Genomic DNA, 132,545 nt, shown 5'->3' with positions numbered 1-132,545 from the left:
GCCACGGAAGACCAAAAATTAAATGTTCGTCAGTTATTTTTAAAAAACTCTGAATTTTACGTTACATCTAAGACCTCACAACACCGCTCCCGGATGGGTTCGAACCACCAACCTTTCGGTTAACAGCCGACGGCGTTAACCATTGTGCAACGGAAGCCCAAAGATTAAATGTTCGTCAGGTATTGTGGAAAAACTTAGACTTTTTACGTCACATCTGAGACTTCACAACACCGCTCCCAGATGGGCTCGAACCACAAACCTTTTGAATAACAGCTGAACGCTCTAACCATTGCGCCACGGAAGCCCAAAAATTAAATGTTCGTCAGTTATTTTTAAAACACTCTGAATTTTACGTTACATCTAAGACCTCACAACACAGCTCCCGGATGGGCTCGAACCACCAACCTTTCGGTTAACAGCCGACGGCGTTAACCATTGCGCAACGGAAGCCCAAAGATTAAATGATCGTCAGGTATTGTGGAAAAACTTTGGATTTTTACGTTACATGTGAGATTTGACAACACCGCTCCCGGGTGGGCTCGAACCACCAACCTTTCGGTTAACAGCCGGACGCGCTAACCATTGCTTCACGGAAGCCCAAATATTAAATGTTCGTCAGGTATTGTGGAAAAACTTTGACTTTTTACGTCACATCTGAGACCTCACAACACCGCTCACGGATGGGCTCGAACCACAAACCTTTTGAATAACAGCTGAACGCTCTAACCATTGCGCCACGGAAGCCCAAAAATTAAATGTTCGTCAGTTATTTTTAAAAAACTCTGAATTTTACGTTACATCTAAGACCTCACAACACCGCTCCCGGATGGGCTCGAACCACCAACCTTTCGGTTAACAGCCGAACGCGCTAACCATTGCGCCACGGAAGCCCAAAAATTAAATGTTCGTCAGGTATTGTGGAAAAACTTTGGATTTTTACGTTACATGTGAGATCTCACAACACCGCTCCCGGGTGGGCTCGAACCACCAACCTTTCGGTTAACAGCTGAACGCGCTAACCATTGCGCCACGGAAGCCCAAAAATTAAATGGTCGTCGGGTATTGTGAAAACACTTTGGCTTTTTACGTTACATGTGAGAGCTCACAACACCGCTCCCGGGTGGGCTCGAACCACCAACCTTTCGGTTAACAGCCGAACGCGCTAACCATTGCGCCACAGAAGCCCAAAGATTAAATGTTCGTCAGGTATTTTTAAAAAACTCTGAATTTTACGTTACATCTAAGACCTCACAACACCGCTCCCGGATGGGCTCGAACCACCAACCTTTCGGTTAACAGCCGACGGCGTTAACCATTGCGCAACGGAAGCCCAAAGATTAAATGTTCGTCAGGTATTGTGGAAAAACTTTGGATTTTTATGTTACATGTGAGATCTCACAACACCGCTCCTGGGTGGGCTCGAACCACCAACCTTTCGGTTAACAGCCGAACGCGTTAACCATTGCGCCACGGAAGCCCAAAGAATAAATGTTCGTCAGTTATTGTGGAAAAACTTTCACTTTTTACGTCACATCTGAGACTTCACAACACCGCTCCCGGATGGGCTCGAACCACAAACCTTTTGAATAACAGCTGAACGCTCTAACCATTGCGCCACGGAAGACCAAAAATTTAATGTTCGTCAGTTATTTTTAAAAATCTCTGAATTTTACGTTACATCTAAGACCTCACAACACCGCTCCCGGATGGGCTCGAACCACCAACCTTTCGGCTAACAGCCGACGGCGTTAACCATTGTGCAAGGGAAGCCCAAAGATTAAATGTTCGTCAGGTATTGTGGAAAAACTTTGACTTTTTACGTCACATCTGAGACTTCACAACACCGCTCCCAGATGGGCTCGAACCACAAACCTTTTGAATAACAGCTGAACGCTCTAACCATTGCGCCACGGAAGCCCAAAAATTAAATGTTCGTCAGTTATTTTTAAAACACTCTGAATTTTACGTTACATCTAAGACCTCACAACACAGCTCCCGGATGGGCTCGAACCACCAACCTTTCGGTTAACAGCCGACGGCGTTAACCATTGCGCAACGGAAGCCCAAAGATTAAATGATCGTCAGGTATTGTGGAAAAACTTTGGATTTTTACGTTACATGTGAGATTTGACAACACCGCTCCCGGGTGGGCTCGAACCACCAACCTTTCGGTTAACAGCCGGACGCGCTAACCATTGCTTCACGGAAGCCCAAATATTAAATGTTCGTCAGGTATTGTGGAAAAACTTTGACTTTTTACGTCACATCTGAGACCTCACAACACCGCTCACGGATGGGCTCGAACCACAAACCTTTTGAATAACAGCTGAACGCTCTAACCATTGCGCCACGGAAGCCCAAAAATTAAATGTTCGTCAGTTATTTTTAAAAAACTCTGAATTTTACGTTACATCTAAGACCTCACAACACCGCTCCCGGATGGGCTCGAACCACCAACCTTTCGGTTAACAGCCGAACGCGCTAACCATTGCGCCACGGAAGCCCAAAAATTAAATGTTCGTCAGGTATTGTGGAAAAACTTTGGATTTTTACGTTACATGTGAGATCTCACAACACCGCTCCCGGGTGGGCTCGAACCACCAACCTTTCGGTTAACAGCTGAACGCGCTAACCATTGCGCCACGGAAGCCCAAAAATTAAATGGTCGTCGGGTATTGTGAAAACACTTTGGCTTTTTACGTTACATGTGAGAGCTCACAACACCGCTCCCGGGTGGGCTCGAACCACCAACCTTTCGGTTAACAGCCGAACGCGCTAACCATTGCGCCACAGAAGCCCAAAGATTAAATGTTCGTCAGGTATTTTTAAAAAACTCTGAATTTTACGTTACATCTAAGACCTCACAACACCGCTCCCGGATGGGCTCGAACCACCAACCTTTCGGTTAACAGCCGACGGCGTTAACCATTGCGCAACGGAAGCCCAAAGATTAAATGTTCGTCAGGTATTGTGGAAAAACTTTGGATTTTTACGTTACATGTGAGATCTCACAACACCGCTCCTGGGTGGGCTCGAACCACCAACCTTTCGGTTAACAGCCGAACGCGCTAACCATTGCGCCACGGAAGCCCAAAGATTAAATGTTCGTCAGGTATTGTGGAAAAACTTTGACTTTTTACGTCACATCTGAGACTTCACAACACCGCTCCCGGATGGGCTCGAACCACAAACCTTTTGAATAACAGCTGAACGCTCTAACCATTGCGCCACGGAAGACCAAAAATTAAATGTTCGTCAGTTATTTTTAAAAAACTCTGAATTTTACGTTACATCTAAGACCTCACAACAACGCTCCCGGATGGGCTCGAACCACCAACCTTTCGGTTAACAGCCGACGGCGTTAACCATTGTGCAAGGGAAGCCCAAAGATTAAATGTTCGTCAGGTATTGTGGAAAAACTTTGACTTTTTACGTCACATCTGAGACTTCACAACACCGCTCCCAGATGGGCTCGAACCACAAACCTTTTGAATAACAGCTGAACGCTCTAACCATTGCGCCACGGAAGCCCAAAAATTAAATGTTCGTCAGTTATTTTTAAAACACTCTGAATTTTACGTTACATCTAAGACCTCACAACACAGCTCCCGGATGGGCTCGAACCACCAACCTTTCGGTTAACAGCCGACGGCGTTAACCATTGCGCAACGGAAGCCCAAAGATTAAATGATCGTCAGGTATTGTGGAAAAACTTTGGATTTTTACGTTACATGTGAGATTTGACAACACCGCTCCCGGGTGGGCTCGAACCACCAACCTTTCGGTTAACAGCCGGACGCGCTAACCATTGCTTCACGGAAGCCCAAATATTAAATGTTCGTCAGGTATTGTGGAAAAACTTTGACTTTTTACGTCACATCTGAGACCTCACAACACCGCTCACGGATGGGCTCGAACCACAAACCTTTTGAATAACAGCTGAACGCTCTAACCATTGCGCCACGGAAGACCAAAAATTAAATGTTCGTCAGTTATTTTTAAAAAACTCTGAATTTTACGTTACATCTAAGACCTCACAACACCGCTCCCGGATGGGCTCGAACCACCAACCTTTCGGTTAACAGCCGATGGCATTAACCATTGTGCAACGGAAGCCCAAAGATTAAATGTTCGTCAGGTATTGTGGAAAAACTTTGACTTTTTACGTCACATCTGAGACTTCACAACACCGCTCCCGGATGGGCTCGAACCACAAACCTTTTGAATGACAGCTGAACGCTCTAAACATTGCGCCACGGAAGCCCAAAAATTAAATGTTCGTCAGTTATTTTTAAAAAACTCTGAATTTTACGTTACATCTAAGACCTCACAACACCGCTCCCGGGTGGGCTCGAACCACCAACCTTTCGGTTAACAGCCGAACGCGCTAACCATTGCTTCACGGAAGCACAATAATTAAATGTTCGTCAGGTATTGTGGAAAAACTTTGGATTTTTACGTTACATGTGAGATCTCACAACACCGCTCCCGGGTGGGCTCGAACCACCAACCTTTCGGTTAACAGCTGAACGCGCTAACCATTGCGCCACGGAAGCCCAAAAATTAAATGGTCGTCGGGTATTGTGAAAACACTTTGGCTTTTTACGTTACATGTGAGAGCTCACAACACCGCTCCCGGGTGGGCTCGAACCACCAACCTTTCGGTTAACAGCCGAACGCGCTAACCATTGCGCCACAGAAGCCCAAAGATTAAATGTTCGTCAGGTATTTTTAAAAAACTCTGAATTTTACGTTACATCTAAGACCTCACAACACCGCTCCCGGATGGGCTCGAACCACCAACCTTTCGGTTAACAGCCGACGGCGTTAACCATTGCGCAACGGAAGCCCAAAGATTAAATGTTCGTCAGGTATTGTGGAAAAACTTTGGATTTTTACGTTACATGTGAGATCTCACAACACCGCTCCTGGGTGGGCTCGAACCACCAACCTTTCGGTTAACAGCCGAACGCGCTAACCATTGCGCCACGGAAGCCCAAAGATTAAATGTTCGTCAGGTATTGTGGAAAAACTTTGACTTTTTACGTCACATCTGAGACTTCACAACACCGCTCCCGGATGGGCTCGAACCACAAACCTTTTGAATAACAGCTGAACGCTCTAACCATTGCGCCACGGAAGACCAAAAATTAAATGTTCGTCAGTTATTTTTAAAAAACTCTGAATTTTACGTTACATCTAAGACCTCACAACAACGCTCCCGGATGGGCTCGAACCACCAACCTTTCGGTTAACAGCCGACGGCGTTAACCATTGTGCAAGGGAAGCCCAAAGATTAAATGTTCGTCAGGTATTGTGGAAAAACTTTGACTTTTTACGTCACATCTGAGACTTCACAACACCGCTCCCAGATGGGCTCGAACCACAAACCTTTTGAATAACAGCTGAACGCTCTAACCATTGCGCCACGGAAGCCCAAAAATTAAATGTTCGTCAGTTATTTTTAAAACACTCTGAATTTTACGTTACATCTAAGACCTCACAACACAGCTCCCGGATGGGCTCGAACCACCAACCTTTCGGTTAACAGCCGACGGCGTTAACCATTGCGCAACGGAAGCCCAAAGATTAAATGATCGTCAGGTATTGTGGAAAAACTTTGGATTTTTACGTTACATGTGAGATTTGACAACACCGCTCCCGGGTGGGCTCGAACCACCAACCTTTCGGTTAACAGCCGGACGCGCTAACCATTGCTTCACGGAAGCCCAAATATTAAATGTTCGTCAGGTATTGTGGAAAAACTTTGACTTTTTACGTCACATCTGAGACCTCACAACACCGCTCACGGATGGGCTCGAACCACAAACCTTTTGAATAACAGCTGAACGCTCTAACCATTGCGCCACGGAAGACCAAAAATTAAATGTTCGTCAGTTATTTTTAAAAAACTCTGAATTTTACGTTACATCTAAGACCTCACAACACCGCTCCCGGATGGGCTCGAACCACCAACCTTTCGGTTAACAGCCGATGGCATTAACCATTGTGCAACGGAAGCCCAAAGATTAAATGTTCGTCAGGTATTGTGGAAAAACTTTGACTTTTTACGTCACATCTGAGACTTCACAACACCGCTCCCGGATGGGCTCGAACCACAAACCTTTTGAATGACAGCTGAACGCTCTAAACATTGCGCCACGGAAGCCCAAAAATTAAATGTTCGTCAGTTATTTTTAAAAAACTCTGAATTTTACGTTACATCTAAGACCTCACAACACCGCTCCCGGGTGGGCTCGAACCACCAACCTTTCGGTTAACAGCCGAACGCGCTAACCATTGCTTCACGGAAGCCCAATAATTAAATGTTCGTCAGGTATTGTGGAAAAACTTTGACTTTTTACGTCACATCTGAGACCTCACAACACCGCTCACGGATGGGCTCGAACCACCAACCTTTCGGTTAACAGCCGACGGCGTTAACCATTGTGCAAGGGAAGCCCAAAGATTAAATGTTCGTCAGGTATTGTGGAAAAACTTTGACTTTTTACGTCACATCTGAGACTTCACAACACCGCTCCCAGATGGGCTCGAACCACAAACCTTTTGAATAACAGCTGAACGCTCTAACCATTGCGCCACGGAAGCCCAAAAATTAAATGTTCGTCAGTTATTTTTAAAACACTCTGAATTTTACGTTACATCTAAGACCTCACAACACAGCTCCCGGATGGGCTCGAACCACCAACCTTTCGGTTAACAGCCGACGGCGTTAACCATTGCGCAACGGAAGCCCAAAGATTAAATGTTCGTCAGGTATTGTGGAAAAACTTTGACTTTTTACGTCACATCTGAGACTTCACAACACCGCTCCCAGATGGGCTCGAACCACAAACCTTTTGAATAACAGCTGAACGCTCTAACCATTGCGCCACGGAAGCCCAAAAATTAAATGTTCGTCAGTTATTTTTAAAACACTCTGAATTTTACGTTACATCTAAGACCTCACAACACAGCTCCCGGATGGGCTCGAACCACCAACCTTTCGGTTAACAGCCGACGGCGTTAACCATTGCGCAACGGAAGCCCAAAGATTAAATGATCGTCAGGTATTGTGGAAAAACTTTGGATTTTTACGTTACATGTGAGATTTGACAACACCGCTCCCGGGTGGGCTCGAACCACCAACCTTTCGGTTAACAGCCGGACGCGCTAACCATTGCTTCACGGAAGCCCAAATATTAAATGTTCGTCAGGTATTGTGGAAAAACTTTGACTTTTTACGTCACATCTGAGACCTCACAACACCGCTCACGGATGGGCTCGAACCACAAACCTTTTGAATAACAGCTGAACGCTCTAACCATTGCGCCACGGAAGCCCAAAAATTAAATGTTCGTCAGTTATTTTTAAAAAACTCTGAATTTTACGTTACATCTAAGACCTCACAACACCGCTCCCGGATGGGCTCGAACCACCAACCTTTCGGTTAACAGCCGAACGCGCTAACCATTGCGCCACGGAAGCCCAAAAATTAAATGTTCGTCAGGTATTGTGGAAAAACTTTGGATTTTTACGTTACATGTGAGATCTCACAACACCGCTCCCGGGTGGGCTCGAACCACCAACCTTTCGGTTAACAGCTGAACGCGCTAACCATTGCGCCACGGAAGCCCAAAAATTAAATGGTCGTCGGGTATTGTGGAAACACTTTGGCTTTTTACGTTACATGTGAGAGCTCACAACACCGCTCCCGGGTGGGCTCGAACCACCAACCTTTCGGTTAACAGCCGAACGCGCTAACCATTGCGCCACAGAAGCCCAAAGATTAAATGTTCGTCAGGTATTTTTAAAAAACTCTGAATTTTACGTTACATCTAAGACCTCACAACACCGCTCCCGGATGGGCTCGAACCACCAACCTTTCGGTTAACAGCCGACGGCGTTAACCATTGCGCAACGGAAGCCCAAAGATTAAATGTTCGTCAGGTATTGTGGAAAAACTTTGGATTTTTACGTTACATGTGAGATCTCACAACACCGCTCCTGGGTGGGCTCGAACCACCAACCTTTCGGTTAACAGCCGAACGCGCTAACCATTGCGCCACGGAAGCCCAAAGATTAAATGTTCGTCAGGTATTGTGGAAAAACTTTGACTTTTTACGTCACATCTGAGACTTCACAACACCGCTCCCGGATGGGCTCGAACCACAAACCTTTTGAATAACAGCTGAACGCTCTAACCATTGCGCCACGGAAGACCAAAAATTAAATGTTCGTCAGTTATTTTTAAAAAACTCTGAATTTTACGTTACATCTAAGACCTCACAACAACGCTCCCGGATGGGCTCGAACCACCAACCTTTCGGTTAACAGCCGACGGCGTTAACCATTGTGCAAGGGAAGCCCAAAGATTAAATGTTCGTCAGGTATTGTGGAAAAACTTTGACTTTTTACGTCACATCTGAGACTTCACAACACCGCTCCCAGATGGGCTCGAACCACAAACCTTTTGAATAACAGCTGAACGCTCTAACCATTGCGCCACGGAAGCCCAAAAATTAAATGTTCGTCAGTTATTTTTAAAACACTCTGAATTTTACGTTACATCTAAGACCTCACAACACAGCTCCCGGATGGGCTCGAACCACCAACCTTTCGGTTAACAGCCGACGGCGTTAACCATTGCGCAACGGAAGCCCAAAGATTAAATGATCGTCAGGTATTGTGGAAAAACTTTGGATTTTTACGTTACATGTGAGATTTGACAACACCGCTCCCGGGTGGGCTCGAACCACCAACCTTTCGGTTAACAGCCGGACGCGCTAACCATTGCTTCACGGAAGCCCAAATATTAAATGTTCGTCAGGTATTGTGGAAAAACTTTGACTTTTTACGTCACATCTGAGACCTCACAACACCGCTCACGGATGGGCTCGAACCACAAACCTTTTGAATAACAGCTGAACGCTCTAACCATTGCGCCACGGAAGACCAAAAATTAAATGTTCGTCAGTTATTTTTAAAAAACTCTGAATTTTACGTTACATCTAAGACCTCACAACACCGCTCCCGGGTGGGCTCGAACCACCAACCTTTCGGTTAACAGCCGAACGAGCTAACCATTGCTTCACGGAAGCCCAATAATTAAATGTTCGTCAGGTATTGTGGAAAAACTTTGACTTTTTACGTCACATCTGAGACCTCACAACACCGCTCACGGATGGGCTCGAACCACCAACCTTTCGGTTAACAGCCGACGGCGTTAACCATTGTGCAAGGGAAGCCCAAAGATTAAATGTTCGTCAGGTATTGTGGAAAAACTTTGACTTTTTACGTCACATCTGAGACTTCACAACACCGCTCCCAGATGGGCTCGAACCACAAACCTTTTGAATAACAGCTGAACGCTCTAACCATTGCGCCACGGAAGCCCAAAAATTAAATGTTCGTCAGTTATTTTTAAAACACTCTGAATTTTACGTTACATCTAAGACCTCACAACACAGCTCCCGGATGGGCTCGAACCACCAACCTTTCGGTTAACAGCCGACGGCGTTAACCATTGCGCAACGGAAGCCCAAAGATTAAATGATCGTCAGGTATTGTGGAAAAACTTTGGATTTTTACGTTACATGTGAGATTTGACAACACCGCTCCCGGGTGGGCTCGAACCACCAACCTTTCGGTTAACAGCCGGACGCGCTAACCATTGCTTCACGGAAGCCCAAATATTAAATGTTCGTCAGGTATTGTGGAAAAACTTTGACTTTTTACGTCACATCTGAGACCTCACAACACCGCTCACGGATGGGCTCGAACCACAAACCTTTTGAATAACAGCTGAACGCTCTAACCATTGCGCCACGGAAGACCAAAAATTAAATGTTCGTCAGTTATTTTTAAAAAACTCTGAATTTTACGTTACATCTAAGACCTCACAACACCGCTCCCGGGTGGGCTCGAACCACCAACCTTTCGGTTAACAGCCGAACGAGCTAACCATTGCTTCACGGAAGCCCAATAATTAAATGTTCGTCAGGTATTGTGGAAAAACTTTGACTTTTTACGTCACATCTGAGACCTCACAACACCGCTCACGGATGGGCTCGAACCACCAACCTTTCGGTTAACAGCCGACGGCGTTAACCATTGTGCAAGGGAAGCCCAAAGATTAAATGTTCGTCAGGTATTGTGGAAAAACTTTGACTTTTTACGTCACATCTGAGACTTCACAACACCGCTCCCAGATGGGCTCGAACCACAAACCTTTTGAATAACAGCTGAACGCTCTAACCATTGCGCCACGGAAGCCCAAAAATTAAATGTTCGTCAGTTATTTTTAAAACACTCTGAATTTTACGTTACATCTAAGACCTCACAACACAGCTCCCGGATGGGCTCGAACCACCAACCTTTCGGTTAACAGCCGACGGCGTTAACCATTGCGCAACGGAAGCCCAAAGATTAAATGTTCGTCAGGTATTGTGGAAAAACTTTGACTTTTTACGTCACATCTGAGACTTCACAACACCGCTCCCAGATGGGCTCGAACCACAAACCTTTTGAATAACAGCTGAACGCTCTAACCATTGCGCCACGGAAGCCCAAAAATTAAATGTTCGTCAGTTATTTTTAAAACACTCTGAATTTTACGTTACATCTAAGACCTCACAACACAGCTCCCGGATGGGCTCGAACCACCAACCTTTCGGTTAACAGCCGACGGCGTTAACCATTGCGCAACGGAAGCCCAAAGATTAAATGATCGTCAGGTATTGTGGAAAAACTTTGGATTTTTACGTTACATGTGAGATTTGACAACACCGCTCCCGGGTGGGCTCGAACCACCAACCTTTCGGTTAACAGCCGGACGCGCTAACCATTGCTTCACGGAAGCCCAAATATTAAATGTTCGTCAGGTATTGTGGAAAAACTTTGACTTTTTACGTCACATCTGAGACCTCACAACACCGCTCACGGATGGGCTCGAACCACAAACCTTTTGAATAACAGCTGAACGCTCTAACCATTGCGCCACGGAAGCCCAAAAATTAAATGTTCGTCAGTTATTTTTAAAAAACTCTGAATTTTACGTTACATCTAAGACCTCACAACACCGCTCCCGGGTGGGCTCGAACCACCAACCTTTCGGTTAACAGCCGAACGCGCTAACCATTGCTTCACGGAAGCCCAATAATTAAATGTTCGTCAGGTATTGTGGAAAAACTTTGACTTTTTACGTCACATCTGAGACCTCACAACACCGCTCACGGATGGGCTCGAACCACCAACCTTTCGGTTAACAGCCGACGGCGTTAACCATTGTGCAAGGGAAGCCCAAAGATTAAATGTTCGTCAGGTATTGTGGAAAAACTTTGACTTTTTACGTCACATCTGAGACTTCACAACACCGCTCCCAGATGGGCTCGAACCACAAACCTTTTGAATAACAGCTGAACGCTCTAACCATTGCGCCACGGAAGCCCAAAAATTAAATGTTCGTCAGTTATTTTTAAAACACTCTGAATTTTACGTTACATCTAAGACCTCACAACACAGCTCCCGGATGGGCTCGAACCACCAACCTTTCGGTTAACAGCCGACGGCGTTAACCATTGCGCAACGGAAGCCCAAAGATTAAATGTTCGTCAGGTATTGTGGAAAAACTTTGACTTTTTACGTCACATCTGAGACTTCACAACACCGCTCCCAGATGGGCTCGAACCACAAACCTTTTGAATAACAGCTGAACGCTCTAACCATTGCGCCACGGAAGCCCAAAAATTAAATGTTCGTCAGTTATTTTTAAAACACTCTGAATTTTACGTTACATCTAAGACCTCACAACACAGCTCCCGGATGGGCTCGAACCACCAACCTTTCGGTTAACAGCCGACGGCGTTAACCATTGCGCAACGGAAGCCCAAAGATTAAATGATCGTCAGGTATTGTGGAAAAACTTTGGATTTTTACGTTACATGTGAGATTTGACAACACCGCTCCCGGGTGGGCTCGAACCACCAACCTTTCGGTTAACAGCCGGACGCGCTAACCATTGCTTCACGGAAGCCCAAATATTAAATGTTCGTCAGGTATTGTGGAAAAACTTTGACTTTTTACGTCACATCTGAGACCTCACAACACCGCTCACGGATGGGCTCGAACCACAAACCTTTTGAATAACAGCTGAACGCTCTAACCATTGCGCCACGGAAGCCCAAAAATTAAATGTTCGTCAGTTATTTTTAAAAAACTCTGAATTTTACGTTACATCTAAGACCTCACAACACCGCTCCCGGATGGGCTCGAACCACCAACCTTTCGGTTAACAGCCGAACGCGCTAACCATTGCGCCACGGAAGCCCAAAAATTAAATGTTCGTCAGGTATTGTGGAAAAACTTTGGATTTTTACGTTACATGTGAGATCTCACAACACCGCTCCCGGGTGGGCTCGAACCACCAACCTTTCGGTTAACAGCTGAACGCGCTAACCATTGCGCCACGGAAGCCCAAAAATTAAATGGTCGTCGGGTATTGTGGAAACACTTTGGCTTTTTACGTTACATGTGAGAGCTCACAACACCGCTCCCGGGTGGGCTCGACCCACCAACCTTTCGGTTAACAGCCGAACGCGCTAACCATTGCGCCACAGAAGCCCAAAGATTAAATGTTCGTCAGGTATTTTTAAAAAACTCTGAATTTTACGTTACATCTAAGACCTCACAACACCGCTCCCGGATGGGCTCGAACCACCAACCTTTCGGTTAACAGCCGACGGCGTTAACCATTGCGCAACGGAAGCCCAAAGATTAAATGTTCGTCAGGTATTGTGGAAAAACTTTGGATTTTTACGTTACATGTGAGATCTCACAACACCGCTCCTGGGTGGGCTCGAACCACCAACCTTTCGGTTAACAGCCGAACGCGCTAACCATTGCGCCACGGAAGCCCAAAGATTAAATGTTCGTCAGGTATTGTGGAAAAACTTTGACTTTTTACGTCACATCTGAGACTTCACAACACCGCTCCCGGATGGGCTCGAACCACAAACCTTTTGAATAACAGCTGAACGCTCTAACCATTGCGCCACGGAAGACCAAAAATTAAATGTTCGTCAGTTATTTTTAAAAAACTCTGAATTTTACGTTACATCTAAGACCTCACAACAACGCTCCCGGATGGGCTCGAACCACCAACCTTTCGGTTAACAGCCGACGGCGTTAACCATTGTGCAAGGGAAGCCCAAAGATTAAATGTTCGTCAGGTATTGTGGAAAAACTTTGACTTTTTACGTCACATCTGAGACTTCACAACACCGCTCCCAGATGGGCTCGAACCACAAACCTTTTGAATAACAGCTGAACGCTCTAACCATTGCGCCACGGAAGCCCAAAAATTAAATGTTCGTCAGTTATTTTTAAAACACTCTGAATTTTACGTTACATCTAAGACCTCACAACACAGCTCCCGGATGGGCTCGAACCACCAACCTTTCGGTTAACAGCCGACGGCGTTAACCATTGCGCAACGGAAGCCCAAAGATTAAATGATCGTCAGGTATTGTGGAAAAACTTTGGATTTTTACGTTACATGTGAGATTTGACAACACCGCTCCCGGGTGGGCTCGAACCACCAACCTTTCGGTTAACAGCCGGACGCGCTAACCATTGCTTCACGGAAGCCCAAATATTAAATGTTCGTCAGGTATTGTGGAAAAACTTTGACTTTTTACGTCACATCTGAGACCTCACAACACCGCTCACGGATGGGCTCGAACCACAAACCTTTTGAATAACAGCTGAACGCTCTAACCATTGCGCCACGGAAGACCAAAAATTAAATGTTCGTCAGTTATTTTTAAAAAACTCTGAATTTTACGTTACATCTAAGACCTCACAACACCGCTCCCGGATGGGCTCGAACCACCAACCTTTCGGTTAACAGCCGATGGCGTTAACCATTGTGCAACGGAAGCCCAAAGATTAAATGTTCGTCAGGTATTGTGGAAAAACTTTGACTTTTTACGTCACATCTGAGACTTCACAACACCGCTCCCGGATGGGCTCGAACCACAAACCTTTTGAATAACAGCTGAACGCTCTAAACATTGCGCCACGGAAGCCCAAAAATTAAATGTTCGTCAGTTATTTTTAAAAAACTCTGAATTTTACGTTACATCTAAGACCTCACAACACCGCTCCCGGGTGGGCTCGAACCACCAACCTTTCGGTTAACAGCCGAACGCGCTAACCATTGCTTCACGGAAGCCCAATAATTAAATGTTCGTCAGGTATTGTGGAAAAACTTTGACTTTTTACGTCACATCTGAGACCTCACAACACCGCTCACGGATGGGCTCGAACCACCAACCTTTCGGTTAACAGCCGACGGCGTTAACCATTGTGCAAGGGAAGCCCAAAGATTAAATGTTCGTCAGGTATTGTGGAAAAACTTTGACTTTTTACGTCACATCTGAGACTTCACAACACCGCTCCCAGATGGGCTCGAACCACAAACCTTTTGAATAACAGCTGAACGCTCTAACCATTGCGCCACGGAAGCCCAAAAATTAAATGTTCGTCAGTTATTTTTAAAACACTCTGAATTTTACGTTACATCTAAGACCTCACAACACAGCTCCCGGATGGGCTCGAACCACCAACCTTTCGGTTAACAGCCGACGGCGTTAACCATTGCGCAACGGAAGCCCAAAGATTAAATGATCGTCAGGTATTGTGGAAAAACTTTGGATTTTTACGTTACATGTGAGATTTGACAACACCGCTCCCGGGTGGGCTCGAACCACCAACCTTTCGGTTAACAGCCGGACGCGCTAACCATTGCTTCACGGAAGCCCAAATATTAAATGTTCGTCAGGTATTGTGGAAAAACTTTGACTTTTTACGTCACATCTAAGACCTCACAACACCGCTCACGGATGGGCTCGAACCACAAACCTTTTGAATAACAGCTGAACGCTCTAACCATTGCGCCACGGAAGCCCAAAAATTAAATGTTCGTCAGTTATTTTTAAAAAACTCTGAATTTTACGTTACATCTAAGACCTCACAACACCGCTCCCGGATGGGCTCGAACCACCAACCTTTCGGTTAACAGCCGAACGCGCTAACCATTGCGCCACGGAAGCCCAAAAATTAAATGTTCGTCAGGTATTGTGGAAAAACTTTGGATTTTTACGTTACATGTGAGATCTCACAACACCGCTCCCGGGTGGGCTCGAACCACCAACCTTTCGGTTAACAGCTGAACGCGCTAACCATTGCGCCACGGAAGCCCAAAAATTAAATGGTCGTCGGGTATTGTGGAAACACTTTGGCTTTTTACGTTACATGTGAGAGCTCACAACACCGCTCCCGGGTGGGCTCGACCCACCAACCTTTCGGTTAACAGCCGAACGCGCTAACCATTGCGCCACAGAAGCCCAAAGATTAAATGTTCGTCAGGTATTTTTAAAAAACTCTGAATTTTACGTTACATCTAAGACCTCACAACACCGCTCCCGGATGGGCTCGAACCACCAACCTTTCGGTTAACAGCCGACGGCGTTAACCATTGCGCAACGGAAGCCCAAAGATTAAATGTTCGTCAGGTATTGTGGAAAAACTTTGACTTTTTACGTCACATCTAAGACCTCACAACACCGCTCACGGATGGGCTCGAACCACAAACCTTTTGAATAACAGCTGAACGCTCTAACCATTGCGCCACGGAAGCCCAAAAATTAAATGTTCGTCAGTTATTTTTAAAAAACTCTGAATTTTACGTTACATCTAAGACCTCACAACACCGCTCCCGGATGGGCTCGAACCACCAACCTTTCGGTTAACAGCCGAACGCGCTAACCATTGCGCCACGGAAGCCCAAAAATTAAATGTTCGTCAGGTATTGTGGAAAAACTTTGGATTTTTACGTTACATGTGAGATCTCACAACACCGCTCCCGGGTGGGCTCGAACCACCAACCTTTCGGTTAACAGCTGAACGCGCTAACCATTGCGCCACGGAAGCCCAAAAATTAAATGGTCGTCGGGTATTGTGGAAACACTTTGGCTTTTTACGTTACATGTGAGAGCTCACAACACCGCTCCCGGGTGGGCTCGACCCACCAACCTTTCGGTTAACAGCCGAACGCGCTAACCATTGCGCCACAGAAGCCCAAAGATTAAATGTTCGTCAGGTATTTTTAAAAAACTCTGAATTTTACGTTACATCTAAGACCTCACAACACCGCTCCCGGATGGGCTCGAACCACCAACCTTTCGGTTAACAGCCGACGGCGTTAACCATTGCGCAACGGAAGCCCAAAGATTAAATGTTCGTCAGGTATTGTGGAAAAACTTTGGATTTTTACGTTACATGTGAGATCTCACAACACCGCTCCTGGGTGGGCTCGAACCACCAACCTTTCGGTTAACAGCCGAACGCGCTAACCATTGCGCCACGGAAGCCCAAAGATTAAATGTTCGTCAGGTATTGTGGAAAAACTTTGACTTTTTACGTCACATCTGAGACTTCACAACACCGCTCCCGGATGGGCTCGAACCACAAACCTTTTGAATAACAGCTGAACGCTCTAACCATTGCGCCACGGAAGACCAAAAATTAAATGTTCGTCAGTTATTTTTAAAAAACTCTGAATTTTACGTTACATCTAAGACCTCACAACAACGCTCCCGGATGGGCTCGAACCACCAACCTTTCGGTTAACAGCCGACGGCGTTAACCATTGTGCAAGGGAAGCCCAAAGATTAAATGTTCGTCAGGTATTGTGGAAAAACTTTGACTTTTTACGTCACATCTGAGACTTCACAACACCGCTCCCAGATGGGCTCGAACCACAAACCTTTTGAATAACAGCTGAACGCTCTAACCATTGCGCCACGGAAGCCCAAAAATTAAATGTTCGTCAGTTATTTTTAAAACACTCTGAATTTTACGTTACATCTAAGACCTCACAACACAGCTCCCGGATGGGCTCGAACCACCAACCTTTCGGTTAACAGCCGACGGCGTTAACCATTGCGCAACGGAAGCCCAAAGATTAAATGATCGTCAGGTATTGTGGAAAAACTTTGGATTTTTACGTTACATGTGAGATTTGACAACACCGCTCCCGGGTGGGCTCGAACCACCAACCTTTCGGTTAACAGCCGGACGCGCTAACCATTGCTTCACGGAAGCCCAAATATTAAATGTTCGTCAGGTATTGTGGAAAAACTTTGACTTTTTACGTCACATCTGAGACCTCACAACACCGCTCACGGATGGGCTCGAACCACAAACCTTTTGAATAACAGCTGAACGCTCTAACCATTGCGCCACGGAAGACCAAAAATTAAATGTTCGTCAGTTATTTTTAAAAAACTCTGAATTTTACGTTACATCTAAGACCTCACAACACCGCTCCCGGATGGGCTCGAACCACCAACCTTTCGGTTAACAGCCGATGGCGTTAACCATTGTGCAACGGAAGCCCAAAGATTAAATGTTCGTCAGGTATTGTGGAAAAACTTTGACTTTTTACGTCACATCTGAGACTTCACAACACCGCTCCCGGATGGGCTCGAACCACAAACCTTTTGAATAACAGCTGAACGCTCTAAACATTGCGCCACGGAAGCCCAAAAATTAAATGTTCGTCAGTTATTTTTAAAAAACTCTGAATTTTACGTTACATCTAAGACCTCACAACACCGCTCCCGGGTGGGCTCGAACCACCAACCTTTCGGTTAACAGCCGAACGCGCTAACCATTGCTTCACGGAAGCCCAATAATTAAATGTTCGTCAGGTATTGTGGAAAAACTTTGACTTTTTACGTCACATCTGAGACCTCACAACACCGCTCACGGATGGGCTCGAACCACCAACCTTTCGGTTAACAGCCGACGGCGTTAACCATTGTGCAAGGGAAGCCCAAAGATTAAATGTTCGTCAGGTATTGTGGAAAAACTTTGACTTTTTACGTCACATCTGAGTCTTCACAACACCGCTCCCAGATGGGCTCGAACCACAAACCTTTTGAATAACAGCTGAACGCTCTAACCATTGCGCCACGGAAGCCAAAAAATTAAATGTTCGTCAGTTATTTTTAAAAAACTCTGAATTTTACGTTGCATCTAAGACCTCACAACACCGCTCCCGGGTGGGCTCGAACCACCAACCTTTCGGATAACAGCCGACGGCGTTAACCATTGCGCAACGGAAGCCCAAAGATTAAATGATCGTCAGGTATTGTGGAAAAACTTTGGATTTTTACGTTACATGTGAGATTTCACAACACCGCTCCCGGGTGGGCTCGAACCACCAACCTTTCGGTTAACAGCCGAACGCGCTAACCATTGCTTCACGGAAGCCCAAAAATTAAATGTTCGTCAGGTATTGTGGAAAAACTTTGACTTTTTACGTCACATCTGAGACCTCACAACACCGCTCGCGGATGGGCTCGAACCACAAACCTTTTGAATAACAGCTGAACGCTCTAACCATTGCGCCACGGAAGACCAAAAATTAAATGTTCGTCAGTTATTTTTAAAACACTCTGAATTTTACGTTACATCTAAGACCTCACAACACAGCTCCCGGATGGGCTCGAACCACCAACCTTTCGGTTAACAGCCGACGGCGTTAACCATTGCGCAACGGAAGCCCAAAGATTAAATGTTCGTCAGGTATTGTGGAAAAACTTTGACTTTTTACGTCACATCTGAGACTTCACAACACCGCTCCCAGATGGGCTCGAACCACAAACCTTTTGAATAACAGCTGAACGCTCTAACCATTGCGCCACGGAAGCCCAAAAATTAAATGTTCGTCAGTTATTTTTAAAACACTCTGAATTTTACGTTACATCTAAGACCTCACAACACAGCTCCCGGATGGGCTCGAACCACCAACCTTTCGGTTAACAGCCGACGGCGTTAACCATTGCGCAACGGAAGCCCAAAGATTAAATGATCGTCAGGTATTGTGGAAAAACTTTGGATTTTTACGTTACATGTGAGATTTGACAACACCGCTCCCGGGTGGGCTCGAACCACCAACCTTTCGGTTAACAGCCGGACGCGCTAACCATTGCTTCACGGAAGCCCAAATATTAAATGTTCGTCAGGTATTGTGGAAAAACTTTGACTTTTTACGTCACATCTAAGACCTCACAACACCGCTCACGGATGGGCTCGAACCACAAACCTTTTGAATAACAGCTGAACGCTCTAACCATTGCGCCACGGAAGCCCAAAAATTAAATGTTCGTCAGTTATTTTTAAAAAACTCTGAATTTTACGTTACATCTAAGACCTCACAACACCGCTCCCGGATGGGCTCGAACCACCAACCTTTCGGTTAACAGCCGAACGCGCTAACCATTGCGCCACGGAAGCCCAAAAATTAAATGTTCGTCAGGTATTGTGGAAAAACTTTGGATTTTTACGTTACATGTGAGATCTCACAACACCGCTCCCGGGTGGGCTCGAACCACCAACCTTTCGGTTAACAGCTGAACGCGCTAACCATTGCGCCACGGAAGCCCAAAAATTAAATGGTCGTCGGGTATTGTGGAAACACTTTGGCTTTTTACGTTACATGTGAGAGCTCACAACACCGCTCCCGGGTGGGCTCGACCCACCAACCTTTCGGTTAACAGCCGAACGCGCTAACCATTGCGCCACAGAAGCCCAAAGATTAAATGTTCGTCAGGTATTTTTAAAAAACTCTGAATTTTACGTTACATCTAAGACCTCACAACACCGCTCCCGGATGGGCTCGAACCACCAACCTTTCGGTTAACAGCCGACGGCGTTAACCATTGCGCAACGGAAGCCCAAAGATTAAATGTTCGTCAGGTATTGTGGAAAAACTTTGGATTTTTACGTTACATGTGAGATCTCACAACACCGCTCCTGGGTGGGCTCGAACCACCAACCTTTCGGTTAACAGCCGAACGCGCTAACCATTGCGCCACGGAAGCCCAAAGATTAAATGTTCGTCAGGTATTGTGGAAAAACTTTGACTTTTTACGTCACATCTGAGACTTCACAACACCGCTCCCGGATGGGCTCGAACCACAAACCTTTTGAATAACAGCTGAACGCTCTAACCATTGCGCCACGGAAGACCAAAAATTAAATGTTCGTCAGTTATTTTTAAAAAACTCTGAATTTTACGTTACATCTAAGACCTCACAACAACGCTCCCGGATGGGCTCGAACCACCAACCTTTCGGTTAACAGCCGACGGCGTTAACCATTGTGCAAGGGAAGCCCAAAGATTAAATGTTCGTCAGGTATTGTGGAAAAACTTTGACTTTTTACGTCACATCTGAGACTTCACAACACCGCTCCCAGATGGGCTCGAACCACAAACCTTTTGAATAACAGCTGAACGCTCTAACCATTGCGCCACGGAAGCCCAAAAATTAAATGTTCGTCAGTTATTTTTAAAACACTCTGAATTTTACGTTACATCTAAGACCTCACAACACAGCTCCCGGATGGGCTCGAACCACCAACCTTTCGGTTAACAGCCGACGGCGTTAACCATTGCGCAACGGAAGCCCAAAGATTAAATGATCGTCAGGTATTGTGGAAAAACTTTGGATTTTTACGTTACATGTGAGATTTGACAACACCGCTCCCGGGTGGGCTCGAACCACCAACCTTTCGGTTAACAGCCGGACGCGCTAACCATTGCTTCACGGAAGCCCAAATATTAAATGTTCGTCAGGTATTGTGGAAAAACTTTGACTTTTTACGTCACATCTGAGACCTCACAACACCGCTCACGGATGGGCTCGAACCACAAACCTTTTGAATAACAGCTGAACGCTCTAACCATTGCGCCACGGAAGACCAAAAATTAAATGTTCGTCAGTTATTTTTAAAAAACTCTGAATTTTACGTTACATCTAAGACCTCACAACACCGCTCCCGGATGGGCTCGAACCACCAACCTTTCGGTTAACAGCCGATGGCGTTAACCATTGTGCAACGGAAGCCCAAAGATTAAATGTTCGTCAGGTATTGTGGAAAAACTTTGACTTTTTACGTCACATCTGAGACTTCACAACACCGCTCCCGGATGGGCTCGAACCACAAACCTTTTGAATAACAGCTGAACGCTCTAAACATTGCGCCACGGAAGCCCAAAAATTAAATGTTCGTCAGTTATTTTTAAAAAACTCTGAATTTTACGTTACATCTAAGACCTCACAACACCGCTCCCGGGTGGGCTCGAACCACCAACCTTTCGGTTAACAGCCGAACGCGCTAACCATTGCTTCACGGAAGCCCAATAATTAAATGTTCGTCAGGTATTGTGGAAAAACTTTGACTTTTTACGTCACATCTGAGACCTCACAACACCGCTCACGGATGGGCTCGAACCACCAACCTTTCGGTTAACAGCCGACGGCGTTAACCATTGTGCAAGGGAAGCCCAAAGATTAAATGTTCGTCAGGTATTGTGGAAAAACTTTGACTTTTTACGTCACATCTGAGTCTTCACAACACCGCTCCCAGATGGGCTCGAACCACAAACCTTTTGAATAACAGCTGAACGCTCTAACCATTGCGCCACGGAAGCCAAAAAATTAAATGTTCGTCAGTTATTTTTAAAAAACTCTGAATTTTACGTTACATCTAAGACCTCACAACACCGCTCCCGGGTGGGCTCGAACCACCAACCTTTCGGATAACAGCCGACGGCGTTAACCATTGCGCAACGGAAGCCCAAAGATTAAATGATCGTCAGGTATTGTGGAAAAACTTTGGATTTTTACGTTACATGTGAGATTTCACAACACCGCTCCCGGGTGGGCTCGAACCACCAACCTTTCGGTTAACAGCCGAACGCGCTAACCATTGCTTCACGGAAGCCCAAAAATTAAATGTTCGTCAGGTATTGTGGAAAAACTTTGACTTTTTACGTCACATCTGAGACCTCACAACACCGCTCGCGGATGGGCTCGAACCACAAACCTTTTGAATAACAGCTGAACGCTCTAACCATTGCGCCACGGAAGACCAAAAATTAAATGTTCGTCAGTTATTTTTAAAAAACTCTGAATTTTACGTTACATCTAAGACCTCACAACACCGCTCCCGGATGGGCTCGAACCACCAACCTTTCGGTTAACAGCCGACGCATTAACCATTGTGCAACGGAAGCCCAAAGATTAAATGTTCGTCAGGTATTGTGAAAAAACTTTGACTTTTTACGTCACATCTGAGACTTCACAACACCGCTCCCGGATGGGCTCGAACCACAAACCTTTTGAATAACAGCTGAACGCTCTAATCATTGCGCCACGGAAGCCCAAAAATTAAATGTTCGTCAGTTATTTTTAAAAAACTCTGAATTTTACGTTACATCTAAGACCTCACAACACCGCTCCCGGGTGGGCTCGAACCACCAACCTTTCGGTTAACAGCCGAACGCGCTAACCATTGCTTCACGGAAGCCCAAAAATTAAATGTTCGTCAGGTATTGTGGAAAAACTTTGACTTTTTACGTCACATCTGAGACCTCACAACACCGCTCACGGATGGGCTCGAACCACCAACCTTTCGGTTAACAGCCGAACGCGCTAACCATTGCGCCACGGAAGCCCAAAAATTAAATGGTCGTCGGGTATTGTGGAAACAATTTGGCTTTTTACGTCACATCTGAGACCTCACAACACCGCTCCCGGGTGGGCTCGAACCACCAACCTTTCGGTTAACAGCCGAACGCGCTAACCATTGCGCCACAGAAGCCCAAAGATTAAATGTTCGTCAGGTATTGTGGGAAAACTTTGGATTTTTACGTTACATGTGAGATCTCACAACACCGCTCCCGGGTGGGCTCGAACCACCAACCTTTCGGTTAACAGCCGAACGCGCTAACCATTGCGCCACAGAAGCCCAAAGATTAAATGTTCGTCAGGTATTGTGGAAAAACTTTGGATTTTTAGGTTACATGTGAGATTTCACAACACCGCTCCCGGGTGGGCTCGAACCACCAACCTTTCGGTTAACAGCCGAACGCGCGAACCATTGCTTCACGGAAGCCCAAAAATTAAATGTTCGTCAGGTATTGTGGAAAAACTTTGACTTTTCACGTCACATCTGAGACCTCACAACACCGCTCACGGATGGGCTCGAACCACCAACCTTTCGGTTAACAGCCGAACGCGCTAACCATTGCGCCACGGAAGCCCAAAAATTAAATGGTCGTCGGGTATTGTGGAAACACTTTGGTTTTTTACGTTACATGTGAGAGCTCACAACACCGCTCCCGGGTGGGCTCGAACCACCAACCTTTCGGTTAACAGCCGAACGCGCTAACCATTGCGCCACGGAAACCCAAAGATTAAATGTTCGTCAGGTATTGTAGAAAAACTTTGGATTTTTACGTTACATGTGAGATCTCACAACACCACTCCCGGGTGGGCTCGAACCACCAACCTTTCGGTTAACAGCCGAACGCTCTAACCATTGCGCCACGGAAGCCCGAAAATTAAATGTTCGTCAGTTATTTTTAAAAAACTCTGAATTTTACGTTACATCTAAGACCTCACAACACCGCTCCCGGATGGGCTCGAACCACCAACCTTTCGGTTAACAGGCGATCGCGCTAACCATTGCGCCACGGAAGCCCAAAAATTAAATGTTCGTCAGGTATTGTGGAAAAACATTGGATTTTTAGGTTACATGTGAGATTTCACAACACCGCTCCCGGGTGGGCTCGAACCACCAACCTTTCGGTTAACAGCCGGACGCGCTAACCATTGCTTCACGGAAGCCCAAATATTAAATGTTCGTCAGGTATTGTGGAAAAACTTTGACTTTTTACGTCACATCTGAGACCTCACAACACCGCTCACGGATGGGCTCGAACCACAAACCTTTTGAATAACAGCTGAACGCTCTAACCATTGCGCCACGGAAGACCAAAAATTAAATGTTCGTCAGTTATTTTTAAAAAACTCTGAATTTTACGTTACATCTAAGACCTCACAACACCGCTCCCGGATGGGCTCGAACCACCAACCTTTCGGTTAACAGCCGATGGCGTTAACCATTGTGCAACGGAAGCCCAAAGATTAAATGTTCGTCAGGTATTGTGGAAAAACTTTGACTTTTTACGTCACATCTGAGACTTCACAACACCGCTCCCGGATGGGCTCGAACCACAAACCTTTTGAATAACAGCTGAACGCTCTAAACATTGCGCCACGGAAGCCCAAAAATTAAATGTTCGTCAGTTATTTTTAAAAAACTCTGAATTTTACGTTACATCTAAGACCTCACAACACCGCTCCCGGGTGGGCTCGAACCACCAACCTTTCGGTTAACAGCCGAACGCGCTAACCATTGCTTCACGGAAGCCCAAAAATTAAATGTTCGTCAGGTATTGTGGAAAAACTTTGACTTTTTACGTCACATCTGAGACCTCACAACACCGCTCACGGATGGGCTCGAACCACCAACCTTTCGGTTAACAGCCGAACGCGCTAACCATTGCGCCACGGAAGCCCAAAAATTAAATGGTCGTCGGGTATTGTGGAAACAATTTGGCTTTTTACGTCACATCTGAGACCTCACAACACCGCTCCCGGGTGGGCTCGAACCACCAACCTTTCGGTTAACAGCCGAACGCGCTAACCATTGCGCCACAGAAGCCCAAAGATTAAATGTTCGTCAGGTATTGTGGGAAAACTTTGGATTTTTACGTTACATGTGAGATCTCACAACACCGCTCCCGGGTGGGCTCGAACCACCAACCTTTCGGTTAACAGCCGAACGCGCTAACCATTGCGCCACAGAAGCCCAAAGATTAAATGTTCGTCAGGTATTGTGGAAAAACTTTGGATTTTTAGGTTACATGTGAGATTTCACAACACCGCTCCCGGGTGGGCTCGAACCACCAACCTTTCGGTTAACAGCCGAACGCGCGAACCATTGCTTCACGGAAGCCCAAAAATTAAATGTTCGTCAGGTATTGTGGAAAAACTTTGACTTTTCACGTCACATCTGAGACCTCACAACACCGCTCACGGATGGGCTCGAACCACCAACCTTTCGGTTAACAGCCGAACGCGCTAACCATTGCGCCACGGAAGCCCAAAAATTAAATGGTCGTCGGGTATTGTGGAAACACTTTGGTTTTTTACGTTACATGTGAGAGCTCACAACACCGCTCCCGGGTGGGCTCGAACCACCAACCTTTCGGTTAACAGCCGAACGCGCTAACCATTGCGCCACGGAAACCCAAAGATTAAATGTTCGTCAGGTATTGTAGAAAAACTTTGGATTTTTACGTTACATGTGAGATCTCACAACACCACTCCCGGGTGGGCTCGAACCACCAACCTTTCGGTTAACAGCCGAACGCTCTAACCATTGCGCCACGGAAGCCCGAAAATTAAATGTTCGTCAGTTATTTTTAAAAAACTCTGAATTTTACGTTACATCTAAGACCTCACAACACCGCTCCCGGATGGGCTCGAACCACCAACCTTTCGGTTAACAGGCGATCGCGCTAACCATTGCGCCACGGAAGCCCAAAAATTAAATGTTCGTCAGGTATTGTGGAAAAACATTGGATTTTTAGGTTACATGTGAGATTTCACAACACCGCTCCCGGGTGGGCTCGAACCACCAACCTTTCGGTTAACAGCCGGACGCGCTAACCATTGCTTCACGGAAGCCCAAATATTAAATGTTCGTCAGGTATTGTGGAAAAACTTTGACTTTTTACGTCACATCTGAGACCTCACAACACCGCTCACGGATGGGCTCGAACCACAAACCTTTTGAATAACAGCTGAACGCTCTAACCATTGCGCCACGGAAGACCAAAAATTAAATGTTCGTCAGTTATTTTTAAAAAACTCTGAATTTTACGTTACATCTAAGACCTCACAACACCGCTCCCGGATGGGCTCGAACCACCAACCTTTCGGTTAACAGCCGATGGCGTTAACCATTGTGCAACGGAAGCCCAAAGATTAAATGTTCGTCAGGTATTGTGGAAAAACTTTGACTTTTTACGTCACATCTGAGACTTCACAACACCGCTCCCGGATGGGCTCGAACCACAAACCTTTTGAATAACAGCTGAACGCTCTAAACATTGCGCCACGGAAGCCCAAAAATTAAATGTTCGTCAGTTATTTTTAAAAAACTCTGAATTTTACGTTACATCTAAGACCTCACAACACCGCTCCCGGGTGGGCTCGAACCACCAACCTTTCGGTTAACAGCCGAACGCGCTAACCATTGCTTCACGGAAGCCCAATAATTAAATGTTCGTCAGGTATTGTGGAAAAACTTTGACTTTTTACGTCACATCTGAGACCTCACAACACCGCTCACGGATGGGCTCGAACCACCAACCTTTCGGTTAACAGCCGACGGCGTTAACCATTGTGCAAGGGAAGCCCAAAGATTAAATGTTCGTCAGGTATTGTGGAAAAACTTTGACTTTTTACGTCACATCTGAGTCTTCACAACACCGCTCCCAGATGGGCTCGAACCACAAACCTTTTGAATAACAGCTGAACGCTCTAACCATTGCGCCACGGAAGCCAAAAAATTAAATGTTCGTCAGTTATTTTTAAAAAACTCTGAATTTTACGTTACATCTAAGACCTCACAACACCGCTCCCGGGTGGGCTCGAACCACCAACCTTTCGGATAACAGCCGACGGCGTTAACCATTGCGCAACGGAAGCCCAAAGATTAAATGATCGTCAGGTATTGTGGAAAAACTTTGGATTTTTACGTTACATGTGAGATTTCACAACACCGCTCCCGGGTGGGCTCGAACCACCAACCTTTCGGTTAACAGCCGAACGCGCTAACCATTGCTTCACGGAAGCCCAAAAATTAAATGTTCGTCAGGTATTGTGGAAAAACTTTGACTTTTTACGTCACATCTGAGACCTCACAACACCGCTCGCGGATGGGCTCGAACCACAAACCTTTTGAATAACAGCTGAACGCTCTAACCATTGCGCCACGGAAGACCAAAAATTAAATGTTCGTCAGTTATTTTTAAAAAACTCTGAATTTTACGTTACATCTAAGACCTCACAACACCGCTCCCGGATGGGCTCGAACCACCAACCTTTCGGTTAACAGCCGACGCATTAACCATTGTGCAACGGAAGCCCAAAGATTAAATGTTCGTCAGGTATTGTGAAAAAACTTTGACTTTTTACGTCACATCTGAGACTTCACAACACCGCTCCCGGATGGGCTCGAACCACAAACCTTTTGAATAACAGCTGAACGCTCTAATCATTGCGCCACGGAAGCCCAAAAATTAAATGTTCGTCAGTTATTTTTAAAAAACTCTGAATTTTACGTTACATCTAAGACCTCACAACACCGCTCCCGGGTGGGCTCGAACCACCAACCTTTCGGTTAACAGCCGAACGCGCTAACCATTGCTTCACGGAAGCCCAAAAATTAAATGTTCGTCAGGTATTGTGGAAAAACTTTGACTTTTTACGTCACATCTGAGACCTCACAACACCGCTCACGGATGGGCTCGAACCACCAACCTTTCGGTTAACAGCCGAACGCGCTAACCATTGCGCCACGGAAGCCCAAAAATTAAATGGTCGTCGGGTATTGTGGAAACAATTTGGCTTTTTACGTCACATCTGAGACCTCACAACACCGCTCCCGGGTGGGCTCGAACCACCAACCTTTCGGTTAACAGCCGAACGCGCTAACCATTGCGCCACAGAAGCCCAAAGATTAAATGTTCGTCAGGTATTGTGGGAAAACTTTGGATTTTTACGTTACATGTGAGATCTCACAACACCGCTCCCGGGTGGGCTCGAACCACCAACCTTTCGGTTAACAGCCGAACGCGCTAACCATTGCGCCACAGAAGCCCAAAGATTAAATGTTCGTCAGGTATTGTGGAAAAACTTTGGATTTTTAGGTTACATGTGAGATTTCACAACACCGCTCCCGGGTGGGCTCGAACCACCAACCTTTCGGTTAACAGCCGAACGCGCGAACCATTGCTTCACGGAAGCCCAAAAATTAAATGTTCGTCAGGTATTGTGGAAAAACTTTGACTTTTCACGTCACATCTGAGACCTCACAACACCGCTCACGGATGGGCTCGAACCACCAACCTTTCGGTTAACAGCCGAACGCGCTAACCATTGCGCCACGGAAGCCCAAAAATTAAATGGTCGTCGGGTATTGTGGAAACACTTTGGTTTTTTACGTTACATGTGAGAGCTCACAACACCGCTCCCGGGTGGGCTCGAACCACCAACCTTTCGGTTAACAGCCGAACGCGCTAACCATTGCGCCACGGAAACCCAAAGATTAAATGTTCGTCAGGTATTGTAGAAAAACTTTGGATTTTTACGTTACATGTGAGATCTCACAACACCACTCCCGGGTGGGCTCGAACCACCAACCTTTCGGTTAACAGCCGAACGCTCTAACCATTGCGCCACGGAAGCCCGAAAATTAAATGTTCGTCAGGTATTGTGGAAAAACATTGGATTTTTAGGTTACATGTGAGATTTCACAACACCGCTCCCGGGTGGGCTCGAACCACCAACCTTTCGGTTAACAGCCGAACGCGCTAACCATTGCGCCACGGAAGACCAAAAATTAAATGTTCGTCAGTTATTTTTAAAAAACTCTGAATTTTACGTTACATCTAAGACCTCACAACACCGCTCCCGGATGGTCTCGAACCACCAACCTTTCGGTTAACAGCCGACGGCGTTAACCATTGTGCAACGGAAGCCCAAAGATTAAATGTTCGTCAGGTATTGTGGAAAAACTTTGACTTTTTACGTCACATCTGAGACTTCACAACACCGCTCCCGGATGGGCTCGAACCACAAACCTTTTGAATAACAGCTGAACGCTCTAACCATTGCGCCACGGAAGCCCAAAAATTAAATGTTCGTCAGTTATTTTTAAAAAACTCTGAATTTTACGTTACATCTAAGACCTCACAACACCGCTCCCGGGTGGGCTCGAACCACCAACCTTTCGGTTAACAGCCGAACGCGCTAACCATTGCTTCACGGAAGCCCAAAAATTAAATGTTCGTCAGGTATTGTGGAAAAACTTTGACTTTTTACGTCACATCTGAGACCTCACAACACCGCTCACGGATGGGCTCGAACCACCAACCTTTCGGTTAACAGCCGAACGCGCTAACCATTGCGCCACGGAAGCCCAAAAATTAAATGGTCGTCGGGTATTGTGGAAACAATTTGGCTTTTTACGTTACATGTGAGAGCTCACAACACCGCTCCCGGGTGGGCTCGAACCACCAACCTTTCGGTTAACAGCCGAACGCGCTAACCATTGCGCCACAGAAGCCCAAAGATTAAATGTTCGTCAGGTATTGTGGGAAAACTTTGGATTTTTACGTTACATGTGAGATCTCACAACACCGCTCCCGGGTGGGCTCGAACCACCAACCTTTCGGTTAACAGCCGAACGCGCTAACCATTGCGCCACAGAAGCCCAAAGAGTAAATGTTCGTCAGGTATTGTGGAAAAACTTTGGATTTTTAGGTTACATGTGAGATTTCACAACACCGCTCCCGGGTGGGCTCGAACCACCAACCTTTCGGTTAACAGCCGAACGCGCGAACCATTGCTTCACGGAAGCCCAAAAATTAAATGTTCGTCAGGTATTGTGGAAAATCTTTGACTTTTCACGTCACATCTGAGACCTCACAACACCGCTCACGGATGGGCTCGAACCACCAACCTTTCGGTTAACAGCCGAACGCGCTAACCATTGCGCCACGGAAGCCCAAAAATTAAATGGTCGTCGGGTATTGTGGAAACACTTTGGCTTTTTACGTTACATGTGAGAGCTCACAACACCGCTCCCGGGTGGGCTCGAACCACCAACCTTTCGGTTAACAGCCGAACGCGCGAACCATTGCTTCACGGAAGCCCAAAAATTAAATGTTCGTCAGGTATTGTGGAAAAACTTTGACTTTTCACGTCACATCTGAGACCTCACAACACCGCTCACGGATGGGCTCGAACCACCAACCTTTCGGTTAACAGCCGAACGCGCTAACCATTGCGCCACGGAAGCCCAAAAATTAAATGGTCGTCGGGTATTGTGGAAACACTTTGGCTTTTTACGTTACATCTAAGACCTCACAACACCGCTCCCGGATGGGCTCGAACCACCAACCTTTCGGTTAACAGCCGATCGCGCTAACCATTGCGCCACGGAAGCCCAAAAATTAAATGTTCGTCAGGTATTGTGGAAAAACATTGGATTTTTAGGTTACATGTGAGATTTCACAACACCGCTCCCGGGTGGGCTCGAACCACCAACCTTTCGGTTAACAGCCGAACGCGCTAACCATTGCGCCACGGAAGACCAAAAATTAAATATTCGTCAGTTATTTTTAAAAAACTCTGAATTTTACGTTACATCTAAGACCTCACAACACCGCTCCCGGATGGTCTCGAACCACCAACCTTTCGATTAACAGCCGACGGCGTTAACCATTGTGCAACGGAAGCCCAAAGATTAAATGTTCGTCAGGTATTGTGGAAAAACTTTGACTTTTTACGTCACATCTGAGACTTCACAACACCGCTCCCGGATGGGCTCGAACCACAAACCTTTTGAATAACAGCTGAACGCTCTAACCATTGCGCCACGGAAGCCCAAAAATTAAATGTTCGTCAGTTATTTTTAAAAAACTCTGAATTTTACGTTACATCTAAGACCTCACAACACCGCTCCCGGATGGGCTCGAACCACCAACCTTTCGGTTAACAGCCGAACGCGCTAACCATTGCGCCACGGAAGCCCAAAAATTAAATGTTCGTCAGGTATTGTGGAAAAACCTTGGATTTTTAGGTTACATGTGAGATTTCACAACACCGCTCCCGGGTGGGCTCGAACCACCAACCTTTCGGTTAACAGCCGAACGCGCTAACCATTGCTTCACGGAAGCCCAAAAATTAAATGTTCGTCAGGTATTGTGGAAAAACTTTGACTTTTTACGTCACATCTGAGACCTCACAACACCGCTCACGGATGGGCTCGAACCCCAACCTTTCGGTTAACAGCCGAACGCGCTAACCATTGCGCCACGGAAGCCCAAAAATTAAATGGTCGTCGGGTATTGTGGAAACACTTTGGCTTTTTGCGTTACATGTGAGAGCTCACAACACCGCTCCCGGGTGGGCTCGAACCACCAACCTTTCGGTTAACAGCCGAACGCGCTAACCATTGCACCACGGAAACCCAAAGATTAAATGTTCGTCAGGTATTGTGGAAAAACTTTGGATTTTTACGTTACATGTGAGATCTCACAACACCGCTCCCGGGTGGGCTCGAACCACCAACCTTTCGGTTAACAGTTGAACGCTCTAACCATTGCGCCACGGAAGCCCAAAAATTAAATGTTCGTCAGTTATTTTTAAAAAACTCTGAATTTTACGTTACATCTAAGACCTCACAACACCGCTCCCGGATGGGCTCGAACCACCAACCTTTCGGTTAACAGCCGATCGCGCTAACCATTGCGCCACGGAAGCCCAAAAATGAAATGTTCGTCAGGTATTGTGGAAAAACTTTGGATTTTTAGGTTACATGTGAGATTTCACAACACCGCTCCCGGGTGGGCTCGAACCACCAACCTTTCGGTTAACAGCCGAACGCGCTAACCATTGCGCCACGGAAACCCAAAGATTAAATGTTCGTCAGGTATTGTGGAAAAACTTTGGATTTTTACGTTACATGTGAGATCTCACAACACCGCTCCCGGGTGGGCTCGAACCACCAACCTTTCGGTTAACAGCCGAACGCGCTAACCATTGCGCCACGGAAGCCCAAAAATTAAATGTTCGTCAGTTATTTTTAAAAAACTCTGAATTTTACGTTACATCTAAGACCTCACAACACCGCTCCCGGATGGGCTCGAACCACCAACCTTTCGGTTAACAGCCGAACGCGCTAACCATTGCTTCACGGAAGCCCAAAAATTAAATGTTCGTCAGGTATTATGGAAAAACTTTGACTTTTTACGTCACATCTGAGGCCTCACAACACCGCTCACGGATGGGCTCGAACCACCAACCTTTCGGTTAACAGCCGAACGCGCTAACCATTGCGCCACGGAAGCCCAAAAATTGAATGGTCGTCGGGTATTGTGGAAACACTTTGGCATTTTACGTTACATGTGAGAGCTCACAACACCGCTCCCGGGTGGGCTCGAACCACCAACCTTTCGGTTAACAGCTGAACGCTCTAACCATTGCGCCACGGAAGCCCAAAAATTAAATGTTCGTCAGTTATTTTTAAAAAACTCTGAATTTTACGTTACATCTAAGACCTCACAACACCGCTCCCGGATGGGCTCGAACCACCAACCTTTCGGTTAACAGCCGAACGCGCTAACCATTGCGCCACGGAAGCCCAAAAATTAAATGTTCGTCAGGTATTGTGGAAAAACCTTGGATTTTTAGGTTACATGTGAGATTTCACAACACCGCTCCCGGGTGGGCTCGAACCACCAACCTTTCGGTTAACAGCCGAACGCGCTAACCATTGCTTCACGGAAGCCCAAAAATTAAATGTTCGTCAGGTATTGTGGAAAAACTTTGACTTTTTACGTCACATCTGAGACCTCACAACACCGCTCACGGATGGGCTCGAACCCCAACCTTTCGGTTAACAGCCGAACGCGCTAACCATTGCGCCACGGAAGCCCAAAAATTAAATGGTCGTCGGGTATTGTGGAAACACTTTGGCTTTTTGCGTTACATGTGAGAGCTCACAACACCGCTCCCGGGTGGGCTCTAACCACCAACCTTTCGGTTAACAGCCGAACGCGCTAACCATTGCACCACGGAAACCCAAAGATTAAATGTTCGTCAAGGTATTGTGGAAAAACTTTGGATTTTTACGTTACATGTGAGATCTCACAACACCGCTCCCGGGTGGGCTCGAACCACCAACCTTTCGGTTAACAGTTGAACGCTCTAACCATTGCGCCACGGAAGCCCAAAAATTAAATGTTCGTCAGTTATTTTTAAAAAACTCTGAATTTTACGTTACATCTAAGACCTCACAACACCGCTCCCGGATGGGCTCGAACCACCAACCTTTCGGTTAACAGCCGATCGCGCTAACCATTGCGCCACGGAAGCCCAAAAATGAAATGTTCGTCAGGTATTGTGGAAAAACTTTGGATTTTTAGGTTACATGTGAGATTTCACAACACCGCTCCCGGGTGGGCTCGAACCACCAACCTTTCGGTTAACAGCCGAACGCGCTAACCATTGCGCCACGGAAACCCAAAGATTAAATGTTCGTCAGGTATTGTGGAAAAACTTTGGATTTTTACGTTACATGTGAGATCTCACAACACCGCTCCCGGGTGGGCTCGAACCACCAACCTTTCGGTTAACAGCCGAACGCGCTAACCATTGCGCCACGGAAGCCCAAAAATTAAATGTTCGTCAGTTATTTTTAAAAAACTCTGAATTTTACGTTACATCTAAGACCTCACAACACCGCTCCCGGATGGGCTCGAACCACCAACCTTTCGGTTAACAGCCGAACGCGCTAACCATTGCTTCACGGAAGCCCAAAAATTAAATGTTCGTCAGGTATTATGGAAAAACTTTGACTTTTTACGTCACATCTGAGGCCTCACAACACCGCTCACGGATGGGCTCGAACCACCAACCTTTCGGTTAACAGCCGAACGCGCTAACCATTGCGCCACGGAAGCCCAAAAATTGAATGGTCGTCGGGTATTGTGGAAACACTTTGGCATTTTACGTTACATGTGAGAGCTCACAACACCGCTCCCGGGTGGGCTCGAACCACCAACCTTTCGGTTAACAGCCGAACGCGCTAACCATTGCGCCACGGAAACCCAAAGATTAAATGTTCGTCAGGCATTGTGGAAAAACTTTGGATTTTTACGTCACATCTGAGACCTCACAACACCGCTCACGGATGGGCTCGAACCACCAACCTTTCGGTTAACAGCCGAACGCTCTAACCATTGCGCCACGGAAGCCCAAAAATTAAATGGTCGTCGGGTATTGTGGAAACACTTTGGCTTTTTACGTTACATGTGAGAGCTCACAACACCGCTCCCGGGTGGGCTCGAACCACCAACCTTTCGGTTAACAGCCGAACGCGCTAACCATTGCGCCACGGAAGCCCAAAAATGAAATGTTCGTCAGGTATTGTGGAAAAACTTTGGATTTTTAGGTTACATGTGAGATTTCACAACACCGCTCCCGGGTGGGCTCGAACCACCAACCTTTCGGTTAACAGCCGAACGCGCTAACCATTGCGCCACGGAAACCCAAAGATTAAATGTTCGTCAGGTATTGTGGAAAAACTTTGGATTTTTACGTTACATGTGAGATCTCACAACACCGCTCCCGGGTGGGCTCGAACCACCAACCTTTCGGTTAACAGCCGAACGCGCTAACCATTGCGCCACGGAAGCCCAAAAATTAAATGTTCGTCAGTTATTTTTAAAAAACTCTGAATTTTACGTTACATCTAAGACCTCACAACACCGCTCCCGGATGGGCTCGAACCACCAACCTTTCGGTTAACAGCCGAACGCGCTAACCATTGCTTCACGGAAGCCCAAAAATTAAATGTTCGTCAGGTATTATGGAAAAACTTTGACTTTTTACGTCACATCTGAGGCCTCACAACACCGCTCACGGATGGGCTCGAACCACCAACCTTTCGGTTAACAGCCGAACGCGCTAACCATTGCGCCACGGAAGCCCAAAAATTGAATGGTCGTCGGGTATTGTGGAAACACTTTGGCATTTTACGTTACATGTGAGAGCTCACAACACCGCTCCTGGGTGGGCTCGAACCACCAACCTTTCGGTTAACAGCCGAACGCGCTAACCATTGCGCCACGGAAACCCAAAGATTAAATGTTCGTCAGGCATTGTGGAAAAACTTTGGATTTTTACGTCACATCTGAGACCTCACAACACCGCTCACGGATGGGCTCGAACCACCAACCTTTCGGTTAACAGCCGAACGCTCTAACCATTGCGCCACGGAAGCCCAAAAATTAAATGGTCGTCGGGTATTGTAGAAACACTTTGGCTTTTTACGTTACATGTGAGAGCTCACAACACCGCTCCCGGGTGGGCTCGAACCACCAACCTTTCGGTTAACAGCCGAACGCGCTAACCATTGCGCCACAGAAGCCCAAAGATTAAATGTTCGTCAGGTATTGTGGAAAAACTTTGACTTTTTACGTCACATCTGAGACTTCACAACACCGCTCCCGGATGGGCTCGAACCACAAACCTTTTGAATAACAGCTGAACGCTCTAACCATTGCGCCACGGAAGCCCAAAAATTAAATGTTCGTCAGTTATTTTTAAAAAACTCAGAATTTTACGTTACATCTAAGACCTCACAACACCGCTCCCGGATGGGCTCGAACCACCAACCTTTCGGTTAACAGCCGAACGCGCTAACCATTGCGCCACGGAAGCCCAAAAATTAAATGTTCGTCAGGTATTGTGGAAAAACTTTGGATTTTAAGGTTACATGTGAGATTTCACAACACCGCTCCCGGGTGGGCTCGAACCACCAACCTTTCGGTTAACAGCCGAACGCGCGAACCATTGCTTCACGGAAGCCCAAAAATTAAATGTTCGTCAGTTATTGTGGAAAAACTTTGACTTTTCACGTCAAATCTGAGACCTCAAAACACCGCTCACGGATGGGCTCGAACCACCAACCTTTCGGTTAACAGCCGAACGCGCTAACCATTGCGCCACGGAAGCCCAAAAATTAAATGGTCGTCGGGTATTGTGGAAACACTTTGGCTTTTTACGTTACATGTGAGAGATCACAACACCGCTCCCGGGTGGGCTCGAACCACCAACCTTTCGGTTAACAGCCGAACGCTCTAACCATTGCGCCACGGAAGCCCAAAAATTAAATGTTCGTCAGTTATTTTTAAAAAACTCTGAATTTTACGTTACATCTAAGACCTCACAACACCGCTCCCGGATGGTCTCGAACCACCAACCTTTCGGTTAACAGCCGATCGCGCTAACCATTGCGCCACGGAAGCCCAAATATGAAATGTTCGTCAGGTATTGTGGAAAAACTTTGGATTTTTAGGTTACATGTGAGATTTCACAACACCGCTCCCGGGTGGGCTCGAACCACCAACCTTTCGGTTAACAGCCGAACGCGCTAACCATTGCGCCACGGAAACCCAAAGATTAAATGTTCGTCAGGTATTGTGGAAAAACTTTGGATTTTTACGTTACATGTGAGATCTCACAACACCGCTCCCGGGTGGGCTCGAACCACCAACCTTTCGGTTAACAGCCGAACGCGCTAACCATTGCGCCACGGAAGCCCAAAAATTAAATGTTCGTCAGTTATTTTTCAAAAACTCTGAATTTTACGTTACATCTAAGACCTCACAACACCGCTCCCGGATGGGCTCGAACCACCAACCTTTCGGTTAACAGCCGAACGCGCTAACCATTGCTTCACGGAAGCCCAAAAATTAAATGTTCGTCAGGTATTGTGGAAAAACTTTGACTTTTTACGTCACATCTGAGACCTCACAACACCGCTCACGGATGGGCTCGAACCACCAACCTTTCGGTTAACAGCCGAACGCGCTAACCATTGCGCCACGGAAGCCCAAAAATTAAATGGTCGTCGGGTATTGTGGAAACACTTTGACTTTTTACGTTACATGTGAGAGCTCACAACACCGCTCCCGGGTGGGCTCGAACCACCAACCTTTCGGTTAACAGCCGAACGCGCTAACCATGGCGCCACGGAAGCAAAAAATTAAATGTTCGTCAGGCATTGTGGAAAAACTTTGACTTTTTACGTCACATCTGAGACCTCACAACACCGCTCACGGATGGGCTCGAACCACCAACCTTTCGGTTAACAGCCGAACGCTCTAACCATTGCGCCACGGAAGCCCAAAAATTGAATGGTCGTCGGGTATTGTGGAAACACTTTGGCATTTTACGTTACATGTGAGAGCTCACAACACCGCTCCCGGGTGGGCTCGAACCACCAACCTTTCGGTTAACAGCCGAACGCGCTAACCATTGCGCCACGGAAACCCAAAGATTAAATGTTCGTCAGGCATTGTGGAAAAACTTTGGATTTTTACGTCACATCTGAGACCTCACAACACCGCTCACGGATGGGCTCGAACCACCAACCTTTCGGTTAACAGCCGAACGCTCTAACCATTGCGCCACGGAAGCCCAAAAATTAAATGTTCGTCAGGTATTGTGGAAAAACTTTGGATTTTTACGTTACATGTGAGACCTCACAACACCGCTCCCGGGTGGGCTCGAAGTGACGTAAAATGTCAAAACGTTTCCACAATACGTGACAACCATTTAATTTCTGAGCTTCCGTGGCTCAATGGTTAGCGCGTTCAGCTGGTAACCAATAGGTTTGTGGTTCGAGCCCACCCGGGAGCGGTGTTGTGGGATCTCAAATGTAACGTAAAAAGCCAAAGTTTTTCCACAATACCTGACCACCATTTAATTTTTGGGCTTCCGTGGCGCAATGGTTAGCGCGTTCGGCTGTTAACCGAAAAGTTGGTGGTTCGAGCCCATCCGGGAGCGGTGTTGTGAGGTCTCAGATGTGACGTAAAATGTCAAAACTTTTCCACAATACGTGAGAACCATTTAATTTCTGAGCTTCCTTGGCTCAATGGTTAGCGCGTTCGGCTGTTCACCAATAGGTTTGTGGTTCGAGCCCACCCGGGAGCGGTGTTGTGGTATCTCAAATGTAATGTAAAAAGCCAAAGTTTTTCCACAATTCCTGACGACCATATAATTGTTGGGCTTCCGTGGCGCAATGGTTAGCGCCGTCGGCTGTTAACCGAAAGGTTGGTGGTTCGAGCCCATCCGGGAGCGGTGATGTGAGGTCTTAGATGTAACGTAAAATTCAGAGTTTTTCCACAATAACTGACGAACATTTAATTTTTGGGCCTCCGTGGCGCAATGGTTAGCGCGTTCAGCTGTTATTCAAAAGGTTTGTGGTTCAAGCCCATCCGGGAGCGGTGTTGTGAGTTCTCAGATGTGACGTAAAAAGCCAAAGTTTTTCCACAATACCTGACGACCATTTAATTTTTGGGCTTCCGTGTCGCAATGGTTAGCGCGTTCGGCTGTTAACCGAAAGGTTGCTGGTTCGAGCCCACCCGAGAGCGGTGTTGTGAGGTCTCAGATGTGACATACCAAGTCAGTTTTTCAACAATACCTGACGACCATTTAATTTTTGGGCTTCCGTGGCGCAATGGTTAGCGCGTTCAGCTGTTAACCAATAGGTTTGTGGTTCGAGCCCAACCGGGAGCGGTGTTGTGGGATCTCAAATGTAACGTAAAAAGCCAAAGTTTTTCCACAATACCTGACGACCATTTAATTTTTGGGCTTCCGTGGCGCAATGGTTAGCGCGTAAAGCTGTTAACCGAAAGGTTGGTGGTTCGAGCCCACCCGGGAGCGGTGTTGTAAGATCTCAAATGTAACGTAAAAACCCAAAGTTTTTCCACAATACCTGACGACCATTTAATTTTTGGGCTTCCGTGGCCCAATGGTTAGCGCGTTCGGCTGTTGACCGAAAGGTTGGTGGTTCGAGCCCATCCGTGAGCGTTGTTGTGAGGTCTCAGATGTGATGTAAAAAGTCAAAGTTTTTCCACAATACCTGACGAACATTTAATTTTTGGGCTTCCGTGGCGTAATGGTTAGCGCGTTTGGCTGTTAACCGAAAGGTTGGTGGTTCGAGCCCATCCGTGAGCGGTGTTGTGAGGTCTCAGATGTGACGTAAAATGTCAAAACTTTTCCACAATACGTGACAACCATTTAATTTCTGAGCTTCCGTGGCTCAATGGTTAGCGCGTTCAGCTGGTAAACAATAGGTTTGTGGTTCGAGCCCACCCGGGAGCGGTGTTGTGGGATCTCAAATGTAACGTAAAAAGCCAAACTTTTTCCACAATACCTGACCACCATTTAATTTTTGGGCTTCCGTGGCGCAATGGTTAGCGCGTTCGGCTGTTAACCGAAAAGTTGGTGGTTCGAGCCCATCCGGGAGCGGTGATGTGAGGTCTTAGATGTAACGTAAAATTCAGAGTTTTTCCACAATTCCTGACGACCATATAATTGTTGGGCTTCCGTGGCGCAATGGTTAGCGCGTTCGGCTGTTAACCGAAATGTTGGTGGTTCGAGCCCATCCGGGAGCGGTGTTGTGAGGTCTCAGATGTGACGTAAAATGTCGAACCTTTTCCACAATACGTGACAACCATTTAATTTCTGAGCTTCCGTGGCTCAATGGTTAGCGCGTTCGGCTGTTAACCAATAGGTTTGGTGGTTCGAGCCCACCCAGGAGCGGTGTTGTGAAGTCTCAAATGTAACGTAAAAAGCCAAAGTTTTTCCACAATACCTGACGAACATTTAATTTTTGGGCTTCCGTGGCGCAATGGTTTGCGCGTAAAGCTGTTAACCGAAAGGTTGGTGGTTCGAGCCCACCCGGGAGCGGTGTTGTAAGAACTCAAATGTAACGTAAAAACCCAAAGTTTTTCCACAATACCTGTTGACCATTTAATTTTTGGGCTTCCGTGGCGCAATGGTTAGCGCGTTTGGCTGTTAACCGAAAGGTTGTTGGTTCGAGCCCATCCGTGAGCGGTGTTTTGAGGTCTCAGATGTGACGTAAAATGTCAAAACTTTTCCACAATACGTGACAACCATTTAATTTCTGAGCTTCCGTGGCTCAATGGTTAGCGCGTTCAGCTGGTAACCAATAGGTTTGTGGTTCGAGCCCACCCGGGAGCGGTGTTGTGGGATATCAAATGTAACGTAAAAAGCCAAAGTTTTTCCACAATACCTGACCACCATTTAATTTTTGGGCTTCCGTGGCGCAATGGTTAGCGCGTTCAGCTGTTATTCAAAAGGTTTGTGGTTCAAGCCCATCCGGGAGCGGTGTTGTGAGGTCTCAGATGTGACGTAAAAAGCCAAAGTTTTTCCACAATACCTTACGACCATTTAATTTTTGGGCTTCCTTGGTGCAATGGTTAGCGCGTTCGGCTGTTAACCGAGAGGCTGGTGGTTCGAGCCCACCCGGAAGTGGTGCTGTGGGGTCTCAGAAGTAGCGTAAAAAGTCAAAACTTTTCCACATAACGTGACAACCATTTAATTTCTGAGCTTCCGTGGCTCAATGGTTAGCGCGATCGGCTGTTAACCAATAGGTTGGTGGTTCGAGCACACCTGGGAGCGGTGTTGTGGGATCTCAAATGTAATGTAAAATACCAAAGTTTTTCCACAATACCTAACGACCATTTAATTTTTGGGCTTCCGTGTCGCAATGGTTAGCGCGTTCGGCTGTTAACCGAAAGGTTGCTGGTTCGAGCCCATTCGGTAGCGGTGTTGTGAGGTCTCAGATGTGACGTAAAAAGTCAAAGTTTTTCCACAATACCTGACGACCATTTCATTTGTGAGCTTTCTTGGCTCCATGGTTAGCTCGTTCGGATGTTAACCAAAAGTTTGGTGGTTCGAGCCCACCCAGGAGCGGTGTTGTGAAGTCTCAAATGTAACGTAAAAAGCCAAAGTTTTTCCACAATACCTGACGACCATTTAATTTTTGGGCTTCCGTGGCGCAATGGTTAGCGCCGTGGGCTCTTAACCGAAAGGTTGGTGGATGGAGCCCACCCGGGAGCGGTGTTGTGAGATCTCAAGTGTAACGTAAAAATCCAAAGTTTTTCCACAATACCTGACGAACATTTAATCTTTGGGATGCCGTTGCGCAATGGTTAGCGCCGTGGGCTGTTAACCGAAAGGTTGGTGGTTCGAGCCCATCCGGGAGCGGTGTTGTGAGGTCTTTGATGTAACGTAAAATTCAGAGTTTTTCCACAATACCTGACGAACATTTAATCTTTGGGCTTCCGTTGCGCAATGGTTAGCGCGTTCAGCTGTTATTCAAAAGGTTTGTGGTTCGAGCCCATCCGGGAGCGGGTTTGCAAGGTCTCAATCGAGATGAAATCACTTTTAATGAGTATTTTATAGGTAATTAAGCTGAATTCGGTCAAAACTTTGTCCAGAAAAAAATGCATTAAAATGTGTACCGAAAAAATCGCATGTTTTTTTTCTTCAAGATACAAAATCCGTGACAACGATTTCTTATTGAAAATGGAATTTTAACAGTTTTATGAATGAATATCGTTACATTTGCTTGAATTAAAGCAAAAAGTACAAAAATAATGGTTTCATTGGTTATATTTGAAAATAGTGAAAAAAAACTCAAAATGTGCTTTTCTGGTCGAGAAACGTCGATTTTGAAAATGGTACTAATAATCGAGGTACATTTTTATTTATTGATCAATCGAGATGAAATCACTTTTAATGAGTATTATATAAGTATTTAAGCTGAATTCGGTCAAAAATTTGTCCAGAAAAAAATGCATTAAGAAGTGTACCGAAAAAATCGCATGTTTTTTTCTTCAAGATACAAGATCCGTGACAACAATTTCTTATTGAAAATTCAATTTGAACAGTTTTTTGAATGAATATCGATACATTTGCTTGAATTAAAGCAAAAAGTACAAAAATAATGGTTTCATTGGTTATATTTGAAAATAGTGAAAAAATTCTCAAAATGTGCTTCTCTGGTCGAGAAACCTCGATTTTGAGAATGTTATTAAAAATCGAGGTACATTTTTATTTTTGATCAATCGAGATGAAATCACTTTTAATGAGTATTTTATAGGTAATTAAGCTGAATTCGGTCAAAAATTTCTCCAGAAAAAAATGCATTCAAAAGTGTACCTAAAAAATCGCATGTTTTTTTTTCTTCAAGATACAAAATCCGTGACAACGATTTCTTATTGAAAATTGAATTTGAACAGTTTTTTGAATGAATATCGTTACATTTGCTTGAATTAAAGCAAAAAGTAAAAAAATAATGGTTTCATTGGTTATATTTGAAAATAGTGAAAAATTCTCAAAATGTGCTTCTCTGGTCGAGAAACGTCGATTTTGAAAATGTTATTAAAAATCGAGGTACATTTTTATTTATTGATCAATCGAGATGAAATCACTTTTAATGAGTATTTTATATGTAAATAAGCATAATTCCGTCAAAAATTTGTTCCGAAAAAATCGCATGTTTTTTTTCTTCAAGATACAAAATCCGTGACAACGATTTCTTATTGAAAATTGAATTTGAACATATTTTTGAATGAATATCGTTACATTAACATGAATTAAAACAAAAAGTACAAAAACTATGGTTTCAGTGATTATATTTGAAAATAGTGAAAAAATTCGGAAAATGTGCTTCTCTGGTCGAGAAACGTCGATTTTGAAAATGTTATTAAAAATCGAGGTACATTTATATTTATTGATCAATCGAGATGAAATCACTTTTAATGAGTATTTTATTTGTAAATAAGCATAATTTCGTCAAAAATTTGTCCCGAAAAAAAATGCATTCAAAAGTGTACCGAAAAAATCGCATGTTTTTTTTCTTCAAGATACTAAATCCGTGACAACGATTTCTTATTGAAAATTGAATTTGAACAGTTTTTTGAATGAATATCGTTAAATTTGCTTGAATTAAAGCAAAAAGTACAAAATAATAGTTTCATTGGTTATATTTGAAAATAGTGAAAAAATTCTCAAAATATGCTTCTGTGGTCGAGAAACGTCGATTTTGAAAATGTTATTAAAAATCGAGGTACATTTTTATTTATTGATCAATCGAGATGAAATCACTTTTAATGAGTATTTTTTAAGTATTTAAGCTAAATTCGGTCAAAAATTTGTCCAGAAAAAAATCCGTTCAAAAGTGTACCGAAAAAATCGCATGTTTTTTTCTTCAAGATACATTTCCGTGACAACGATTTCTTATTGAAAATTGAACTTGAACAGTTTTTTGAATGAATATCGTTACATTAACATGAATTAAAACAAAAAGTACAAAAATTATGGTTTCAGTAAATATATTTGAAAATAGTGAAAAAATTCGGAAAATGTGCTTCTCTGGTTGAGAAACGTCGATTTTGAAAATGTTATTAAAAATCGAAGTACATTTTTATTTATTGATCAATCAATCGAGATGAAATCACTTTTAATGAGTATTTTATAGGTAATTAAGCTGAATTCGGTCAAAAATTTGTCCAAAAGAAAATGCATTAAAAAGTGTACCGAAAAAATAGCATGTTTTTTTTTTCAAGATACAAAATCCGTGACAACGATTTCTTATTGAAAATTGAATTTGAACAGTTTTTTGAATGAATATCGTTACATTTGCTTGAATTAAAGCAAAAAGTACAAAAATAATAGTTTCAGTGATTATATTTGAAAATTGTGAAAAAATTCTCAAAATGTGCTTCTCAGGTCGAGAAACGTCGATTTTGAAAATGTTATTAAAAATCGAGGTACATTTTTACTTATTGATCAATCGAGATGAAATCACTTTTAATTAGTATTTTTTAGGTAAATAAGCTGAATTGGGTCATAAATATGTCCAGAAAATAATGCATTAAAAAGTGTACCGAAAAAATCGCATGTTTTTTTTCATCAAGATACAAAATCCGTGACAACGATTTCTTATTTAAAATTGAATTTGAACAGTTTTTTGAATGAATATCGTTACATTTGCATGAATTAAAACAAAAAGTACAAAAACTATGGTTTCAGTGATTATATTTGAAAATAGTGAAAAAATTCTCAAAATGTGCTTCTCTGGTCGAGAGACGTCGATTTTGAAAATGTTATTAAAAATCGAGGTACATTTTTATTTATTGATCAATCGAGATGAAATCACTTTTAATGAATATTTTATAGATAATTAAGCTGAATTCGGTCAAAAATTTGTCCAGAAAAAAATGCATTAAAAAGTGTACCGAAAAAATCGCATGTTTTTTTTCTTCAAGATACAAGATCCGTGACAACAATTTCTTATTGAAAATTCAATTTGAACAGTTTTTTGAATGAATATCGATACATTTGCTTGAATTAAAGCAAAAAGTACAAAAATAATGGTTTCATTGGTTATATTTGAAAATAGTGAAAAACTTTATGAGGTGTCAATGTAACGTAAAATATAAAAGTATTTCCACAATACCTGACGACCATTTAATTTTTAGGCTTCCGTGGCGTAATGGCTGGCTCGTTCGGCTGTAATCCGAAAGGTTGGTTGTTCGAGCCCATCCGGGAGCGGTGTAGTGAGGTCTCAGATGTAACGTAAAAAGCCAAAGTTTTTCCACAATACCTGACGACCATTTATTTTTTGGGCTTCGGTGGCGCAATGGTTAGCGCGTTCGACTGTTAACCGAAAGGTTGGTGGATCAAGCCCACCCGGGAACGGTTGTGTAATGTTTTATAAGTAACGTAAAAAGTCAATGTTTTTCCACAATACCTGACGGCCATTTAATTTTTAGGCTTCCGTGGCGCGATGGTTAGGTTAGGGCGTTCGGCTGTTAACCGAAAGGTTGGTGGTTAGATCCCACGCTGGAGCGTTAGTGTGAAATGTTTTAAGTAACATAAAAAGTCAAAGTTTTTCCACCATACTTGACAACATTTTAAATTCTAAGCTTCCGTGGCGCAATGCTTAGTGCGTTCGGCCGTTAACGGAAAGGTTGGTGGTTCGAGCCCATCCGGGAGCGGTGTTGTGAGGTCTCAGATGCGACGTAAAATGTCAAAGTTTTTCCACAATACCTGAAAACCATTTAATTTTTGGGCTTCCGTTGCGCAATGGTTAGCGCGTTCGGCTGTTTACCGAAAGGTTGGTGGTTCGAGCCCATCCGGGAGCGGTGTAGTAAGGTCTCAGATGTAACGTAAAAAGCCAAAGTTTTTCCACAATACCTGACGACCATTTAATTTTTGGGCTTCGGTGGCGCAATGGTTAGCGCGTTCGGCTGTTAACCGAAAGGTTGGTGGTTCGAGCACACCCGGGAGCGGTGTTATGAGGTGTCAATGTAACGCAAAATATAAAAGTATTTCCACAATACCTGACGACCATTTAATTTTTAGGCTTCCGTGGCGTAATGGCTGGCTCGTTCGGCTGTAATCCGAAAGGTTGGTGGTTCGAGCCCATCCGGGAGCGGTGTAGTGAGGTCTCAGATGTAACGTAAAAAGCCAAAGTTTTTCCACAATACCTGACGACCATTTAATTTTTGGGCTTCGGTGGCGCAATGGTTGGCGCGTTCGGCTGTTAACCGAAAGGTTGGTGGTTCAAGCCCACCCGGGAACGGTTGTTCTAATGTTTTATAAGTAACGTAAAAAGTCAATGTTTTTCCGCAATACGTGACGGCCATTTAATTTTTAGGCTTCCGTGGCGCGATGGTTAGGTTAGGGCGTTCGGCTGTTAACCGAAAGGTTGGTGGTTAGATCCCACGCTGGAGCGTTAGTGTGAAATGTTTTAAGTAACATAAAAAGTCAAAGTTTTTCCACCATACTTGACAACATTTTAAATTCTAAGCTTCCGTGGCGCAATGCTTAGTGCGTTCGGCCGTTAACCGAAAGGTTGGTGGTTCGAGCCCATCCGGGAACGGTGTTGTGAGGTGGAAAAACTTTGGCTTTTTACGTTACATCTGAGACCTCACAACACCGCTCCCGGATGGGCTCGAACCACCAACCTTTCTGTTAACGGCCGAACGCACTAAGCATTGCGCCACGGAAGCTTAGAATTTAAAATGTTGTCAAGTATGGCGGAAAAACTTTGACTTTTTATGTTACTTAAAACATTTCACACTAACTCTCGAGCATGGGATCTAACCACCAACCTTTCGGTTAACAGCCGAACGCCCTAACCTAACCATCGCGCCACAGAAGCCTAAAAATTAAATGGCCGTCAGGTATTGTGGAAAACTATGACTTCTTAAGTTACATCTGAGACCTCACTACACCGTTCCCGGATGGGCTCGAACCACCAACCTTTCGGATTACAGCCGAACGAGCCAGCCATTACGCCACGGAAGCCTAAAAATTAAATGGTCGTCAGGTATTGTGGAAATACTTTTATATTTTGCGTTACATCTGACACCTCATAACACCGCTCCCGGGTGGGCTCGAACCACCAACCTTTCGGTTAACAGCCGAACGCGCTAACCATTGCGCCACCGAAGCCCAAAAATTAAATGGTCGTCAGGTATTGTGGAAATACTTTTATATTTTGCGTTACATCTGACACCTCATAACACCGCTCCCGGGTGGGCTCGAACCACCAAACTTTCGGTTAACAGCCGAACGCAGTAACCATTGCGCCACAGAAGCCCAAAGATTAAATGTTCGTCAGGTATTTTTAAAAAACTCTGAATTTTACGTTACATCTACGACCTCACAACACCGCTCCCGGATGAGCTCGAACCACCAACCTTTCGGTTAACAGCCGACGGCGTTAACCATTGCGCAACGGAAGCCCAAAGATTAAATGTTCGTCAGGTATTGTGGAAAAACTTTGGATTTTTACGTTACATCTGAGACCTCACAACACCGCTCCCGGATGGGCTCGAACCACCAACCTTTCGGTTAACGGCCGAACGCAGTAACCATTGCGCCACAGAAGCCCAAAGATTAAATGTTCGTCAGGTATTTTTAAAAAACTCTGAATTTTACGTTACATCTACGACCTCACAACACCGCTCCCGGATGAGCTCGAACCACCAACCTTTCGGTTAACAGCCGACGGCGTTAACCATTGCGCAACGGAAGCCCAAAGATTAAATGTTCGTCAGGTATTGTGGAAAAACTTTGGATTTTTACGTTACATGTGAGATCTCACAACACCGCTCCCGAGTGGGCTCGAACCACCAACCTTTCGGTTAACAGCCGAACGCGCTAACCATTGCGCCACGGAAGCCCAAAGATTAAATGTTCGTCAGGTATTGTGGAAAAACTTTGACTTTTTACGTCTTATCTTAGACTTCACAACACCGCTCCCGGGTGGGCTCGAACCACAAACCTTTTGAATAACATCTGAACGCTCTAACCAATGCGCCACGGAAGACCAAAAATTAAATGTTCGTCAGTTATTTTTAAAAAACTCTGAATTTTACGTTACATCTAAGACCTCACAACACCGCTCCCGGATGGGCTCGAACCACCAACCTTTCGGTTAACAGCCGACGGCGTTAACCATTGTGCAACGGAAGCCCAAAGATTAAATGTTCGTCAGGTATTGTGGAAAAACTTTGACTTTTTACGTCACATCTGACACTTCACAACACCGCTCCCGGATGGGCTCGAACCACAAACCTTTTGAATAACAGCTGAACGCTCTAACCATTGCGCCACGGAAGCCCAAAGATTAAATGTTCGTCAGTTATTTTTAAAAAACTCTGAATTTTACGTTACATCTAAGACCTCACAACACCGCTCCCGGATGGGCTCGAACCACCAACCTTTCGGTTAACAGCCGAACGCGCTAACCATTGCGCCACGGAAGCCCAAAAATTAAATGGTCGTCGGCTATTGTGGAAACACTTTGGCTTTTTACGTTACATGTGAGAGCTCACAACACCGCTCCCGGGTGGGCTCGAACCACCAACCTTTCGGTTAAGAGCCGAACGCGCTAACCATTGCGCCACGGAAGCCCAAAGATTAAATATTCGTCAGGAATTTTTAAAAAACTCTGAATTTTACGTTACATCTAAGACCTCACAACACCGCTCCCGGATGGGCTCAAACCACCAACCTTTCGGTTAACAGCCGACGGCGTTAACCATTGCGCAACGGAAGCCCAAAGATTAAATGTTCGTCAGGTATTGTGGAAAAACTTTGGATTTTTACGTTACATGTGAGATCTCACAACACCGCTCCCGGGTGGGCTCGAACCTCCAACCTTTCGGTTAACAGCCGAACGCGCTAACCATTGCGCCACGGAAGCCCAAAGATTAAATGTTCGTCAGGTATTGTGGAAAAACTTTGACTTTTTACGTCAAATCTGAGACTTCACAACACCGCTCCCGGATTGGCTCGAACCACAAACCTTTTGAATAACAGCTGAACGCTCTAACCATTGCGCCACGGAAGCCCAAAAATTAAATTTTCGTCAGTTATTTTTAAAAAACTCTGAATTTTACGTTACATCTAAGACCTCACAACACAGCTCCCAGATGGGCTCGAACCACCAACCTTTCGGTTAACAGCCGACGGCGTTAACCATTGCGCAACGGAAGCCCAAAAATTAAATGGTCGTCGGCTATTGTGGAAACACTTTGGCTTTTTACGTTACATGTGAGAGCTCACAACACCGATCCCGGGTGGGCTCGAACCACCAACCTTTCGGTTAACAGCCGAACGCGCTAACCATTGCGCCACGGAAGCCCAAAGATTAAATGTTCGTCAGGTATTTTTAAAAAACTCTGAATTTTACGTTACATCTAAGACCTCACATTACCGCTCCCGGATGGGCTCGAACCACCAACCTTTCGGTTAACAGCCGACGGCGTTAACCATTGCGCAACGGAAGCCCAAAGATTAAATGTTCGTCAGGTATTGTGGAAAAACTTTGACTTTTTACGTCACATCTGAGACTTCACAACACCGCTCCCGGATGGGCTCGAACCACAAACCTTTTGAATAACATCTGAACGCTATAACCATTGCGCCACGGAAGCCCAAAGATTAAATGTTCGTAAGGAATTTTTAAAAAACTCTGAATTTTACGTTACATCTAAGACCTCACATTACCGCTCCCGGATGGGCTCGAACCACAAACCTTTTGAATAACAGCTGAACGCTCTAAACATTGCGCCACGGAAGCCAAAAAATTTAATATTCGTCAGTTATTTTTAAAAAACTCTGAATTTTACGTTACATCTAAGACCTCACAACACCGCTCCCGGATGGGCTCAAACCACCAACCTTTCGGTTAACAGCCGACGGCGTTAACCATTGCGCAACGGAAGCCCAAAGATTAAATGTTCGTCAGGTATTGTGGAAAAACTTTGGATTTTTACGTTACATGTGAGATCTCACAACACCGCTCCCGGGTGGGCTCGAACCACCAACCTTTCGGTTAACAGCCGAACGCGCTAACCATTGCGCCACGGAAGCCCAAAGATTAAATTTTCGTCAGGTATTGTGGAAAAACTTTGACTTTTTACGTCACATCTCAGACTTCACAACACCGCTCCCGGATTGGCTCGAACCACAAACCTTTTGAATAACAGCTGAACGCTCTAACCATTGCGCCACGGAAGCCCAAAAATTAAATGTTCGTCAGTTATTTTTAAAAAACTCTGAATTTTACGTTACATCTAAGACCTCACAACACAGCTCCCGGATGGGCTCGAACCACCAACCTTTCGGTTAACAGCCGACGGCGTTAACCATTGCGCAACGGAAGCCCAAAAATTAAATGGTCGTCGGCTATTGTGGAAACACTTTGGCTTTTTTATTACATGTGAGAGCTCACAACACCGATCCCGGGTGGGCTCGAACCACCAACCTTTCGGTTAACAGCCGAACGCGCTAACCATTGCGCCACGGAAGCCCAAAGATTAAATGTTCGTCAGGTATTTTTAAAAAACTCTGAATTTTACGTTACATCTAAGACCTCACATTACCGCTCCCGGATGGGCTCGAACCACCAACCTCTCGGTTAACAGCAGAACGCGCTAACCATTGCGCCACGGAAGCCCAAAAATTAAATGTTCGTCAGTTATTTTTAAAAAACTCTGAATTTTACGTTACATCTAAGACCTCACAACACCGCTCCCGGATGGGCTCAAACCACCAACCTTTCGGTTAACAGCCGACGGCGTTAACCATTGCTTAACGGAAGCCCAAAGATTAAATGTTCGTCAGGTATTGTGGAAAAACATTGACTTTTTACGTCACATCTGAGACTTCACAACACCGCTCCCGGATGGGCTCGAACCACAAACCTTTTGAATAACAGCTGAACGCTCTAACCATTGCGCCACGGAAGCCCAAAAATTAAATGTTCGTCAGTTATTATTAAAAAACTCTGAATTTTACGTTACATCTAAGACCTCACAACACAGCTCCCGGATGGGCTCGAACCACCAACCTTTCGGTTAACAGCCGACGGCGTTAACCATTGCGCAACGGAAGCCCAAAAATTAAATGGTCGTCGGCTATTGTGGAAACACTTTGGCTTTTTACGTTACATGTGAGAGCTCACAACACCGATCCCGGGTGGGTTCGAACCACCAACCTTTCGGTTAACAGCCGAACGCGCTAACCATTGCGCCACGGAAGCCCAAAGATTAAATGTTCGTCAGGTATTTTTAAAAAACTCTGAATTTTACGTTACATCTAAGACCTCACATTACCGCTCCCGGATGGGCTCGAACCACCAACCTTTCGGTTAACAGCCGAACGCGCTAACCATTGCGCCACGGAAGCCCAAAAATTAAATGTTCGTCAGTTATTTTTAAAAAACTCTGAATTTTACGTTACATCTAAGACCTCACAACACCGCTCCCGGATGGGCTCGAACCACCAACCTTTCGGTTAACAGCCGAACGCGCTAACCATTGCGCCACGGAAGCTCAGAAATGAAATGGTCGTCAGGTATTGTGGAAAAACTTTGACTTTTTACGTCACATCTGAGACCTCACAACACCGCTCCCGGATGGGCTCGAACCACCAACCTTTCGGTTAACAGCCGAACGCGCTAACCATTGCGCCACGGAAGCTCAAACATTAAATGGTCGTCAGGTATGTGGAAAAACTTTGACTTTTTACGTTACATTTGAGACTTCACAACACTGCTCCCGGGTGGGCTCGAACCACCAACCTTAAGGTTAACATCCGAACACGCTAACCATGGAGACAAGGAAGCTCAGAAATGAAATGGTCGTCAGGTATTGTGGAAAAACTTTGACTTTTTACGTCACATCTGAGACTTCACAACACCGCTCCCGGATGGGCTCGAACCACAAACCTTTTGAATAACAGCTGAACGCTCTAACCATTGCGCCAAGGAAGCCCAAAAATTAAATGTTCGTCAGTTATTTTTAAAAAACTCTGAATTTTACGTTACATCTAAGACCTCACAACACCGCTCCCGGATGGGCTCGAACCACCAACCTTTCGGTAACAGCCGACGGCGTTAACCATTGCGCAACGGAAGCCCAACGATTAAATGTTCGTCAGGTATTGTAGAAAAAGTTTGGATTTTTACGTTACATATGAGATTTCACAACACCGCTCCCGGGTGGGCTCGAACCACCAACCTTTCGGTTAACAGCCGAACGCGCTAACCATTGCGCCACGGAAGCCCAAAAATTAAATGTTCGTCAGGTATTGTGGAAAAATTTTGACTTTTTACGTCACATCTAAGACCTCACAACACCGCTCACGGATGGGCTCGAACCACCAACCTTTCGGTTAACAGCCGAACGCGCTAACCATTGCGCCACGGAAGCCCAAAGATTAAATGTTCGTCAGGTATTGTGGAAAAACTTTGACTTTTTACGTTACATCTAAGACCTCACAACACCGCTCACGGATGGGCTCGAACCACCAACCTTTCGGTTAACAGCCGAACGCGCTAACCATTGCGCCAAGGAAGCTCAGAAATGAAATGGTCGTCAGGTATTGTGGAAAAACTTTGACTTTTTACGTCACATCTGAGACCTCACAACACCGCTCCCGGATGGGCTCGAACCACCAACCTTTCGGTTAACAGCCGAACGCGCTAACCATTGCGCCACGGAAGCTCAAAAATTAAATGGTCGTCAGGTATGTGGAAAAACTTTGACTTTTTACGTTACATTTGAGACTTCACAACACTGCTCCCGGGTGGGCTCGAACCACCAACCTTAAGGTTAACATCCGAACACGCTAACCATGGAGACAAGGAAGCTCAGAAATGAAATGGTCGTCAGGTATTGTGGAAAAACTTTGACTTTTTACGTCACATCTGAGACTTCACAACACCGCTCCCGGATGGGCTCGAACCACAAACCTTTTGAATAACAGCTGAACGCTCTAACCATTGCGCCAAGGAAGCCCAAAAATTAAATGTTCGTCAGTTATTTTTAAAAAACTCTGAATTTTACGTTACATCTAAGACCTCACAACACCGCTCCCGGATGGGCTCGAACCACCAACCTTTCGGTAACAGCCGACGGCGTTAACCATTGCGCAACGGAAGCCCAACGATTAAATGTTCGTCAGGTATTGTGGAAAAAGTTTGGATTTTTACGTTACATATGAGATTTCACAACACCGCTCCCGGGTGGGCTCGAACCACCAACCTTTCGGTTAACAGCCGAACGCGCTAACCATTGCGCCACGGAAGCCCAAAAATTAAATGTTCGTCAGGTATTGTGGAAAAATTTTGACTTTTTACGTCACATCTAAGACCTCACAACACCGCTCACGGATGGGCTCGAACCACCAACCTTTCGGTTAACAGCCGAACGCGCTAACCATTGCGCCACGGAAGCCCAAAGATTAAATGTTCGTCAGGTATTGTGGAAAAACTTTGACTTTTTACGTTACATCTAAGACCTCACAACACCGCTCCCGGATGGGCTCGAACCACCAACCTTTCGGTTAACAGCCGAACGCGCTAACCATTGCGCCACGGAAGCTCAGAAATGAAATGGTCGTCAGGTATTGTGGAAAAACTTTGACTTTTTACGTCACATCTGAGACCTCACAACACCGCTCCCGGATGGGCTCGAACCACCAACCTTTCGGTTAACAGCCGAACGCGCTAACCATTGCGCCACGGAAGCTCAAAAATTAAATGGTCGTCAGGTATGTGGAAAAACTTTGACTTTTTACGTTACATTTGAGACTTCACAACACTGCTCCCGGGTGGGCTCGAACCACCAACCTTAAGGTTAACATCCGAACACGCTAACCATGGAGACAAGGAAGCTCAGAAATGAAATGGTCGTCAGGTATTGTGGAAAAACTTTGACTTTTTACGTCACATCTGAGACTTCACAACACCGCTCCCGGATGGGCTCGAACCACAAACCTTTTGAATAACAGCTGAACGCTCTAACCATTGCGCCAAGGAAGCCCAAAAATTAAATGTTCGTCAGTTATTTTTAAAAAACTCTGAATTTTACGTTACATCTAAGACCTCACAACACCGCTCCCGGATGGGCTCGAACCACCAACCTTTCGGTAACAGCCGACGGCGTTAACCATTGCGCAACGGAAGCCCAACGATTAAATGTTCGTCAGGTATTGTGGAAAAAGTTTGGATTTTTACGTTACATATGAGATTTCATAACACCGCTCCCGGGTGGGCTCGAACCACCAACCTTTCGGTTAACAGCCGAACGCGCTAACCATTGCGCCACGGAAGCCCAAAAATTAAATGTTCGTCAGGTATTGTGGAAAAATTTTGACTTTTTACGTCACATCTAAGACCTCACAACACCGCTCACGGATGGGCTCGAACCACCAACCTTTCGGTTAACAGCCGAACGCGCTAACCATTGCGCCACGGAAGCCCAAAGATTAAATGTTCGTCAGGTATTGTGGAAAAACTTTGACTTTTTACGTTACATCTAAGACCTCACAACACCGCTCCCGGATGGGCTCGAACCACCAACCTTTCGGTTAACAGCCGAACGCGCTAACCATTGCGCCACGGAAGCTCAGAAATGAAATGGTCGTCAGGTATTGTGGAAAAACTTTGACTTTTTACGTCACATCTGAGACCTCACAACACCGCTCCCGGATGGGCTCGAACCACCAACCTTTCGGTTAACAGCCGAACGCGCTAACCATTGCGCCACGGAAGCTCAAAAATTAAATGGTCGTCAGGTATGTGGAAAAACTTTGACTTTTTACGTTACATTTGAGACTTCACAACACTGCTCCCGGGTGGGCTCGAACCACCAACCTTAAGGTTAACATCCGAACACGCTAACCATGGAGACAAGGAAGCTCAGAAATGAAATGGTCGTCAGGTATTGTGGAAAAACTTTGACTTTTTACGTCACATCTGAGACTTCACAACACCGCTCCCGGATGGGCTCGAACCACAAACCTTTTGAATAACAGCTGAACGCTCTAACCATTGCGCCAAGGAAGCCCAAAAATTAAATGTTCGTCAGTTATTTTTAAAAAACTCTGAATTTTACGTTACATCTAAGACCTCACAACACCGCTCCCGGATGGGCTCGAACCACCAACCTTTCGGTAACAGCCGACGGCGTTAACCATTGCGCAACGGAAGCCCAACGATTAAATGTTCGTCAGGTATTGTGGAAAAAGTTTGGATTTTTACGTTACATATGAGATTTCACAACACCGCTCCCGGGTGGGCTCGAACCACCAACCTTTCGGTTAACAGCCGAACGCGCTAACCATTGCGCCACGGAAGCCCAAAAATTAAATGTTCGTCAGGTATTGTGGAAAAATTTTGACTTTTTACGTCACATCTAAGACCTCACAACACCGCTCACGGATGGGCTCGAACCACCAACCTTTCGGTTAACAGCCGAACGCGCTAACCATTGCGCCACGGAAGCCCAAAGATTAAATGTTCGTCAGGTATTGTGGAAAAACTTTGACTTTTTACGTTACATCTAAGACCTCACAACACCGCTCACGGATGGGCTCGAACCACCAACCTTTCGGTTAACAGCCGAACGCGCTAACCATTGCGCCAAGGAAGCTCAGAAATGAAATGGTCGTCAGGTATTGTGGAAAAACTTTGACTTTTTACGTCACATCTGAGACCTCACAACACCGCTCCCGGATGGGCTTGAACCACCAACCTTTCGGTTAACAGCCGAACGCGCTAACCATTGCGCCACGGAAGCTCAAAATTAAATGGTCGTCAGGTATGTGGAAAAACTTTGACTTTTTACGTTACATTTGAGACTTCACAACACTGCTCCCGGGTGGGCTCGAACCACCAACCTTAAGGTTAACATCCGAACACGCTAACCATGGAGACAAGGAAGCTCAGAAATGAAATGGTCGTCAGGTATTGTGGAAAAACTTTGACTTTTTACGTCACATCTGAGACTTCACAACACCGCTCCCGGATGGGCTCGAACCACAAACCTTTTGAATAACAGCTGAACGCTCTAACCATTGCACCACGGAAGCCCAAAAATTAAATGTTCGTCAGTTATTTTTAAAAAACTCTGAATTTTAAGTTACATCTAAGACCTCACAACACCGCTCCCGGATGGGCTCGAACCACCAACCTTTCGGTTAACAGCCGACGGCGTTAACCATTGTGCAACGGAAGCCCAAAGATTAAATGTTCGTCAGGTATTGTGGAAAAACTTTGACTTTTTACGTCACATCTGAGACTTCACAACACCGCTCCCGGATGGGCTCGAACCACAAACCTTTTGAATAACAGCTGAACGCTCTAACCATTGCGCCACGGAAGCCCAAAAATTAAATGTTCGTCAGTTATTATTAAAAAACTCTGAATTTTACGTTACATCTAAGACCTCACAACACAGCTCCCGGATGGGCTCGAACCACCAACCTTTCGGTTAACAGCCGACGGCGTTAACCATTGCGCAACGGAAGCCCAAAAATTAAATGGTCGTCGGCTATTGTGGAAACACTTTGGCTTTTTACGTTACATGTGAGAGCTCACAACACCGATCCCGGGTGGGTTCGAACCACCAACCTTTCGGTTAACAGCCGAACGCGCTAACCATTGCGCCACGGAAGCCCAAAGATTAAATATTCGTCAGGTATTTTTAAAAAACTCTGAATTTTACGTTACATCTAAGACCTCACATTACCGCTCCCGGATGGGCTCGAACCACCAACCTTTCGGTTAACAGCCGAACGCGCTAACCATTGCGCCACGGAAGCCCAAAAATTAAATGTTCGTCAGTTATTTTTAAAAAACTCTGAATTTTACGTTACATCTAAGACCTCACAACACCGCTCCCGGATGGGCTCGAACCACCAACCTTTCGGTTAACAGCCGAACGCGCTAACCATTGCGCCACGGAAGCTCAGAAATGAAATGGTCGTCAGGTATTGTGGAAAAACTTTGACTTTTTACGTCACATCTGAGACCTCACAACACCGCTCCCGGATGGGTTCGAACCACCAACCTTTCGGTTAACAGCCGAACGCGCTAACCATTGCGCCACGGAAGCTCAAAAATTAAATGGTCGTCAGGTATGTGGAAAAACTTTGACTTTTTACGTTACATTTGAGACTTCACAACACTGCTCCCGGGTGGGCTCGAACCACCAACCTTAAGGTTAACATCCGAACACGCTAACCATGGAGACAAGGAAGCTCAGAAATGAAATGGTCGTCAGGTATTGTGGAAAAACTTTGACTTTTTACGTCACATCTGAGACTTCACAACACCGCTCCCGGATGGGCTCGAACCACAAACCTTTTGAATAACAGCTGAACGCTCTAACCATTGCGCCAAGGAAGCCCAAAAATTAAATGTTCGTCAGTTATTTTTAAAAAACTCTTAATTTTACGTTACATCTAAGACCTCACAACACCGCTCCCGGATGGGCTCGAACCACCAACCTTTCGGTAACAGCCGACGGCGTTAACCATTGCGCAACGGAAGCCCAACGATTAAATGTTCGTCAGGTATTGTGGAAAAAGTTTGGATTTTTACGTTACATATGAGATTTCACAACACCGCTCCCGGGTGGGCTCGAACCACCAACCTTTCGGTTAACAGCCGAACGCGCTAACCATTGCGCCACGGAAGCCCAAAAATTAAATGTTCGTCAGGTATTGTGGAAAAATTTTGACTTTTTACGTCACATCTAAGACCTCACAACACCGCTCACGGATGGGCTCGAACCACCAACCTTTCGGTTAACAGCCGAACGCGCTAACCATTGCGCCACGGAAGCCCAAAGATTAAATGTTCGTCAGGTATTGTGGAAAAACTTTGACTTTTTACGTTACATCTAAGACCTCACAACACCGCTCACGGATGGGCTCGAACCACCAACCTTTCGGTTAACAGCCGAACGCGCTAACCATTGCGCCAAGGAAGCTCAGAAATGAAATGGTCGTCAGGTATTGTGGAAAAACTTTGACTTTTTACGTCACATCTGAGACCTCACAACACCGCTCCCGGATGGGCTTGAACCACCAACCTTTCGGTTAACAGCCGAACGCGCTAACCATTGCGCCACGGAAGCTCAAAATTAAATGGTCGTCAGGTATGTGGAAAAACTTTGACTTTTTACGTTACATTTGAGACTTCACAACACTGCTCCCGGGTGGGCTCGAACCACCAACCTTAAGGTTAACATCCGAACACGCTAACCATGGAGACAAGGAAGCTCAGAAATGAAATGGTCGTCAGGTATTGTGGAAAAACTTTGACTTTTTACGTCACATCTGAGACTTCACAACACCGCTCCCGGATGGGCTCGAACCACAAACCTTTTGAATAACAGCTGAACGCTCTAACCATTGCACCACGGAAGCCCAAAAATTAAATGTTCGTCAGTTATTTTTAAAAAACTCTGAATTTTAAGTTACATCTAAGACCTCACAACACCGCTCCCGGATGGGCTCGAACCACCAACCTTTCGGTTAACAGCCGACGGCGTTAACCATTGTGCAACGGAAGCCCAAAGATTAAATGTTCGTCAGGTATTGTGGAAAAACTTTGACTTTTTACGTCACATCTGAGACTTCACAACACCGCTCCCGGATGGGCTCGAACCACAAACCTTTTGAATAACAGCTGAACGCTCTAACCATTGCGCCACGGAAGCCCAAAAATTAAATGTTCGTCAGTTATTATTAAAAAACTCTGAATTTTACGTTACATCTAAGACCTCACAACACAGCTCCCGGATGGGCTCGAACCACCAACCTTTCGGTTAACAGCCGACGGCGTTAACCATTGCGCAACGGAAGCCCAAAAATTAAATGGTCGTCGGCTATTGTGGAAACACTTTGGCTTTTTACGTTACATGTGAGAGCTCACAACACCGATCCCGGGTGGGTTCGAACCACCAACCTTTCGGTTAACAGCCGAACGCGCTAACCATTGCGCCACGGAAGCCCAAAGATTAAATATTCGTCAGGTATTTTTAAAAAACTCTGAATTTTACGTTACATCTAAGACCTCACATTACCGCTCCCGGATGGGCTCGAACCACCAACCTTTCGGTTAACAGCCGAACGCGCTAACCATTGCGCCACGGAAGCCCAAAAATTAAATGTTCGTCAGTTATTTTTAAAAAACTCTGAATTTTACGTTACATCTAAGACCTCACAACACCGCTCCCGGATGGGCTCGAACCACCAACCTTTCGGTTAACAGCCGAACGCGCTAACCATTGCGCCACGGAAGCTCAGAAATGAAATGGTCGTCAGGTATTGTGGAAAAACTTTGACTTTTTACGTCACATCTGAGACCTCACAACACCGCTCCCGGATGGGTTCGAACCACCAACCTTTCGGTTAACAGCCGAACGCGCTAACCATTGCGCCACGGAAGCTCAAAAATTAAATGGTCGTCAGGTATGTGGAAAAACTTTGACTTTTTACGTTACATTTGAGACTTCACAACACTGCTCCCGGGTGGGCTCGAACCACCAACCTTAAGGTTAACATCCGAACACGCTAACCATGGAGACAAGGAAGCTCAGAAATGAAATGGTCGTCAGGTATTGTGGAAAAACTTTGACTTTTTACGTCACATCTGAGACTTCACAACACCGCTCCCGGATGGGCTCGAACCACAAACCTTTTGAATAACAGCTGAACGCTCTAACCATTGCGCCAAGGAAGCCCAAAAATTAAATGTTCGTCAGTTATTTTTAAAAAACTCTTAATTTTACGTTACATCTAAGACCTCACAACACCGCTCCCGGATGGGCTCGAACCACCAACCTTTCGGTAACAGCCGACGGCGTTAACCATTGCGCAACGGAAGCCCAACGATTAAATGTTCGTCAGGTATTGTGGAAAAAGTTTGGATTTTTACGTTACATATGAGATTTCACAACACCGCTCCCGGGTGGGCTCGAACCACCAACCTTTCGGTTAACAGCCGAACGCGCTAACCATTGCGCCACGGAAGCCCAAAAATTAAATGTTCGTCAGGTATTGTGGAAAAATTTTGACTTTTTACGTCACATCTAAGACCTCACAACACCGCTCACGGATGGGCTCGAACCACCAACCTTTCGGTTAACAGCCGAACGCGCTAACCATTGCGCCAAGGAAGCTCAGAAATGAAATGGTCGTCAGGTATTGTGGAAAAACTTTGACTTTTTACGTCACATCTGAGACCTCACAACACCGCTCCCGGATGGGCTCGAACCACCAACCTTTCGGTTAACAGCCGAACGCGCTAACCATTGCGCCACGGAAGCTCAAAAATTAAATGGTCGTCAGGTATGTGGAAAAACTTTGACTTTTTACGTTACATTTGAGACTTCACAACACTGCTCCCGGGTGGGCTCGAACCACCAACCTTAAGGTTAACATCCGAACACGCTAACCATGGAGACAAGGAAGCTCAGAAATGAAATGGTCGTCAGGTATTGTGGAAAAACTTTGACTTTTTACGTCACATCTGAGACTTCACAACACCGCTCCCGGATGGGCTCGAACCACAAACCTTTTGAATAACAGCTGAACGCTCTAACCATTGCGCCAAGGAAGCCCAAAAATTAAATGTTCGTCAGTTATTTTTAAAAAACTCTGAATTTTACGTTACATCTAAGACCTCACAACACCGCTCCCGGATGGGCTCGAACCACCAACCTTTCGGTAACAGCCGACGGCGTTAACCATTGCGCAACGGAAGCCCAACGATTAAATGTTCGTCAGGTATTGTGGAAAAAGTTTGGATTTTTACGTTACATATGAGATTTCACAACACCGCTCCCGGGTGGGCTCGAACCACCAACCTTTCGGTTAACAGCCGAACGCGCTAACCATTGCGCCACGGAAGCCCAAAAATTAAATGTTCGTCAGGTATTGTGGAAAAATTTTGACTTTTTACGTCACATCTAAGACCTCACAACACCGCTCACGGATGGGCTCGAACCACCAACCTTTCGGTTAACAGCCGAACGCGCTAACCATTGCGCCACGGAAGCCCAAAGATTAAATGTTCGTCAGGTATTGTGGAAAAACTTTGACTTTTTACGTTACATCTAAGACCTCACAACACCGCTCACGGATGGGCTCGAACCACCAACCTTTCGGTTAACAGCCGAACGCGCTAACCATTGCGCCAAGGAAGCTCAGAAATGAAATGGTCGTCAGGTATTGTGGAAAAACTTTGACTTTTTACGTCACATCTGAGACCTCACAACACCGCTCCCGGATGGGCTTGAACCACCAACCTTTCGGTTAACAGCCGAACGCGCTAACCATTGCGCCACGGAAGCTCAAAATTAAATGGTCGTCAGGTATGTGGAAAAACTTTGACTTTTTACGTTACATTTGAGACTTCACAACACTGCTCCCGGGTGGGCTCGAACCACCAACCTTAAGGTTAACATCCGAACACGCTAACCATGGAGACAAGGAAGCTCAGAAATGAAATGGTCGTCAGGTATTGTGGAAAAACTTTGACTTTTTACGTCACATCTGAGACTTCACAACACCGCTCCCGGATGGGCTCGAACCACAAACCTTTTGAATAACAGCTGAACGCTCTAACCATTGCACCACGGAAGCCCAAAAATTAAATGTTCGTCAGTTATTTTTAAAAAACTCTGAATTTTAAGTTACATCTAAGACCTCACAACACCGCTCCCGGATGGGCTCGAACCACCAACCTTTCGGTTAACAGCCGACGGCGTTAACCATTGTGCAACGGAAGCCCAAAGATTAAATGTTCGTCAGGTATTGTGGAAAAACTTTGACTTTTTACGTCACATCTGAGACTTCACAACACCGCTCCCGGATGGGCTCGAACCACAAACCTTTTGAATAACAGCTGAACGCTCTAACCATTGCGCCACGGAAGCCCAAAAATTAAATGTTCGTCAGTTATTATTAAAAAACTCTGAATTTTACGTTACATCTAAGACCTCACAACACAGCTCCCGGATGGGCTCGAACCACCAACCTTTCGGTTAACAGCCGACGGCGTTAACCATTGCGCAACGGAAGCCCAAAAATTAAATGGTCGTCGGCTATTGTGGAAACACTTTGGCTTTTTACGTTACATGTGAGAGCTCACAACACCGATCCCGGGTGGGTTCGAACCACCAACCTTTCGGTTAACAGCCGAACGCGCTAACCATTGCGCCACGGAAGCCCAAAGATTAAATATTCGTCAGGTATTTTTAAAAAACTCTGAATTTTACGTTACATCTAAGACCTCACATTACCGCTCCCGGATGGGCTCGAACCACCAACCTTTCGGTTAACAGCCGAACGCGCTAACCATTGCGCCACGGAAGCCCAAAAATTAAATGTTCGTCAGTTATTTTTAAAAAACTCTGAATTTTACGTTACATCTAAGACCTCACAACACCGCTCCCGGATGGGCTCGAACCACCAACCTTTCGGTTAACAGCCGAACGCGCTAACCATTGCGCCACGGAAGCTCAGAAATGAAATGGTCGTCAGGTATGTGGAAAAACTTTGACTTTTTACGTTACATTTGAGACTTCACAACACTGCTCCCGGGTGGGCTCGAACCACCAACCTTAAGGTTAACATCCGAACACGCTAACCATGGAGACAAGGAAGCTCAGAAATGAAATGGTCGTCAGGTATTGTGGAAAAACTTTGACTTTTTACGTCACATCTGAGACTTCACAACACCGCTCCCGGATGGGCTCGAACCACAAACCTTTTGAATAACAGCTGAACGCTCTAACCATTGCGCCAAGGAAGCCCAAAAATTAAATGTTCGTCAGTTATTTTTAAAAAACTCTTAATTTTACGTTACATCTAAGACCTCACAACACCGCTCCCGGATGGGCTCGAACCACCAACCTTTCGGTAACAGCCGACGGCGTTAACCATTGCGCAACGGAAGCCCAACGATTAAATGTTCGTCAGGTATTGTGGAAAAAGTTTGGATTTTTACGTTACATATGAGATTTCACAACACCGCTCCCGGGTGGGCTCGAACCACCAACCTTTCGGTTAACAGCCGAACGCGCTAACCATTGCGCCACGGAAGCCCAAAAATTAAATGTTCGTCAGGTATTGTGGAAAAATTTTGACTTTTTACGTCACATCTAAGACCTCACAACACCGCTCACGGATGGGCTCGAACCACCAACCTTTCGGTTAACAGCCGAACGCGCTAACCATTGCGCCACGGAAGCCCAAAGATTAAATGTTCGTCAGGTATTGTGGAAAAACTTTGACTTTTTACGTTACATCTAAGACCTCACAACACCGCTCACGGATGGGCTCGAACCACCAACCTTTCGGTTAACAGCCGAACGCGCTAACCATTGCGCCAAGGAAGCTCAGAAATGAAATGGTCGTCAGGTATTGTGGAAAAACTTTGACTTTTTACGTCACATCTGAGACCTCACAACACCGCTCCCGGATGGGCTCGAACCACCAACCTTTCGGTTAACAGCCGAACGCGCTAACCATTGCGCCACGGAAGCTCAAAAATTAAATGGTCGTCAGGTATGTGGAAAAACTTTGACTTTTTACGTTACATTTGAGACTTCACAACACTGCTCCCGGGTGGGCTCGAACCACAAACCTTAAGGTTAACATCCGAACACGCTAACCATGGAGCCAAGGAAGCTCAGAAATGAAATGGTCGTCAGGTATTGTGGAAAAACTTTGACTTTTTACGTCACATCTGAGACTTCACAACACCGCTCCCGGATGGGCTCGAACCACAAACCTTTTGAATAACAGCTGAACGCTCTAACCATTGCGCCAAGGAAGCCCAAAAATTAAATGTTCGTCAGTTATTTTTAAAAAACTCTGAATTTTACGTTACATCTAAGACCTCACAACACCGCTCCCGGATGGGCTCGAACCACCAACCTTTCGGTAACAGCCGACGGCGTTAGCCATTGCGCAACGGAAGCCCAACGATTAAATGTTCGTCAGGTATTGTGGAAAAACTTTGACTTTTTACGTCACATCTGAGACTTCACAACACCGCTCCCGGATGGGCTCGAACCACCAACCTTTCGGTTAACAGCCGAACGCGCTAACCATTGCGCCACGGAAGCCCAAAAATTAAATGTTCGTCAGGTATTGTGGAAAAATTTTGACTTTTTACGTCACATCTAAGACCTCACAACACCGCTCACGGATGGGCTCGAACCACCAACCTTTCGGTTAACAGCCGAACGCGCTAACCATTGCGCCACGGAAGCCCAAAAATTAAATGTTCGTCAGGTATTGTGGAAAAACTTTGACTTTTTACGTCATATCTGAGACTTCACAACACCGCTCCCGGATGGGCTCGAACCACAAACCTTTTGAATAACAGCTGAACGCTCTAACCATTGCGCCAAGGAAGCCCAAAAATTAAATGTTCGTCAGTTATTTTTAAAAAACTCTGAATTTTACGTTACATCTAAGACCTCACAACACCGCTCCCGGATGGGCTCGAACCACCAACCTTTCGGTAACAGCCGACGGCGTTAACCATTGCGCAACGGAAGCCCAACGATTAAATGTTCGTCAGGTATTGTGGAAAAAGTTTGGATTTTTACGTTACATATGAGATTTCACAACACCGCTCCCGGGTGGGCTCGAACCACCAACCTTTCGGTTAACAGCCGAACGCGCTAACCATTGCGCCACGGAAGCCCAAAAATTAAATGTTCGTCAGGTATTGTGGAAAAATTTTGACTTTTTACGTCACATCTAAGACCTCACAACACCGCTCACGGATGGGCTCGAACCACCAAAATTCCGGTTAACAGCCGAACGCGCTAACCATTGCGCCACGGAAGCCCAAAGATTAAATGTTCGTCAGGTATTGTGGAAAAACTTTGACTTTTTACGTTACATCTAAGACCTCACAACACCGCTCACGGATGGGCTCGAACCACCAACCTTTCGGTTAACAGCCGAACGCGCTAACCATTGCGCCAAGGAAGCTCAGAAATGAAATGGTCGTCAGGTATTGTGGAAAAACTTTGACTTTTTACGTCACATCTGAGACCTCACAACACCGCTCCCGGATGGGCTCGAACCACCAACCTTTCGGTTAACAGCCGAACGCGCTAACCATTGCGCCACGGAAGCTCAAAAATTAAATGGTCGTCAGGTATGTGGAAAAACTTTGACTTTTTACGTTACATTTGAGACTTCACAACACTGCTCCCGGGTGGGCTCGAACCACAAACCTTAAGGTTAACATCCGAACACGCTAACCATGGAGCCAAGGAAGCTCAGAAATGAAATGGTCGTCAGGTATTGTGGAAAAACTTTGACTTTTTACGTCACATCTGAGACTTCACAACACCGCTCCCGGATGGGCTCGAACCACAAACCTTTTGAATAACAGCTGAACGCTCTAACCATTGCGCCAAGGAAGCCCAAAAATTAAATGTTCGTCAGTTATTTTTAAAAAACTCTGAATTTTACGTTACATCTAAGACCTCACAACACCGCTCCCGGATGGGCTCGAACCACCAACCTTTCGGTAACAGCCGACGGCGTTAGCCATTGCGCAACGGAAGCCCAACGATTAAATGTTCGTCAGGTATTGTGGAAAAACTTTGACTTTTTACGTCACATCTGAGACTTCACAACACCGCTCCCGGATGGGCTCGAACCACCAACCTTTCGGTTAACAGCCGAACGCGCTAACCATTGCGCCACGGAAGCCCAAAAATTAAATGTTCGTCAGGTATTGTGGAAAAATTTTGACTTTTTACGTCACATCTAAGACCTCACAACACCGCTCACGGATGGGCTCGAACCACCAACCTTTCGGTTAACAGCCGAACGCGCTAACCATTGCGCCACGGAAGCCCAAAGATTAAATGTTCGTCAGGTATTGTGGAAAAACTTTGACTTTTTACGTTACATCTAAGACCTCACAACACCGCTCCCGGATGGGCTCAAACCACCAACCTTTCGGTTAACAGCCGACGGCGTTAACCATTGCGCAACGGAAGCCCAAAGATTAAATGTTCGTCAGGTATTGTGGAAAAACTTTGACTTTTTACGTCACATCTGAGACTTCACAACACCGCTCCCGGATGGGCTCGAACCACAAACCTTTTGAATAACATCTGAACGCTATAACCATTGCGCCACGGAAGACCAAAAATTAAATGTTCGTCAGTTATTTTTAAAAAACTCTGAATTTTACGTTATATCTAAGACCTCACAACACCGCTCCCGGATGGGCTCGAACCACCAACCTTTCGGTTAACAGCCGACGGCGTTAACCATTGTGCAACGGAAGCCCAAAGATTAAATGTTCGTCAGGTATTGTGGAAAAACTTTGACTTTTTACGTCACATCTGAGACTTCACAACACCGCTCCCGGATGGGCTCGAACCACCAACCTTTCGGTAACAGCCGACGGCGTTAACCATTGCGCAACGGAAGCCCAACGATTAAATGTTCGTCAGGTATTGTGGAAAAAGTTTGGATTTTTACGTTACATATGAGATTTCACAACACCGCTCCCGGGTGGGCTCGAACCACCAACCTTTCGGTTAACAGCCGAACGCGCTAACCATTGCGCCACGGAAGCCCAAAAATTAAATGTTCGTCAGGTATTGTGGAAAAATTTTGACTTTTTACGTCACATCTAAGACCTCACAACACCGCTCACGGATGGGCTCGAACCACCAACCTTTCGGTTAACAGCCGAACGCGCTAACCATTGCGCCACGGAAGCCCAAAGATTAAATGTTCGTCAGGTATTGTGGAAAAACTTTGACTTTTTACGTTACATCTAAGACCTCACAACACCGCTCCCGGATGGGCTCAAACCACCAACCTTTCGGTTAACAGCCGACGGCGTTAACCATTGCGCAACGGAAGCCCAAAGATTAAATGTTCGTCAGGTATTGTGGAAAAACTTTGACTTTTTACGTCACATCTGAGACTTCACAACACCGCTCCCGGATGGGCTCGAACCACAAACCTTTTGAATAACATCTGAACGCTATAACCATTGCGCCACGGAAGACCAAAAATTAAATGTTCGTCAGTTATTTTTAAAAAACTCTGAATTTTACGTTATATCTAAGACCTCACAACACCGCTCCCGGATGGGCTCGAACCACCAACCTTTCGGTTAACAGCCGACGGCGTTAACCATTGTGCAACGGAAGCCCAAAGATTAAATGTTCGTCAGGTATTGTGGAAAAACTTTGACTTTTTACGTCACATCTGAGACTTCACAACACCGCTCCCGGATGGGCTCGAACCACCAACCTTTCGGTAACAGCCGACGGCGTTAACCATTGCGCAACGGAAGCCCAACGATTAAATGTTCGTCAGGTATTGTGGAAAAAGTTTGGATTTTTACGTTACATATGAGATTTCACAACACCGCTCCCGGGTGGGCTCGAACCACCAACCTTTCGGTTAACAGCCGAACGCGCTAACCATTGCGCCACGGAAGCCCAAAAATTAAATGTTCGTCAGGTATTGTGGAAAAATTTTGACTTTTTACGTCACATCTAAGACCTCACAACACCGCTCACGGATGGGCTCGAACCACCAACCTTTCGGTTAACAGCCGAACGCGCTAACCATTGCGCCACGGAAGCCCAAAGATTAAATGTTCGTCAGGTATTGTGGAAAAACTTTGACTTTTTACGTTACATCTAAGACCTCACAACACCGCTCACGGATGGGCTCGAACCACCAACCTTTCGGTTAACAGCCGAACGCGCTAACCATTGCGCCAAGGAAGCTCAGAAATGAAATGGTCGTCAGGTATTGTGGAAAAACTTTGACTTTTTACGTCACATCTGAGACCTCACAACACCGCTCCCGGATGGGCTCGAACCACCAACCTTTCGGTTAACAGCCGAACGCGCTAACCATTGCGCCACGGAAGCTCAAAAATTAAATGGTCGTCAGGTATGTGGAAAAACTTTGACTTTTTACGTTACATTTGAGACTTCACAACACTGCTCCCGGGTGGGCTCGAACCACAAACCTTAAGGTTAACATCCGAACACGCTAACCATGGAGCCAAGGAAGCTCAGAAATGAAATGGTCGTCAGGTATTGTGGAAAAACTTTGACTTTTTACGTCACATCTGAGACTTCACAACACCGCTCCCGGATGGGCTCGAACCACAAACCTTTTGAATAACAGCTGAACGCTCTAACCATTGCGCCAAGGAAGCCCAAAAATTAAATGTTCGTCAGTTATTTTTAAAAAACTCTGAATTTTACGTTACATCTAAGACCTCACAACACCGCTCCCGGATGGGCTCGAACCACCAACCTTTCGGTAACAGCCGACGGCGTTAGCCATTGCGCAACGGAAGCCCAACGATTAAATGTTCGTCAGGTATTGTGGAAAAAGTTTGGATTTTTACGTTACATATGAGATTTCACAACACCGCTCCCGGGTGGGCTCGAACCACCAACCTTTCGGTTAACAGCCGAACGCGCTAACCATTGCGCCACGGAAGCCCAAAAATTAAATGTTCGTCAGGTATTGTGGAAAAATTTTGACTTTTTACGTCACATCTAAGACCTCACAACACCGCTCACGGATGGGCTCGAACCACCAACCTTTCGGTTAACAGCCGAACGCGCTAACCATTGCGCCACGGAAGCCCAAAGATTAAATGTTCGTCAGGTATTGTGGAAAAACTTTGACTTTTTACGTCACATCTGAGACTTCACAACACCGCTCCCGGATGTGCTCGAACCACCAACCTTTCAGTTAACAGCCGAACGCGCTAACCATTGCGCCACGGAAGCCCAAAGATTAAATGTTTGTCAGGTATTGTGGAAAAACTTTGGCATTTGACATTACGTTTGAGATCTCACAACACCGCTCCCGGGTGGGCTCGAACCACCAACCTTTCGGTTAACAGCCAAACGCGCTAACCATTGCGCCACGGAAGCTCAAAAATTAAACGGTCGTCAGGTATTGTGGAAAACTTTGGCTTTTTACGTTACATTTGAGACTTCACAACACGGCAGCCGGGTGGGCTCGAACCACCAACCTTTTGGTTAACATCCGAACGCGCTAGCCTTCGAGCCAAGGAAGCTCAGAAATGAAATGGTCGTCAGGTATTGTGGAAAAACTCTGACTTTGTACGTCACATCCGAGACTTCAAAACACCGCTCCCGGATGGGCTCGAACCTCAAACCTTTTGAATAACAGCTGAACGCGCTAACCATTGCGTCACGGAAGCCCAAAAATTAAATGTTCGTCAGATATTTTTAAAAAACTCTGAATTTTACGTTACATCTAAGACCTCACAACACCGCTCCCGGATGGGCTCGAACCACCAACCTTTCGGTTAACAGCCGACGGCGTTAAACATTGTGCTACGGAAGCCCAAAGATTAAATGTTCGTCAGGTATTGTGGAAAAACTTTGACTTTTTACGTCACATCTGAGACCTCACAACACCACTCCCGGATGGGCTCGAACCACCAACCTTTCGGTTAACAGCCGAACGCGCTAACCATTGCGCCACGGAAGCTCAAAAATTAAATGGTCGTCAGGTATTGTGGAAAAACTTTGACTTTTTCCGTCACATCTGAGACCTCACAACACCGCTCCCGGATGGTCTCGAACCACCAACCTTTCAGTTAACAGCCGAACGCGCTAACCATTGCGCCACGGAAGCCCAAAGATTAAATGTTTGTCAGGTATTGTGGAAAAACTTTGGCATTTGACAATACGTTTGAGATCTCACAACACCGCTCCCGGGTGGGCTCGAACCACCAACCTTTCGGTTAACAGCCGAACGCGCTAACCATTGCGCCACGGAAGCTCAAAAATTAAACGGTCGTCAGGTATTGTGGAAAAACTTTGGCTTTTTACGTTACATTTGAGACTTCACAACACGGCAGCCGGGTGGGCTCGAACCACCAACCTTTTGGTTAACATCCGAACGCGCTAACCTTCGAGCCAAGGAAGCTCAGAAATGATATGGTCGTCAGGTATTGTGGAAAAACTCTGACTTTGTACGTCACATCCGAGACTTCAAAACACCGCTCCCGGATGGGCTCGAACCTCAAACCTTTTGAATAACAGCTGAACGCGCTAACCATTGCGCCACGGAAGCCCAAAAATTAAATGTTCGTCAGATATTTTTAAAAAACTCTGAATTTTACGTTACATCTAAGACCTCACAACACCGCTCCCGGGTGGGCTCGAACCACCAACCTTTCGGTTAACAGCCGAACGCGCTAACCATTGCTTCACGGAAGCCCAAAAATTAAATGTTCGTCAGGTATTGTGGAAAAACTTTGACTTTTTACGTCACATCTGAGACCTCACAACACCGCTCCCGGATGGGCTCGAACCACCAACCTTTCGGTTAACAGCCGACGGCGTTAAACATTGCGCAACGGAAGCCCAAAGATTAAATGTTCGTCAGGTATTGTGGAAAAACTTCGGATTTTTACGTTACATGTGAGATCTCACAACACCGCTCCCGGGTGGGCTCGAACCGCCAACCTTTCGGTTAACAGCCGAACGCGCTAACCATTGCGCCACGGAAGCCCAAAGATTAAATGTTCGTCAGGTATTGTGGAAAAACTTTGACTTTTTACGTCACATCTAAGACCTCACAACACCGCTCCCGGGTGGGCTCGAACCACCAACCTTTCGGTTAACAGCCGAACGCGCTAACCATTGCGCCACGGAAGCCCAAAGATTAAATGTTCGTCAGGTATTGTGGAAAAACTTTGACTTTTTACGTCACATCTGAGACCTCACAACACCGCCCCCGGATGGGCTCGAACCACCAACCTTTCGGTTAACAGCCGACGGCGTTAACCATTGTGCAACGGAAGCCCAAAGATTAAATGTTCGTCAGGTATTGTGGAAAAACTTTAACTATTTACGTCACATCTGAGACTTCACAACACCGCTCCCGGATGGGCTCGAACCACAAACCTTTTGAATAACAGCTGAACGCTCTAACCTTTGCGCCACGGAAGCCCAAAAATTAAATGTTCGTCAGTTATTTTTAAAAAAACTCTGAATTTTACGTTACATCTAAGACCTCACAACACAGCTCCCGGATGGGCTCGAACCACCAACCTTTCGTTTAACAGCCGACGGCGTTAACCATTGCGCAACGGAAGCCCAAAGATTAAATGATCGTCAGGTATTGTGGAAAAACTTTGGATTTTTACGTTACATGTGAGATTTCACAACACCGCTCCCGGGTGGGCTCGAACCACCAACCTTTCGGTTAACAGCCGAACGCGCTAACCATTGCTTCACGGAAGCCCAAAAATTAAATGTTCGTCAGTTATTTTTAAAAAACTCTGAATTTTACGTTACATCTAAGACCTCACAACACCGCTCCCGGGTGGGCTCGAACCACCAACCTTTCGGTTAGCAGCCGAACGCGCTAACCATTGCTTCACGGAAGCCCAAAAATTAAATGTTCGTCAGGTATTGTGGAAAAACTTTGACTTTTTACGTCACATCTGAGACTTCACAACACCGCTCCCGGATGGGCTCGAACCACAAACCTTTTGAATAACAGCTGAACGCTCTAAACATTGCAACACGGAAGCCCAAAAATTAAATGTTCGTCAGTTATTTTTAAAAAACTCTGAATTTTACGTTACATCTAAGACCTCACAACACCGCTCCCGGGTGGGCTCGAACCACCAACCTTTCGGTTAACAGCCGAACGCGCTAACCATTGCTTCACGGAAGCCCAAAAATTAAATGTTCGTCAGTTATTTTTAAAAAACTCTGAATTTTACGTTACATCTAAGACCTCACAACACCGCTCCCGGGTGGGCTCGAACCACCAACCTTTCGGTTAACAGCCGAACGCGCTAACCATTGCGCCACGGAAGCCCAAAGATTAAATGTTCGTCAGGTATTGTGGAAAAACTTTGACTTTTTACGTCACATCTGAGACCTCACAACACCGCTCTCGGATGGGCTCGAACCACCAACCTTTCGGTTAACAGCCGAACGCGCTAACCATTGCGCCACGGAAGCCCAAAGATTAAATGTTCGTCAGGTATTGTGGAAAAACTTTGACTTTTTACGTCACATCTGAGACCTCACAACACCGCTCCCGGATGGGCTCGAACCACCAACCTTTCGGTTAACAGCCGACGGCGTTAACCATTGTGCAACGGAAGCCCAAAGATTAAATGTTCGTCAGGTATTGTGGAAAAACTTTAACTATTTACGTCACATCTGAGACTTCACAACACCGCTCCCGGATGGGCTCGAACCACAAACCTTTTGAATAACAGCTGTCCGCTCTAACCTTTGCGCCACGGAAGCCCAAAAATTAAATGTTCGTCAGTTATTTTTAAAAAAACTCTGAATTTTACGTTACATCTAAGACCTCACAACACAGCTCCCGGATGGGCTCGAACCACCAACCTTTCGGTTAACAGCCGACGGCGTTAACCATTGCGCAACGGAAGCCCAAAGATTAAATGATCGTCAGGTATTGTGGAAAAACTTTGGATTTTTACGTTACAGGTGAGATTTCACAACACCGCTCCCGGGTGGGCTCGAACCACCAACCTTTCGGTTAACAGCCGAACGCGCTAACCATTGCTTCACGGAAGCCCAAAAATTAAATGTTCGTCAGTTATTTTTAAAAAACTCTGAATTTTACGTTACATCTAAGACCTCACAACACCGCTCCCGGGTGGGCTCGAACCACCAACCTTTCGGTTAACAGCCGAACGCGCTAACCATTGCTTCACGGAAGCCCAAAAATTAAATGTTCGTCAGGTATTGTGGAAAAACTCTGAATTTTACGTTACATCTAAGACCTCACAACACCGCTCCCGGATGGGCTCGAACCACCAACCTTTCAGTTAACAGCCGACGGCGTTAACCATTGCGCAACGGAAGCCCAAAGATTAAATGTCGGTCAGGTATTGTGGGAAAACTTTGGATTTTTACGTTACATGTGAGATCTCACAACACCGCTCCCGGGTGGGCTCGAACCACCAACCTTTCGGTTAACAGCCGAACGCGCTAACCATTGCGCCACAGAAGCCCAAAGATTAAATGTTCGTCAGGTATTGTGGAAAAACTTTGACTTTTTACGTCACATCTGAGACTTCACAACACCGCTCCCGGATGGGCTCGAACCACAAACCTTTTGAATAACAGCTGAACGCTCTAACCATTGCGCCACGGAAGACCAAAAATTAAATGTTCGTCAGTTATTTTTAAAAAACTCTGAATTTTACGTTACATCTAAGACCTCACAACACCGCTCCCGGGTGGGCTCGAACCACCAACCTTTCGGTTAACAGCCGAACGCGCTAACCATTGCGCCACGGAAGCCCAAAAATTAAATGGTCGTCGGGTATTGTGGAAACACTTTGGCTTTTTACGTTATATGTGAGAGCTCACAACACCGCTCCCGGGTGGGGTCGAACCACCAACCTTTCGGTTAACAGCCGAACGCGTTAACCATTGCGCAACGGAAGCCCAAAGAATAAATGTTCGTCAGTTATTGTGGAAAAACTTTGACTTTTTACGTCACATCTGAGACTTCACAACACCGCTCCCGGATGGGCTCGAACCACAAACCTTTTGAATAACAGCTGAACGCTCTAACCATTGCGCCACGGAAGACCAAAAATTTAATGTTCGTCAGTTATTTTTAAAAAACTCTGAATTTTACGTTACATCTAAGACCTCACAACACCGCTCCCGGATGGGCTCGAACCACCAACCTTTCGGCTAACAGCCGAGGGCGTTAACCATTTTGCAACGGAAGCCCAAAGATTAAATGTTCGTCAGGTATTGTGGAAAAACTTTGACTTTTCACGTCACATCTGAGACTTCACAACACCGCTCCCGGATGGGCTCGAACCACAAACCTTTTGAATAACAGCTGAACGCTCTAACCATTGCGCCACGGAAGACCAAAAATTTAATGTTCGTCAGTTATTTTTAAAAAACTCTGAATTTTACGTTACATCTAAGACCTCACAACACCGCTCCCGGGTGGGCTCGAACCACCAACCTTTCGGTTAACAGCCGAACGCGCTAACCATTGCGCCACGGAAGCCCAAAAATTAAATGGTCGTCGGGTATTGTGGAAACACTTTGGCTTTTTACGTTACATGTGAGAGCTCACAACACCGCTCCCGGGTGGGCTCGAACCACCAACCTTTCAATTAACAGCCGAACGCGCTAACCATTGCGCCACAGAAGCCCAAAGATTAAATGTTCGTCACGTATTTTTAAAAAACTCTGAATTTTACGTTACATCTAAGACCTCACAACACCGCTCCCGGATGGGCTCGAACCACCAACCTTTCGGTTAACAGCCGACGGCGTTAACCATTGCGCAACGGAAGCCCAAAGATTAAATGTTCGTCAGGTATTGTGGAAAAACTTTGGATTTTTACGTTACATGTGAGATCTCACAACACCGCTCCCGGGTGGGCTCGAACCACCAACCTTTCGGTTAACAGCCGAACGCGTTAACCATTGCGCCTCGGAAGCCCAAAGAATAAATGTTCGTCAGTTATTGTGGAAAAACTTTGACTTTTTACGTCACATCTGAGACTTCACAACACCGCTCCCGGATGGGCTCGAACCACAAACCTTTTGAATAACAGCTGAACGCTCTAACCATTGCGCCACGGAAGACCAAAAATTTAATGTTCGTCAGATATTTTTAAAAAACTCTGAATTTTACGTTACATCTAAGACCTCACAACACCGCTCCCGGATGGGCTCGAACCACCAACCTTTCGGTTAACAGCCGACGGCGTTAACCATTGCGCCACGGAAGCCCAAAAATTAAATGGTCGTCGGGTATTGTGGAAACACTTTGGCTTTTTACGTTACATGTGAGAGCTCACAACACCGCTCCCGGGTGGGCTCGAACCACCAACCTTTCGGTTAACAGCCGAACGCGCTAACCATTGCGCCACAGAAGCCCAAAGATTAAATGTTCGTCAGGTATTTTTAAAAAACTCTGAATTTTACGTTACATCTAAGACCTCACAACACCGCTCCCGGATGGGCTCGAACCACCAACCTTTCGGTTAACAGCCGACGGCGTTAACCATTGCGCAACGGAAGCCCAAAGATTAAATGTTCGTCAGGTATTGTGGAAAAACTTTGGATTTTTACGTTACATGTGAGATCTCACAACACCGCTCCCGGGTGGGCTCGAACCACCAACCTTTCGGTTAACAGCCGAACGCGTTAACCATTGCGCCACGGAAGCCCAAAGAATAAATATTCGTCAGTTATTGTGGAAAAACTTTGACTTTTTACGTCACATCTGAGACTTCACAACACCGCTCCCGGATGGGCTCGAACCACAAACCTTTTGAATAACAGCTGAACGCTCTAACCATTGCGCCACGGAAGACCAAAAATTTAATGTTCGTCAGTTATTTTTAAAAAACTCTGAATTTTACGTTACATCTAAGACCTCACAACACCTCTCCCGGATGGGCTCGAACCACCAACCTTTCGGCTAACAGCCGAGGGCGTTAACCATTGTGCAACGGAAGCCCAAAGATTAAATGTTCGTCAGGTATTGTGGAAAAACTTTGACTTTTCACGTCACATCTGAGACTTCACAACGCCGCTCCCCAATGGGCTCGAACCACAAACCTTTTGAATAACAGCTGAACGCTCTAAACATTGCGCCACGGAAGCCCAAAAATTAAATGTTCGTCAGTTATTTTTAAAAAAACTCTGAATTTTACGTTACATCTAAGACCTCACAACACCGCTCCCGGATGGGCTCGAGCCACAGACCTTTCGGTTAACAGCCGACGGCGTTAACCATTGCGCAACGGAAGCCCAAAGATTAAATGTTCGTCAGGTATTGTGGAAAAACTTTGACTTTTTACGTCACATCTGAGACTTCACAACACCGCTCCCGGATGGGCTCGAACCACAAACCTTTTGAATAACAGCTGAACGCTCTAACCATTGCGCCACGGAAGACCAAAAATTAAATGTTCGTCAGTTATTTTTAAAAAACTCTGAATTTTACGTTACATCTAAGACCTCTCAACACCGCTCCCGGATGGGCTGGAGCCACCAACCTTTCGGTTAACAGCCGACGGCGTTAACCATTGTGCAACGGAAGCCCAAAGATTAAATGTTCGTCAGGTATTGTGGAAAAACTTTGACTTTTTACGTCACATATGAGACTTCACAACACCGCTCCCGGATGGGCTCGAACCACAAACCTTTTGAATAACAGCTGAACGCTCTAACCATTGCGCCACGGAAGACCAAAAATTTAATGTTCGTCAGTTATTTTTAAAAAACTCTGAATTTTACGTTACATCTAAGACCTCACAACACCGCTCCCGGATGGGCTCGAACCACCAACCTTTCGGTTAACAGCCGACGGCGTTAACCATTGCGCCACGGAAGCCCAAAAATTAAATGGTCGTCGGGTATTGTGGAAACACTTTGGCTTTTTACGTTACTTGTGAGAGCTCACAACACCGCTCCCGGGTGGGCTCGAACCACCAACCTTTCGGTAAACAGCCGAACGCGCTAACCAATGCGCCACAGAAGCCCAAAGATTAAATGTTCGTCAGGTATTTTTAAAAAACTCTGAATTTTACGTTACATCTAAGACCTCACAACACCGCTCCCGGATGGGCTCGAACCACCAACCTTTCGGTTAACAGCCGACGGCGTTAACCATTGCGCAACGGAAGCCCAAAGATTAAATGTTCGTCAGGTATTGTGGAAAAACTTTGGATTTTTACGTTACATGTGAGATCTCACAACACCGCTCCCGGGTGGGCTCGAACCACCAACCTTTCGGTTAACAGCCAAACGCGTTAACCATTGCGCCACGGAAGCCCAAAGAATAAATGTTCGTCAGTTATTGTGGAAAAACTTTGACTTTTTACGTCACATCTGAGACTTCACAACACCGCTCCCGGATGGGCTCGAACCACAAACCTTTTGAATAACAGCTGAACGCTCTAACCATTGCGCCACGGAAGACCAAAAATTTAATGTTCGTCAGTTATTTTTAAAAAACTCTGAATTTTACGTTACATCTAAGACCTCTCAACACCGCTCCCGGATGGGCTGGAGCCACCAACCTTTCGGTTAACAGCCGACGGCGTTAACCATTGTGCAACGGAAGCCCAAAGATTAAATGTTCGTCAGGTATTGTGGAAAAACTTTGACTTTTTACGTCACATCTGAGACCTCACAACACCGCTCCCGGATGGGCTCGAACCACAAACCTTTTGAATAACAGCTGAACGCTCTAAACATTGCGCCACGGAAGCCCAAAAATTAAATGTTCGTCAGTTATTTTTAAAAAACTCTGAATTTTACGTTACATCTAAGACCTCTCAACACCGCTCCCGGATGGGCTGGAGCCACCAACCTTTCGGTTAACAGCCGACGGCGTTAACCATTGTGCAACGGAAGCCCAAAGATTAAATGTTCGTCAGGTATTGTGGAAAAACTTTGACTTTTTACGTCACATATGAGACTTCACAACACCGCTCCCGGATGGGCTCGAACCACAAACCTTTTGAATAACAGCTGAACGCTCTAACCATTGCGCCACGGAAGACCAAAAATTTAATGTTCGTCAGTTATTTTTAAAAAACTCTGAATTTTACGTTACATCTAAGACCTCACAACACCGCTCCCGGATGGGCTCGAACCACCAACCTTTCGGTTAACAGCCGACGGCGTTAACCATTGCGCCACGGAAGCCCAAAAATTAAATGGTCGTCGGGTATTGTGGAAACACTTTGGCTTTTTACGTTACTTGTGAGAGCTCACAACACCGCTCCCGGGTGGGCTCGAACCACCAACCTTTCGGTAAACAGCCGAACGCGCTAACCAATGCGCCACAGAAGCCCAAAGATTAAATGTTCGTCAGGTATTTTTAAAAAACTCTGAATTTTACGTTACATCTAAGACCTCACAACACCGCTCCCGGATGGGCTCGAACCACCAACCTTTCGGTTAACAGCCGACGGCGTTAACCATTGCGCAACGGAAGCCCAAAGATTAAATGTTCGTCAGGTATTGTGGAAAAACTTTGGATTTTTACGTTACATGTGAGATCTCACAACACCGCTCCCGGGTGGGCTCGAACCACCAACCTTTCGGTTAACAGCCGAACGCGTTAACCATTGCGCCACGGAAGCCCAAAGAATAAATGTTCGTCAGTTATTGTGGAAAAACTTTGACTTTTTACGTCACATCTGAGACTTCACAACACCGCTCCCGGATGGGCTCGAACCACAAACCTTTTGAATAACAGCTGAACGCTCTAACCATTGCGCCACGGAAGACCAAAAATTTAATGTTCGTCAGTTATTTTTAAAAAACTCTGAATTTTACGTTACATCTAAGACCTCTCAACACCGCTCCCGGATGGGCTGGAGCCACCAACCTTTCGGTTAACAGCCGACGGCGTTAACCATTGTGCAACGGAAGCCCAAAGATTAAATGTTCGTCAGGTATTGTGGAAAAACTTTGACTTTTTACGTCACATCTGAGACCTCACAACACCGCTCCCGGATGGGCTCGAACCACAAACCTTTTGAATAACAGCTGAACGCTCTAAACATTGCGCCACGGAAGCCCAAAAATTAAATGTTCGTCAGTTATTTTTAAAAAACTCTGAATTTTACGTTACATCTAAGACCTCACAACACCGCTCCCGGGTTAGCTCGAACCACCAACCTTTCGGTTAACAGCCGAACGCGCTAACCATTGCTTCACGGAAGCCCAAAAATTAAATGTTCGTCAGGTATTGTGGAAAAACTTTGACTTTTTACGTCACATCTGAGACTTCACAACACCGCTCCCGGATGGGCTCGAACCACAAACCTTTTGAATAAAAGCTGAACGCTCTAAACATTGCGCCACGGAAGCCCAAAAATTAAATGTTCGTCAGTTATTTTTAAAAAACTCTGAATTTTACGTTACATCTAAGACCTCACAACACCGCTCCCGGATGGGCTCGAACCACCAACCTTTCGGTTAACAGCCGACGGCGTTAACCATTGCGCAACGGAAGCCCAAAGATTAAATGTTCGTCAGGTATTGTGGAAAAACTTTGGATTTTTACGTTACATGTGAGATCTCACAACACCGCTCCTGGGTGGGCTCGAACCACCAACCTTTCGGTTAACAGCCAAACGCGCTAACCATTGCGCCACGGAAGCCCAAAGATTAAATGTTCGTCAGGTATTGTGGAAAAACTTTGACTTTTTACGTCACATCTGAGACTTCACAACACCGCTCCCGGATGGGCTCGAACCACAAACCTTTTGAATAACAGCTGAACGCTCTAACCATTGCGCCACGGAAGACCAAAAATTTAATGTTCGTCAGTTATTTTTAAAAAACTCTGAATTTTACGTTACATCTAAGACCTCACAACACCGCTCCCGGATGGGCTCGAACCACCAACCTTTCGGCTAACAGCCGAGGGCGTTAACCATTGTGCAACGGAAGCCCAAAGATTATATGTTCGTCAGGTATTGTGGAAAAACTTTGACTTTTCACGTCACATCTGAGACTTCACAACACCGCTCCCCAATGGGCTCGAACCACAAACCTTTTGAATAACAGCTGAACGCTCTAAACATTGCGCCACGGAAGCCCAAAAATTAAATGTTCGTCAGTTATTTTTAAAAAAACTCTGAATTTTACGTTACATCTAAGACCTCACAACACCGCTCCCGGATGGGCTCGAGCCACAGACCTTTCGGTTAACAGCCGACGGCGTTAACCATTGCGCAACGGAAGCCCAAAGATTAAATGTTCGTCAGGTATTGTGGAAAAACTTTGACTTTTTACGTCACATCTGAGACTTCACAACACCGCTCCCGGATGGGCTCGAACCACAAACCTTTTGAATAACAGCTGAACGCTCTAACCATTGCGCCACGGAAGACCAAAAATTAAATGTTCGTCAGTTATTTTTAAAAAACTCTGAATTTTACGTTACATCTAAGACCTCTCAACACCGCTCCCGGATGGGCTGGAGCCACCAACCTTTCGGTTAGCAGCCGAACGCGCTAACCATTGCTTCACGGAAGCCCAAAAATTAAATGTTCGTCAGGTATTGTGGAAAAACTGACTTTTTACGTCACATCTGAGACTTCACAACACCGCTCCCGGATGGGCTCGAACCACAAACCTTTTGAATAACAGCTGAACGCTCTAAACATTGCAACACGGAAGCCCAAAAATTAAATGTTCGTCAGTTATTTTTAAAAAACTCTGAATTTTACGTTACATCTAAGACCTCACAACACCGCTCCCGGGTGGGCTCGAACCACCAACCTTTCGGTTAACAGCCGAACGCGCTAACCATTGCGCCACGGAAGCCCAAAGATTAAATGTTCGTCAGGTATTGTGGAAAAACTTTGACTTTTTACGTCACATCTGAGACCTCACAACAACGCTCCCGGATGGGCTCGAACCACAAACCTTTTGAATAACAGCTGAACGCTCTAAACATTGCGCCACGGAAGCCCAAAAATTAAATGTTCGTCAGTTATTTTTAAAAAACTCTGAATTTTACGTTACATCTAAGACCTCACAACACCGCTCCCGGGTTAGCTCGAACCACCAACCTTTCGGTTAACAGCCGAACGCGCTAACCATTGCTTCACGGAAGCCCAAAAATTAAATGTTCGTCAGGTATTGTGGAAAAACTTTGACTTTTTACGTCACATCTGAGACCTCACAACACCGCTCCCGGATGGGCTCGAACCACCAACCTTTCGGTTAACAGCCGACGGCGTTAACCATTGTGCAACGGAAGCCCAAAGATTAAATGTTCGTCAGGTATTGTGGAAAAACTTCGGATTTTTACGTTACATGTGAGATTTCACAACACCGCTCCCGGGTGGGCTCGAACCACCAACCTTTCGGTTAACAGCCGAACGCGCTAACCATTGCTTCACGGAAGCCCAAAAATTAAATGTTCGTCAGTTATTTTTAAAAAACTCTGAATTTTACGTTACATCTAAGACCTCACAACACCGCTCCCGGGTGGGCTCGAACCACCAACCTTTCGGTTAACAGCCGAACGCGCTAACCATTGCGCCACGGAAGCCCAAAGATTAAATGTTCGTCAGGTATTGTGGAAAAACTTTGACTTTTTACGTCACATCTGAGACCTCACAACACCGCCCCCGGATGGGCTCGAACCACCAACCTTTCGGTTAACAGCCGACGGCGTTAACCATTGTGCAACGGAAGCCCAAAGATTAAATGTTCGTCAGGTATTGTGGAAAAACTTTAACTATTTACGTCACATCTGAGACTTCACAACACCGCTCCCGGATGGGCTCGAACCACAAACCTTTTGAATAACAGCTGAACGCTCTAACCTTTGCGCCACGGAAGCCCAAAAATTAAATGTTCGTCAGTTATTTTTAAAAAAACTCTGAATTTTACGTTACATCTAAGACCTCACAACACAGCTCCCGGATGGGCTCGAACCACCAACCTTTCGTTTAACAGCCGACGGCGTTAACCATTGCGCAACGGAAGCCCAAAGATTAAATGATCGTCAGGTATTGTGGAAAAACTTTGGATTTTTACGTTACATGTGAGATTTCACAACACCGCTCCCGGGTGGGCTCGAACCACCAACCTTTCGGTTAACAGCCGAACGCGCTAACCATTGCTTCACGGAAGCCCAAAAATTAAATGTTCGTCAGTTATTTTTAAAAAACTCTGAATTTTACGTTACATCTAAGACCTCACAACACCGCTCCCGGGTGGGCTCGAACCACCAACCTTTCGGTTAGCAGCCGAACGCGCTAACCATTGCTTCACGGAAGCCCAAAAATTAAATGTTCGTCAGGTATTGTGGAAAAACTTTGACTTTTTACGTCACATCTGAGACTTCACAACACCGCTCCCGGATGGGCTCGAACCACAAACCTTTTGAATAACAGCTGAACGCTCTAAACATTGCAACACGGAAGCCCAAAAATTAAATGTTCGTCAGTTATTTTTAAAAAACTCTGAATTTTACGTTACATCTAAGACCTCACAACACCGCTCCCGGGTGGGCTCGAACCACCAACCTTTCGGTTAACAGCCGAACGCGCTAACCATTGCTTCACGGAAGCCCAAAAATTAAATGTTCGTCAGTTATTTTTAAAAAACTCTGAATTTTACGTTACATCTAAGACCTCACAACACCGCTCCCGGGTGGGCTCGAACCACCAACCTTTCGGTTAACAGCCGAACGCGCTAACCATTGCGCCACGGAAGCCCAAAGATTAAATGTTCGTCAGGTATTGTGGAAAAACTTTGACTTTTTACGTCACATCTGAGACCTCACAACACCGCTCTCGGATGGGCTCGAACCACCAACCTTTCGGTTAACAGCCGAACGCGCTAACCATTGCGCCACGGAAGCCCAAAGATTAAATGTTCGTCAGGTATTGTGGAAAAACTTTGACTTTTTACGTCACATCTGAGACCTCACAACACCGCTCCCGGATGGGCTCGAACCACCAACCTTTCGGTTAACAGCCGACGGCGTTAACCATTGTGCAACGGAAGCCCAAAGATTAAATGTTCGTCAGGTATTGTGGAAAAACTTTAACTATTTACGTCACATCTGAGACTTCACAACACCGCTCCCGGATGGGCTCGAACCACCAACCTTTCGGCTAACAGCCGAGGGCGTTAACCATTGTGCAACGGAAGCCCAAAGATTAAATGTTCGTCAGGTATTGTGGAAAAACTTTGACTTTTTACGTCACATCTGAGACTTCACAACACCGCTCCCGGATGGGCTCGAACCACAAACCTTTTGAATAACAGCTGAACGCTCTAACCATTGCGCCACGGAAGACCAAAAATTAAATGTTCGTCAGTTATTTTTAAAAAACTCTGAATTTTACGTTACATCTAAGACCTCTCAACACCGCTCCCGGATGGGCTGGAGCCACCAACCTTTCGGTTAACAGCCGACGGCGTTAACCATTGTGCAACGGAAGCCCAAAGATTAAATGTTCGTCAGGTATTGTGGAAAAACTTTGACTTTTTACGTCACATCTGAGACTTCACAACACCGCTCCCGGATGGGCTCGAACCACAAACCTTTTGAATAACAGCTGAACGCTCTAAACATTGCGCCACGGAAGCCCAAAAATTAAATGTTCGTCAGTTATTTTTAAAAAACTCTGAATTTTACGTTACATCTAAGACCTCACAACACCGCTCCCGGGTTAGCTCGAACCACCAACCTTTCGGTTAACAGCCGAACGCGCTAACCATTGCTTCACGGAAGCCCAAAAATTAAATGTTCGTCAGGTATTGTGGAAAAACTTTGACTTTTTACGTCACATCTGAGACTTCACAACACCGCTCCCGGATGGGCTCGAACCACAAACCTTTTGAATAACAGCTGAACGCTCTAAACATTGCGCCACGGAAGTCCAAAAATTAAATGTTCGTAAGTTATTTTTAAAAAACTCTGAATTTTACGTTACATCTAAGACCTCACAACACCGCTCCCGGATGGGCTCGAACCACCAACCTTTCGGTTAACAGCCGACGGCGTTAACCATTGCGCAACGGAAGCCCAAAGATTAAATGTTCGTCAGGTATTGTGGAAAAACTTTGGATTTTTACGTTACATGTGAGATCTCACAACACCGCTCCTGGGTGGGCTCGAACCACCAACCTTTCGGTTAACAGCCAAACGCGCTAACCATTGCGCCACGGAAGCCCAAAGATTAAATGTTCGTCAGGTATTGTGGAAAAACTTTGACTTTTTACGTCACATCTGAGACTTCACAACACCGGTCCCGGATGGGCTCGAACCACAAACCTTTTGAATAACAGCTGAACGCTCTAACCATTGCGCCACGGAAGACCAAAAATTAAAGGTTCGTCAGTTATTTTTAAAAAACTCTGAATTTTACGTTACATCTAAGACCTCACAACACCGCTCCCGGATGGGCTCGAACCACCAACCTTTCGGTTAACAGCCGACGGCGTTAACCATTGTGCAACGGAAGCCCAAAGATAAAATGTTCGTCAGGTATTGTGGAAAAACTTTGACTTTTTACGTCACATCTGAGACTTCACAACACCGCTCCCGGATGGGCTCGAACCACAAACCTTTTGAATAACAGCTGAACGCTCTAAACATTGCGCCACGGAAGCCCAAAAATTAAATGTTCGTCAGTTATTTTTAAAAAACTCTGAATTTTACGTTACATCTAAGACCTCACAACACCGCTCCCGGGTGGGCTCGAACCACCAACCTTTCGGTTAACAGCCGAACGCGCTAACCATTGCGCCACGGAAGCCCAAAGATAAAATGTTCGTCAGGTATTGTGGAAAAACTTTGACTTTTTACGTCACATCTGAGACTTCACAACACCGCTCCCGGATGGGCTCGAACCACAAACCTTTTGAATAACAGCTGAACGCTCTAAACATTGCGCCACGGAAGCCCAAAAATTAAAGGTTCGTCAGTTATTTTTAAAAAACTCTGAATTTTACGTTACATCTAAGACCTCACAACACCGCTCCCGGATGGGCTCGAACCACCAACCTTTCGGTTAACAGCCGACGGCGTTAACCATTGTGCAACGGAAGCCCAAAGATAAAATGTTCGTCAGGTATTGTGGAAAAACTTTGACTTTTTACGTCACATCTGAGACTTCACAACACCGCTCCCGGATGCGCTCGAACCACAAACCTTTTGAATAACAGCTGAACGCTCTAAACATTGCGCCACGGAAGCCCAAAAATTAAATGTTCGTCAGTTATTTTTAAAAAACTCTGAATTTTACGTTACATCTAAGACCTCACAACACCGCTCCCGGGTGGGCTCGAACCACCAACCTTTCGGTTAACAGCCGAACGCGCTAACCATTGCGCCACGGAAGCCCAAAGATTAAATGTTCGTCAGGTATTGTGGAAAAACTTTGACTTTTTACGTCACATCTGAGACTTCACAACACCGCTCCCGGATGGGCTCGAACCACAAACCTTTTGAATAACAGCTGAACGCTCTAACCATTGCGCCACGGAAGACCAAAAATTAAAGGTTCGTCAGTTATTTTTAAAAAACTCTGAATTTTACGTTACATCTAAGACCTCACAACACCGCTCCCGGATGGGCTCGAACCACCAACCTTTCGGTTAACAGCCGACGGCGTTAACCATTGCTTCACGGAAGCCCAAAGATTAAATGTTCGTCAGGTATTGTGGAAAAACTTTGACTTTTTACGTCACATCTGAGACTTCACAACACCGCTCCCGGATGGGCGCGAACCACAAACCTTTTGAATAACAGCTGAACGCTCTAAACATTGCGCCAATGAAGCCCAAAAATTAAATGTTCGTCAGTTATTTTTAAAAAACTCTGAATTTTACGTTACATCTAAGACCTCACAACACCGCTCCCGGGTGGGCTCGAACCACCAACCTTTCGGTTAACAGCCGAACGCGCTAACCATTGCTTCACGGAAGCCCAAAAATTAAATGTTCGTCAGGTATTGTGGAAAAACTTTAACTTTTTACGTCACATCTGAGACTTCACAACACCGCTCCCGGATGGGCTCGAACCACAAACCTTTTGAATAACAGCTGAACGCTCTAAACATTGTGCAACGGAAGCCCAAAGATTAAATGTTCGTCAGGTATTGTGGAAAAACTTTAACTTTTTACGTCACATCTGAGACTTCACAACACCGCTCCCGGATGGGCTCGAACCACAAACCTTTTGAATAACAGCTGAACGCTCTAACCATTGCGCCACGGAAGACCAAAAATTAAATGTTCGTCAGTTATTTTTAAAAAACTCTGAATTTTACGTTACATCTAAGACCTCACAACACCGCTCCCGGATGGGCTCGAACCACCAACCTTTCGGTTAACAGCCGACGGCGTTAACCATTGTGCAACGGAAGCCCAAAGATTAAATGTTCGTCAGGTATTGTGGAAAAACTTTGACTTTTTACGTCACATCTGAGACTTCACAACACCGCTCCCGGATGGGCTCGAACCACAAACCTTTTGAATAACAGCTGAACGCTCTAAACATTGCGCCACGGAAGCCCAAAAATTAAATGTTCGTCAGTTATTTTTAAAAAACTCTGAATTTTACGTTACATCTAAGACCTCACAACACCGCTCCCGGGTGGGCTCGAACCACCAACCTTTCGGTTAACAGCCGAACGCGCTAACCATTGCTTCACGGAAGCCCAAAAATTAAATGTTCGTCAGGTATTGTGGAAAAACTTTAACTTTTTACGTCACATCTGAGACTTCACAACACCGCTCCCGGATGGGCTCGAACCACAAACCTTTTGAATAACAGCTGAACGCTCTAAACATTGCGCAACGGAAGCCCAAAGATTAAATGTTCGTCAGGTATTGTGGAAAAACTTTAACTTTTTACGTCACATCTGAGACTTCACAACACCGCTCCCGGATGGGCTCGAACCACAAACCTTTTGAATAACAGCTGAACGCTCTAACCATTGCGCCACGGAAGACCAAAAATTAAATGTTCGTCAGTTATTTTTAAAAAACTCTGAATTTTACGTTACATCTAAGACCTCACAACACCGCTCCCGGATGGGCTCGAACCACCAACCTTTCGGTTAACAGCCGACGGCGTTAACCATTGTGCAACGGAAGCCCAAAGATTAAATGTTCGTCAGGTATTGTGGAAAAACTTTGACTTTTTACGTCACATCTGAGACTTCACAACACCGCTCCCGGATGGGCTCGAACCACAAACCTTTTGAATAACAGCTGAACGCTCTAAACATTGCGCCACGGAAGCCCAAAAATTAAATGTTCGTCAGTTATTTTTAAAAAACTCTGAATTTTACGTTACATCTAAGACCTCACAACACCGCTCCCGGGTGGGCTCGAACCACCAACCTTTCGGTTAACAGCCGAACGCGCTAACCATTGCTTCACGGAAGCCCAAAAATTAAATGTTCGTCAGGTATTGTGGAAAAACTTTAACTTTTTACGTCACATCTGAGACTTCACAACACCGCTCCCGGATGGGCTCGAACCACAAACCTTTTGAATAACAGCTGAACGCTCTAAACATTGCGCAACGGAAGCCCAAAGATTAAATGTTCGTCAGGTATTGTGGAAAAACTTTAACTTTTTACGTCACATCTGAGACTTCACAACACCGCTCCCGGATGGGCTCGAACCACAAACCTTTTGAATAACAGCTGAACGCTCTAACCATTGCGCCACGGAAGACCAAAAATTAAATGTTCGTCAGTTATTTTTAAAAAACTCTGAATTTTACGTTACATCTAAGACCTCACAACACCGCTCCCGGATGGGCTCGAACCACCAACCTTTCGGTTAACAGCCGAACGCGCTAACCATTGTGCAACGGAAGCCCAAAGATTAAATGTTCGTCAGGTATTGTGGAAAAACTTTGACTTTTTACGTCACATCTGAGACTTCACAACACCGCTCCCGGATGGGCTCGAACCACAAACCTTTTGAATAACAGCTGAACGCTCTAAACATTGCGCCACGGAAGCCCAAAAATTAAATGTTCGTCAGTTATTTTTAAAAAACTCTGAATTTTACGTTACATCTAAGACCTCACAACACCGCTCCCGGATGGGCTCGAACCACCAACCTTTCGGTTAACAGCCGACGGCGTTAACCATTGTGCAACGGAAGCCCAAAGATTAAATGTTCGTCAGGTATTGTGGAAAAACTTTGACTTTTTACGTCACATCTGAGACTTCACAACACCGCTCCCGGATGGGCTCGAACCACAAACCTTTTGAATAACAGCTGAACGCTCTAACCATTGCGCCACGGAAGACCAAAAATTAAAGGTTCGTCAGTTATTTTTAAAAAACTCTGAATTTTACGTTACATCTAAGACCTCACAACACCGCTCCCGGATGGGCTCGAACCACCAACCTTTCGGTTAACAGCCGACGGCGTTAACCATTGTGCAACGGAAGCCCAAAGATAAAATGTTCGTCAGGTATTGTGGAAAAACTTTGACTTTTTACGTCACATCTGAGACTTCACAACACCGCTCCCGGATGGGCTCGAACCACAAACCTTTTGAATAACAGCTGAACGCTCTAAACATTGCGCCACGGAAGCCCAAAAATTAAATGTTCGTCAGTTATTTTTAAAAAACTCTGAATTTTACGTTACATCTAAGACCTCACAACACCGCTCCCGGGTGGGCTCGAACCACCAACCTTTCGGTTAACAGCCGAACGCGCTAACCATTGCGCCACGGAAGCCCAAAGATAAAATGTTCGTCAGGTATTGTGGAAAAACTTTGACTTTTTACGTCACATCTGAGACTTCACAACACCGCTCCCGGATGGGCTCGAACCACAAACCTTTTGAATAACAGCTGAACGCTCTAAACATTGCGCCACGGAAGCCCAAAAATTAAAGGTTCGTCAGTTATTTTTAAAAAACTCTGAATTTTACGTTACATCTAAGACCTCACAACACCGCTCCCGGATGGGCTCGAACCACCAACCTTTCGGTTAACAGCCGACGGCGTTAACCATTGTGCAACGGAAGCCCAAAGATAAAATGTTCGTCAGGTATTGTGGAAAAACTTTGACTTTTTACGTCACATCTGAGACTTCACAACACCGCTCCCGGATGCGCTCGAACCACAAACCTTTTGAATAACAGCTGAACGCTCTAAACATTGCGCCACGGAAGCCCAAAAATTAAATGTTCGTCAGTTATTTTTAAAAAACTCTGAATTTTACGTTACATCTAAGACCTCACAACACTGCTCCCGGGTGGGCTCGAACCACCAACCTTTCGGTTAACAGCCGAACGCGCTAACCATTGCGCCACGGAAGCCCAAAGATTAAATGTTCGTCAGGTATTGTGGAAAAACTTTGACTTTTTACGTCACATCTGAGACTTCACAACACCGCTCCCGGATGGGCTCGAACCACAAACCTTTTGAATAACAGCTGAACGCTCTAACCATTGCGCCACGGAAGACCAAAAATTAAAGGTTCGTCAGTTATTTTTAAAAAACTCTGAATTTTACGTTACATCTAAGACCTCACAACACCGCTCCCGGATGGGCTCGAACCACCAACCTTTCGGTTAACAGCCGACGGCGTTAACCATTGCTTCACGGAAGCCCAAAGATTAAATGTTCGTCAGGTATTGTGGAAAAACTTTGACTTTTTACGTCACATCTGAGACTTCACAACACCGCTCCCGGATGGGCGCGAACCACAAACCTTTTGAATAACAGCTGAACGCTCTAAACATTGCGCCAATGAAGCCCAAAAATTAAATGTTCGTCAGTTATTTTTAAAAAACTCTGAATTTTACGTTACATCTAAGACCTCACAACACCGCTCCCGGGTGGGCTCGAACCACCAACCTTTCGGTTAACAGCCGAACGCGCTAACCATTGCTTCACGGAAGCCCAAAAATTAAATGTTCGTCAGGTATTGTGGAAAAACTTTAACTTTTTACGTCACATCTGAGACTTCACAACACCGCTCCCGGATGGGCTCGAACCACAAACCTTTTGAATAACAGCTGAACGCTCTAAACATTGCGCAACGGAAGCCCAAAGATTAAATGTTCGTCAGGTATTGTGGAAAAACTTTAACTTTTTACGTCACATCTGAGACTTCACAACACCGCTCCCGGATGGGCTCGAACCACAAACCTTTTGAATAACAGCTGAACGCTCTAACCATTGCGCCACGGAAGACCAAAAATTAAATGTTCGTCAGTTATTTTTAAAAAACTCTGAATTTTACGTTACATCTAAGACCTCACAACACCGCTCCCGGATGGGCTCGAACCACCAACCTTTCGGTTAACAGCCGACGGCGTTAACCATTGTGCAACGGAAGCCCAAAGATTAAATGTTCGTCAGGTATTGTGGAAAAACTTTGACTTTTTACGTCACATCTGAGACTTCACAAAACCGCTCCCGGATGGGCTCGAACCACAAACCTTTTGAATAACAGCTGAACGCTCTAAACATTGCGCCACGGAAGCCCAAAAATTAAATGTTCGTCAAGTATTTTTAAAAAACTCTGAATTTTACGTTACATCTAAGACCTCACAACACCGCTCCCGGGTGGGCTCGAACCACCAACCTTTCGGTTAACAGCCGAACGCGCTAACCATTGCTTCACGGAAGCCCAAAAATTAAATGTTCGTCAGGTATTGTGGAAAAACTTTAACTTTTTACGTCACATCTGAGACTTCACAACACCGCTCCCGGATGGGCTCGAACCACAAACCTTTTGAATAACAGCTGAACGCTCTAAACATTGCGCAACGGAAGCCCAAAGATTAAATGTTCGTCAGGTATTGTGGAAAAACTTTAACTTTTTACGTCACATCTGAGACTTCACAACACCGCTCCCGGATGGGCTCGAACCACAAACCTTTTGAATAACAGCTGAACGCTCTAACCATTGCGCCACGGAAGACCAAAAATTAAATGTTCGTCAGTTATTTTTAAAAAACTCTGAATTTTACGTTACATCTAAGACCTCACAACACCGCTCCCGGATGGGCTCGAACCACCAACCTTTCGGTTAACAGCCGACGGCGTTAACCATTGTGCAACGGAAGCCCAAAGATTAAATGTTCGTCAGGTATTGTGGAAAAACTTTGACTTTTTACGTCACATCTGAGACTTCACAACACCGCTCCCGGATGGGCTCGAACCACAAACCTTTTGAATAACAGCTGAACGCTCTAAACATTGCGCCAATGAAGCCCAAAAATTAAATGTTCGTCAGTTATTTTTAAAAAACTCTGAATTTTTCGTTACATCTAAGACCTCACAACACCGCTCCCGGGTGGGCTCGAACCACCAACCTTTCGGTTAACAGCCGAACGCGCTAACCATTGCTTCACGGAAGCCCAAAGATTAAATGTTCGTCAGGTATTGTGGAAAAACTTTGACTTTTTACGTCACATCTGAGACTTCACAACACCGCTCCCGGATGGGCTCGAACCACAAACCTTTTGAATAACAGCTGAACGCTCTAAACATTGCGCCACGGAAGCCCAAAAATTAAATGTTCGTCAGTTATTTTTAAAAAACTCTGAATTTTACGTTACATCTAAGACCTCACAACACCGCTCCCGGGTGGGCTCGAACCACCAACCTTTCGGTTAACAGCCGAACGCGCTAACCATTGCTTCACGGAAGCCCAAAAATTAAATGTTCGTCAGGTATTGTGGAAAAACTTTAACTTTTTACGTCACATCTGAGACTTCACAACACCGCTCCCGGATGGGCTCGAACCACAAACCTTTTGAATAACAGCTGAACGCTCTAAACATTGCGCAACGGAAGCCCAAAGATTAAATGTTCGTCAGGTATTGTGGAAAAACTTTAACTTTTTGCGTCACATCTGAGACTTCACAACACCGCTCCCGGATGGGCTCGAACCACAAACCTTTTGAATAACAGCTGAACGCTCTAACCATTGCGCCACGGACGACCAAAAATTAAATGTTCGTCAGTTATTTTTAAAAAACTCTGAATTTTACGTTACATCTAAGACCTCACAACACCGCTCCCGGATGGGCTCGAACCACCAACCTTTCGGTTAACAGCCGACGGCGTTAACCATTGTGCAACGGAAGCCCAAAGATTAAATGTTCGTCAGGTATTGTGGAAAAACTTTGACTTTTTACGTCACATCTGAGACTTCACAACACCGCTCCCGGATGGGCTCGAACCACAAACCTTTTGAATAACAGCTGAACGCTCTAAACATTGCGCCACGGAAGCCCAAAAATTAAATGTTCGTCAGTTATTTTTAAAAAACTCTGAATTTTACGTTACATCTAAGACCTCACAACACCGCTCCCGGGTGGGCTCGAACCACCAACCTTTCGGTTAACAGCCGAACGCGCTAACCATTGCGCCACGGAAGCCCAAAGATTAAATGTTCGTCAGGTATTGTGGAAAAACTTTGACTTTTTACGTCACATCTGAGACTTCACAACACCGCTCCCGGATGGGCTCGAACCACAAACCTTTTGAATAACAGCTGAACGCTCTAACCATTGCGCCACGGAAGACCAAAAATTAAAGGTTCGTCAGTTATTTTTAAAAAACTCTGAATTTTACGTTACATCTAAGACCTCACAACACCGCTCCCGGATGGGCTCGAACCACCAACCTTTCGGTTAACAGCCGACGGCGTTAACCATTGTGCAACGGAAGCCCAAAGATTAAATGTTCGTCAGGTATTGTGGAAAAACTTTGACTTTTTACGTCACATCTGAGACTTCACAACACCGCTCCCGGATGGGCGCGAACCACAAACCTTTTGAATAACAGCTGAACGCTCTAAACATTGCGCCAATGAAGCCCAAAAATTAAATGTTCGTCAGTTATTTTTAAAAAACTCTGAATTTTACGTTACATCTAAGACCTCACAACACCGCTCCCGGGTGGGCTCGAACCACCAACCTTTCGGTTAACAGACGAACGCGCTAACCATTGCTTCACGGAAGCCCAAAGATTAAATGTTCGTCAGGTATTGTGGAAAAACTTTGACTTTTTACGTCACATCTGAGACTTCACAACACCGCTCCCGGATGGGCTCGAACCACAAACCTTTTGAATAACAGCTGAACGCTCTAAACATTGCGCCACGGAAGCCCAAAAATTAAATGTTCGTCAGTTATTTTTAAAAAACTCTGAATTTTACGTTACATCTAAGACCTCACAACACCGCTCCCGGGTGGGCTCGAACCACCAACCTTTCGGTTAACAGCCGAACGCGCTAACCATTGCTTCACGGAAGCCCAAAAATTAAATGTTCGTCAGGTATTGTGGAAAAACTTTAACTTTTTACGTCACATCTGAGACTTCACAACACCGCTCCCGGATGGGCTCGAACCACAAACCTTTTGAATAACAGCTGAACGCTCTAAACATTGCGCAACGGAAGCCCAAAGATTAAATGTTCGTCAGGTATTGTGGAAAAACTTTAACTTTTTACGTCACATCTGAGACTTCACAACACCGCTCCCGGATGGGCTCGAACCACAAACCTTTTGAATAACAGCTGAACGCTCTAACCATTGCGCCACGGAAGACCAAAAATTAAATGTTCGTCAGTTATTTTTAAAAAACTCTGAATTTTACGTTACATCTAAGACCTCACAACACCGCTCCCGGATGGGCTCGAACCACCAACCTTTCGGTTAACAGCCGACGGCGTTAACCATTGTGCAACGGAAGCCCAAAGATTAAATGTTCGTCAGGTATTGTGGAAAAACTTTGACTTTTTACGTCACATCTGAGACTTCACAACACCGCTCCCGGATGGGCTCGAACCACAAACCTTTTGAATAACAGCTGAACGCTCTATCCATTGCGCCACGGAAGCCCAAAAATAAAATGTTCGTCAGTTATTATTAAAAAACTCTGAATTTTACGTTACATCTAAGACCTCACAACACAGCTCCCGGATGGGCTCGAACCACCAACCTTTCGGTTAACAGCCGACGGCGTTAACCATTGCGCAACGGAAGCCCAAAAATTAAATGGTCGTCGGCTATTGTGGAAACACTTTGGCTTTTTACGTTACATGTGAGAGCTCACAACACCGATCCCGGGTGGGTTCGAACCACCAACCTTTCGGTTAACAGCCGAACGCGCTAACCATTGCGCCACGGAAGCCCAAAGATTAAATGTTCGTCAGGTATTTTTAAAAAACTCTGAATTTTACGTTACATCTAAGACCTCACATTACCGCTCCCGGATGGGCTCGAACCACCAACCTTTCGGTTAACAGCCGAACGCGCTAACCATTGCGCCACGGAAGCCCAAAAATTAAATGCTCGTCAGTTATTTTTAAAAAACTCTGAATTTTACGTTACATCTAAGACCTCACAACACCGCTCCCGGATGGGCTCGAACCACAAACCTTTTGAATAACAGCTGAACGCTCTAAACATTGCGCCACGGAAGCCCAAAAATTAAATGTTCGTCAGTTATTTTTAAAAAACTCTGAATTTTACGTTACATCTAAGACCTCACAACACCGCTCCCGGATGGGCTCGAACCACCAACCTTTCGGTTAACAGCCGACGGCGTTAACCATTGCGCAACGGAAGCCCAAAGATTAAATGTTCGTCAGGTATTGTGGAAAAACTTTGGATTTTTACGTTACATGTGAGATCTCACAACACCGCTCCCGGGTGGGCTCGAACCACCAACCTTTCGGTTAACAGCCGAACGCGTTAACCATTGCGCCACGGAAGCCCAAAGAATAAATGTTCGTCAGTTATTGTGGAAAAACTTTGACTTTTTACGTCACATCTGAGACTTCACAACACCGCTCCCGGATGGGCTCGAACCACAAACCTTTTGAATAACAGCTGAACGCTCTAACCATTGCGCCACGGAAGACCAAAAATTTAATGTTCGTCAGTTATTTTTAAAAAACTCTGAATTTTACGTTACATCTAAGACCTCACAACACCGCTCCCGGATGGGCTCGAACCACCAACCTTTCGGTTAACAGCCGACGGCGTTAACCATTGCGCCACGGAAGCCCAAAAATTAAATGGTCGTCGGGTATTGTGGAAACACTTTGGCTTTTTACGTTACATGTGAGAGCTCACAACACCGCTCCCGGGTGGGCTCGAACCACCAACCTTTCGGTTAACAGCCGAACGCGCTAACCATTGCGCCACAGAAGCCCAAAGATTAAATGTTCGTCAGGTATTTTTAAAAAACTCTGAATTTTACGTTACATCTAAGACCTCACAACACCGCTGCCGGATGGGCTCGAACCACCAACCTTTCGGTTAACAGCCGACGGCGTTAACCATTGCGCAACGGAAGCCCAAAGATTAAATGTTCGTCAGGTATTGTGGAAAAACTTTGGATTTTTACGTTACATGTGAGATCTCACAACACCGCTCCCGGGTGGGCTCGAACCACCAACCTTTCGGTTAACAGCCGAACGCGTTAACCATTGCGCCACGGAAGCCCAAAGAATAAATGTTCGTCAGTTATTGTGGAAAAACTTTGACTTTTTACGTCACATCTGAGACTTCACAACACCGCTCCCGGATGGGCTCGAACCACAAACCTTTTGAATAACAGCTGAACGCTCTAACCATTGCGCCACGGAAGACCAAAAATTTAATTTTCGTCAGTTATTTTTAAAAAACTCTGAATTTTACGTTACATCTAAGACCTCACAACACCGCTCCCGGATGGGCTCGAACCACCAACCTTTCGGCTAACAGCCGAGGGCGTTAACCATTGTGCAACGGAAGCCCAAAGATTAAATGTTCGTCAGGTATTGTGGAAAAACTTTGACTTTTCACGTCACATCTGAGACTTCACAACACCGCTCCCCAATGGGCTCGAACCACAAACCTTTTGAATAACAGCTGAACGCTCTAAACATTGCGCCACGGAAGCCCAAAAATTAAATGTTCGTCAGTTATTTTTAAAAAAACTCTGAATTTTACGTTACATCTAAGACCTCACAACACCGCTCCCGGATGGGCTCGAGCCACAGACCTTTCGGTTAACAGCCGACGGCGTTAACCATTGCGCAACGGAAGCCCAAAGATTAAATGTTCGTCAGGTATTGTGGAAAAACTTTGACTTTTTACGTCACATCTGAGACTTCACAACACCGCTCCCGGATGGGCTCGAACCACAAACCTTTTGAATAACAGCTGAACGCTCTAACCATTGCGCCACGGAAGACCAAAAATTAAATGTTCGTCAGTTATTTTTAAAAAACTCTGAATTTTACGTTACATCTAAGACCTCTCAACACCGCTCCCGGATGGGCTGGAGCCACCAACCTTTCGGTTAACAGCCGACGGCGTTAACCATTGTGCAACGGAAGCCCAAAGATTAAATGTTCGTCAGGTATTGTGGAAAAACTTTGACTTTTTACGTCACATCTGAGACTTCACAACACCGCTCCCGGATGGGCTCGAACCACAAACCTTTTGAATAACAGCTGAACGCTCTAACCATTGCGCCACGGAAGACCAAAAATTTAATGTTCGTCAGTTATTTTTAAAAAACTCTGAATTTTACGTTACATCTAAGACCTCACAACACCGCTCCCGGATGGGCTCGAACCACCAACCTTTCGGTTAACAGCCGACGGCGTTAACCATTGCGCCACGGAAGCCCAAAAATTAAATGGTCGTCGGGTATTGTGGAAACACTTTGGCTTTTTACGTTACATGTGAGAGCTCACAACACCGCTCCCGGGTGGGCTCGAACCACCAACCTTTCGGTTAACAGCCGAACGCGCTAACCATTGCGCCACAGAAGCCCAAAGATTAAATGTTCGTCAGGTATTTTTAAAAAACTCTGAATTTTACGTTACATCTAAGACCTCACAACACCGCTCCCGGATGGGCTCGAACCACCAACCTTTCGGTTAACAGCCGACGGCGTTAACCATTGCGCAACGGAAGCCCAAAGATTAAATGTTCGTCAGGTATTGTGGAAAAACTTTGGATTTTTACGTTACATGTGAGATCTCACAACACCGCTCCCGGGTGGGCTCGAACCACCAACCTTTCGGTTAACAGCCGAACGCGTTAACCATTGCGCCACGGAAGCCCAAAGAATAAATGTTCGTCAGTTATTGTGGAAAAACTTTGACTTTTTACGTCACATCTGAGACTTCACAACACCGCTCCCGGATGGGCTCGAACCACAAACCTTTTGAATAACAGCTGAACGCTCTAACCATTGCGCCACGGAAGACCAAAAATTTAATGTTCGTCAGTTATTTTTAAAAAACTCTGAATTTTACGTTACATCTAAGACCTCACAACACCGCTCCCGGATGGGCTCGAACCACCAACCTTTCGGCTAACAGCCGAGGGCGTTAACCATTGTGCAACGGAAGCCCAAAGATTAAATGTTCGTCAGGTATTGTGGAAAAACTTTGACTTTTCACGTCACATCTGAGACTTCACAACACCGCTCCCCAATGGGCTCGAACCACAAACCTTTTGAATAACAGCTGAACGCTCTAAACATTGCGCCACGGAAGCCCAAAAATTAAAGGTTCGTCAGTTATTTTTAAAAAACTCTGAATTTTACGTTACATCTAAGACCTCTCAACACCGTTCCCGGATGGGCTGGAGCCACCAACCTTTCGGTTAACAGCCGACGGCGTTAACCATTGTGCAACGGAAGCCCAAAGATTAAATGTTCGTCAGGTATTGTGGAAAAACTTTGACTTTTTACGTCAAATCTGAGACTTCACAACACCGCTCCCGGATGGGCTCGAACCACAAACCTTTTGAATAACAGCTGAACGCTCTAAACATTGCGCCACGGAAGCCCAAAAATTAAATGTTCGTCAGTTATTTTTAAAAAACTCTGAATTTTACGTTACATCTAAGACCTCACAACACCGCTCCCGGATGGGCTCGAGCCACAGACCTTTCGGTTAACAGCCGACGGCGTTAACCATTGCGCAACGGAAGCCCAAAGATTAAATGTTCGTCAGGTATTGTGGAAAAACTTTGACTTTTTACGTCACATCTGAGACTTCACAACACCGCTCCCGGATGGGCTCGAACCACAAACCTTTTGAATAACAGCTGAACGCTCTAACCATTGCGCCACGGAAGACCAAAAATTAAATGTTCGTCAGTTATTTTTAAAAAAACTCTGAATTTTACGTTACATCTAAGACCTCTCAACACCGCTCCCGGATGGGCTGGAGCCACCAACCTTTCGGTTAACAGCCGACGGCGTTAACCATTGTGCAACGGAAGCCCAAAGATTAAATGTTCGTCAGGTATTGTGGAAAAACTTTGACTTTTTACGTCAAATCTGAGACTTCACAACACCGCTCCCGGATGGGCTCGAACCACAAACCTTTTGAATAACAGCTGAACGCTCTAAACATTGCGCCACGGAAGCCCAAAAATTAAATGTTCGTCAGTTATTTTTAAAAAACTCTGAATTTTACGTTACATCTAAGACCTCACAACACCGCTCCCGGGTTAGCTCGAACCACCAACCTTTCGGTTAACAGCCGAACGCGCTAACCATTGCTTCACGGAAGCCCAAAAATTAAATGTTCGTCAGGTATTGTGGAAAAACTTTGACTTTTTACGTCACATCTGAGACATCACAACACCGCTCCCGGATGGGCTCGAACCACAAACCTTTTGAATAACAGCTGAACGCTCTAAACATTGCGCCACGGAAGCCCAAAAATTAAATGTTCGTCAGTTATTTTTAAAAAACTCTGAATTTTACGTTACATCTAAGACCTCACAACACCGCTCCCGGATGGGCTGGAACCACCAACCTTTCGGTTAACAGCCGACGGCGTTAACCATTGTGCAACGGAAGCCCAAAGATTAAATGTTCGTCAGGTATTGTGGAAAAACTTTGACTTTTTACGTCACATCTGAGACTTCACAACACCGCTCCCGGATGGGCGCGAACCACAAACCTTTTGAATAACAGCTGAACGCTCTAAACATTGCGCCAATGAAGCCCAAAAATTAAATGTTCGTCAGTTATTTTTAAAAAACTCTGAATTTTACGTTACATCTAAGACCTCACAACACCGCTCCCGGATGGGCTCGAACCACCAACCTTTCGGTTAACAGCCGACGGCGTTAACCATTGCGCAACGGAAGCCCAAAGATTAAATGTTCGTCAGGTATTGTGGAAAAACTTTGGATTTTTACGTTACATGTGAGATCTCACAACACCGCTCCTGGGTGGGCTCGAACCACCAACCTTTCGGTTAAAGGCCGACGGCGTTAACCATTGCGCCACGGAAGCCCAAAGATTAAATGTTCGTCAGGTATTGTGGAAAAACTTTGACTTTTTACGTCACATCTGAGACTTCACAACACCGCTCCCGGATGGGCTCGAACCACAAACCTTTTGAATAACAGCTGAACGCTCTAACCATTGCGCCACGGAAGACCAAAAATTTAATGTTCGTCAGTTATTTTTAAAAAACTCTGAATTTTACGTTACATCTAAGACCTCACAACACCGCTCCCGGATGGGCTCGAACCACCAACCTTTCGGCTAACAGCCGAGGGCGTTAACCATTGTGCAACGGAAGCCCAAAGATTAAATGTTCGTCAGGTATTGTGGAAAAACTTTGACTTTTCACGTCACATCTGAGACTTCACAACACCGCTCCCCAATGGGCTCGAACCACAAACCTTTTGAATAACAGCTGAACGCTCTAAACATTGCGCCACGGAAGCCCAAAAATTAAATGTTCGTCAGTTATTTTTAAAAAAACTCTGAATTTTACGTTACATCTAAGACCTCACAACACCGCTCCCGGATGGGCTCGAGCCACAGACCTTTCGGTTAACAGCCGACGGCGTTAACCATTGCGCAACGGAAGCCCAAAGATTAAATGTTCGTCAGGTATTGTGGAAAAACTTTGACTTTTTACGTCACATCTGAGACTTCACAACACCGCTCTCGGATGGGCTCGAACCACAAACCTTTTGAATAACAGCTGAACGCTCTAACCATTGCGCCACGGAAGACCAAAAATTAAATGTTCGTCAGTTATTTTTAAAAAAACTCTGAATTTTACGTTACATCTAAGACCTCTCAACACCGCTCCCGGATGGGCTGGAGCCACCAACCTTTCGGTTAACAGCCGACGGCGTTAACCATTGTGCAACGGAAGCCCAAAGATTAAATGTTCGTCAGGTATTGTGGAAAAACTTTGACTTTTTACGTCACATCTGAGACTTCACAACACCGCTCCCGGATGGGCTCGAACCACAAACCTTTTGAATAACAGCTGAACGCTCTAACCATTGCGCCACGGAAGACCAAAAATTTAATGTTCGTCAGTTATTTTTAAAAAACTCTGAATTTTACGTTACATCTAAGACCTCACAACACCGCTCCCGGATGGGCTCGAACCACCAACCTTTCGGTTAACAGCCGACGGCGTTAACCATTGCACCACGGAAGCCCAAAAATTAAATGGTCGTCGGGTATTGTGGAAACACTTTGGCTTTTTACGTTACATGTGAGAGCTCACAACACCGCTCCCGGGTGGGCTCGAACCACCAACCTTTCGGTTAACAGCCGAACGCGCTAACCATTGCGCCACAGAAGCCCAAAGATTAAATGTTCGTCAGGTATTTTTAAAAAACTCTGAATTTTACGTTACATCTAAGACCTCACAACACCGCTCCCGGATGGGCTCGAACCACCAACCTTTCGGTTAACAGCCGACGGCGTTAACCATTGCGCAACGGAAGCCCAAAGATTAAATGTTCGTCAGGTATTGTGGAAAAACTTTGGATTTTTACGTTACATGTGAGATCTCACAACACCGCTCCCGGGTGGGCTCGAACCACCAACCTTTCGGTTAACAGCCGAACGCGTTAACCATTGCGCCACGGAAGCCCAAAGAATAAATGTTCGTCAGTTATTGTGGAAAAACTTTGACTTTTTACGTCACATCTGAGACTTCACAACACCGCTCCCGGATGGGCTCGAACCACAAACCTTTTGAATAACAGCTGAACGCTCTAACCATTGCGCCACGGAAGACCAAAAATTTAATGTTCGTCAGTTATTTTTAAAAAACTCTGAATTTTACGTTACATCTAAGACCTCACAACACCGCTCCCGGATGGGCTCGAACCACCAACCTTTCGGCTAACAGCCGAGGGCGTTAACCATTGTGCAACGGAAGCCCAAAGATTAAATGTTCGTCAGGTATTGTGGAAAAACTTTGACTTTTCACGTCACATCTGAGACTTCACAACACCGCTCCCCAATGGGCTCGAACCACAAACCTTTTGAATAACAGCTGAACGCTCTAAACATTGCGCCACGGAAGCCCAAAAATTAAAGGTTCGTCAGTTATTTTTAAAAAACTCTGAATTTTACGTTACATCTAAGACCTCTCAACACCGCTCCCGGATGGGCTGGAGCCACCAACCTTTCGGTTAACAGCCGACGGCGTTAACCATTGTGCAACGGAAGCCCAAAGATTAAATGTTCGTCAGGTATTGTGGAAAAACTTTGACTTTTTACGTCACATCTGAGACTTCACAACACCGCTCCCGGATGGGCTCGAACCACAAACCTTTTGAATAACAGCTGAACGCTCTAAACATTGCGCCACGGAAGCCCAAAAATTAAATGTTCGTCAGTTATTTTTAAAAAACTCTGAATTTTACGTTACATCTAAGACCTCACAACACCGCTCCCGGGTTAGCTCGAACCACCAACCTTTCGGTTAACAGCCGAACGCGCTAACCATTGCTTCACGGAAGCCCAAAAATTAAATGTTCGTCAGGTATTGTGGAAAAACTTTGACTTTTTACGTCACATCTGAGACTTCACAACACCGCTCCCGGATGGGCTCGAACCACAAACCTTTTGAATAACAGCTGAACGCTCTAAACATTGCGCCACGGAAGCCCAAAAATTAAATGTTCGTCAGTTATTTTTAAAAAACTCTGAATTTTACGTTACATCTAAGACCTCACAACACCGCTCCCGGATGGGCTCGAACCACCAACCTTTCGGTTAACAGCCGACGGCGTTAACCATTGCGCAACGGAAGCCCAAAGATTAAATGTTCGTCAGGTATTGTGGAAAAACTTTGGATTTTTACGTTACATGTGAGATCTCACAACACCGCTACTGGGTGGGCTCGAACCACCAACCTTTCGGTTAACAGCCAAACGCGCTAACCATTGCGCCACGGAAGCCCAAAGATTAAATGTTCGTCAGGTATTGTGGAAAAACTTTGACTTTTTACGTCACATCTGAGACTTCACAACACCGCTCCCGGATGGGCTCGAACCACAAACCTTTTGAATAACAGCTGAACGCTCTAACCATTGCGCCACGGAAGACCAAAAATTAAATGTTCGTCAGTTATTTTTAAAAAACTCTGAATTTTACGTTACATCTAAGACCTCTCAACACCGCTCCCGGATGGGCTGGAGCCACCAACCTTTCGGTTAACAGCCGACGGCGTTAACCATTGTGCAACGGAAGCCCAAAGATTAAATGTTCGTCAGGTATTGTGGAAAAACTTTGACTTTTTACGTCACATCTGAGACTTCACAACACCGCTCCCGGATGGGCTCGAACCACAAACCTTTTGAATAACAGCTGAACGCTCTAACCATTGCGCCACGGAAGACCAAAAATTTAATGTTCGTCAGTTATTTTTAAAAAACTCTGAATTTTACGTTACATCTAAGACCTCACAACACCGCTCCAGGATGGGCTCGAACCACCAACCTTTCGGTTAACAGCCGACGGCGTTAACCATTGCGCCACGGAAGCCCAAAAATTAAATTGTCGTCGGGTATTGTGGAAACACTTTGGCTTTTTACGTTACATGTGAGAGCTCACAACACCGCTCCCGGGTGGGCTCGAACCACCAACCTTTCGGTTAACAGCCGAACGCGCTAATCATTGCGCCACAGAAGCCCAAAGATTAAATGTTCGTCAGGTATTTTTAAAAAACTCTGAATTTTACGTTACATCTAAGACCTCACAACACCGCTCCCGGATGGGCTCGAACCACCAACCTTTCGGTTAACAGCCGACGGCGTTAACCATTGCGCAACGGAAGCCCAAAGATTAAATGTTCGTCAGGTATTGTGGAAAAACTTTGGATTTTTACGTTACATGTGAGATCTCACAACACCGCTCCCGGGTGGGCTCGAACCACCAACCTTTCGGTTAACAGCCGAACGCGTTAACCATTGCGCCACGGAAGCCCAAAGAATAAATGTTCGTCAGTTATTGTGGAAAAACTTTGACTTTTTACGTCACATCTGAGACTTCACAACACCGCTCCCGGATGGGCTCGAACCACAAACCTTTTGAATAACAGCTGAACGCTCTAACCATTGCGCCACGGAAGACCAAAAATTTAATGTTCGTCAGTTATTTTTAAAAAACTCTGAATTTTACGTTACATCTAAGACCTCACAACACCGCTCCCGGATGGGCTCGAACCACCAACCTTTCGGCTAACAGCCGAGGGCGTTAACCATTGTGCAACGGAAGCCCAAAGATTAAATGTTCGTCAGGTATTGTGGAAAAACTTTGACTTTTCACGTCACATCTGAGACTTCACAACACCGCTCCCCAATGGGCTCGAACCACAAACCTTTTGAATAACAGCTGAACGCTCTAAACATTGCGCCACGGAAGCCCAAAAATTAAAGGTTCGTCAGTTATTTTTAAAAAACTCTGAATTTTACGTTACATCTAAGACCTCTCAACACCGCTCCCGGATGGGCTGGAGCCACCAACCTTTCGGTTAACAGCCGACGGCGTTAACCATTGTGCAACGGAAGCCCAAAGATTAAATGTTCGTCAGGTATTGTGGAAAAACTTTGACTTTTTACGTCACATCTGAGACTTCACAACACTGCTCCCGGATGGGCTCGAACCACAAACCTTTTGAATAACAGCTGAACGCTCTAAACATTGCGCCACGGAAGCCCAAAAATTAAATGTTCGTCAGTTATTTTTAAAAAACTCTGAATTTTACGTTACATCTAAGACCTCACAACACCGCTCCCGGGTTAGCTCGAACCACCAACCTTTCGGTTAACAGCCGAACGCGCTAACCATTGCTTCACGGAAGCCCAAAAATTAAATGTTCGTCAGGTATTGTGGAAAAACTTTGACTTTTTACGTCACATCTGAGACTTCACAACACCGCTCCCGGATGGGCTCGAACCACAAACCTTTTGAATAACAGCTGAACGCTCTAAACATTGCGCCACGGAAGCCCAAAAATTAAATGTTCGTCAGTTATTTTTAAAAAACTCTGAATTTTACGTTACATCTAAGACCTCACAACACCGCTCCCGGATGGGCTCGAACCACCAACCTTTCGGCTAACAGCCGAGGGCGTTAACCATTGTGCAACGGAAGCCCAAAGATTAAATGTTCGTCAGGTATTGTGGAAAAACTTTGACTTTTCACGTCACATCTGAGACTTCACAACACCGCTCCCCAATGGGCTCGAACCACAAACCTTTTGAATAACAGCTGAACGCTCTAAACATTGCGCCACGGAAGCCCAAAAATTAAATGTTCGTCAGTTATTTTTAAAAAAACTCTGAATTTTACGTTACATCTAAGACCTCACAACACCGCTCCCGGATGGGCTCGAGCCACAGACCTTTCGGTTAACAGCCGACGGCGTTAACCATTGCGCAACGGAAGCCCAAAGATTAAATGTTCGTCAGGTATTGTGGAAAAACTTTGACTTTTTACGTCACATCTGAGACTTCACAACACCGCTCCCGGATGGGCTCGAACCACAAACCTTTTGAATAACAGCTGAACGCTCTAACCATTGCGCCACGGAAGACCAAAAATTAAAGGTTCGTCAGTTATTTTTAAAAAACTCTGAATTTTACGTTACATCTAAGACCTCACAACACCGCTCCCGGATGGGCTCGAACCACCAACCTTTCGGTTAACAGCCGACGGCGTTAACCATGGTGCAACGGAAGCCCAAAGATTAAATGTTCGTCAGGTATTGTTTAAAAACTTTGACTTTTTACGTCACATCTGAGACTTCACAACACCGCTCCCGGATGGGCGCGAACCACAAACCTTTTGAATAACAGCTGAACGCTCTAAACATTGCGCCAATGAAGCCCAAAAATTAAATGTTCGTCAGTTATTTTTAAAAAACTCTGAATTTTACGTTACATCTAAGACCTCACAACACCGCTCCCGGGTGGGCTCGAACCACCAACCTTTCGGTTAACAGCCGAACGCGCTAACCATTGCTTCACGGAAGCCCAAAGATTAAATGTTCGTCAGGTATTGTGGAAAAACTTTGACTTTTTACGTCACATCTGAGACTTCACAACACCGCTCCCGGATGGGCTCGAACCACAAACCTTTTGAATAACAGCTGAACGCTCTAAACATTGCGCCACGGAAGCCCAAAAATTAAATGTTCGTCAGTTATTTTTAAAAAACTCTGAATTTTACGTTACATCTAAGACCTCACAACACCGCTCCCGGGTGGGCTCGAACCACCAACCTTTCGGTTAACAGCCGAACGCGCTAACCATTGCTTCACGGAAGCCCAAAAATTAAATGTTCGTCAGGTATTGTGGAAAAACTTTAACTTTTTACGTCACATCTGAGACTTCACAACACCGCTCCCGGATGGGCTCGAACCACAAACCTTTTGAATAACAGCTGAACGCTCTAAACATTGCGCAACGGAAGCCCAAAGATTAAATGTTCGTCAGGTATTGTGGAAAAACTTTAACTTTTTACGTCACATCTGAGACTTCACAACACCGCTCCCGGATGGGCTCGAACCACAAACCTTTTGAATAACAGCTGAACGCTCTAACCATTGCGCCACGGAAGACCAAAAATTAAATGTTCGTCAGTTATTTTTAAAAAACTCTGAATTTTACGTTACATCTAAGACCTCACAACACCGCTCCCGGATGGGCTCGAACCACCAACCTTTCGGTTAACAGCCGACGGCGTTAACCATTGTGCAACGGAAGCCCAAAGATTAAATGTTCGTCAGGTATTGTGGAAAAGTTTGACTTTTTACGTCACATCTGAGACTTCACAACACCGCTCCCGGATGGGCTCGAACCACAAACCTTTTGAATAACAGCTGAACGCTCTAACCATTGCGCCACGGAAGACCAAAAATTAAAGGTTCGTCAGTTATTTTTAAAAAACTCTGAATTTTACGTTACATCTAAGACCTCACAACACCGCTCCCGGATGGGCTCGAACCACCAACCTTTCGGTTAACAGCCGACGGCGTTAACCATTGTGCAACGGAAGCCCAAAGATTAAATGTTCGTCAGTTATTGTGGAAAAACTTTGACTTTTTACGTCACATCTGAGACTTCACAACACCGCTCACGGATGGGCTCGAACCACAAACCTTTTGAATAACAGCTGAACGCTCTAAACATTGCGCCACGGAAGCCCAAAAATTAAATGTTCGTCAGTTATTTTTAAAAAACTCTGAATTTTACGTTACATCTAAGACCTCACAACACCGCTCCCGGGTGGGCTCGAACCACCAACCTTTCGGTTAACAGCCGAACGCGCTAACCATTGCGCCACGGAAGCCCAAAGATTAAATGTTCGTCAGGTATTGTGGAAAAACTTTGACTTTTTACGTCACATCTGAGACTTCACAACACCGCTCCCGGATGGGCTCGAACCACAAACCTTTTGAATAACAGCTGAACGCTCTAACCATTGCGCCACGGAAGACCAAAAATTAAAGGTTCGTCAGTTATTTTTAAAAAACTCTGAATTTTACGTTACATCTAAGACCTCACAACACCGCTCCCGGATGGGCTCGAACCACCAACCTTTCGGTTAACAGCCGACGGCGTTAACCATTGTGCAACGGAAGCCCAAAGATTAAATGTTCGTCAGGTATTGTGGAAAAACTTTGACTTTTTACGTCACATCTGAGACTTCACAACACCGCTCCCGGATGGGCGCGAACCACAAACCTTTTGAATAACAGCTGAACGCTCTAAACATTGCGCCAATGAAGCCCAAAAATTAAATGTTCGTCAGTTATTTTTAAAAAACTCTGAATTTTACGTTACATCTAAGACCTCACAACACCGCTCCCGGGTGGGCTCGAACCACCAACCTTTCGGTTAACAGCCGAACGCGCTAACCATTGCTTCACGGAAGCCCAAAAATTAAATGTTCGTCAGGTATTGTGGAAAAACTTTAACTTTTTACGTCACATCTGAGACTTCACAACACCGCTCCCGGATGGGCTCGAACCACAAACCTTTTGAATAACAGCTGAACGCTCTAAACATTGCGCAACGGAAGCCCAAAGATTAAATGTTCGTCAGGTATTGTGGAAAAACTTTAACTTTTTACGTCACATCTGAGACTTCACAACACCGCTCCCGGATGGGCTCGAACCACAAACCTTTTGAATAACAGCTGAACGCTCTAACCATTGCGCCACGGAAGACCAAAAATTAAATGTTCGTCAGTTATTTTTAAAAAACTCTGAATTTTACGTTACATCTAAGACCTCACAACACCGCTCCCGGATGGGCTCGAACCACCAACCATTCGGTTAACAGCCGACGGCGTTAACCATTGTGCAACGGAAGCCCAAAGATTAAATGTTCGTCAGGTATTGTGGAAAAGTTTGACTTTTTACGTCACATCTGAGACTTCACAACACCGCTCCCGGATGGGCTCGAACCACAAACCTTTTGAATAACAGCTGAACGCTCTAACCATTGCGCCACGGAAGACCAAAAATTAAAGGTTCGTCAGTTATTTTTAAAAAACTCTGAATTTTACTTTACATCTAAGACCTCACAACACCGCTCCCGGATGGGCTCGAACCACCAACCTTTCGGTTAACAGCCGACGGCGTTAACCATTGTGCAACGGAAGCCCAAAGATTAAATGTTCGTCAGTTATTGTGGAAAAACTTTGACTTTTTACGTCACATCTGAGACTTCACAACACCGCTCACGGATGGGCTCGAACCACAAACCTTTTGAATAACAGCTGAACGCTCTAAACATTGCGCCACGGAAGCCCAAAAATTAAATGTTCGTCAGTTATTTTTAAAAAACTCTGAATTTTACGTTACATCTAAGACCTCACAACACCGCTCCCGGGTGGGCTCGAACCACCAACCTTTCGGTTAACAGCCGAACGCGCTAACCATTGCGCCACGGAAGCCCAAAGATTAAATGTTCGTCAGGTATTGTGGAAAAACTTTGACTTTTTACGTCACATCTGAGACTTCACAACACCGCTCCCGGATGGGCGCGAACCACAAACCTTTTGAATAACAGCTGAACGCTCTAAACATTGCGCCAATGAAGCCCAAAAATTAAATGTTCGTCAGTTATTTTTAAAAAACTCTGAATTTTACGTTACATCTAAGACCTCACAACACCGCTCCCGGGTGGGCTCGAACCACCAACCTTTCGGTTAACAGCCGAACGCGCTAACCATTGCTTCACGGAAGCCCAAAGATTAAATGTTCGTCAGGTATTGTGGAAAAACTTTGACTTTTTACGTCACATCTGAGACTTCACAACACCGCTCCCGGATGGGCTCGAACCACAAACCTTTTGAATAACAGCTGAACGCTCTAAACATTGCGCCACGGAAGCCCAAAAATTAAATGTTCGTCAGTTATTTTTAAAAAACTCTGAATTTTACGTTACATCTAAGACCTCACAACACCGCTCCCGGGTGGGCTCGAACCACCAACCTTTCGGTTAACAGCCGAACGCGCTAACCATTGCTTCACGGAAGCCCAAAAATTAAATGTTCGTCAGGTATTGTGGAAAAACTTTGACTTTTTACGTCACATCTGAGACTTCACAACACCGCTCCCGGATGGGCTCGAACCACAAACCTTTTGAATAACAGCTGAACGCTCTAAACATTGCGCAACGGAAGCCCAAAGATTAAATGTTCGTCAGGTATTGTGGAAAAACTTTAACTTTTTACGTCACATCTGAGACTTCACAACACCGCTCCCGGATGGGCTCGAACCACAAACCTTTTGAATAACAGCTGAACGCTCTAACCATTGCGCCACGGAAGACCAAAAATTAAATGTTCGTCAGTTATTTTTAAAAAACTCTGAATTTTACGTTACATCTAAGACCTCACAACACCGCTCCCGGATGGGCTCGAACCACCAACCTTTCGGTTAACAGCCGACGGCGTTAACCATTGTGCAACGGAAGCCCAAAGATTAAATGTTCGTCAGGTATTGTGGAAAAACTTTGACTTTTTACGTCACATCTGAGACTTCACAACACCGCTCCCGGATGGGCTCGAACCACAAACCTTTTGAATAACAGCTGAACGCTCTAAACATTGCGCCAATGAAGCCCAAAAATTAAATGTTCGTCAGTTATTTTTAAAAAACTCTGAATTTTACGTTACATCTAAGACCTCACAACACCGCTCCCGGGTGGGCTCGAACCACCAACCTTTCGGTTAACAGCCGAACGCGCTAACCATTGCTTCACGGAAGCCCAAAGATTAAATGTTCGTCAGGTATTGTGGAAAAACTTTGACTTTTTACGTCACATCTGAGACTTCACAACACCGCTCCCGGATGGGCTCGAACCACAAACCTTTTGAATAACAGCTGAACGCTCTAAACATTGCGCCACGGAAGCCCAAAAATTAAATGTTCGTCAGTTATTTTTAAAAAACTCTGAATTTTACGTTACATCTAAGACCTCACAACACCGCTCCCGTGTGGGCTCGAACCACCAACCTTTCGGTTAACAGCCGAACGCGCTAACCATTGCTTCACGGAAGCCCAAAAATTAAATGTTCGTCAGGTATTGTGGAAAAACTTTAACTTTTTACGTCACATCTGAGACTTCACAACACCGCTCCCGGATGGGCTCGAACCACAAACCTTTTGAATAACAGCTGAACGCTCTAAACATTGCGCCAATGAAGCCCAAAAATTAAATGTTCGTCAGTTATTTTTAAAAAACTCTGAATTTTACGTTACATCTAAGACCTCACAACACCGCTCCCGGGTGGGCTCGAACCACCAACCTTTCGGTTAACAGCCGAACGCGCTAACCATTGCTTCACGGAAGCCCAAAGATTAAATGTTCGTCAGGTATTGTGGAAAAACTTTGACTTTTTACGTCACATCTGAGACTTCACAACACCGCTCCCGGATGGGCTCGAACCACAAACCTTTTGAATAACAGCTGAACGCTCTAAACATTGCGCCACGGAAGCCCAAAAATTAAATGTTCGTCAGTTATTTTTAAAAAACTCTGAATTTTACGTTACATCTAAGACCTCACAACACCGCTCCCGGGTGGGCTCGAACCACCAACCTTTCGGTTAACAGCCGAACGCGCTAACCATTGTGCAACGGAAGCCCAAAGATTAAATGTTCGTCAGTTATTGTGGAAAAACTTTGACTTTTTACGTCACATCTGAGACTTCACAACACCGCTCACGGATGGGCTCGAACCACAAACCTTTTGAATAACAGCTGAACGCTCTAAACATTGCGCCACGGAAGCCCAAAAATTAAATGTTCGTCAGTTATTTTTAAAAAACTCTGAATTTTACGTTACATCTAAGACCTCACAACACCGCTCCCGGGTGGGCTCGAACCACCAACCTTTCGGTTAACAGCCGAACGCGCTAACCATTGCGCCACGGAAGCCCAAAGATTAAATGTTCGTCAGGTATTGTGGAAAAACTTTGACTTTTTACGTCACATCTGAGACTTCACAACACCGCTCCCGGATGGGCGCGAACCACAAACCTTTTGAATAACAGCTGAACGCTCTAAACATTGCGCCAATGAAGCCCAAAAATTAAATGTTCGTCAGTTATTTTTAAAAAACTCTGAATTTTACGTTACATCTAAGACCTCACAACACCGCTCCCGGGTGGGCTCGAACCACCAACCTTTCGGTTAACAGCCGAACGCGCTAACCATTGCTTCACGGAAGCCCAAAGATTAAATGTTCGTCAGGTATTGTGGAAAAACTTTGACTTTTTACGTCACATCTGAGACTTCACAACACCGCTCCCGGATGGGCTCGAACCACAAACCTTTTGAATAACAGCTGAACGCTCTAAACATTGCGCCACGGAAGCCCAAAAATTAAATGTTCGTCAGTTATTTTTAAAAAACTCTGAATTTTACGTTACATCTAAGACCTCACAACACCGCTCCCGGGTGGGCTCGAACCACCAACCTTTCGGTTAACAGCCGAACGCGCTAACCATTGCTTCACGGAAGCCCAAAAATTAAATGTTCGTCAGGTATTGTGGAAAAACTTTGACTTTTTACGTCACATCTGAGACTTCACAACACCGCTCCCGGATGGGCTCGAACCACAAACCTTTTGAATAACAGCTGAACGCTCTAAACATTGCGCAACGGAAGCCCAAAGATTAAATGTTCGTCAGGTATTGTGGAAAAACTTTAACTTTTTACGTCACATCTGAGACTTCACAACACCGCTCCCGGATGGGCTCGAACCACAAACCTTTTGAATAACAGCTGAACGCTCTAACCATTGCGCCACGGAAGACCAAAAATTAAATGTTCGTCAGTTATTTTTAAAAAACTCTGAATTTTACGTTACATCTAAGACCTCACAACACCGCTCCCGGATGGGCTCGAACCACCAACCTTTCGGTTAACAGCCGACGGCGTTAACCATTGTGCAACGGAAGCCCAAAGATTAAATGTTCGTCAGGTATTGTGGAAAAACTTTGACTTTTTACGTCACATCTGAGACTTCACAACACCGCTCCCGGATGGGCTCGAACCACAAACCTTTTGAATAACAGCTGAACGCTCTAAACATTGCGCCAATGAAGCCCAAAAATTAAATGTTCGTCAGTTATTTTTAAAAAACTCTGAATTTTACGTTACATCTAAGACCTCACAACACCGCTCCCGGGTGGGCTCGAACCACCAACCTTTCGGTTAACAGCCGAACGCGCTAACCATTGCTTCACGGAAGCCCAAAGATTAAATGTTCGTCAGGTATTGTGGAAAAACTTTGACTTTTTACGTCACATCTGAGACTTCACAACACCGCTCCCGGATGGGCTCGAACCACAAACCTTTTGAATAACAGCTGAACGCTCTAAACATTGCGCCACGGAAGCCCAAAAATTAAATGTTCGTCAGTTATTTTTAAAAAACTCTGAATTTTACGTTACATCTAAGACCTCACAACACCGCTCCCGTGTGGGCTCGAACCACCAACCTTTCGGTTAACAGCCGAACGCGCTAACCATTGCTTCACGGAAGCCCAAAAATTAAATGTTCGTCAGGTATTGTGGAAAAACTTTAACTTTTTACGTCACATCTGAGACTTCACAACACCGCTCCCGGATGGGCTCGAACCACAAACCTTTTGAATAACAGCTGAACGCTCTAAACATTGCGCCAATGAAGCCCAAAAATTAAATGTTCGTCAGTTATTTTTAAAAAACTCTGAATTTTACGTTACATCTAAGACCTCACAACACCGCTCCCGGGTGGGCTCGAACCACCAACCTTTCGGTTAACAGCCGAACGCGCTAACCATTGCTTCACGGAAGCCCAAAGATTAAATGTTCGTCAGGTATTGTGGAAAAACTTTGACTTTTTACGTCACATCTGAGACTTCACAACACCGCTCCCGGATGGGCTCGAACCACAAACCTTTTGAATAACAGCTGAACGCTCTAAACATTGCGCCACGGAAGCCCAAAAATTAAATGTTCGTCAGTTATTTTTAAAAAACTCTGAATTTTACGTTACATCTAAGACCTCACAACACCGCTCCCGGGTGGGCTCGAACCACCAACCTTTCGGTTAACAGCCGAACGCGCTAACCATTGCTTCACGGAAGCCCAAAAATTAAATGTTCGTCAGGTATTGTGGAAAAACTTTGACTTTTTACGTCACATCTGAGACTTCACAACACCGCTCCCGGATGGGCTCGAACCACAAACCTTTTGAATAACAGCTGAACGCTCTAAACATTGCGCAACGGAAGCCCAAAGATTAAATGTTCGTCAGGTATTGTGGAAAAACTTTAACTTTTTACGTCACATCTGAGACTTCACAACACCGCTCCCGGATGGGCTCGAACCACAAACCTTTTGAATAACAGCTGAACGCTCTAACCATTGCGCCACGGAAGACCAAAAATTAAATGTTCGTCAGTTATTTTTAAAAAACTCTGAATTTTACGTTACATCTAAGACCTCACAACACCGCTCCCGGATGGGCTCGAACCACCAACCTTTCGGTTAACAGCCGACGGCGTTAACCATTGTGCAACGGAAGCCCAAAGATTAAATGTTCGTCAGGTATTGTGGAAAAACTTTGACTTTTTACGTCACATCTGAGACTTCACAACACCGCTCCCGGATGGGCTCGAACCACAAACCTTTTGAATAACAGCTGAACGCTCTAAACATTGCGCCAATGAAGCCCAAAAATTAAATGTTCGTCAGTTATTTTTAAAAAACTCTGAATTTTACGTTACATCTAAGACCTCACAACACCGCTCCCGGGTGGGCTGGAACCACCAACCTTTCGGTTAACAGCCGAACGCGCTAACCATTGCTTCACGGAAGCCCAAAGATTAAATGTTCGTCAGGTATTGTGGAAAAACTTTGACTTTTTACGTCACATCTGAGACTTCACAACACCGCTCCCGGATGGGCTCGAACCACAAACCTTTTGAATAACAGCTGAACGCTCTAAACATTGCGCCACGGAAGCCCAAAAATTAAATGTTCGTCAGTTATTTTTAAAAAACTCTGAATTTTACGTTACATCTAAGACCTCACAACACCGCTCCCGGGTGGGCTCGAACCACCAACCTTTCGGTTAACAGCCGAACGCGCTAACCATTGCTTCACGGAAGCCCAAAAATTAAATGTTCGTCAGGTATTGTGGAAAAACTTTAACTTTTTACGTCACATCTGAGACTTCACAACACCGCTCCCGGATGGGCTCGAACCACAAACCTTTTGAATAACAGCTGAACGCTCTAAACATTGCGCAACGGAAGCCCAAAGATTGAATGTTCGTCAGGTATTGTGGAAAAACTTTAACTTTTTACGTCACATCTGAGACTTCACAACACCGCTCCCGGATGGGCTCGAACCACAAACCTTTTGAATAACAGCTGAACGCTCTAACCATTGCGCCACGGAAGACCAAAAATTAAATGTTCGTCAGTTATTTTTAAAAAACTCTGAATTTTACGTTACATCTAAGACCTCACAACACCGCTCCCGGATGGGCTCGAACCACCAACCTTTCGGTTAATAGCCGACGGCGTTAACCATTGTGCAACGGAAGCCCAAAGATTAAATGTTCGTCAGGTATTGTGGAAAAACTTTGACTTTTTACGTCACATCTGAGACTTCACAACACCGCTCCCGGATGGGCTCGAACCACAAACCTTTTGAATAACAGCTGAACGCTCTAACCATTGCGCCACGGAAGACCAAAAATTAAAGGTTCGTCAGTTATTTTTAAAAAACTCTGAATTTTACGTTACATCTAAGACCTCACAACACCGCTCCCGGATGGGCTCGAACCACCAACCTTTCGGTTAACAGCCGACGGCGTTAACCATTGTGCAACGGAAGCCCAAAGATTAAATGTTCGTCAGGTATTGTGGAAAAACTTTGACTTTTTACGTCACATCTGAGACTTCACAACACCGCTCCCGGATGGGCTCGAACCACAAACCTTTTGAATAACAGCTGAACGCTCTAAACATTGCGCCACGGAAGCCCAAAAATTAAGTGTTCGTCAGTTATTTTTAAAAAACTCTGAATTTTACGTTACATCTAAGACCTCACAACACCGCTCCCGGGTGGGCTCGAACCACCAACCTTTCGGTTAACAGCCGAACGCGCTAACCATTGCGCCACGGAAGCCCAAAGATTAAATGTTCGTCAGGTATTGTGGAAAAACTTTGACTTTTTACGTCACATCTGAGACTTCACAACACCGCTCCCGGATGGGCTCGAACCACAAACCTTTTGAATAACAGCTGAACGCTCTAACCATTGCGCCACGGAAGACCAAAAATTAAAGGTTCGTCAGTTATTTTTAAAAAACTCTGAATTTTACGTTACATCTAAGACCTCACAACACCGCTCCCGGATGGGCTCGAACCACCAACCTTTCGGTTAACAGCCGACGGCGTTAACCATTGTGCAACGGAAGCCCAAAGATTAAATGTTCGTCAGGTATTGTGGAAAAACTTTGACTTTTTACGTCACATCTGAGACTTCACAACACCGCTCCCGGATGGGCGCGAACCACAAACCTTTTGAATAACAGCTGAACGCTCTAAACATTGCGCCAAGGAAGCCCAAAAATTAAATGTTCGCCAGTTATTTTTAAAAAACTCTGAATTTTACGTTACATCTAAGACCTCACAACACCGCTCCCGGGTGGGCTCGAACCACCAACCTTTCGGTTAACAGCCGAACGCGCTAACCATTGCTTCACGGAAGCCCAAAGATTAAATGTTCGTCAGGTATTGTGGAAAAACTTTAACTTTTTACGTCACATCTGAGACTTCACAACACCGCTCCCGGATGGGCTCGAACCACAAACCTTTTGAATAACAGCTGAACGCTCTAAACATTGCGCAACGGAAGCCCAAAGATTAAATGTTCGTCAGGTATTGTGGAAAAACTTTAACTTTTTACGTCACATCTGAGACTTCACAACACCGCTCCCGGATGGGCTCGAACCACAAACCTTTTGAATAACAGCTGAACGCTCTAACCATTGCGCCACGGAAGACCAAAAATTAAATGTTCGTCAGTTATTTTTAAAAAACTCTGAATTTTACGTTACATCTAAGACCTCACAACACCGCTCCCGGGTGGGCTCGAACCACCAACCTTTCGGTTAACAGCCGAACGCGCTAACCATTGCTTCACGGAAGCCCAAAGATTAAATGTTCGTCAGGTATTGTGGAAAAACTTTGACTTTTTACGTCACATCTGAGACTTCACAACACCGCTCCCGGATGGGCTCGAACCACAAACCTTTTGAATAACAGCTGAACGCTCTAAACATTGCGCCACGGAAGCCCAAAAATTAAATGTTCGTCAGTTATTTTTAAAAAACTCTGAATTTTACGTTACATCTAAGACCTCACAACACCGCTCCCGGGTGGGCTCGAACGACCAACCTTTCGGTTAACAGCCGAACGCGCTAACCATTGCTTCACGGAAGCCCAAAAATTAAATGTTCGTCAGGTATTGTGGAAAAACTTTAACTTTTTACGTCACATCTGAGACATCACAACACCGCTCCCGGATGGGCTCGAACCACAAACCTTTTGAATAACAGCTGAACGCTCTAAACATTGCGCCACGGAAGCCCAAAAATTAAATGTTCGTCAGTTATTTTTAAAAAACTCTGAATTTTACGTTACATCTAAGACCTCACAACACCGCTCCCGGATGGGCTGGAACCACCAACCTTTCGGTTAACAGCCGACGGCGTTAACCATTGTGCAACGGAAGCCCAAAGATTAAATGTTCGTCAGGTATTGTGGAAAAACTTTGACTTTTTACGTCACATCTGAGACTTCACAACACCGCTCCCGGATGGGCGCGAACCACAAACCTTTTGAATAACAGCTGAACGCTCTAAACATTGCGCCAATGAAGCCCAAAAATTAAATGTTCGTCAGTTATTTTTAAAAAACTCTGAATTTTACGTTACATCTAAGACCTCACAACACCGCTCCCGGGTGGGCTCGAACCACCAACCTTTCGGTTAACAGCCGAACGCGCTAACCATTGCTTCACGGAAGCCCAAAGATTAAATGTTCGTCAGGTATTGTGGAAAAACTTTGACTTTTTACGTCACATCTGAGACTTCACAACACCGCTCCCGGATGGGCTCGAACCACAAACCTTTTGAATAACAGCTGAACGCTCTAACCATTGCGCCACGGAAGACCAAAAATTAAAGGTTCGTCAGTTATTTTTAAAAAACTCTGAATTTTACGTTACATCTAAGACCTCACAACACCGCTCCCGGATGGGCTCGAACCACCAACCTTTCGGTTAACAGCCGACGGCGTTAACCATTGTGCAACGGAAGCCCAAAGATTAAATGTTCGTCAGGTATTGTGGAAAAACTTTAACTTTTTACGTCACATCTGAGACTTCACAACACCGCTCCCGGATGGGCTCGAACCACAAACCTTTTGAATAACAGCTGAACGCTCTAAACATTGCGCAACGGAAGCCCAAAGATTAAATGTTCGTCAGGTATTGTGGAAAAACTTTAACTTTTTACGTCACATCTGAGACTTCACAACACCGCTCCCGGATGGGCTCGAACCACAAACCTTTTGAATAACAGCTGAACGCTCTAACCATTGCGCCACGGAAGACCAAAAATTAAATGTTCGTCAGTTATTTTTAAAAAACTCTGAATTTTACGTTACATCTAAGACCTCACAACACCGCTCCCGGGTGGGCTCGAACCACCAACCTTTCGGTTAACAGCCGAACGCGCTAACCATTGCTTCACGGAAGCCCAAAGATTAAATGTTCGTCAGGTATTGTGGAAAAACTTTGACTTTTTACGTCACATCTGAGACTTCACAACACCGCTCCCGGATGGGCTCGAACCACAAACCTTTTGAATAACAGCTGAACGCTCTAAACATTGCGCCACGGAAGCCCAAAAATTAAATGTTCGTCAGTTATTTTTAAAAAACTCTGAATTTTACGTTACATCTAAGACCTCACAACACCGCTCCCGGGTGGGCTCGAACGACCAACCTTTCGGTTAACAGCCGAACGCGCTAACCATTGCTTCACGGAAGCCCAAAAATTAAATGTTCGTCAGGTATTGTGGAAAAACTTTAACTTTTTACGTCACATCTGAGACATCACAACACCGCTCCCGGATGGGCTCGAACCACAAACCTTTTGAATAACAGCTGAACGCTCTAAACATTGCGCAACGGAAGCCCAAAGATTAAATGTTCGTCAGGTATTGTGGAAAAACTTTAACTTTTTACGTCACATCTGAGACTTCACAACACCGCTCCCGGATGGGCTCGAACCACAAACCTTTTGAATAACAGCTGAACGCTCTAACCATTGCGCCACGGAAGACCAAAAATTAAATGTTCGTCAGTTATTTTTAAAAAACTCTGAATTTTACGTTACATCTAAGACCTCACAACACCGCTCTTGGATGGGCTCGAACCACCAACCTTTCGGTTAACAGCCGACGGCGTTAACCATTGTGCAACGGAAGCCCAAAGATTAAATGTTCGTCAGGTATTGTGGAAAAACTTTGACTTTTTACGTCACATCTGAGACTTCACAACACCGCTCCCGGATGGGCTCGAACCACAAACCTTTTGAATAACAGCTGAACGCTCTAAACATTGCGCCAATGAAGCCCAAAAATTAAATGTTCGTCAGTTATTTTTAAAAAACTCTGAATTTTACGTTACATCTAAGACCTCACAACACCGCTCCCGGGTGGGCTCGAACCACCAACCTTTCGGTTAACAGCCGAACGCGCTAACCATTGCTTCACGGAAGCCCAAAGATTAAATGTTCGTCAGGTATTGTGGAAAAACTTTGACTTTTTACGTCACATCTGAGACTTCACAACACCGCTCCCGGATGGGCTCGAACCACAAACCTTTTGAATAACAGCTGAACGCTCTAAACATTGCGCCACGGAAGCCCAAAAATTAAATGTTCGTCAGTTATTTTTAAAAAACTCTGAATTTTACGTTACATCTAAGACCTCACAACACCGCTCCCGGGTGGGCTCGAACGACCAACCTTTCGGTTAACAGCCGAACGCGCTAACCATTGCTTCACGGAAGCCCAAAAATTAAATGTTCGTCAGGTATTGTGGAAAAACTTTAACTTTTCACGTCACATCTGAGACATCACAACACCGCTCCCGGATGGGCTCGAACCACAAACCTTTTGAATAACAGCTGAACGCTCTAAACATTGCGCCACGGAAGCCCAAAAATTAAATGTTCGTCAGTTATTTTTAAAAAACTCTGAATTTTACGTTACATCTAAGACCTCACAACACCGCTCCCGGATGGGCTGGAACCACCAACCTTTCGGTTAACAGCCGACGGCGTTAACCATTGTGCAACGGAAGCCCAAAGATTAAATGTTCGTCAGGTATTGTGGAAAAACTTTGACTTTTTACGTCACATCTGAGACTTCACAACACCGCTCCCGGATGGGCGCGAACCACAAACCTTTTGAATAACAGCTGAACGCTCTAAACATTGCGCCAATGAAGCCCAAAAATTAAATGTTCGTCAGTTATTTTTAAAAAACTCTGAATTTTACGTTACATCTAAGACCTCACAACACCGCTCCCGGGTGGGCTCGAACCACCAACCTTTCGGTTAACAGCCGAACGCGCTAACCATTGCTTCACGGAAGCCCAAAGATTAAATGTTCGTCAGGTATTGTGGAAAAACTTTGACTTTTTACGTCACATCTGAGACTTCACAACACCGCTCCCGGATGGGCTCGAACCACAAACCTTTTGAATAACAGCTGAACGCTCTAAACATTGCGCCACGGAAGCCCAAAAATTAAATGTTCGTCAGTTATTTTTAAAAAACTCTGAATTTTACGTTACATCTAAGACCTCACAACACCGCTCCCGGGTGTGCTCGAACCACCAACCTTTCGGTTAACAGCCGAACGCGCTAACCATTGCTTCACGGAAGCCCAAAAATTAAATGTTCGTCAGGTATTGTGGAAAAACTTTAACTTTTTACGTCACATCTGAGACTTCACAACACCGCTCCCGGATGGGCTCGAACCACAAACCTTTTGAATAACAGCTGAACGCTCTAAACATTGCGCAACGGAAGCCCAAAGATTAAATGTTCGTCAGGTATTGTGGAAAAACTTTAACTTTTTACGTCACATCTGAGACTTCACAACACCGCTCCCGGATGGGCTCGAACCACAAACCTTTTGAATAACAGCTGAACGCTCTAACCATTGCGCCACGGAAGACCAAAAATTAAATGTTCGTCAGTTATTTTTAAAAAACTCTGAATTTTACGTTACATCTAAGACCTCACAACACCGCTCCCGGATGGGCTCGAACCACCAACCTTTCGGTTAACAGCCGACGGCGTTAACCATTGTGCAACGGAAGCCCAAAGATTAAATGTTCGTCAGGTATTGTGGAAAAACTTTGACTTTTTACGTCACATCTGAGACTTCACAACACCGCTCCCGGATGGGCTCGAACCACAAACCTTTTGAATAACAGCTGAACGCTCTAAACATTGCGCCAATGAAGCCCAAAAATTAAATGTTCGTCAGTTATTTTTAAAAAACTCTGAATTTTACGTTACATCTAAGACCTCACAACACCGCTCCCGGGTGGGCTCGAACCACCAACCTTTCGGTTAACAGCCGAACGCGCTAACCATTGCTTCACGGAAGCCCAAAAATTAAATGTTCGTCAGGTATTGTGGAAAAACTTTAACTTTTTACGTCACATCTGAGACATCACAACACCGCTCCCGGATGGGCTCGAACCACAAACCTTTTGAATAACAGCTGAACGCTCTAAACATTGCGCCACGGAAGCCCAAAAATTAAATGTTCGTCAGTTATTTTTAAAAAACTCTGAATTTTACGTTACATCTAAGATCTCACAACACCGCTCCCGGATGGGCTGGAACCACCAACCTTTCGGTTAACAGCCGACGGCGTTAACCATTGTGCAACGGAAGCCCAAAGATTAAATGTTCGTCAGGTATTGTGGAAAAACTTTGACTTTTTACGTCACATCTGAGACTTCACAACACCGCTCCCGGATGGGCGCGAACCACAAACCTTTTGAATAACAGCTGAACGCTCTAAACATTGCGCCAATGAAGCCCAAAAATTAAATGTTCGTCAGTTATTTTTAAAAAACTCTGAATTTTACGTTACATCTAAGACCTCACAACACCGCTCCCGGGTGGGCTCGAACCACCAACCTTTCGGTTAACAGCCGAACGCGCTAACCATTGCTTCACGGAAGCCCAAAGATTAAATGTTCGTCAGGTATTGTGGAAAAACTTTGACTTTTTACGTCACATCTGAGACTTCACAACACCGCTCCCGGATGGGCTCGAACCACAAACCTTTTGAATAACAGCTGAACGCTCTAAACATTGCGCCACGGAAGCCCAAAAATTAAATGTTCGTCAGTTATTTTTAAAAAACTCTGAATTTTACGTTACATCTAAGACCTCACAACACCGCTCCCGGGTGTGCTCGAACCACCAACCTTTCGGTTAACAGCCGAACGCGCTAACCATTGCTTCACGGAAGCCCAAAAATTAAATGTTCGTCAGGTATTGTGGAAAAACTTTAACTTTTTACGTCACATCTGAGACTTCACAACACCGCTCCCGGATGGGCTCGAACCACAAACCTTTTGAATAACAGCTGAACGCTCTAAACATTGCGCAACGGAAGCCCAAAGATTAAATGTTCGTCAGGTATTGTGGAAAAACTTTAACTTTTTACGTCACATCTGAGACTTCACAACACCGCTCCCGGATGGGCTCGAACCACAAACCTTTTGAATAACAGCTGAACGCTCTAACCATTGCGCCACGGAAGACCAAAAATTAAATGTTCGTCAGTTATTTTTAAAAAACTCTGAATTTTACGTTACATCTAAGACCTCACAACACCGCTCCCGGATGGGCTCGAACCACCAACCTTTCGGTTAACAGTAGACGGCGTTAACCATTGTGCAACGGAAGCCCAAAGATTAAATGTTCGTCAGGTATTGTGGAAAAACTTTGACTTTTTACGTCACATCTGAGACTTCACAACACCGCTCCCGGATGGGCTCGAACCACAAACCTTTTGAATAACAGCTGAACGCTCTAAACATTGCGCCAATGAAGCCCAAAAATTAAATGTTCGTCAGTTATTTTTAAAAAACTCTGAATTTTACGTTACATCTAAGACCTCACAACACCGCTCCCGGGTGGGCTCGAACCACCAACCTTTCGGTTAACAGCCGAACGCGCTAACCATTGCTTCACGGAAGCCCAAAGATTAAATGTTCGTCATGTATTGTGGAAAAACTTTGACTTTTTACGTCACATCTGAGACTTCACAACACCGCTCCCGGATGGGCTCGAACCACAAACCTTTTGAATAACAGCTGAACGCTCTAAACATTGCGCCACGGAAGCCCAAAAATTAAATGTTCGTCAGTTATTTTTAAAAATCTCTGAATTTTACGTTACATCTAAGACCTCACAACACCGCTCCCGGGTGGGCTCGAACGACCAACCTTTCGGTTAACAGCCGAACGCGCTAACCATGGCTTCACGGAAGCCCAAAAATTAAATGTTCGTCAGGTATTGTGGAAAAACTTTAACTTTTTACGTCACATCTGAGACATCACAACACCGCTCCCGGATGGGCTCGAACCACAAACCTTTTGAATAACAGCTGAACGCTCTAAACATTGCGCCACGGAAGCCCAAAAATTAAATGTTCGTCAGTTATTTTTAAAAAACTCTGAATTTTACGTTACATCTAAGACCTCACAACACCGCTCCCGGATGGGCTGGAACCACCAACCTTTCGGTTAACAGCCGACGGCGTTAACCATTGTGCAACGGAAGCCCAAAGATTAAATGTTCGTCAGGTATTGTGGAAAAACTTTGACTTTTTACGTCACATCTGAGACTTCACAACACCGCTCCCGGATGGGCTCGAACCACAAACCTTTTGAATAACAGCTGAACGCTCTAAACATTGCGCCAATGAAGCCCAAAAATTAAATGTTCGTCAGTTATTTTTAAAAAACTCTGAATTTTACGTTACATCTAAGACCTCACAACACCGCTCCCGGGTGGGCTCGAACCACCAACCTTTCGGTTAACAGCCGAACGCGCTAACCATTGCTTCACGGAAGCCCAAAGATTAAATGTTCGTCATGTATTGTGGAAAAACTTTGACTTTTTACGTCACATCTGAGACTTCACAACACCGCTCCCGGATGGGCTCGAACCACAAACCTTTTGAATAACAGCTGAACGCTCTAAACATTGCGCCACGGAAGCCCAAAAATTAAATGTTCGTCAGTTATTTTTAAAAAACTCTGAATTTTACGTTACATCTAAGACCTCACAACACCGCTCCCGGGTGGGCTCGAACGACCAACCTTTCGGTTAACAGCCGAACGCGCTAACCATTGCTTCACGGAAGCCCAAAAATTAAATGTTCGTCAGGTATTGTGGAAAAACTTTAACTTTTTACGTCACATCTGAGACATCACAACACCGCTCCCGGATGGGCTCGAACCACAAACCTTTTGAATAACAGCTGAACGCTCTAACCATTGCGCCACGGAAGCCCAAAAATTAAATGTTCGTCAGTTATTTTTAAAAAACTCTGAATTTTACGTTACATCTAAGACCTCACAACACCGCTCCCGGGTTAGCTCGAACCACCAACCTTTCGGTTAACAGCCGAACGCGCTAACCATTGCTTCACGGAAGCCCAAAAATTAAATGTTCGTCAGGTATTGTGGAAAAACTTTGACTTTTTACGTCACATCTGAGACTTCACAACACCGCTCCCGGATGGGCTCGAACCACAAACCTTTTGAATAACAGCTGAACGCTCTAAACATTGCGCCACGGAAGCCCAAAAATTAAATGTTCGTCAGTTATTTTTAAAAAACTCTGAATTTTACGTTACATCTAAGACCTCACAACACCGCTCCCGGATGGGCTCGAACCACCAACCTTTCGGTTAACAGCCGACGGCGTTAACCATTGCGCAACGGAAGCCCAAAGATTAAATGTTCGTCAGGTATTGTGGAAAAACTTTGGATTTTTACGTTACATGTGAGATCTCACAACACCGCTCCTGGGTGGGCTCGAACCACCAACCTTTCGGTTAACAGCCGAACGCGCTAACCATTGCGCCACGGAAGCCCAAAGATTAAATGTTCGTCAGGTATTGTGGAAAAACTTTGACTTTTTACGTCACATCTGAGACTTCACAACACCGCTCCCGGATGGGCTCGAACCACAAACCTTTTGAATAACAGCTGAACGCTCTAACCATTGCGCCACGGAAGACCAAAAATTAAAGGTTCGTCAGTTATTTTTAAAAAACTCTGAATTTTACGTTACATCTAAGACCTCACAACACCGCTCCCGGATGGGCTCGAACCACCAACCTTTCGGTTAACAGCCGACGGCGTTAACCATTGTGCAACGGAAGCCCAAAGATTAAATGTTCGTCAGGTATTGTGGAAAAACTTTGACTTTTTACGTCACATCTGAGACTTCACAACACCGCTCCCGGATGGGCGCGAACCACAAACCTTTTGAATAACAACTGAACGCTCTAAACATTGCGCCAATGAAGCCCAAAAATTAAATGTTCGTCAGTTATTTTTAAAAAACTCTGAATTTTACGTTACATCTAAGACCTCACAACACCGCTCCCGGGTTAGCTCGAACCACCAACCTTTCGGTTAACAGCCGAACGCGCTAACCATTGCTTCACGGAAGCCCAAAAATTAAATGTTCGTCAGGTATTGTGGAAAAACTTTGACTTTTTACGTCACATCTGAGACTTCACAACACCGCTCCCGGATGGGCTCGAACCACAAACCTTTTGAATAACAGCTGAACGCTCTAAACATTGCGCCACGGAAGCCCAAAAATTAAATGTTCGTCAGTTATTTTTAAAAAACTCTGAATTTTACGTTACATCTAAGAACTCACAACACCGCTCCCGGATGGGCTCGAACCACCAACCTTTCGGTTAACAGCCGACGGCGTTAACCATTGCGCAACGGAAGCCCAAAGATTAAATGTTCGTCAGGTATTGTGGAAAAACTTTGGATTTTTACGTTACATGTGAGATCTCACAACACCGCTCCTGGGTGGGCTCGAACCACCAACCTTTCGGTTAACAGCCGAACGCGCTAACCATTGCGCCACGGAAGCCCAAAGATTAAATGTTCGTCAGGTATTGTGGAAAAACTTTGACTTTTTACGTCACATCTGAGACTTCACAACACCGCTCCCGGATGGGCTCGAACCACAAACCTTTTGAATAACAGCTGAACGCTCTAACCATTGCGCCACGGAAGACCAAAAATTAAAGGTTCGTCAGTTATTTTTAAAAAACTCTGAATTTTACGTTACATCTAAGACCTCACAACACCGCTCCCGGATGGGCTCGAACCACCAACCTTTCGGTTAACAGCCGACGGCGTTAACCATTGCGCAACGGAAGCCCAAAGATTAAATGTTCGTCAGGTATTGTGGAAAAACTTTGGATTTTTACGTTACATGTGAGATCTCACAACACCGCTCCTGGGTGGGCTCGAACCACCAACCTTTCGGTTAACAGCCGAACGCGCTAACCATTGCGCCACGGAAGCCCAAAGATTAAATGTTCGTCAGGTATTGTGGAAAAACTTTGACTTTTTACGTCACATCTGAGACTTCACAACACCGCTCCCGGATGGGCTCGAACCACAAACCTTTTGAATAACAGCTGAACGCTCTAACCATTGCGCCACGGAAGACCAAAAATTAAAGGTTCGTCAGTTATTTTTAAAAAACTCTGAATTTTACGTTACATCTAAGACCTCACAACACCGCTCCCGGATGGGCTCGAACCACCAACCTTTCGGTTAACAGCCGAACGCGCTAACCATTGCGCCACGGAAGCCCAAAGATTAAATGTTCGTCAGGTATTGTGGAAAAACTTTGACTTTTTACGTCACATCTGAGACTTCACAACACCGCTCCCGGATGGGCTCGAACCACAAACCTTTTGAATAACAGCTGAACGCTCTAACCATTGCGCCACGGAAGACCAAAAATTAAAGGTTCGTCAGTTATTTTTAAAAAACTCTGAATTTTACGTTACATCTAAGACCTCACAACACCGCTCCCGGATGGGCTCGAACCACCAACCTTTCGGTTAACAGCCGACGGCGTTAACCATTGCGCAACGGAAGCCCAAAGATTAAATGTTCGTCAGGTATTGTGGAAAAACTTTGGATTTTTACGTTACATGTGAGATCTCACAACACCGCTCCTGGGTGGGCTCGAACCACCAACCTTTCGGTTAACAGCCGAACGCGCTAACCATTGCGCCACGGAAGCCCAAAGATTAAATGTTCGTCAGGTATTGTGGAAAAACTTTGACTTTTTACGTCACATCTGAGACTTCACAACACCGCTCCCGGATGGGCTCGAACCACAAACCTTTTGAATAACAGCTGAACGCTCTAAACATTGCGCCACGGAAGCCCAAAAATTAAATGTTCGTCAGTTATTTTTAAAAAACTCTGAATTTTACGTTACATCTAAGACCTCACAACACCGCTCCCGGATGGGCTCGAACCACCAACCTTTCGGTTAACAGCCGACGGCGTTAACCATTGCGCAACGGAAGCCCAAAGATTAAATGTTCGTCAGGTATTGTGGAAAAACTTTGGATTTTTACGTTACATGTGAGATCTCACAACACCGCTCCTGGGTGGGCTCGAACCACCAACCTTTCGGTTAACAGCCGAACGCGCTAACCATTGCGCCACGGAAGCCCAAAGATTAAATGTTCGTCAGGTATTGTGGAAAAACTTTGACTTTTTACGTCACATCTGAGACTTCACAACACCGCTCCCGGATGGGCTCGAACCACAAACCTTTTGAATAACAGCTGAACGCTCTAACCATTGCGCCACGGAAGACCAAAAATTAAATGTTCGTCAGTTATTTTTAAAAAACTCTGAATTTTACGTTACATCTAAGACCTCACAACACCGCTCCCGGATGGGCTCGAACCACCAACCTTTCGGTTAACAGCCGACGGCGTTAACCATTGTGCAACGGAAGCCCAAAGATTAAATGTTCGTCAGGTATTGTGGAAAAACTTTGACTTTTTACGTCACATCTGAGACTTCTCAACACCGCTCCCGGATGGGCTCGAACCACAAACCTTTTGAATAACAGCTGAACGCTCTAAACATTGCGCCAATGAAGCCCAAAAATTAAATGTTCGTCAGTTATTTTTAAAAAACTCTGAGTTTTACGTTACATCTAAGACCTCACAACACCGCTCCCGGGTGGGCTCGAACCACCAACCTTTCGGTTGACAGCCGAACGCGCTAACCATTGCTTCAAGGAAGCCCAAAGATTAAATGTTCGTCAGGTATTGTGGAAAAACTTTGACTTTTTACGTCACATCTGAGACTTCACAACACCGCTCCCGGATGGGCTCGAACCACCAACCTTTCGGTTAACAGCCGACGGCGTTAACCATTGTGCAACGGAAGCCCAAAGATTAAATGTTCGTCAGGTATTGTGGAAAAACTTTGACTTTTTACGTCACATCTGAGACTTCACAACACCGCTCCCGGATGGGCTCGAACCACAAACCTTTTGAATAACAGCTGAACGCTCTAAACATTGCGCCACGGAAGCCCAAAAATTAAATGTTCGTCAGTTATTTTTAAAAAACTCTGAATTTTACGTTACATCTAAGACCTCACAACACCGCTCCCGGGTGGGCTCGAACCACCAACCTTTCGGTTAACAGCCGAACGCGCTAACCATTGCGCCACGGAAGCCCAAAAATTAAATGGTCGTCGGGTATTGTGGAAACACTTTGGCTTTTTACGTTACATGTGAGAGCTCACAACACCGCTCCCGGGTGGGCTCGAACCACCAACCTTTCGGTTAACAGCCGAACGCGCTAACCATTGCGCCACAGAAGCCCAAAGATTAAATGTTCGTCAGGTATTTTTAAAAAACTCTGAATTTTACGTTACATCTAAGACCTCACAACACCGCTCCCGGATGGGCTCGAACCACCAACCTTTCGGTTAACAGCCGACGGCGTTAACCATTGCGCAACGGAAGCCCAAAGATTAAATGTTCGTCAGGTATTGTGGAAAAACTTTGGATTTTTACGTTACATGTGAGATCTCACAACACCGCTCCTGTTTGGGCTCGAACCACCAACCTTTCGGTTAACAGCCGAACGCGTTAACCATTGCGCCACGGAAGCCCAAAGAATAAATGTTCGTCAGTTATTGTGGAAAAACTTTGACTTTTTACGTCACATCTGAGACTTCACAACACCGCTCCCGGATGGGCTCGAACCACAAACCTTTTGAATAACAGCTGAACGCTCTAACCATTGCGCCACGGAAGACCAAAAATTTAATGTTCGTCAGTTATTTTTAAAAAACTCTGAATTTTACGTTACATCTAAGACCTCACAACACCGCTCCCGGGTGGGCTCGAACCACCAACCTTTCGGTTAACAGCCGAACGCGCTAACCATTGCTTCACGGAAGCCCAAAAATTAAATGTTCGTCAGGTATTGTGGAAAAACTTTAACTTTTTACGTCACATCTGAGACTTCACAACACCGCTCCCGGATGGGCTCGAACCACAAACCTTTTGAATAACAGCTGAACGCTCTAAACATTGCGCCACGGAAGCCCAAAAATTAAATGTTCGTCAGTTATTTTTAAAAAACTCTGAATTTTACGTTACATCTAAGACCTCACAACACCGCTCCCGGGTGGGCTCGAGCCACCAACCTTTCGGTTAACAGCCGAACGCGCTAACCATTGCGCCACGGAAGCCCAAAAATTAAATGGTCGTCGGGTATTGTGGAAACACTTTGGCTTTTTACGTTACTTGTGAGAGCTCACAACACCGCTCCCGGGTGGGCTCAAACCACCAACCTTTCGGTTAACAGCCGAACGCGCTAACCATTGCGCCACAGAAGCCCAAATATTAAATGTTCGTCAGGTATTTTTAAAAAACTCTGAATTTTACGTTACATCTAAGACCTCACAACACCGCTCCCGGATGGGCTCGAACCACCAACCTTTCGGTTAACAGCCGACGGCGTTAACCATTGCGCAACGGAAGCCCAAAGATTAAATGTCGGTCAGGTATTGTGGGAAAACTTTGGATTTTTACGTTACATGTGAGATCTCGCAACACCGCTCCCGGGTGGGCTCGAACCACCAACCTTTCGTTTAACAGCCGAACGCGCTAACCATTGCGCCACAGAAGCCCAAAGATTAAATGTTCGTCAGGTATTGTGGAAAAACTTTGACTTTTTACGTCACATCTGAGACTTCACAACACCGCTCCCGGATGGGCTCGAACCACAAACCTTTTGAATAACAGCTGAACGCTCTAACCATTGCGCCACGGAAGACCAAAAATTAAATGTTCGTCAGTTATTTTTAAAAAACTCTGAATTTTACGTTACATCTAAGACCTCACAACACCGCTCCCGGATGGGTTCGAACCACCAACCTTTCGGTTAACAGCCGACGGCGTTAACCATTGTGCAACGGAAGCCCAAAGATTAAATGTTCGTCAGGTATTGTGGAAAAACTTAGACTTTTTACGTCACATCTGAGACTTCACAACACCGCTCCCGGATGGGCTCGAACCACAAACCTTTTGAATAACAGCTGAACGCTCTAACCATTGCGCCACGGAAGACCAAAAATTAAATGTTCGTCAGTTATTTTTAAAAAACTCTGAATTTTACGTTACATCTAAGACCTCACAACACCGCTCCCGGATGGGTTCGAACCACCAACCTTTCGGTTAACAGCCGACGGCGTTAACCATTGTGCAACGGAAGCCCAAAGATTAAATGTTCGTCAGGTATTGTGGAAAAACTTAGACTTTTTACGTCACATCTGAGACTTCACAACACCGCTCCCGGATGGGCTCGAACCACAAACCTTTTGAATAACAGCTGAACGCTCTAAACATTGCGCCACGGAAGCCCAAAAATTAAATGTTCGTCAGTTATTTTTAAAAAACTCTGAATTTTACGTTACATCTAAGACCTCACAACACCGCTCCCGGGTGGGCTCGAGCCACCAACCTTTCGGTTAACAGCCGAACGCGCTAACCATTGCGCCACGGAAGCCCAAAAATTAAATGGTCGTCGGGTATTGTGGAAACACTTTGGCTTTTTACGTTACTTGTGAGAGCTCACAACACCGCTCCCGGGTGGGCTCAAACCACCAACCTTTCGGTTAACAGCCGAACGCGCTAACCATTGCGCCACAGAAGCCCAAATATTAAATGTTCGTCAGGTATTTTTAAAAAACTCTGAATTTTACGTTACATCTAAGACCTCACAACACCGCTCCCGGATGGGCTCGAACCACCAACCTTTCGGTTAACAGCCGACGGCGTTAACCATTGCGCAACGGAAGCCCAAAGATTAAATGTCGGTCAGGTATTGTGGGAAAACTTTGGATTTTTACGTTACATGTGAGATCTCGCAACACCGCTCCCGGGTGGGCTCGAACCACCAACCTTTCGTTTAACAGCCGAACGCGCTAACCATTGCGCCACAGAAGCCCAAAGATTAAATGTTCGTCAGGTATTGTGGAAAAACTTTGACTTTTTACGTCACATCTGAGACTTCACAACACCGCTCCCGGATGGGCTCGAACCACAAACCTTTTGAATAACAGCTGAACGCTCTAACCATTGCGCCACGGAAGACCAAAAATTAAATGTTCGTCAGTTATTTTTAAAAAACTCTGAATTTTACGTTACATCTAAGACCTCACAACACCGCTCCCGGATGGGTTCGAACCACCAACCTTTCGGTTAACAGCCGACGGCGTTAACCATTGTGCAACGGAAGCCCAAAGATTAAATGTTCGTCAGGTATTGTGGAAAAACTTAGACTTTTTACGTCACATCTGAGACTTCACAACACCGCTCCCGGATGGGCTCGAACCACAAACCTTTTGAATAACAGCTGAACGCTCTAACCATTGCGCCACGGAAGACCAAAAATTAAATGTTCGTCAGTTATTTTTAAAAAACTCTGAATTTTACGTTACATCTAAGACCTCACAACACCGCTCCCGGATGGGTTCGAACCACCAACCTTTCGGTTAACAGCCGACGGCGTTAACCATTGTGCAACGGAAGCCCAAAGATTAAATGTTCGTCAGGTATTGTGGAAAAACTTAGACTTTTTACGTCACATCTGAGACTTCACAACACCGCTCCCGGATGGGCTCGAACCACAAACCTTTTGAATAACAGCTGAACGCTCTAACCATTGCGCCACGGAAGCCCAAAAATTAAATGTTCGACAGTTATTTTTAAAAAACTCTGAATTTTACGTTACATCTAAGACCTCACAACACCGCTCCCGGATGGGCTCGAACCACCAACCTTTCGGTCAACAGCCGAACGCGCTAACCATTGCGCCACGGAAGCCCAAAAATTAAATGGTCGTCGGGTATTGTGGAAATACTTTGGCTTTTTACGTTACATGTGAGAGCTCACAACACCGCTCCCGGGTGGGCTCGAACCACCAACCTTTCGGTTAACAGCCGAACGCGCTAACCATTGCGCCACAGAAGCCCAAAGATTAAATGTTCGTCAGGTATTTTTAAAAAACTCTGAATTTTACGTTACATCTAAGACCTCACAACACCGCTCCCGGATGGGCTCGAACCACCAACCTTTCGGTTAACAGCCGACGGCGTTAACCATTGCGCAACGGAAGCCCAAAGATTAAATGTTCGTCAGGTATTGTGGAAAAACTTTGGATTTTTACGTTACATGTGAGATCTCACAACACCGCTCCTGGGTGGGCTCGAACCACCAACCTTTCGGTTAACAGCCGAACGCGTTAACCATTGCGCCACGGAAGCCCAAAGAATAAATGTTCGTCAGTTATTGTGGAAAAACTTTGACTTTTTACGTCACATCTGAGACTTCACAACACCGCTCCCGGATGGGCTCGAACCACAAACCTTTTGAATAACAGCTGAACGCTCTAACCATTGCGCCACGGAAGACCAAAAATTTAATGTTCGTCAGTTATTTTTAAAAAACTCTGAATTTTACGTTACATCTAAGACCTCACAACACCGCTCCCGGATGGGCTCGAACCACCAACCTTTCGGCTAACAGCCGACGGCGTTAACCATTGTGCAACGGAAGCCCAAAGATTAAATGTTCGTCAGGTATTGTCGAAAAACTTTGACTTTTCACGTCACATCTGAGACTTCACAACACCGCTCCCGGATGGGCTCGAACCACAAACCTTTTGAATAACAGCTGAACGCTCTAACCATTGCGCCACGGAAGACCAAAAATTAAATGTTCGTCAGTTATTTTTAAAAAACTCTGAATTTTACGTTACATCTAAGACCTCACAACACCGCTCCCGGATGGGCTCGAACCACCATCCTTTCGGTTAACAGCCGACGGCGTTAACCATTGTGCAACGGAAGCCCAAAGATTAAATGTTCGTCAGGTATTGTGGAAAAACTTTGACTTTTTACGTCACATCTGAGACTTCACAACACCGCTCCCGGATTGGCTCGAACCACAAACCTTTTGAATAACAGCTGAACGCTCTAAACATTGCGCCACGGAAGCCCAAAAATTAAATGTTCGTCAGTTATTTTTAAAACACTCTGAATTTTACGTTACATCTAAGACCTCACAACACAGCTCCCGGATGGGCTCGAACCACCAACCTTTCGGTTAACAGCCGACGGCGTTAACCATTGCGCAACGGAAGCCCAAAGATTAAATGATCGTCAGGTATTGTGGAAAAACTTTGGATTTTTACGTTACATGTGAGATTTGACAACACCGCTCCCGGGTGGGCTCGAACCACCAACCTTTCGGTTAACAGCCGGACGCGATAACCATTGCTTCACGGAAGCCCAAATATTAAATGTTCGTCAGGTATTGTGGAAAAACTTTGACTTTTTACGTCACATCTGAGACTTCACAACACCGCTCCCGGATGGGCTCGAACCACAAACCTTTTGAATAACAGCTGAACGCTCTAAACATTGCGCCACGGAAGCCTAAAAATTAAATGTTCGTCAGTTATTTTTAAAAAACTCTGAATTTTACGTTACATCTAAGACCTCACAACACCGCTCCCGGGTGGGCTCGAACCACCAACCTTTCGGTTAACAGCCGAACGCGCTAACCATTGCTTCACGGAAGCCCAATAATTAAATGTTCGTCAGGTATTGTAGAAAAACTTTGACTTTTTACGTCACATCTGAGACCTCACAACACCGCTCACGGATGGGCTCGAACAACCAACCTTTCGGTTAACAGCCGACGGCGTTAACCATTGTGCAAGGGAAGCCCAAAGATTAAATGTTCGTCAGGTATTGTGGAAAAACTTTGACTTTTTACGTCACATCTGAGACTTCACAACACCGCTCCCAGATGGGCTCGAACCACAAACCTTTTGAATAACAGCTGAACGCTCTAACCATTGCGCCACGGAAGCCCAAAAATTAAATGTTCGTCAGTTATTTTTAAAACACTCTGAATTTTACGTTACATCTAAGACCTCACAACACAGCTCCCGGATGGGCTCGAACCACCAACCTTTCGGTTAACAGCCGACGGCGTTAACCATTGCGCAACGGAAGCCCAAAGATTAAATGATCGTCAGGTATTGTGGAAAAACTTTGGATTTTTACGTTACATGTGAGATTTCACAACACCGCTCCCGGGTGGGCTCGAATCACCAACCTTTCGGTTAACAGCCGAACGCGCTAACCATTGCTTCACGGAAGCCCAAAACTTAAATGTTCGTCAGGTATTGTGGAAAAACTTTGACTTTTTACGTCACATCTGAGACTTCACAACACCGCTCCCGGATGGGCTCGAACCACAAACCTTTTGAATAACAGCTGAACGCTCTAAACATTGCGCCACGGAAGCCCAAAAATTAAATGTTCGTCAGTTATTTTTAAAAAACTCTGAATTTTACGTTACATCTAAGACCTCACAACACCGCTCCCGGGTGGGCTCGAAC

General features: G+C 45.3%; 39 non-coding genes across 39 annotated transcripts; all 39 read right to left on the bottom strand.

The window, feature by feature from the left end:
• Positions 1–31,762: 31,762 nt before the first annotated feature.
• On the bottom strand, positions 31,763–31,835 carry TRNAN-GUU (transfer RNA asparagine (anticodon GUU)). Its single transcript has one exon. It is a non-coding gene; the product is annotated as a tRNA-Asn (tRNA).
• Positions 31,836–33,376: 1,541 nt separating this feature from the next.
• TRNAN-GUU (transfer RNA asparagine (anticodon GUU)) lies at positions 33,377–33,449 on the bottom strand. The gene has a single exon. It is a non-coding gene; the product is annotated as a tRNA-Asn (tRNA).
• A 661-nt stretch (positions 33,450–34,110) lies between these two features.
• TRNAN-GUU (transfer RNA asparagine (anticodon GUU)) lies at positions 34,111–34,183 on the bottom strand. Its single transcript has one exon. It is a non-coding gene; the product is annotated as a tRNA-Asn (tRNA).
• A 221-nt stretch (positions 34,184–34,404) lies between these two features.
• On the bottom strand, positions 34,405–34,477 carry TRNAN-GUU (transfer RNA asparagine (anticodon GUU)). Its single transcript has one exon. It is a non-coding gene; the product is annotated as a tRNA-Asn (tRNA).
• Positions 34,478–36,312: 1,835 nt separating this feature from the next.
• TRNAN-GUU (transfer RNA asparagine (anticodon GUU)) lies at positions 36,313–36,385 on the bottom strand. The gene has a single exon. It is a non-coding gene; the product is annotated as a tRNA-Asn (tRNA).
• An 11,135-nt stretch (positions 36,386–47,520) lies between these two features.
• On the bottom strand, positions 47,521–47,593 carry TRNAK-CUU (transfer RNA lysine (anticodon CUU)). The gene has a single exon. It is a non-coding gene; the product is annotated as a tRNA-Lys (tRNA).
• A 1,392-nt stretch (positions 47,594–48,985) lies between these two features.
• TRNAN-GUU (transfer RNA asparagine (anticodon GUU)) lies at positions 48,986–49,058 on the bottom strand. The gene has a single exon. It is a non-coding gene; the product is annotated as a tRNA-Asn (tRNA).
• Positions 49,059–51,180: 2,122 nt separating this feature from the next.
• TRNAN-GUU (transfer RNA asparagine (anticodon GUU)) lies at positions 51,181–51,253 on the bottom strand. The gene has a single exon. It is a non-coding gene; the product is annotated as a tRNA-Asn (tRNA).
• Positions 51,254–52,206: 953 nt separating this feature from the next.
• On the bottom strand, positions 52,207–52,279 carry TRNAN-GUU (transfer RNA asparagine (anticodon GUU)). The gene has a single exon. It is a non-coding gene; the product is annotated as a tRNA-Asn (tRNA).
• Positions 52,280–53,232: 953 nt separating this feature from the next.
• TRNAN-GUU (transfer RNA asparagine (anticodon GUU)) lies at positions 53,233–53,305 on the bottom strand. Its single transcript has one exon. It is a non-coding gene; the product is annotated as a tRNA-Asn (tRNA).
• Positions 53,306–54,258: 953 nt separating this feature from the next.
• TRNAN-GUU (transfer RNA asparagine (anticodon GUU)) lies at positions 54,259–54,331 on the bottom strand. The gene has a single exon. It is a non-coding gene; the product is annotated as a tRNA-Asn (tRNA).
• A 2,270-nt stretch (positions 54,332–56,601) lies between these two features.
• Positions 56,602–56,674, bottom strand: TRNAN-GUU (transfer RNA asparagine (anticodon GUU)). Its single transcript has one exon. It is a non-coding gene; the product is annotated as a tRNA-Asn (tRNA).
• Positions 56,675–58,944: 2,270 nt separating this feature from the next.
• TRNAN-GUU (transfer RNA asparagine (anticodon GUU)) lies at positions 58,945–59,017 on the bottom strand. The gene has a single exon. It is a non-coding gene; the product is annotated as a tRNA-Asn (tRNA).
• An 806-nt stretch (positions 59,018–59,823) lies between these two features.
• Positions 59,824–59,896, bottom strand: TRNAN-GUU (transfer RNA asparagine (anticodon GUU)). Its single transcript has one exon. It is a non-coding gene; the product is annotated as a tRNA-Asn (tRNA).
• A 2,123-nt stretch (positions 59,897–62,019) lies between these two features.
• On the bottom strand, positions 62,020–62,092 carry TRNAN-GUU (transfer RNA asparagine (anticodon GUU)). Its single transcript has one exon. It is a non-coding gene; the product is annotated as a tRNA-Asn (tRNA).
• Positions 62,093–63,631: 1,539 nt separating this feature from the next.
• Positions 63,632–63,704, bottom strand: TRNAN-GUU (transfer RNA asparagine (anticodon GUU)). Its single transcript has one exon. It is a non-coding gene; the product is annotated as a tRNA-Asn (tRNA).
• Positions 63,705–65,537: 1,833 nt separating this feature from the next.
• TRNAN-GUU (transfer RNA asparagine (anticodon GUU)) lies at positions 65,538–65,610 on the bottom strand. Its single transcript has one exon. It is a non-coding gene; the product is annotated as a tRNA-Asn (tRNA).
• Positions 65,611–66,417: 807 nt separating this feature from the next.
• TRNAN-GUU (transfer RNA asparagine (anticodon GUU)) lies at positions 66,418–66,490 on the bottom strand. The gene has a single exon. It is a non-coding gene; the product is annotated as a tRNA-Asn (tRNA).
• A 953-nt stretch (positions 66,491–67,443) lies between these two features.
• TRNAN-GUU (transfer RNA asparagine (anticodon GUU)) lies at positions 67,444–67,516 on the bottom strand. Its single transcript has one exon. It is a non-coding gene; the product is annotated as a tRNA-Asn (tRNA).
• Positions 67,517–68,764: 1,248 nt separating this feature from the next.
• Positions 68,765–68,837, bottom strand: TRNAN-GUU (transfer RNA asparagine (anticodon GUU)). Its single transcript has one exon. It is a non-coding gene; the product is annotated as a tRNA-Asn (tRNA).
• Positions 68,838–69,645: 808 nt separating this feature from the next.
• Positions 69,646–69,718, bottom strand: TRNAN-GUU (transfer RNA asparagine (anticodon GUU)). The gene has a single exon. It is a non-coding gene; the product is annotated as a tRNA-Asn (tRNA).
• Positions 69,719–70,379: 661 nt separating this feature from the next.
• TRNAS-GCU (transfer RNA serine (anticodon GCU)) lies at positions 70,380–70,452 on the bottom strand. The gene has a single exon. It is a non-coding gene; the product is annotated as a tRNA-Ser (tRNA).
• A 366-nt stretch (positions 70,453–70,818) lies between these two features.
• On the bottom strand, positions 70,819–70,891 carry TRNAN-GUU (transfer RNA asparagine (anticodon GUU)). Its single transcript has one exon. It is a non-coding gene; the product is annotated as a tRNA-Asn (tRNA).
• Positions 70,892–72,285: 1,394 nt separating this feature from the next.
• TRNAN-GUU (transfer RNA asparagine (anticodon GUU)) lies at positions 72,286–72,358 on the bottom strand. Its single transcript has one exon. It is a non-coding gene; the product is annotated as a tRNA-Asn (tRNA).
• Positions 72,359–73,018: 660 nt separating this feature from the next.
• On the bottom strand, positions 73,019–73,091 carry TRNAN-GUU (transfer RNA asparagine (anticodon GUU)). The gene has a single exon. It is a non-coding gene; the product is annotated as a tRNA-Asn (tRNA).
• Positions 73,092–79,320: 6,229 nt separating this feature from the next.
• On the bottom strand, positions 79,321–79,393 carry TRNAN-GUU (transfer RNA asparagine (anticodon GUU)). The gene has a single exon. It is a non-coding gene; the product is annotated as a tRNA-Asn (tRNA).
• A 660-nt stretch (positions 79,394–80,053) lies between these two features.
• On the bottom strand, positions 80,054–80,126 carry TRNAN-GUU (transfer RNA asparagine (anticodon GUU)). Its single transcript has one exon. It is a non-coding gene; the product is annotated as a tRNA-Asn (tRNA).
• Positions 80,127–80,787: 661 nt separating this feature from the next.
• TRNAS-GCU (transfer RNA serine (anticodon GCU)) lies at positions 80,788–80,860 on the bottom strand. The gene has a single exon. It is a non-coding gene; the product is annotated as a tRNA-Ser (tRNA).
• A 366-nt stretch (positions 80,861–81,226) lies between these two features.
• On the bottom strand, positions 81,227–81,299 carry TRNAN-GUU (transfer RNA asparagine (anticodon GUU)). The gene has a single exon. It is a non-coding gene; the product is annotated as a tRNA-Asn (tRNA).
• Positions 81,300–83,279: 1,980 nt separating this feature from the next.
• Positions 83,280–83,352, bottom strand: TRNAN-GUU (transfer RNA asparagine (anticodon GUU)). Its single transcript has one exon. It is a non-coding gene; the product is annotated as a tRNA-Asn (tRNA).
• A 513-nt stretch (positions 83,353–83,865) lies between these two features.
• Positions 83,866–83,938, bottom strand: TRNAN-GUU (transfer RNA asparagine (anticodon GUU)). Its single transcript has one exon. It is a non-coding gene; the product is annotated as a tRNA-Asn (tRNA).
• A 3,298-nt stretch (positions 83,939–87,236) lies between these two features.
• TRNAN-GUU (transfer RNA asparagine (anticodon GUU)) lies at positions 87,237–87,309 on the bottom strand. Its single transcript has one exon. It is a non-coding gene; the product is annotated as a tRNA-Asn (tRNA).
• A 513-nt stretch (positions 87,310–87,822) lies between these two features.
• Positions 87,823–87,895, bottom strand: TRNAN-GUU (transfer RNA asparagine (anticodon GUU)). Its single transcript has one exon. It is a non-coding gene; the product is annotated as a tRNA-Asn (tRNA).
• A 3,005-nt stretch (positions 87,896–90,900) lies between these two features.
• Positions 90,901–90,973, bottom strand: TRNAN-GUU (transfer RNA asparagine (anticodon GUU)). The gene has a single exon. It is a non-coding gene; the product is annotated as a tRNA-Asn (tRNA).
• A 14,145-nt stretch (positions 90,974–105,118) lies between these two features.
• On the bottom strand, positions 105,119–105,191 carry TRNAN-GUU (transfer RNA asparagine (anticodon GUU)). The gene has a single exon. It is a non-coding gene; the product is annotated as a tRNA-Asn (tRNA).
• Positions 105,192–106,729: 1,538 nt separating this feature from the next.
• On the bottom strand, positions 106,730–106,802 carry TRNAN-GUU (transfer RNA asparagine (anticodon GUU)). The gene has a single exon. It is a non-coding gene; the product is annotated as a tRNA-Asn (tRNA).
• Positions 106,803–109,220: 2,418 nt separating this feature from the next.
• Positions 109,221–109,293, bottom strand: TRNAN-GUU (transfer RNA asparagine (anticodon GUU)). Its single transcript has one exon. It is a non-coding gene; the product is annotated as a tRNA-Asn (tRNA).
• Positions 109,294–113,470: 4,177 nt separating this feature from the next.
• Positions 113,471–113,543, bottom strand: TRNAN-GUU (transfer RNA asparagine (anticodon GUU)). The gene has a single exon. It is a non-coding gene; the product is annotated as a tRNA-Asn (tRNA).
• A 12,678-nt stretch (positions 113,544–126,221) lies between these two features.
• Positions 126,222–126,294, bottom strand: TRNAN-GUU (transfer RNA asparagine (anticodon GUU)). Its single transcript has one exon. It is a non-coding gene; the product is annotated as a tRNA-Asn (tRNA).
• Between the last annotated feature and the right edge of the window lie 6,251 nt (positions 126,295–132,545).

This window comes from Phalangium opilio, unplaced genomic scaffold (assembly GCF_054372755.1).
Source record: "Phalangium opilio isolate 3A_F unplaced genomic scaffold, DU_Popi_V2 ptg000352l_1, whole genome shotgun sequence".
NCBI lineage: Eukaryota > Metazoa > Arthropoda > Arachnida > Opiliones > Phalangiidae > Phalangium > Phalangium opilio.
Note: the sequence above shows the minus strand (reverse complement) of the source record. Positions and strands in the feature narration are given on the sequence as shown.